The 144,179-nt window shown below is 40.2% G+C and overlaps 2 protein-coding genes, 1 non-coding gene and 2 pseudogenes across 5 annotated transcripts; 4 read left to right on the forward strand and 1 right to left on the reverse strand.

Moving 5' to 3' along the window:
* Window positions 1–3,201: 3,201 nt before the first annotated feature.
* LOC132232082 (U6 spliceosomal RNA) lies at window positions 3,202–3,305 on the forward strand. Its single transcript, XR_009452243.1, has one exon. It is a non-coding gene; the product is annotated as a U6 spliceosomal RNA (small nuclear RNA).
* Window positions 3,306–13,053: 9,748 nt separating this feature from the next.
* Window positions 13,054–13,897, forward strand: LOC132229232 (cell division control protein 42 homolog; annotated as a pseudogene).
* Window positions 13,898–16,744: 2,847 nt separating this feature from the next.
* PIK3CA (phosphatidylinositol-4,5-bisphosphate 3-kinase catalytic subunit alpha) lies at window positions 16,745–93,771 on the forward strand. 3 transcript variants are annotated; one of them, XM_059687078.1, is made up of 21 exons: window positions 16,745–16,883; window positions 55,920–56,347; window positions 56,881–57,090; window positions 58,676–58,926; window positions 61,128–61,373; window positions 62,829–62,914; window positions 67,065–67,170; window positions 67,677–67,829; window positions 67,917–68,054; window positions 71,926–72,050; window positions 73,152–73,233; window positions 73,525–73,689; window positions 73,909–74,012; window positions 76,602–76,773; window positions 80,332–80,438; window positions 81,976–82,097; window positions 82,909–82,987; window positions 85,672–85,842; window positions 86,407–86,524; window positions 86,632–86,783; window positions 87,689–93,771. In XM_059687078.1, the coding sequence occupies exons 2-21, from the start codon at window positions 55,996–55,998 to the stop codon at window positions 87,957–87,959; spliced, it is 3,210 nt and encodes a 1,069-aa protein (XP_059543061.1). In that variant the 5' UTR covers window positions 16,745–16,883; window positions 55,920–55,995; the 3' UTR covers window positions 87,960–93,771. The 3 variants fall into 3 exon arrangements, with proteins under 3 accessions (XP_059543061.1, XP_059543062.1, XP_059543063.1); XM_059687079.1 differs by lacking the exon at window positions 67,677–67,829; XM_059687080.1 differs by lacking the exon at window positions 56,881–57,090.
* Window positions 40,729–40,829, forward strand: LOC132232107 (U6 spliceosomal RNA; annotated as a pseudogene).
* Window positions 93,409–107,713, reverse strand: KCNMB3 (potassium calcium-activated channel subfamily M regulatory beta subunit 3). Its single transcript, XM_059686152.1, has 4 exons — window positions 107,568–107,713; window positions 103,792–103,983; window positions 101,041–101,239; window positions 93,409–93,741 (listed from the first exon to the last, which is right to left on the reverse strand). Exons 1-4 carry the CDS (start codon window positions 107,711–107,713, stop codon window positions 93,505–93,507), a joined length of 774 nt encoding a protein of 257 aa, XP_059542135.1. The 3' UTR covers window positions 93,409–93,504.
* Between the last annotated feature and the right edge of the window lie 36,466 nt (window positions 107,714–144,179).

The raw sequence follows: 144,179 nt of genomic DNA on the forward strand, positions 1-144,179 counted from the left end.
AAACTTAGCAACTTACAACACACATTTCCTACATCACAGCCTCTGTGGGTCAAAAATCTGGGAGTAACTTAGCCAGATGGTTCTGGCTCAAGGTCTCTCATGCGATGTCTGTCAAGCTTTCAGCTGGGATGCAGTTTTCTGAAGACTCAACAAGGACTGGAGGATCCTCATTAAGATGGCTCAGTACATAGCTGTTGACAGGAGACCTCAGTTTCTCACTACATGAAACTCTTCATAACAACATTGTATGTTCTTACAATGTGGCAACTGGTTTCCCCCAGAGCAAATAATCCAGAAGAGGAGAAATAAGACACCGCAGTGTCCTTTATGGCCTGGTATCCAAAATTTACAGAGTATCACTTGCAGCCCATACTCAACGCAAGGGTTATTTAGACTACAAGATGGGAGCATCAAAGAATTTATAAACATACTTTAAACCACCACATAAGAAGAAAAATAGCTGGAGGAAATTATGTATATGATCAAAGCATAACCATTAAAATAAAAGTCAATAGAAGCATTAAAAGGTAAAGTTGAGAAAAGTTAACAAGAAGAGATGGTTACTATGAGAAGAGTAATAAAAAAAATAAAGCTGTATTCCAAAAACTCAAATTCCCAGCTAACTGGAATTCCAGGAAAAGAAAATAGAAGGGGGGAAATAATTTCCCAGAATCAAAGGACATAGATCTCCAACTTTGTAAAAGAGCTCCCGTACTGCCTAGTGAAACATATGAAAAAAATGACCCAAACCAAAACATAATAACACTAGAAATAAAGAGGAGATTCTAGGAGCTTTCAGAGTGGAAAATTATTTCTTTAATTATAAACTTCCAAGAACCACCCATCTGGTATTCAAATTTAATACATTTTGGGGAGGGGGCTAAATTTCTTTATATGTATTAAGTTCCTCAGGTGTTTTAAAAGATTAGTCAAGTTTAGAAACCTTTGGTATAAAGTGTTCTCAGAGGAAAGTGAGATAAACATCTCTAAATTTAAGTATCACCTTTCTTTAAAATCATTGGACATATTTTTTAAATATTCTGCTATAAATAAATCCACTTTTATTTTTCGTGGGTGGCAGAATTATCCTTATCTTATAGAATCACTGTGGAGAGAGGCGAAAAAGAGTTCTAAAGCACATGTAAAATTTCTCTCAGATATATACACAGGAATGGTAACCTGTTCTCTAGCAGCACCAAAGAATAAAAGGAAATGACTTAAACTACAGCAAAATAGGCTTAGGGTAAGGAAGTTTCCTGACATTGAGATTTGTTCAACACTAACATGGATTTCTAGGGATGCTAGGAAATAGTCAGCTTGGGGAGTTTTTAGAAAATGTTTCATGTCTCTGAGTTTAGAGGACAAGCTGAAGGAAAGAAGATGGGGTTGGGAAGACTGAACATGTTTTCATTTCGTAAGTTCTTGCTGAGCTAGTGCTAAGTGCCTGGCACTGTGGTAGGTGTTGGGTATTTTAAGATAGCATTTTTAAGTTTATTTGATCATGGAATACTTTGCAAATGAAAGTGTGTGAATAGATATCCATCAAGAGGAACTACTAGAACAGCATGGATGGACCTGGAGAGCATTTTGCTAAGCAAAATAAGCCAGTCAGAGAAAGATAAATATCACATGATCTCACTCATTTGTGGAATATAATGAACAACATAAACTGATGAACAAAAACTGAACCAGAGTCATAGAAGCATCGAATAGACTGTCCAACCTGTGAGGGAAGGCTGGAGGTGAGGGGGTAAGAGATCAACCAAAGGACTTATATGCATGCATATGAGCATAACCAATGGACACAGACGGGAGGGGCGGGGGGAGAGGGCATGTGTTGGGGGATGGGGGTGGCTGGGGAGAGGTCAATGAGGAAAAAGGAGACTCAAAGTCAACCGATTAGCAATTTATTCATGGGAATAATACTCCATCATAGGTACTAGTACCACCCACACTCAATAGAAGAGGACTATACACGTTGTGTACATCATAGAGAGGAATCTGGAGGACCATCATAGAATTCAGCTTACCACAGACAGCCAAACCTTCATTTCAAGTTCTCAACCTTGTATCACATTAGAATCTCCTGAGGGACTATTAAATCCTATTCTCCAAATTATTGTTTAGTGGTTCTGAGGCAGGGCCGGAGGTGTTTTTATTTTGCTTTTTTATATTTAATTCTCACCCAAGGATATGTTTACTGATTTGAGAGAGAGAGAAAGAGAGAGAGAGAGAAACATCGACCAACTGCCTTCCGTACTCTCCCCCACCAGGGATCGATCCCACAATGTAGGTATGTGCCCTGAGTGGGAATCAAACCTACAACATTTTGGTGTATGGGATGATGCTCAAACCAACTGAGCCACCCAGCCAGGGCTTGTTTTTGCTTTTACTGGTTTACTTTAATGGCTCTCTCATGTAATTCCAATGGGCAAGCAGGGAAAACCACTGGAATAGAACAAAAACCTTTTTGGATTTTAAGATCTCAGCGAAGTTACTTCCCTAGCACCCTTTCTCAGGAAGTAACTAGAGAAGTACTCCTCCGAAATGAGGAAGTAATCAAGGAAGAGAAAAGCACAAGATCTTGGAAACAAGGTCTCTAAAATAGGAAATGCAGAGGATGATGGGCAGTAGGAGCCCAGAATGTAACCAGACCAGACTGGAGCAGGAGGATAAAGGGTTCTGAGATAAGATTTCAGAGGATAAAAAAAAAAAAGTATAATTAATGGATTATCTAATTATCTAATCAGACATATTGAGGGAAGAGAACAAGTATTACACATATAACAATTGATATGCAATTGGGAAAAAAAGTAAGAATAGTTACATATAAAAATGACATATGTGAAAAATGATGCAATTATTTTCTTCAAGGAAAAGTAAAGCTTTCAAGACAGAACATGCACTACTTGGTTATGCAGTTAACAATATTAACACAGTAATAATGTAAATATTGATCTTTAACTGCAAATTATAATTATTCTGAGAATATAGGATGAGGGAAAATGTGTCTACATAAAAGAGTTAAATCAAGAAATTGTAAAATAGTGCTATAATACTAAGTCTTGAAATAACAAGAGAGTTTGTGTTTGCCTCTGAAAGTAAGATACAAGGAGTGAGAAACTACCCTTTTTTAATACAGTATTTTTATTATATTCTAACTCTACCCATATGTTACTGTGTTAAAAGTTAAAAATGAGAGCGCTTATGTAGGTAGCACGCATACTAAAATTAGAATGATATAGAGATTAGCATGGCTCCTGTGCAAGGATGACATGCAAACTCATGAAGCATTCCATATTTTTTTTATTTTATTTTTTGTCAATCCTCATCCAAGGATATTTTTCCATTGACAGCATGGCTTATAATATGGAAAAACTTTAAATAATCTAATTGTCCATTAACTGGCATATCCTAAATTCATTTGTTCATTAAACAAACTAGAGGCCTGGGTGCACAGATTCATGCACACTGAAAGTAAATTAATTAGAAGGTGGCTGGTGGGCAGGACTGGGCGAGACAGGCTGGACATGCCCTAGAGCCAACCTCCTGCCAACCTGGGGTGGTGCCGGGGCTCAAATAGCATCAGCGGAATGAGTGGGGTCCCTCCAGCAGGTGGGGTTCCTCGGCCTGGTCTGCGGGGATCGGGCCGAAATCGGCTCTCTGACATCTCCCGAGGGGTCCTGGAGTACAAGAGGGCACTCTGCAAAGTTGCCGTCGCTCGGAAGCTCCTGCATTGAGCATCTGTCCCCTGATGGTCAATGCGCATCATACCTACCGGCCTGTTGGCTGGTCACTTAAGCTTTTATATATATAGACTAGTGGCCCAGTGCACGAAATTTGTGCACATTAAAAGGGAATTAATTAGAGGAAATATTTTAATATTGCTATTTGCCCTTTCTCTAGAATGGAAGTGTCAGAGATGAAAGAAAATTAGTAAAATGTATATGAAAATCTCCCTCCTGTCAGAGTCTGGGGCGCACTGCAGGACCCAGAATCAAGTTCCCACCCATCTGCGCGCACCTTGAAACCACACAAGACACAGGCCCAGCCGTCCCCACCCCCCGTCAAGCCCTGCCGGGTGGGGGGTCACAGCCTCAGGTCCCCTATCAAGCCCTGCTGGCCAGCGGGCCAGTCTCAGGTCCCTCAACCCAACGCTAAGGTGGGGCAGCGCCACCTCAGGTCACCTCGCCAGGCCTCAGGTCCCCTGGCTCCAGCGCGATGGCACAAGGGCATGAGGGTGTGATGACCATTTGCATATTAGCTCCTTATTATATGGACTAGAGGCCTGATGCATGAAGATTTGTGCAAGAATGGGCCTTCCTTCCCCTGGCTGCTAGCACCACCTTCGCTCCAGCCGGAGCCTCCTTTCCACCCTCGCTCCGGCCCAGAGCCGTCTTTCTGCCTTCCAACGCTGCCCAGAGGCCTGGAGCAGCTGGGGCAGTATGGAACGCCTGCGTTGTCACCATGGTGACAATACAAGCGTCCCGCATTGCCCCACCCCCCAGCTGCTCAGCACCTGCGCGCATGCACGCTGCCCACAGGCCTGTCATCTTTGTCAGGTTGACTTGTATACTCACTCCTGATTGGCTGTGGGGCATCACAAAGGTATGGTCAATTTACATATTTGTCTATTATTTGTGTAGATATTTATTGAATGGTTGCTACGTGCCAAGCACTGTTCTGAAAACTGGAGAAATAGCAGTTACTAATAGAAAAAAAATCCTTGCTTTCACGTAGCTTATTCTTATAGAAGGAAACATATCATAAAGAAGTATTTACTATGTTAGATAGTAATAAGAGCTATGGAGAAAAACAAAGGTGAAAAGAGAAAACAGGAGCCCTATGAGAGTGTGGATGTAATTTTTAAAAGGATGGTCAGGAACATCCATACTGTCACTTAAAGACTTGAAAGAAGTAGGCAAGCCAAGTAAGAATAGGAGTTGGAGGTGGGGAGAAGAGTGTGCCAGAACTTCAAAATAAATAAACTAGGTCGACATGGATAGATTTCAAAAAAGATAATGTTGAGCCCAGCCATTGTGGCTCAGTGGCTGAGCATTGACCTATGAACCAGGAAGTCATGGTTGGATTCCGGTCAGGGCACATGCCTGGGTTGCAGGCTCAGTCCCCAGTAGCGGGCATGCAGGAGGCAGCCAATCAATGGTACTCTCTCTCCTCATGGTTGTTTCTATCTCTCTCTTCTTACTTCCTCTCTGAAATCAATAAAAATATAGTTTTTAAAAGATAATGTTGAGTAAAAATGGCTATAAAGGAAAATGTAGCACATGACACTATTTTAAAAAGTAATTTTAGCCCTAGCCTGTTTGGTTCAGTGGATAGAGTGTCGGCCTCGAACTGAGGGGTCCCGGGTTCGATTCCAGTCAAGGGCACATGCCCAGGTTGTGGGCTGGATCCTCAATAGGGAACCTGCAGGAGGCAGCCAATCAATGATTCTCTTTCATCATTGATGTTTCTATCTCTCTCTCCCTTTCCCTTCCTCTCTGAAATCAATAAAAATATATTTTTTTTAAAAAGTAATTTTAGAAGTAGGTAGGTAAAAGTATGAAAAATGCAGGTAGGGAGCATCAAGATGGCGGCATAGGTAAACACCAGAGATTGCTGCCTCGCACAACCACTTCAAAAATACAACTAAAAGACGGAACGGACATCACCCAGAACCACAGGAAGGCTGGCTGAGGGGAAATTCTACAACTAGAAGGAAAGAGAAAAGCATACCGAGACTCAGAGGAGGCGCAGTGCGGAAGTAAAATACTAAGGTGCGGAGGTGCACGCGGAGCGGGCTGGCGGCTGAGGGCGCGCTTGTCTGTTTCAATCAGGAGGGAGTCTCAGACTCTGAGCGAGTCTCAGACTCCAGATCTGGGCGAGTCTCTAGGGACCCAGACTCAAATGGGAGAAGCAGGACTGTCTGGCATCAGTCGGAACTTGAGGGCAGCTTTCTCTCCGAGGTTTCCAGCAGTTGCTGGGACACTGAGAGGCAGAGCCTCTGGGGACGGGACTGAGAGCAGCCATAACTGCTCACTCCGCCCGCCCTGTTGATCCCCTGGGACTCACCCCGCCCAAGCCTTGCACAGAGGCATTTGCTGGATAGCCTCAGGCAAAGGCTAGATTAACACCGCCCTAGAGGACAGAAGTTCTCCCACTGCAGACACAGCTGATTCTCACAGCCAGTTGGCCTGGAGGTCAAATCCCCCTCAGTGTTACCTACAACAATCAAGGCTTAACTTCAACAAGACTGCACACAAAGACCACTAGGGGGTGCACCAAGAAAGCATAAAAAAATGCGGAGACAAAGAAACAGGAGACAAATGTCAGAAATGGAGGATATGGAGTTCAAAACCACACTTTTAAGGTCTCTCAGGAATCGTCTAGAAGCAGCCGATAAATTTAGTAAGGCACTCGAAAAGACTGGTGAGACCACCGATAAATATAGTGAGATCCTCAAGAAATCTAATGAGACCCTCAATGTTGTGATAAAGAACCAACTAGAAATTAAGCATAAAACTGACTGAAATAAAGAATATTATACAGACTCCCAACAGCAGACCAGAGGAGCGCAAGAATCAAGTCAAAGATTTGAAATGCGAAGAAGCAAAAAACACCCAACCGGAAAAGCAAAATGAAAAAAGAATCCAAAAATACAAAGATAGTGTAAGGAGCCTCTGGGACAGCTTCAAGCGTACCAACATCAGAATTATAGGGGTGCCAGAAGATGAGAGAGAGCAAGATATTGAAAACCTATTTGAAGAAATCATGACAGAAAACTTCCCCTACCTGGTGAAAGAAATAGACTTACAACTCCTGGAAGCACAGAGAACCCCAAACAAAAGGAATCCAAAGAGGACCACACCAAGACACATCATAATTAAAATGCCAAGAGCAAAAGACAAAGAGAGAATCTTAAAAGCAGCAAGAAAAAGAAACTCAGTTACCTACAAGGGAATACCCATACGACTGTCAGCTGATTTCTCAACAGAAACTTTGCAGGCCAGAAGGGAGTGGCAAGACATATTAAAAGTGATGAATAGCAAGAACCTACAACCAAGATTACTTTATCCAGCAAAGCTATCATTCAGAATTGAACGTCAGATAAAGAGCTTCACAGATAAGGAAAAGCTAAAGGAGTTCATCACCACCAAACCAGTATTATATGAAATGCTGAAAGGTATCCTTTAAGAAGAGGAAGAAGAAGAAAAAGGTAAAGATACAAATTATGAACAACAAGTAGGCATCTATCAACAAGTGAATCTAAGAATCAAGTGAATAAATAATCTGATGAACAGAATGAACTGGTGATTATAATAGAATCAGGGACATAGAAAGGGAATGGACTGACTATTCTTGGGGGGGAAAGGGGTGTGGGAGATGCGGGAAGAGACTGGACAAAAATCATGCACCTATGGATGAGGACAGTGGGTGGGGAGTAAGGGCAGAGGGTGGGGTGGGAACTGGGAGGAGGGGAGTGATGGGGGGAAAAAAGAGGAACAAATGTAATAATCTGAACAATAAAGATTTAATTAAAAAAAAGAAAAATGCAGGTAAAACTAAGAATAAAAAATATCAAATTAAAAATAGAGGCTGGTTGTGGGAAAGAGGGAATTGGAATGGGGCTTGGGTAGAGGGTCAAATGATATTTCAGTTTTATTGCAATGTTTTATTTATTATATAAAACAATAGATTTCATTCAAGCATAGTAAACTGTTAAATATAATATGGGGGAGCATTCGAGATCTTGCTCCCTGGCATATATTGTCAGTTTGGTTCTAATAAACTCTTATAAAAATTTTCTACAGGTTTGGGCGTTTATGTTGAAGAAACTTCAAGAACCACTCTGTGACCCTGGACCAGGACTAAAATACAAGGAATGGCTCATTATGCCCCGCCAACTCCCTACTTCCTATCAGGTGAACTGGGGTGAGTTTCTCATGATAGTCAGCCTTCCATTAGTACTAAGATGGCCAGATGAGGATCCTTTGATACTTCTAAATTAATCTTATGGTTCAGCTGGTATGGCTCTGTGGTTGAGCGTCGACCCATGTACCAAGAGGTTGCTGGTTCAATTCTTGGTCAGGGCACTTGACCAGGTTGGGGGCTCGATCCCCAGTAGGGGGTATGCAGGAGGCAGCCTATCAGTGTTTCTCTCTCATTGATGTTTTTATCTCTCTCTCCCTTCTCCCTCTTCCTTCCTCTCTCTCTAAAAATCAGTAACAACATTTTAAAAATTAATTAATCTTTTGCATGCATAGTTATAAAAGCTGTCTATAAATTAGGCAGAAAGAATGGAAAGCATATTAATTGGTCTCTCAAACCTTTAAAAAGAGGATTTAGATAAATGGAGCAACCTATGATGTCCTATAGGTGTCATCCCAATTCTTTAGGTTATTAATAATGGCTGTCCTTATTTTTACTTGACTTGTCAAGGATATATACAGATTGCAAATGCCTCCAAAACAAAATTTGGATCCAACTATTCTGTTTGTGTGTGTCTATGTATGCATGTATGATGTAAATGTTAGATAATTTTATGCCACTGGATGCTATTATTAAAATCAATTTAAAGGCAAGTGCTTGCAAGGATTGAAAAAAATAAACTAACTCATGCTTTTCAAGTTCACATGATCTAAAGTTAATCCTTAGTAAATAAACAATAGTTTATTTTTGTTTAATTTTGCTGGTTTAAGTAAAAGATATGTCTTTATTTTGCCTTTTATAAAAATAAGTCCATGTTAATAATTGACTTTTATGTCTATGAAATATGTTTCTAGAGGTTGTAAAATGTCTTCATATCTTAGTTGGTGTGGCTCAGTGGTTGAGTGTTGACTCAGGAACCAAGAGGTCCCCGGTTCGATTCTTGGACGGGACACATGCCTGGGTTGCTGGCTCGATCCCCAGTAGGGGACATGCAGGAGGCAGTTTATCAATGTTTCTCATAGATGTATCTTTCTATCCTTCTCCCTTCATCTCTTTCTAAAAATAAATAAAAATATATTTAAAAATAACTAAAATGTCTTCATAAAATTTCTAAACTAAAGAATGCAAATTGCTTACTTCTCAGTTTTCATTAGAAATTGAGGTTTTAAGGGTTAAACATCTCATTATACGTAGGATCAACTTTGAGGTGCTTCTGAAGGGTGTTTTAACGGTTAAAAACATCTCTATATGTAGAGCCCCTGGAACACCTCAAAAGATTTTAAATTGCATAGGAAACATTGTAAAACAAGTGATAAGCCCTGGCCAGGTGGCTCAGTTGGTTGGAGCATCGTTCCATGCACCAAAAAGTTGCAGGTTCAATCCCCAGTCAAGGCACATACTTGGGTTTTGGGTCCCATGCCCAGTTGGGGTGAGAACAGGAGACACCAATTGATATTTCTCTTTCACATTGATGTCTCTCTCTCTCCCTAAAAATCAATGAACATGTCCTCAGATGAGGATAAAAAAATAAGTAATAAAAAAAAACTAAATTAAACGAGTAAGTCAGGGCTATGGAAAACCCAAGGTGGCCTTTTGGTTCTTCCTGGCTCTCTGACATCATCGCAGTGCATTTAAACTGGACTTATATGAAGGAACTTATTAGCTGACATTATTGAAAAGAGGCATCTTACACTATTACCAAGGTTTGATAGAGTCACTTCAAGAAAATGCAAGTTGGTAACCACTTCCTTTCAGAGAGCTCACAGGAGACAAAGACTTTAAAGATCATTTATGCTGCCCCCAAAGGCGACAGTGACATCATCTCTTCCCTGCCAACCTCTGTCAGGTTGTCTCAAGTAATTAGTATGGAGGGCTCAAAACTTTAACCTCCAGCACAAAACGAGAGAGAGAGAAAGAGAGAGAGAGAGAGAGAGAGAGAGAGAGAGAGAGAGAGAGAGAGAGAGAGAGAGAGAGGACAGGCACAGGAGATCCTGGGAGGGCTGCCACACCTGGAGATTTTATTTATTGGAAAGGATATCAAATAAAAGACACTCTCCAACCTCATTAGGAGGGACCTTGTCAGGCTCATAACCTCAGATGGACATCTACCACTGTCCATGAACATCCAAGACTCCTTGAGGACAAGAAGCCTCAGATACCAGAGGTAGATAGCTATCCCAAGACATCAACAAGGCCTGAGTACCGATGGACTGATACTGAACTCGGAATCCATTTTGTTTGCCTTTAAAGATATTAGTTGTAATAACAACTATACTTACCCTTTGGACTTTTCTATGGTTACTGAACATGTATAAGATAACTATTAATATTCTTTTCATGGCTTATGTAAATGTTACACTAAATGCCAAATAGAGAAAAAGGAGACAGAAGGCTAAACTTGGGCCATGATAGTTGACAGGATAGAAATGATTCAATGTTTTTGCAATGAGGGCCATAAGACCTGACTGCCTTTCATTTGCCTGCCTTTCCCTTTTGGGAAAAAGTCAGCCTTAACTCAGATTCCATGGTTATAGTATTGCCCCATCCCCAATAGTCAACAACAGGATATCGACACTGACCTGTCCTAGGAATGAGCCTTCCTAGCTCTTTGAGAACACACTATCAGATCAAAATGTTGGTTCACCAAAGCATCCTTCAGATTGATTTATGAGCAAAACGGATAAATGTGGATGAAAATAATGGGTTCTATGGAAAGCAACCTCACAGGGTGATCTGATCATAAATTCCTAACAGGGAAAGTCATAGTAGGTAGTCATAACTTCTTTAGTGAAAGGTTTTAAGCCAGCCCTGTCTCTTGTTCTTGTGCATCTAGGTTAACACACCTTTGAAATACCAGAAGTAATACCTCTCAAAGGGGGTATTAACTCTCAAGAAAGCACATAATCTTGTTAATTATTCTGTAATCCAATCCCCAGCTCCAGGTACATTACCTCCTTATTTTCAAAAACATAAAACTGTTATTCTCTGGAGCATTTGAGATCTTACTCCCTGGCATATCATCAGTTTGGCTCAAATAAACTCTTATAAAAGTTTTTAAAATAAATAAATATAATACATATACCAACTACAACATAAAGGTTAGTTAGTGGAGCAGGGGCGGGGGGAGAGGGAAATAGAGGAACCTATATGGTAGTAAGGTGTCTCTCTACATTTACTTGAAGTGATGTAATATTAACACTCAGTACACTGTAAAAGTTTAGGTATGTATATTGTAAGCCATAGAGCAAATATAATTAAAAAAGAGAGAGAGCTAGCTATATCCAAAGGACAATATATACATTAAAATGTAATATTAAGAAATATTTAAACAATTCAAAAGAAGGCAGGAAAGTAAGAATAGAAAAAAAGCAAGGGAAATGAGGAAACAAATAATAAAATAATAGGCCTAAATCCAACCATATCAATAATTACATTAAATGTAAATCATCTAAACACTGCAATTAAAAGAGATGATCAGATTGGATTTTTTTAAAGACCTAACTATGTGTTGCCCAGAAGTAAACCATTTTAAATACAACATAAAAAGATGAATAAAAAGGCAGGAAAAGATATATCACAAAAAACTAATCAAAAGAAAGCTGGGATGTCTATATTAATGTGAGACAAAATAGATTGCAGAACAAAGGCACCACAAGGGACAAGGAGAGATAGTACATAATGATAAAAGATCAATTCATCAAAAACATCATTCTAAATGTGTTAGTAACAGAGCTTCAAAACATATAAAGAGAAAATACACAGACGTGAAAGAAGAGGCAAATCCACAATTATAATTGGAGCCTTCAATGCTCCTCTCCCAGAAACTATAGAATTAGTAGAGAAAACCAGTAAGAATATAGAAGACCTGGCAATGTTATTAACCAACTTGACATAATTGACCAAAAATGCACATTAAATGTTTTTTGGCTTTTGGGGTTTGTGTGTGTGTGTGTGTGTGTGTGTGTGTTTTTAATAAGTGCACATAGGACATTCTGGGGCAAAACAAATCTTAACAAATTGAAAAAAACTGAAACTTTAAAAGTATGTGTTCTGACCATAACTGAATTACAATGTGCTATAAAGTAGCTCACTCTGTTACCTTTTGGTATATTTTCACTGTTTAACTTGGCAACTTCATTCACCCAGAGTATATTGCTACATAACCAAGCTCACTTTGTTTCCAATTACTTCCAAGATTAGTAGTGACTTAAGTGCTATTAGAGAATGTTTTGGTGCACAATACACATTTGACTATCAGTCATCATTTTCAATGGGAATAAATCCAAAAGGCAAGAAACTGTTAACATATCTGCAATGTGTTAGAATGGAACAATAATTTCATCTTGGACATTTAGAAAACTTAGGTGGCAATTCTTTAATTCTGAAGAATTCCATTTTTTTGCTTGATGTAAGATCTGAGAATTGCTATTTCAACTTTTCCTGTAAAACATTCTTCTTGTAGTCTTAGGACCTTGAGCAATGAGATTTATCATAATAGTGCAAACACCTTTGAAAGCAAGAGAAAGCACGTAATAAAGCAATGGTCAGCAAATAACCCAAATGCACCAACTGTGAATTGGGTAGTAAATGCTACTCCTGCACCAGTGACTAATCATATATTCAAGTAACAAGTATGGCATTGTCTGCTGACAAATGATTTCTTTTTTAATATATATTTTTATTGATTTCAGAGAGGAAGGGAGGAGAGATAGAAACATCAATGATGAGGGAGAATCACTGATCGGCTGCCTCCTACGTGCCTTCTACTGGGGATGGAGACACGACCCAATCCGGGCATACGCCCGATGGGATGTGAACTGGACCTTCTAGTTCAAAGGTTCAAGCACTGAGCCACACGGGCGGGGCTGACAAGTGATTTCTTAAAGGCAGATTATCATGTCCTAACATATGGTGACAGGAGAAGATTTGATTCTGGGTGGTGGGCACACGGTGGAATATATAGAAACCCACATAGAAACCCACCACTGAAGCCTGTATGTTCATGTTAACCAATGTCACCCCAATAAATTTAATAAAAACAATATTTAACAAAAAAGGCAGATTATCACATAAAAATCATAATATAATTAGCATCTTCTTATTAAAAATTATATTTTAGGGAGAGGCTGAGGTCATCATTGGATTTGAAATATTTAAAGTGGATATAAAACTGTTTCAGCAATGCAGACAATTAAGTGTGTTGTGGGCGATGGTGCTGTTGGTAAAACATGTCTTCTGATACACTACACAGCAAACACATTTCCATCTGAGTATGTACCCACTGTTTTTGACAACTATGCAGTCACAGTTATGATTGGTGGAGAGCCATATACTCAGACTTTTTGAAACTGCAGGGCAAGAGGATTATGACAGATTACGACCGCTGAGTTATCCACAAACAGATGTATTTCTAGTCTGTTTTTCAGTGGTCTCTCCATCCTCATTTGAAAATGTGAAAGAAAAGTGGGTGCCTGGGATAACTCACCATTGTCCAAAGACTCTTTTCTTGCTTGCTGGGACCCAAATTGATCTCAGAGATGACCCCTCTCCGATTGAGAAACTTGCCAAGAACAAACAGAAACGTATCACTCCAGAGACTGCTGAAAAGCTGGCCCGTGACCTGAAGGCTGTCAAGTATGTGGCGTGTTCTGCACTGTTTATGCACTCACAGAAAAAGGCCTAAAGACTGTATTTGACGAAGCAGTATTGGCTGCCCTGTAGCCTCCAGAACCGAAGAAGAGCCGCAGGTGTGTGCTGCCATGAACATCTCTCCAGAGCCCTTTCTGCACAGCTGGTTTCGGCATCATACTAAAAGCAATGTTTAAATCAAACTAAAGATTAAAAATTAAAATTCGTTTTTGCAATAATGACAAATGCCCTGTACCTACCCAAATGCACTCGCGTGAAACGAGGCCCATAGATATGGCCCCTTTCCTCCTCTCAATACTAGTTAATTTCGAGTAATTGTGTATTGGTCAGAAAAGTGATCAGTACTAGTGTTTGTTTTGTTTTTTGTTTTGTTTAAACGCAAGGCATGCTTGTGATGACCCTGTAACAGACTATTTCGGGTTGTTGAAGCTGTTTTCGGGTTCCACTCTGGAGAGTGAGCTGAGACATCTAGTATTTTCTTTTCTTTTCTTTTCTTTTTTTTTTTTGTGGTGGGAGGAGAGGGGTGTGTGTGTGGAGTTTGTTTTTATTTGGTCATTTTTTTTTAAATTCATTAACCATTGAACAGCCCTTTAGTTAGGTGAGGAGGATGGAGTGATTCCACTTTCCACATTCCACTTCCTAAATCTAGTTTAGAAAACATGTTCCCACTTAGGTGCTCTTAGGAAGGAGTATAGTCAATGCCTCATTTAGTAACATACTCCTTTTTGAAAGTTGCCTTTTCTCTCCACCCTTGAGTAGGTTCAGTATTGGATGAAACTCATGAAAGTGGGTGGCACCTGTCTTGCCCCTCCTCTTTTTTAGGATGCACTATATACGGTGACTGACTTTCAAGAAATTTGTTAGCCGTTTGCTGATTTTTTTTCTAAAGTTAATGTCTAACTTCCTTCACTGATAAATGAAGAAAAGTATTGCACCTTTTGAAATATACCAAATGGATTAAGTACATAATTAAAAAAACACATTCTTTTCCTTGTCAGTCATTGTCTTAAATGCTTAGCATAGATGTGCAGCTTAATAGTGTATGATATGGTGTTCCTAGAACACAGCTGAAGACCTGGTATATATGAGGATTGATAAAAGACAGGTGTCTGTGGAATGATTCACATCCTCTTCAAGTTATGAGGATGGAGGCCTGCTTCATGGAGAAGCTAGGGGTGGGGTGAAGGTGGAGAGAACATTTAACAACATGGGGACCAGTCAGGGGAACCCCCTTCTTTCTGTTTTGCATGAGGAACCCTAGAACAGCCAGTTGAGGCTCTAGTTTAATAAAAACCATGGAGAGAGTCTTATGAAGACTCTTCGTAAGTGTTAATAGGGATTTGATCAGCTTATTTTGTTTGCAGTTTCCAACATTGTTAAACATGTTTAGGTAATATTCTCCACCCTCCCCAAATCCTAATTCTTGTAGTTTCATTAGTGTTGAACCAATGCTTTCTCATGTCTCAATTCTTTGTATATGCATTCTTTTCAGATGTATTAAACAAACAAAAAAACCCTCAAAAATTATATTTTAGAAGAAAAATATACCTAGAAGAATTTTCCCCCACCAAGGAGGACTACCTAGTAATCTCTCATGAGACTCTGCTTGGAAACACAATTTGGGAAATGCTGCCTTAAGGTTTACGTGGACTAGGAATTCCATGTTATCTATATGAATGCTCTGGAGTAACATAGTGTTCTGAAACGGAGGAAAACACTGGGTTGAGAAAAATATTGAGAAATATAGACCCCTGGAATGTGAGATGAAAACCAGAGCTTAAGAAAACACGAGAAATACAGAAACACCGCCGAATCAAACTAGGACCACCTAGAGGAATGGATCTCATTTACAACTGGGTTGAATGTGTGGTGTCAGGGTGTAGCTCTGCTTGACAAGTCGGACCGTAACATTTTTGGGGTGGATCCCTTTCAAGTCCCCCTCTTAAAATTCAAGGGAGAGCCAACGTTTGAGGACTGCTCCTATGCCTTCTCAATACAATGAAAGACCAGTAGGGGGAGAAATTCGGAGAAAACTGGGCCCTAAGCGGTAGGGATCTCAAAAGGCAACAGATCCCATGACAGGGCTCTGGAGCAAAGAGGCTTGTGTGGTCTGCAGCACCAAAGCACCACCCTGAATCTCTGATCTACTGCCAGGATGGCTTTCCTCATGTCTCCGTGGGCACGACGCGAAAAAACCGCACGCCTTCCGAATAGTAGTCAGAAGCACATCCTACAAGCTGGTTCAAATTTGGGGAAAAAAGGTGGGGGGGGGCGGGAGCATTGCAAAAAAAGGTCTCCCCTGAGTCAGTCTTGCGGAGAGCTGTGGCAGTGCATTCCTTCCGGGATGGGCTACAACTTAACCTTTCGATGGCAGAAGGCAGGGCGTGCAGCAACGGTTTACGAAAGGCTTTCTTTCTAAGATCGAGAGCCACTTCTGGTTAGCCGCCGACACGCGGCGGTTAGCCACCGCGCCCCCTTCTCTTGCCCCCGAAGGAGGAAACCTCACTTCCTCTACGGGCATAACATGAATGAACTCACTCCCTGGCTCGCGGTACCCGCCTTTCTTTCTCCCTACCCCAGCCCGCCTGATGCTCGAGGAAAGCGATCTGCGACACGCGCGCCGTCCGAGGATGACACACCACCTCACCCCTGCAAAAGGCGTCGCGCCCCACCCGCGCGCGCCAGCCAAACAGCCCCAACGCCGCCCCCAACTCCGGGCGGAAAAGCGCGGCGCAGCCGCACCCGCGCGCTGTCACCCGAGGTGCCCACTTCCCCCTCCCGGCCTCAGCACTTTCACTTCCTCCCCGCTGCGCATCTGCTTCCGGGGCACGGAGGCCCCGCCCCTCCTCGGCTCCAACCCTCCTCAGCCCGAGGAGGGGGGAGGCCAGGGGGTGGGGATGAGCTCGTTGTTTGTTTACACGATGTGAGCGGAAAAGGAGACCAATAAAGTTTATTCTGGAAACAAAAGGGGAAAAAAAACAGGGGTGACAGAGAAAGGAGACGGGGGCGGGGGCGTGTGGCGGGGGCTCGCCCGGAGAGGCAACGAGAAGGAGAAAGCGGCAGTTCCGGTGCCGCCGCCGCGGCCGCTGAGGTCTCGGGCTGCTGCCGCCGCGGCTGCTGGGGCTGGGGCGGCCGGCGAGGCAGGGCTCGGGCCCGGCCGGGCAGCTCCGGAGCGGCGGGGGAGAGGGGCCCGGAGGCGGGGGCCGCGCCGCCGGCTCTCCTCTCCCTCGGCGCCGCCGCCGCCGCCGCCCGCGGGGCTGGGACCCGATGCGGCTGGAGCCGCGGAGGCTGGAGCAGCTCCGAGCGTGAGTAGAGCGCGGACCCGCCGGGCGCGGGCGCCGTGGGGATGGGGACCGGGTGGGAGCCGGGGACTCTCGGGCGCGCCCGCCGCGCTGGGCGGGGGCCGCCCCTGCTTGTCGGCCGCCGCGAGTTCGCCCCGATCGCCGCTCCCCCTGCCTGGCCTGCCACTGGCCTCACCCAGATGCAGACACCGGGGCTCCCTCTTTTCTCCCTGCCTCACTCCTTGTTTCCTTCCTCTCCCATTTTTGGTGATGGGGCGGCTGGGAACTGAGGAAGTGCGCCCAGGGCCGCCGCCCCGGGCCCGGGAGCTCGGTCCCCCTCACCCTTGCACGCCCACCCGGCCCGCGGGTGGCGGGGCTCCCGCGAGTCCCGGGGCGGGTGGGACCCCGGGCGGGACCCCGGCGCCGAGCCGCGAGCTGGTCCGAAGGGGCTGTCAAACCTGCGGACTTACGGCCCCGCCAGCCCGCGACCCTGCGTTCGCCTCGTCCAGGTTTAAATCGCCCGGCTGGGGCTCAAAGGAAAACCGCACCCTCACCCCGCAGCTCCCCTCCCACCCTTCCTCCCGAGGTTGTTTCTCTTTCTTTTTTTCCCCCTTTTGACCGTGACAATCGAACGTGCGGATCTTTTCATTCATAGACCTGAGTGAGACATTGTCTCGTGGTTGGTGCCTTCACCAAGTCTCTGCTGTGATGCTGGTTTCGTAACTCCGAAGTGGTTCGGGGCGACGGGGCAGCGCGGGTGACCGCGGCCCCGGAGGGTTATTTTAGGGTTATTTTAGGATGCTGAAGGCACCGTGGTGGTGGCGGCTGGCTCCTAGACTTGGGAATCGAAAGCGACTTTCTTAGATGTCAATAACTGGAGAGCTGTTTACATAGCTCCCTGCAGGGAAAGGGGGCGCAATAAGGGGAAGCGTGTGGAAAACAGCCGGCACATTCTTTAATGAAACAGAGCTGTGATTTCGGGTATTTTGGGGGGGGGGGGGGCGGGGGTGAAGCTTCCTCATTTTAGCGCTGCGCCTTGGTGCACATGCAGAACATGGGCTGGTGTAATGTTTTGGGTCGTAGTTTGAGAAGCCTGGGAGAACCCCTAGAAAACTTGGGTAGGTGAACTCCTGGTAACTCAAGTCGGGTGTTTTCATTGGAACCACTGCGGGCGGTACTGGTCGCCTGTTTTCCTGCTTAGAAAGTCGATTCTCTGGTTATCCGCTTACATTAGTGCACTGTGCACAATTTATGCGCTGGATTGCCTGTTAAGAGAAGACCTGGAAATACTTAGGATACCATGTTGCCAACTGAATTTGGATGAATTAGAACACAAGCAACGAGGGCATTAGAATCTGTTAATATGTCTCTGTGTTCAAGTTTTAAGTTTGTTTTTGTTGTGTTTTTTTTAACTGAACTATTAAATTCTGGTTGACAGCCTAGCTCTCTATCTGAACATCACATGTTCTGGAAAATTTTAAATATCAGATGAACTGTTCTGCAGTGTCATTTTTATCTGAAGATGATCCAGTGATGTGTGTGTGTATGTGTGTTGGGTTTTTTGTTTGTTTTTTCGTTTTCTCAGTTTGTGTTTTGAGATAAAATTAAATAAAATTTCATCAATAAGTTTTTTCAGAAGTTTATCATTGACTGAGTATACAGTTTGAAAGGCATTGCTATCAGTTTTAGTTGAAGAATTAAAAATGAACCACATTTACATGCAGAACAGTGTTTTTATATATCTAATTTTTTAAAATTATAAGTAAATTGGATATAGCATTAAAGAGATGTCGCTAAATATAAATACTGTACTTAAACTAAAAAATTACATGAAAGTGTCTATTCTCGTGGGGCTAGGTATATATAAAAAGGAGACTGTAAAAGAGCAGTGGCTTTGCCTGGTTCTGTATGTGGCACAGTCCTCTTGGAGGCAGAGCTTCCTTCCTGTCAGGATAAGATCCTCTCCATCCCAAATAAGTATTCCCTTTAAAAAAACGAAACACACAAAAAAATCTAAACTTATAAATAAAATACTTATATAATAATGTAGATCATAGTAACTTTTTTCCTAAAACAGTTTACTTTGTGTGTGACTTTCCTTGTTAGTACCCTTTATTGAATAAAGATTTTTAAACATTCATAGTACCATTTAAAAAAGACTTTTGCTTTGTTGATTTGTTTATTTGAAGAGCTAACTTAATCCCATTTGATCTCTTTAGCAACTAGAGTAGCATTAAAGAATCAATTCTTTATTTTATTATTTAGCATCTTGATTGCCAACATAAGGTTGCTTCTTTAAATGAAGCATGATAAATTATTTCATCTCTGGTGAAAATATTTATGATCTTAAAAATTGGGCAACTTTAGCAGCCTAAATCTTGTAGTATCATGGTTTATATTTTACTAGCACAGTTATCAAGCTGTTTTCTTAAGTATTATTTATCCTGAGCTATCCAACCATCCCATAAGTAAGGCAGTATTACTGTCTCTGAGAAATGATATTTTAATCTAAGGCCAGACAGGTGTCAAAATGACAGACTCATTGATAAAAACCAATGTTTTGTGATTCCTTTTACTATATCATCCCATCTCTAACCTGCTTCTTAATAGATAAAGAAACTAGGGACCCACAGAAGTTTAGTTAAGATAATCTTTTATTTGCAATATATTTCTAATTCCCTGTATAGCTTAAACAGTGGTTTTTAATCCTAGCTGGTTATTAGAATCATCTGGTTACCTTTTGAAAAATACCAGTGTCAGAGCCTCATTCCCAGAAATTCTGATTTAATTGGTTTAAGATGGAGCCCAGACATCTGTTTTGTTTGTTTGCTTTTAAAGTTCCCCAGATAATTCTAATAGACAAGATTGTAAAGTCCTTGCTTTCAAGGAGCTGTATGATTTGGTCCTTATCTCTCTAGGTACATTTCTCCTCCCTTCTACAGCTCCTCCTGAAGTATATGTACACTCCATACCCCATCCTTAACTAGCTGACTCCTACTCATCTTTCATTATCACCTCCTTTGAAAAGTCTAGTCTGGGTTAGGTGTCCCTGCTTCCTGTTCCCGTAGCAGCTTGCACTCTCACCATCATAGCATTGACTCACTGCATTATAATTGCCCATTTGTCTGTACCCTCCACCAGGATGTGAATTCCAAGAGGATAGGGACCCCGTTTATCTCACATACAGTTGTGTTCTTACTGCCATGCACAGTAGCCAGTATAAAATAGGCACGTTATTAACGGAATAAACAAGCATATTGGCAGCTGACTTTACAATATGTAATAATTTATAAACACTAAGTTTTTATTCTTGCCAAACACATTTAATAATTTCGGTCACTAAAAATGTACATCCTTGAACTTGTCACACATACAAATTTCATTTGGAGATGCGATGTTATAAATTACATGCAAATTATACCAATAATGACACTCACTTTAGCTGGTTTGACTCAGTGGATGATCTGGAGCGTCAGCCTGCGGACTGAGGGTCCCTGGTTCAATTCTAATCAAGGGCACATGCCCGGGTTTCGGGCTCCATCCCCCGTAGGGGGTCCCGCGCAGGAGGCAGCGATCAATGATTTTTTTCTCATCATTGATGTTTCTATCTCTCTCTCCCTTTCCCTTCCTCTTCGAAATCAATAAAAATGTACATATACTATATATATTTTGAGGGGAGGAGAGAATTACACACACACACACGCACACACACACACACTCACACACACTCACACACTCGCGTGAGCAGAAATAAAGAGCATTATCCACTAACTGCACTGGAAATCAGGATACTTGAATTCAAATCCCGGTTTCACCGTAAGTGTTATGTACTTAGGCAAGTCTCATGATCTTTGGACCTCAGTTTTCTCATCTGTAACACAAAAGAATTGTACTAACGTTTTATGTAGTACTAGTGTTTTAGCCTTAAAACCCTGTGAGTACTAAAAATATTGGCTTTGGAATCTGAAGCTCCTTGATTCAAAGTCTGGCTCTTACAGTTAGTGGCAGGATTACTTTGCACAGATGTCCTGCCTGCTTCATGGGAGTACTTGCTACTCAATAGAGCTGTTGTTTTTTGAATTAAATGAGATATATAGATCCAAGAGAGTTTTTATCCTGGATCAGGTGTTTTAATAAAGGTTCATTTCCATTCCCCTTCAGAGGTATTAGAGCTAATGAATGAACTTAGCTGAGATAACATACTCGGTTTGTGTAATAAATCCTATTTTCCACTTTGCTGACTGCTAGTGTTACAGGTGTGACTAGGGAGAGGCCAAAAACCTCTCTGGCTTTTAGTTTCATTTTATTAGAATCCCATTCCATTGTCAAACACCAAGGTGTTAGTCAACCTGCCTGGAAAATAATTATGCCTAGAAGTTACCTTACACACAATGTAATAATATCTCTGCTGAAGTTTCTTGATATCTTGATAATTTTTGTATAAGTTATATTGACTTGCCTCAGTTTGTTCTTAAGTTTATGTTTAAAGGACATCTTTTTAACAATCCTTTTTTGGGAAAAAATACTATAATAAAAATTAAAAACCGTGGGTAAGAGAAACTGAAGTATTAGGGTATAAATAAGAAATGTGAGGCAAAACTGAAGTCTGAGTATTCAACTTGAAGGCTTGAGAGTTCCATCATTCTAAAGATGACTCAAACTTAGATATACTGATATGTATCTTATTCACATTTAATCCTTTATTATATAAATCAACTGATCCTGATTGAGAAAGTTTTAGGTGTTCTTTCTCCTCTCCCTAATTATACAGTTTGGGGAGTTTAAAGTTAAAATGGTTCAGCCCTGGCCAGGTAGCTCAGTTGGTTAGAGAATCATCCCTATATGCTGAAGGTTGCAGGTTCAGTCCTGGCCAGGGCACATACAAGAAACAACCAATAAATGCATAAATAAGTGGAACAACAAATCGATCTTTCTCTCTCTCCCTTTCTCTCTCTCTCTAAAATCAGTCAATTAAGAAATTAAAGTTAAAATGCTTCAATAAAGAGTTTGTAAGTTGGTAATAAAAGTAGTAGCTTAGAACTTTTCCTTCCAGTTTAATATTTTTTAAAAATGAAGCTGTATAGAGCTCTGATCTGGATGGCTGAGAAACTAAATTCCAATACCAAACTGCTACTTTGTATTTGTGTACGAGGGAGAGGAGGAAGATTGTATCACATCTTTGCCTCTTTTTCTGTATTGACACAATAGGAATTGTAATATGTTGTTTGTCAAGTAACTCATATAATTAATTATTGAGATAATTTAAATGATCCTAAAGTGCATAAAATTATTTAAGAAATAATATATATATGATCATCATTATTTTAAATTTATATCTAATATAAGAATAACATGTTTCGTATTTGGCCTGAAAATTAAATATTCATTTCTTCTGTATCATTTTAGTAGTTAGCTTGATAATTTATCTAAATTACACTCATTTATAAGAGGTTAAGTTTCAGTAACTTTTAGCATATAATTGCAATTGTTAACAAAGGAATCTGTATCAGGGGCAGCATTGCCATTTGAAATAAACGTGGGATTTAAAAAAGAGTAAGAATTCTTACAAACCAGGCTTACCTGGTACACTTATGAGTTTAAGTATTTGTGTAATGGAAACCAAAGAAGTCAGTGTTGCAATGTGAAAAAAAGCTGCATTAGGACAGAATCATTCTGCTCTGATCACTTCTCCCTTGCCTAACTCACCAGGAGTTAATGAGACTCAGTGGAGAGATATATCTTATAAGGCACTATAAAAATCTAAGGCAATATTATGAAGATAATTTTAAGCATAAATTTTTTTACAGGAGGAGGCTGTGTTTGTATTCAATATTTTTAAATGTGTTTTTATTTATTTTAGAGGGAATAGAAGGGAGAGGGAGGAAGGGTGGGAGAGAAACATAAATCTGCTGCCTTCTGCATGGCCCTCCTGGGGATCAAGTCCAAAAACCAGGCATGTGCCCTGTCTAAGAATCAAACTAGTGACCTTTGGTGCATGGGACAACACTCAACCAACTGAGTCACACCAGCAGGGCTGTATTCATTCTTATTTCCTCAGCATGATGCCCAAAAGTAGGTGATCAGTAAGCATTGATGTTTTGGGAGTACAATCGTAATTGAGTATCCAAATACGTTTCCGTTATTTACTAGCTATATCCTTTAAACTATCTGAAAAGCAGGTAAATTTCTATGTGCCAGCCTTAATTAATCATTTATTAAGTATAGATTTGAAGCATATAAATACTTTTCTGAAAGTTGTTAACTAGTTATATATTTTTATTGATATTTGGAGACATTTTTTACAAAGATTGATAGGCTTATGCTATGGTGAAAAGAACACTGGATCAGAAATCTGAAAATCTGGGTTCTGTATTGAACTATTAACTAGCCGTTTGGTCTTAGATCTTAACCTTTCAGCACTTGTTTCTTCATCTGCAAAATTTCTAAGGCTCTTTACAACTCCCAAACTCTATGAGATTATTAGTAGTATAAACTCTATTTCTAGCCCTGGCTGGGTAGCTCAGTTGGTTAGAGCTTCATCTGGATACGCCAAGGGTGCATGTTCAATCCCCAGTCAGGGCACATACAAGAAGCAACCAATGAATGCATAAATAAATGGAACAACAAATCTCTCTCTCTTCCCTCTTTCTCTTCTCGCTCTGTCTCTCTCTCCCTCTCATCAATAAAAAATAAAATAAAAACATAAAGTCTATTTCTGATTTCATAGAAGATGAAAGCAAGCCACTTCTTAGAGGGAGGATAGTTTATCTCAGTTTGTGGTATTTTCAGAGGCTAAAATAGTTTTATCTGCTTGTTTACAAATTTGTATGCATTTAAAAAATGTTTTTGTTGATTTTAGAGTGAGAGGAAGGGAGAGGGAGAGAAAGAAAGAAACATTAATGATGAGAGAGAATCATCAATTGGCTTTCTCCTGCACACCCTCCACTGGGGATCCAAGCCCACAACCCAGGTACACAACCCAGGCATGTGCCCTGACTGGGAATTGAACCGTGACCTCCTGGTTCATGGGTCGACGCTCCACCGCTGAGCCTCACCAGCTGGGCTAAATTTGCACATGTTTTAAAGATCCTTATGTGAAATTCTGTGGTCAAGACAAGCTGCCATCAGAAAAAAATGGACTGGAATTTTTTATTTTTTTTTTCTGAAACCACCAGTGACTTTGGAGACTCAGACTTACTGCAGGCCTGGCCATTTACTTACTAGCACTGAGAGCAGTTTTAATAACTGACAGGCATGGAGTGTAGGTCATCCACTGCACACCAGTTGCCAGGGTTGTAAAGGCCAGCAAACCTGTCACAGCACTCTTAATAGCCACTGGCCACTGTCCTTGTTAAAGACTTCTAGGAAACTATGTTCCATAGTTTCCCTAGGTAACTCATCCCACTAGATCAGCCGTGGGCAAACTACAGCCCGCGGGCCGGATCCGGCCCGTTTGAAATGAATAAAACTAAAAAAAAAAGACCGTACCCTTTTATGTAATGATGTTTACTTTGAATTTATATTAGTTCACACAAACACTCCATCCATGCTTTTATTCGGGCCCTCCGGTCCAGTTTAAGAACCCATTGTGGCCCTCGAGTCAAAAAGTTTGCCCACCCCTGCACTAGATGGTTATTAGAAAAAGTGTTGTAATGTTAGAAACATAATTCCAGAGGCATAGTAAACCTTTTTTTCTAGATTTATCCTCTGCTGTGCAGACAAATACTGTCATAGTTGACAAAAATCATTGTCCTTGATCGGAAAACTAATGGTGTTTGCTATTGATTTGTTGTTTCTATAAATGTTCAAATTACTCACCTTCAACTTTTGAATAATTTTTAACCAGCAAAAAATTGTTGGGGTATATACTCACTTTCAACAAGCTAAGCATATTTCTGTGGCTTATTTTTACTTTCAGAGATTGTACTTTTCCAAGTAATTTTCTGATGGACTTACTGCAGGGGTAGAGTTGAAAGTAGTATTCCATCTTGAAGCAATTTACTGCCTTTACCTAAAAGCAGTGAATTATGTTTGTTTTTCCTTAGGAAGTTAATGTCTTTGCAAGTGCAAAAACCTTGGAGTTCTTTTTGCTAAATAGGTAACTATTCTGTGAATGTAGACTCTGGAGTGCATTATCAAATGTGAAGTAGCATTAATGGGAAAAATTATAGGGAAAACGATTGAAATTAGGTACTGCTATAAAGCTCAAATCTGAAATCAAACCATACATGACAGCAGAGGAAGAAAAATTTGTGTTTTCAAACTCATTTTTATAGTTATAAATATTAGCAGTAAAAATAATTTTATTTAAATCATTTTTTTATTTTTCAATTACAATTGACATACATTATTATATTAGTTTCAGGTGTACATCCTAGTGATCAGACATTATATAACTTACTAAGTGATAACTTCAGTAAATCTCATACCTATCTGACACCATACATAGTTATTAGAATATTATTGACTCTATTCCCTATGCTGTACTTCACATCCCCGTGATTTTCTTTAATAACCAATTTGTATTTCTCCATCTCTTCACCTTTTTCACCCATCCCCCAACAACCCTCCCATCTGGCAACCATCAAAATGTTCTCTGTATCTATGAGTCTGTTTTTATTCTGCTTGTTTGTTTATTTTGATTTTTAGATTCAATTGTTGATAGACATGTGTTTATTTCTATTTTAATGTTTATACTTTTGATCTTTTTCCTTCTTCACTTTAAAGAGCCTTCAACATTTCTTGTAATGTGGTTTGGTGGTGATGAACTCCTTTAGCTTTTTTTTCTGGGAGGCTCTTTATATGTTTTATTGTTGTTGTTTCTAAGTGATAGCTTTGCTGAGAAGAGTAATATTGGTTGTAGGTCCTTCCTTTTCATCACTTTGGATATTTCTTGCCACTCCTTTCTGATCTGCAAAGTTTCTGTTGAGAAATCAGCTGGGAGTTCCCTTGTATGTAACTAACTGCTTTTCTCTTGCTGATTTTAAGATTCTTTCTTTGTCTTTAACCTTTTTGCATTTTAGTTATAATGCATCTTGATGTGGGCCTCTTTGGGTTTATCTTGTTTGGGATTTTCTGTGTTTCCTAGACCTGTGGTGGGCAAACCGCGGCTTGCAAGCCACATGCGGCTCTTTGGCTCCTTGAGTGTGGCTCTTCCACAAAATACCATGTGCGGGTGCGCACGTACAGTGCGATTGAAACTTCGTGGCCCATGCACAGAAGTCGGTATTTTGTGGAAGAGCCGGTATTTTGTGGAAAAGCCACGCTCAAGGGGCCAAAGAGCCGCATGTGGCTCGCGAGCCGCCGTTTGCCGACCACTGTCCTAGACTTATATGTCTGTTTCCTTCACCAGGTCAGAAACGTTTTCTGTCATTTTTTCAAATAGGATTTCAATTTGTTGCTCACTCTCTTCTTCTTCCACCACCCCCATGATATGAATGTTGGTATGCTTGAAGTTGTCCCAGAGGCTCCTTAACACTATCCCTTTTCTTTTTGGATTGTTTTCTCTTTTTGCCGTTCTGATTGGGTGTATTTGCTTTCTTATATTCCAAATCACTGATCGTTCTTGGCTTCATCTACTCTACTGTTGGTTCCCTATAAATTGTTCTTCATTTCAGTTATTGTATCCTTCATCTCTGACTGATCCTTTTTTATGGTTTCCATGTCTCTTTCTATGCTATTGAAGTTCCTTGAGTATCCTTATTGCCATTGATTTGAACTCTGCATCTAGTAGATTGCTTGTCTCCATTTTTTTTTTTTAGTTCTTTCTTGAGTTTTGTTCTATTCTTTCATTTGAGACATGTTTCTTTGTCTCCTCATTTTGGCAGCCTCCCTGTGTTTGTTTCTGTGTGTTAGGTAGGGCTACTATGTCTCCCAGGCTTGGTACAGTGGGCCTAATGTAGTAGGTGTTCTATAGGTTCCAAGCTGGGCACTCCAAGTGTTCCTCCCCCTTACCCAACATGTGAGCTGTTATACCCTTCTGTTGTAGTTGAGCCTTGATTGGTGTTGGCATGTCAATGGGAGGGATTTACCCCCAGGCCCATCAGCTCTAACCACTGACCACTGAGCACTGTGGAGGAGGATCAGCTGTGCAAGGGCCCACTCCACAGAGTAGGACTTACTTAAGCAGGGCTCTGGTGCCTGCTGAGTCTGCCCCTTGAGTGTGTCACTTGTGGAGGCAGTTGGGTGGTGCTTGGACATGGTCTGAAGCTATCCACTGGGTGCACTGGCTCTGGGGCCTCCTGGGAAGTGTAGGCCTAGATCAGCCACTGCCTGTGCTCTGCTCAAGGCCACCTGGCATGGGCTACAAATGGCTGCTACTTGTGCTGTGCTTGGAAGTGCCAGGTGGAGGCCAAGGTGGGAACCAAGGCTATCTGCTGCTAGTGCCAGGCCTGGGCCACTTAGTGAGAGGAACAAGGCACACTGAGGCCAGATGCTGTTTATATGAGAGATTTTAGGGAAGTCTGAAACATGAATGGAGACAGGCTATTCATATGGAAAAACCACAGGAATCAGCTTGGGTGGGCCAGCAAGTTGGGTGGGGTCTCAGGGAATCACCAGAGTGGGCAAACAGTGTGAGCCATGTAAATGAAGACTCAGATATGGCTCCCACCTGCCAGCTCTGTAGGAAGGTGGGGGAAGGGGTTTCAGAAAGGGGCCTCTGACAGCACTTCTGTATGGCAGAAAGCTGTGTGCGTGCCCCCACCACTGCCCCCCTCCACCTCCCACTCTCCACAGACATACACAGCTCTTGCCCTCCTGCCAGACAATTCATTTCCTCATCATATGTCTCCCCGGTGCCTTTCAAGCTGCTGCCCCAGCTGGAGCTCAAGGGGAGTGAGTTCGAGTAAGTCCGTACACAAACCTTTTAAGAGGAGCTGCCTGGGACTCCAACAGACTCTGTCTTAGCCACAATCTCTATTGCTTTTTACAGAGCTGGAACTCTGAGCTGGGAGCCTGTTGTTCAACGTGGACCCCTCCCTCAGCCCAGTGGAATCTCCCCAATTTCACAGATAGATAATCACAGAAGTGAAACTTCTAAATGTAATGATATAGTTTTACTTTTTCAGTTAGCAATAAGTTTTTTCTGATGGTGGTGTTGCTGGTGAATGTGCCATGAAATGTGCTTGCTCTGGTATTTCTATTGGCAGTATAAATTGATTTGGTCCTTTTAGAAAACAAGTCAGTAATTTTTGTGCCTTTAAAATTAAGATATTTTAATCCCATACTTCCATTTGCAGCATTATATATAACTAGAGGCCCGGTGCACGAAATTCGTGCACGGGTAGGTCCCTAGGCATGGCGGTGATCAGGGCCAATCAGGGCCTTCCTTCTCCTGGCTGCTGGCTGCTGGCCGGTGCCTTCCTTCACTCTGCGCTGCCCCCTGGTAGTCAGCGTACATCATAGCGAGCGGTTGAACTCCCAGTCTGTCGACTCCTGAGGGGACAGTTTGCATATTAGCCTTTTATTATATAAGATAGTGGAAATTTTTAAACAGTTTAAATATTCAGCAAGTAAGCTGCTGGTATCTCCCATAGCAATAGGTAGTCATACAAGACTATTGTTTATGAAGACTTTATAGTAATTAGAGGATATATTTTTGAAGTGAAAAGAGCAAAAATATGCCGAAACCGGTTTGGCTCAGTGGATAGAGCGTCGGCTTGCGGACTGAAAGGTCCCAGGTTCGATTCCGGTTAAGGGCATGTACCTGGGTTGCGGGCACATCCCCAGTAGGAGATGTGCAGGAGGCAGCTGATCGATGTCTCTCTCATCGATGTTTCTAGCTCTCTATCTCTCTCCCTTCCTCTCTGTAAAAAATCAATAAAATATATTTAAAAAAAAAAAAGAAAAGAGCAAAAATAGAAAGTTATTATACTATTTGAGCACAACTATATAAGCCAATATGCATAGAAAAAAAGCTGTAAAAGAGTACATTATAAAATGGTAATAATGGTTACTTCAGGCTTGTTTTTCACTAGTTTGTTTTCCTCATTCTTCTGTGCACCACTGTATTTCGAGTAGGTACAGAGCACAGTCCTAGATATTAATAGACACTTCAGTCTGTATTTAAGTGAATGAATTTCTGTAAGCATGAATTACTTTTACATTGAAAGAAATCTGAATACAATCTACATCTAAATTAAGAAAAGTGTGGGAAGCACTCTAGAAAGAAACCTTAATACTATCTTACACTTAGATTTCTAGAATTCAGAATTTTTTCACAGTTCTATTTTGTATGATCCTTTTCTGTTAATAACATCACTTACCTAAATTATAAATTTCTGTTGACCTTGACTCTGACCTATCAACTCCAACTGATCATCAAGTTTTGGGTTTTCCTTCTTAGAAATGTCTCCTGATGCCACCTCCATCCTTTCATAGTCACTGCCTTAGTTTCCTCCTTTCCATATCACTGCATATCCCAATCAATCCACTTTTCTCTTTTACTTTCCACACTGCTGCCAAAATTAGGAGACATGTAAGTAACTAGGATTTTGTGAATATGCTATAATAAATAGGTTCTGTAGAAGAGAGAGATTGACACTGCTTTTACACAGCTGCCAAAATATCGCCCAAAAAATTAAAGCTCAGTAATTCCTTATCACCTGCATTGCTGCTTCTCAAGCCTTGGGTATATAAGAATCATCTGGGGGAACCTATCAGAGTGTGAATTACCCAGCCTGGCCGGTGTGGCTCAGTGGTTGGGTGGTTGACCCATGTACCAGGAGGTCACCGTTGGATTCTTGGTCAGAGCACATGCTGGGGTTCTAGGCTCAATCCCCAGAAGGGGATGTGCAGTAGGCAGCTGATCAATGATTCCCTCTCATCATTGATGTTTCTATCCCTCTCACCCTCTCTCTGAAGTCAATAAAAGCATATTTAATAAAAAGCAATGAAATTGAAAAAAAAGTGAGTTACTCAGACCCTATAAAATCTGATTCTGTGGACCCGTGGGCCTGGGAATATGCATTTTAACAAGCCTTCCCATTCTTTTCTTTTTTAAAAAATATATTTTATTGATTTTTTTACAGAGCTGAAGGGAGAGGGATAGAGAGTTAGAAACATCGATGAGAGAGAAATATCGATCAGCTGCCTCCTTCACAACCCCCAATGGGGATATGCCTGCAACCAAGGTACATACCCTTGACCGGAATCGAACCTGGGACCCTTGAATCCGCAGGCTGACGCTCTATCCACTGAGCCAAACCGGTCAGGGCAAGCCTTCCCATTCTTGGTCCTCGTGCATGTGATCCCAGGACCAGGATTTGAGGAACACTGACCTTAGAATAAAGTGCAAGCTCATCAGTTTACTGTAGTTCTCCTCATAGTTTGGTACTAGCCCATATTTCTGTATGCGATGTGATATATATATATTCTCCTCACTGAACACCTTACAACCCAGCCATTTTGAACTGCCTCAGACTTACCTTGGCCTTTCTAGACTCGTGTGCTTGTTGTGCCCGTGTTCCTGCCGCTCAGAACCCCTTTTATTATGACTGTTTCTACCTAATAACTGTGGACCTGGCACACTGTCTTCAGCTTCTAGTAATCTGTATAAAGTATTCCTGGACTCAGTTCTCCTAGTGGAGTGGATCTCTCCCTCCTCTGTATTTCCCTAGGTTCTATTTATTACAACAAACACAAAGTGTTGCTTACTTACTTACGTGTCTTTCTCAATAGACTATTAGCCTCTTGAGGTCAGGGATGTATCTTATCCCTCTATCATAATCCTGGCACAGAATAATTGCGTAATGTTTGTCATGTGATTTAACAATCCAATAAAGAATGCAAGGAAGGAGTGATTAGTCTAATTTTTCAGTGAGAAAATACGTCTCTTATTATTAAGCATTTGCCTATAATTACTCAGCTTGTAAGTATAGACTTGAGATTTATACCCAAGAAATCTGTCTTCCTTTCTGATTTTGAACTTTACAGGAAAGGTACAATATCACAGTAAAATAATACACACACATATTCCTTTTTAAGCTTCACTCCCCCTCTCCTCGTTCCCCCCGCTCACATATTAATTGATCTTTTATCAATTTGGGGAGCAATGATATTTTAATAAACTTTTTCATCAGTCCTATTTTATAAAATAATACCTATTCGCCCAAAGCAGGAACTAATTACTGCATATTAAACTGTCTTTCAGTTTCATCATCACCTCCTCTACTCTGCTTTGTGATACTTATTTGTATCTCTTGCAGAAATTTGGGACCTAATGGGGTAGACACAAATACTTTTTAAAAGTTAAACTCAACTGATATTATTTATGTAGGTAACATCTAATTCTGTAACAAAAGTGTAAGTATTCAGTGGCTTTCCATCATATTTTTTAAAGCTTGATTTCCAAAGTTTAAACTTCAGTCTTTAGGTGTTGATGGAAATCAACCACCAGCTGCAAAGTTCAGATCCACTATGCCATAGAATACATGTAGCTGTGGCTTAAGCCAAATGTTAGCAGTGAAATATTTAGTAGCAACTGTTCTTTTAAAAGAAACATTTTAGATAATTAGAGTCATCTTATAATATCCTTATACCCAGCTGTCAGCTTTTTACTTTTTCTGCCAATATTTCTAGAACTGAAATCAAGAAAATGGAAATTAGGGTAGCATACTTTGAAATACACTACACACTTGAAAAACTAGACCACCAACTTATACCATACACAAAAATAAACTCAAAATGGATAAAGTACTTAAATGTAAGACGGGAAACCATAAAAATACTAGAGGAATCCAAAGGCAACAAAATCTCAAACATATGCCGAAGCAATTTCTTCACTGATACAGCTCCTAGGGCATTGGAAACTAAAGAGAAAATAAACAAATGGGACTACATCAAAATAAAAAGTTTCTGCACAGCAAAAGAAACTATCAACAAAACAGCAAGAAAGCCCACTGCATGGAAGAACATATTTGCCAATGTTATCACCAATAAGGGTTTAATCTCCAACATTTATAGGGAACTCATACAACTTAACAAAAGGAAGATAAACAATCCAATCAAAAAATGGGCAAAGGACCTAAATAGACATTTTTCAAAAGAGTACATTCAGAAAGCCAAGAGACATATGAAAACGTGTTCAAAGTCACTAATCATCCGAGAGATGCAAATCAAAACAATGAGGTACCATCTCACACCTGTCAGAATGGCTATCATCAACAAATCAGCAAACGACAAGTGCTGGAGAGGATGAGGAGAAAAGGGAACACTGGTGCACTGCTGGTGGGAATGCAGACTGGTGCAGCCACTATGGAAGACAGTATGGAGTTTCCTCAAAAAGTTAAAAATGGAACTCCCATTTGACCCTGTGATCCCACTTCTAGGAATATATCCCAAGAAAACAGAAACACCAATCAGAAAGGATACATGCACCCCTATGTTCACAGCAGCACAATTTACCATAGCTAAAACAGCCTAGGTGCCCATCAGCAGATGAATGGATTAGAAAACTGTGGTACATCTACACAGTGGAATACTATGCTGCTGTAAAAAAGAAGGAATTCTTACCATTTGCAACAGCATGGATGGAACTGGAGAAAATTATGCTAAGTGAAATAAGCCAATCAATGAAAGAAAAAAAAACACATGATCTCACTCATCTAATCTAATAAAAGAGAAACATGCAAATTGACCATACCTCCGCTATGCCCCAAGCCATGCCCACCAGCCAGTCAGAGCAACTATATGCAAATTAACACAACCAAGATGGCGGCTGGCAGCCACGGAGCTGGAGCAAGTAGGAGGCTTGGTTTCCTCAGCAATGGAGGAAGCCAACCTTCCCGTTTGCCCTGGCCGGCTGCGGCATCTGCTCAAGGCAACAAAGTTTCAATTATAGAAGATAAATATATCCCAGATACCTGCTTCCAGCCAGCCTCCACTGGGAGCTTAGGTGGCTGGGGGCCGTGGCCATCCTGCAAACAGCCATCAGCCCCTCACCCAGGCTGGCCGGGCACCCCAGCAAGGACCCCCACCCTGAAGGGGCTATGGCCAGCCTGTAAACAGCCCTCAGCCCCTCACCCAGGCTGGCCAGGCACCCCAGCAGGACCCCCACCCTGAAGGGCGTGGGGCCAGTCTGTAAACAGCCCTCAGCCCCTCACCCAGGCTGGCCAGGCACCCCACTAGGACCCCCACCATGATCCAGGACATCCTTCAGGGCAAACCAGCCGGCCCCCACCCATGCACCAGGCCTCTATCCTATATAATAACAGGGTAATATGCAAATTGACCCTAACAGCAGAACGACTGAGAATGACTGGTCACTAGACACACACTGACCACCAGGGGGCAGACGCTCAGTGCAGGAGCTGCCCCTGGTGGTCAGTACGCTCCCACAGGGGGAGCTCTGCTCAGCCACAAGCCAGGCTGACAGCTACCAGCACAGCGGTGGTGGTGGGAGCCTCTCCCGCCTCCTCAGCAGCGCTAAGGATGTCTGACTGCAGCTTAGGTCTGCTCCCCGCTGGCAAGTGGACATCCCCCGAGGGCTTCCGGGCTGCCAGAGAGATGTCTGATTGCCATTTTAGGCCCAATCCCCCGGGGAGCGGGCCTAAGCCAGCAGTTGGTTATCCTCTGAGGGGTCCCAGACTGCGAGAGGGCACAGGCCGGGCTGAGGGAACCCCCCCCCCCCCGAGTGCACAAATTTTTGTGCACCAGGCCTCTAGTTTATTGATAATTAAGACCATTATAAACTGATGAACAAAAATAGATACAGAGGCAGAGCAACATTGAACAGACTGTCAAAGTACAGTGGGAAGGCCGGGGCGGGGGGGTAAGAGATCAACCGAAGGACTTGTATGCATGCATATAAACATAACCAATGAATATAAGACACTGGGGGGTAGGGGAGGCCAGGGGAAGGTCAAGGGAAGACAAAAAAAAAGAGAGAGACATATGTAATACTCTGTGTAATACTTCAAGCAATAAAACAAAATTCAAAAAATTTTTTAAAAAAGAAAAATTGTTATATCTTATAAAGATTTCCAAATAGAGTTCCTCAGTGTCTAAAAAAATTATAAAAAGCAAATAGCTATAATAACCCTCTCAAATATTAAGTTGTACCTATACATTAATAAGCAATAAGAGGATTTGAGGAATTGAAGAATTGCCTCTCTGATAGCCACTGGACTTGAAGATTATCAAAGTAAACTTGAGCATTTTAATTTCATTTTTGAAATTTCCTGCTACTGTTTCACTTTGCTACCATATTTTATCAGCATCTCACTATATCCTTCCATCCTCCCTTTCTTTAAAAATCTTTATTGTTGAAAGTATTACATATGGCCTTCTTTTCCTTGCTTCAACCACCTCCAGCCCACCCTTCCCCCTGCTACCCCAGACCTCACCACCTCACTGTCTGCATCCCTGGGTTAGGCATATATGCATACAAGGTCTTTGGTCAATTACCTGCAACCCACCCTTATCCTTCTTCCCTCCAAGATGCCTCACTCTGTTCTATGCTTCCATGTCTCTGGATCCACTCCATTCATCAGTTTATTTTGTTAATTAGATTCCCTATATGTGTGAGATCATGTGATACTTGTCTTTCTCTACCTGATTAATTTCACTTAGCATGATACTCTCCAGTTCCCTCCATGCTGTCTCAAAGGGTGAGAGATTCTTCTTTTTTACTGCTTCCTAGTATTCCATGGTATAAATGTACCACAGCTTTTTTATCCACTCATCTACTGATGGGCATTTGGGCTGTTTCCAGATCTTAACTATTGTAAATTGTGCTGCTATGAACATAGGGGTACATACATTCTTTCTGACTGGTGTTTCGGGTTTCTTAGGATATTTTTCTAGAAGTGGGATGACTGGGTCAAATGGCAGTTCCATATTTAATTTTTTGAGGAAACTCCATACTGTTCTCCAAAGTGGCTGCACCAGTACGCATTCCCACCAGCAGTATACTAGGGTTCACTTTTCTCCACATCCTCGCCAACCCTTGTCATTTGTTGATAGTAGCTATTCTGACAGGTGTGAGGTGATACCTCATTGTCATATTAATTTGCATCTTACTGATGATCACTGACTTTGAGCATTTTTTCATGTCTCTTGGCCATCTGGAGCAGTGTCTATTTAGGTCCTTTGCCCATTTTTAATTGGATTGTTGTCTTCCTTTTGTTAAGTTGTATGAGTTCCTTATATATTTTGGATATTAACCTTTTTTCAGATGTATCATTGCCAAATATGTTCTCCTATACAGTGGGCTCCCTTTTCATTTTGTTGATGGTCTCTTTTGCTGTGCAGAAGCCTTCTATTTTGATTTAATCCCATTTGTTTATTTTCTCCTTAGTTTACTTTGTCCTAGGAAATGTATCCATAAACATATTTCTATGAGAGATGTCTGAGATTTTGCTGCTTATGGTTTCTTCTAGGATTTTTATGGTTTCCCAACTTACATTTAAGTGTTCTATCCATTTTGAGTTTATTATTGTGTATGGTGTAAGTTGGTGGTTTAGTTTCAATTTTTTGCATGTATCGGTCCAATTCTCCCAACACCATTTGTTAAAGAGACTGTCTTGATCCATTTGTCAAATATTAATTGAGCATAATGGCTTGGGTCCATTTCTAGGTTCTCTGTTCTGTTCCATTGATCTATATGACTGTTCCTGTGCCAATACCAGGCTGGTTTGATTATGGTGGCTTTGTAGTATACCTTGATATATGGTATTGTGATTCCTCCAACTTAGTTCTTCTTTCTCAGAATTGCTTCAGGGTCTTTTTTGGTTTCATATAAATTTTTTGAGTGTTTGTTCCAGGTCTGTGAAATAGGCTGTTGGTATTTTAATAGGGATTGCATTAAATCTGTAGATTGCCTTGGGTAGTATGGACATTTTAATGATATTGATTCTACCAATCCATTAACACAGAATATTCTTCCACTGAGGAACATTGAGAAATAGACATAGATAAGTGAAAATAGATACTTTGATAGGAAGACTATCTTGTGAAAATTTCAGTTTTCCCTAAATTAGTATAGATCAAAGTTTCTCAATCAAAATGCCACCAAGTTTTGCTTTGATCTTTTTTTGAACTTAACAAAATTATTCTAAAGTTAATCTGGTATTATAAACCAAGTTTTAATGAGAAAGGAAGGCATTTGGGCTAAATTTAAAGGATAGGTATGGTGGAAATAGCAACAAATGGAAATAGATGTAAAAGAAAATCATAGACCCTGTTTACAAATGCAAAAAAGAAGATTGATCCAATTAGGTTAGAGCTTGGAGGGTGTTGAGGGGTGGGGAGAGAGGAAGAGGAGAGCATAGTTGTGGTGAGGCTCTGAGTTTCAGACATACGTAATCTGTAGATATTAAAGTCACCATATCATTTTAATTAGGTAGCAGTGTGATTAGGTATGTAATGACACTGGGGATAATGAATTGGGGAGTGGGAATCCTCTAATGACACTGGTTAATGAATTGGGGAAGGGAGAAAGTGAATAATGTGCGCTTCCAGGTCTTTTTGTCTTAGTGCATACTGCCCCCTTTATCATTCTGCCCTTCTCCTCATTCTGTACCTGTCAGAAATCCTTTTCATTTATTAAGTGTGACTCCCTTAAACACACACACACACACACACACGCACACACACACACACACTTTCTCCTGTAATTACTACATTCTTCCTTATAGGTTGGGTAATAAAGTTTGGAACTCTGTCCTTTTCACATTCATTTCTCTACTGTATACGTATGAATGATATTTTTCCCTCTCTTTTTCATTACACATGCCTTCACTTTAATTGCCAGTGTCTTATAGATAACAATTGCTTAATGAATGCTTGTAGAATTAGAGACAGGTCAGTATTACACATGAGAACTATTTAGGGCTTATACATGATAGAGAAGATGGCTAAAAAGAAAAAAAAATGTGATGAATTTGAGGGCGATTTAATGGGTGGAAATGACATCATGCAAGAGGAATTGATAACTCCAAAGAGTCTAACCTTGGAGATTGAGAGAGCAGTGATGTCATGAAAAATGCCCACATTTGAGTAATTAATAGATTAAGAGATACCAACAAAAGAATAAAGGAGGCCAGAAAAATTATCATAGAAAGATTATTTTGACTTTTGTTGAGGAGCTTTCCGGGGGAGGGGGGGCGGGGGAGGAATTTAATTACATCATTTATAGCATCAATATGTCCTTACCTTTGTAACTTTGACCTTTTAATAAGGAAAATGCTCTTTTATTTTTTTAAATATATTTTTGTTGATTTTAGAGAGGAGGGGAGAATGAGAGAGTGATAGAAACAATAATGATGAGAGAGAATCATTGATTGGCTGCTTCCTGCATGCCCCTTACTGGGGATCAAGCCTGCAACCCAAGCATGTGCCCTGACTGGGAATCAAACCATGACCTCCTGGTTCATACATTGACACTCAACCACTGAGCCACACTGGCCGGGCATTAAGGAAAATATTTTAAGATGAGATATAAAATATGAACCTGAAAACTCTTTAACTTTTTAATATTATGGAAATAAATATCCACTTTTAGAATATTTTCTATGTATATTGCAATGACTTTGTAATAGATGCTGAGCCAAATAGTAAGGGAGAAGTGAGAGAGAGTGTGTGTGTTGGGGGGGGGGGGGGTCGGGGGAGGGCGGCGCATATATTTTATCCTGAGAAAATAACATCCTGACAGGACAGAAAAAATAAGGACCAGGACTTAAAATGGCTAGACTCAAGGTTTTTTTCTGTCACCACACACCAGATATAGAGAGTAGTAAAAGCAGACAGATGGACAGTTATGCTAGTTTTGGAGTGTTCACATAGAGAAAAGAAACATTCTGTTCCTTTTATTCAGAAAAGGAATTTCTAGTCTAAATTATTGGTTTCAGTAACATTTCATATTCTGATCAAAGAAACATTATTTTTTTTACCCTGGAGATAATGACTCATGCTTTTCTCGGAATTTTGCTTTTGTGGAAACTAAAGTGCAGTCATAAATACAGCACTGTTATTTGTATCTTAGTGCTAGTGATACTGTTGTGAGTAGACTACTAATGGGTAAGAACACTAGTATTGTAAAACCCGTTTTAACAAAGAAACCAAGCATGAGTTTTAATTAGTCAATTTCTAGAGATGTGAAAGTAGGTTTTTTAACTAATAAGCAAATTATTAGGATTTTTGTCAATTAAGCTATAAAAATAGAACCCATACTTTCATCTTAAAAAAAAAAAAAACTTTATCATTTTGAGGGTCTTTGACAGAAGGTAAATTTCTGACTTCCAATAATGACAGTGAAAATATTATAAACAAATTTTCCTGTCTCTTCCTTTTGCCCCTCACAATTGGTACGAGAGTATCAAATTATAATCACATTAGACCATAAATACTGATCAAATAGAGATTATTGGTATTGACTAGATGCAGCTAAAAGCTTATGTTCCAGTTTTAACCTAATCTTCCAATTTAAGAACTAGAGCTGTGGGTGTGCCTTTAAGTACTACAATAGATGTTCTCACTCTGAGTTTTCATCATATCAAAATTCTCCGTCATGTGTCCATCGCTGCAATAGCCATTATGAGGCGACACACACAAAAGTGTCTGTTGATGATCCCTACAGCTTTCTCCAACCCCTTATCTCTTCACTTCAACCTTTGCAGTTATGCCCCTTCCTGGGATACTACTTCCCAGGGAAGGTTTGTATTTTTAAGTTTCCTTTTTCAAACTTAAACTCCCTCTGTGCTTTTATTATAATTTCATCAAAATTAGCTAATCGCCGAAACCGGTTTGGCTCAGTGGATAGAGTGTCGGCCTGCGGACTGAAAGGTCCCAGGTTCGATTCCGGTCAAGGGCATGTACCTGGGTTGCGGGCACATCCCCAGTGGGAGATGTGCAGGAGGCAGCTGATCGATGTTTCTCTCTCATCGATGTTTCTAACTCTCTATCTCTCTTCCTTCCTCTCTGTAAAAAATCAATAAAATATATTTAAAAAAAAAATTAGCTAATGAATCATAATGTGTGAGGCAGTTGTTGGGATAATGACATGTTAACTAATTTAAAAGTTTTTATCAGTTGATACATTTTTAAGGAAGCACTTTAACTTACTGCATTATTATGAGGTAATTTATTATTTAACCGTATGCCTTAGGTGGTCAGCTGATGACATATTGAGCATCAATGAATGAACATGTTAATGTACTTACTGATCATTTATGTTGCCGTTTTTACATAGTTACACCCATTTCAGTTTGTTATTCTCATTGCTCTCATTTTAAGATATAGTAACTATAATTTCCCAAGTGCTTGGTACATTGTACTACATCAAGTATAAGTGAACAATAAATATTTGAAAGGGCAAAGTAAAGACTGTCTTGTAACCTTCTCTCCCATTGTTAAGTACATTCTGAAATAACCTTGCCCATATTATAATAGCTAAAAAAATTTGTATTTTTTAAAATATCTGTGACTTGCCTAGCCGGTGTGGCTCAGTTGGTTGAGCATTGTCCCGTGCACCAAGAGGTCGCAGGTTCAATTTCCAGTCAAAGCATGTGGCCGGGTTGCCACCTCAATTCCCAATAGGGGGATCAATGTTTCTATCTTTCCCTCTCCCTCCCTCTCTCTCTCTAAAATCAATAAAAAATATATCTGTGGCTCCACATTGTTGTCAGTCATTCATAGGACTGCTTCTCACATCTTGGGTGGGTGACACTTGTACTGAAATTAAGCTACCCTCTATCTGATTGCTACATTACTTCAAATTTTGCTTTAGTGAAGTAGCCCTTTTATCAGAGATCAAATACTGAAGGATGATAAATCACTATTGAAATTGGTCAATAATTGCTCACAATAGGGTTTTTCACTATTAGTGTAATATTAAAATATTCTGTTATTTCCAGAAAGGGAGCAAATGGCAAACAATTGCATCAAAATATAATGTTATTGTTTGGTCTTTTTCATTAAAAGAGCAAAGTTTTAAAATTAAGTTTCTACTATATTTCATCCAATGTTGTGGCATCCATCTGGAAATGTATTGTTACCTATGGATATACTTGGGTAGTGTTCTCTGAACAAATAATACAGTTTAATCTAAAGAAATGGAACATTTGCAAGTAGCTCTTTATGTGTTCATCTGCTTAAGTTAAGTAAAACTGGGGAATACTCGCTTTAACCAATAAATTTGGCATGTGAAATGGGCAGATTAAGAATAGACATTAAGCCTGGCTGGTGTGACTCAGTGGATGAGCATCAGATGCCTATGAAGCAGGAGATCACAGTTCAATTCCCAGTCAGGGCACATGCTGGGGTTGCAGGCTCAATTCCCAATGCAGGTGTGCAGGAGGCAGCAGACCAGTGATTCTCTCTTATCATTGATGTTTCTATCTCCCTCTCTCTTCCTCTCTGAAATCAATTAAAAATTATATTATTTTTAAAAGAATAAACATTGTGACCAGTTTGAGTGAAATTTCATGAAATAACATTTTAATGCCCTATACATTCTTTTCTTTGTGTCTATTTGTAAGAATGCCAATACGTTATCAATAGGTATGGTATAAGAGAAACACTACCTGAAGAGATTACAATAATGACCTCTAAGAAAAGAAATGAGGTCAAACACGAAGGTTGAGATTGTGATTTGGGGTCAAAAGGGATAATAGCATGGGTCGATAAATAACTTAGACAAAAATGTCAGGGACCTAAGTATTGGTATGATAACCAAGGATACTCAATGCATCTCAAGATAGATTTTTGCAGTCTAATTAAATACCTTGTAAACTAAAATATGTTTTCATGACACTTTTAGTCCACTTGTGCATAATTATGTAATGTAGCCATTTGGGATTATGCCTTGGCATGAATGAAACTAAAAGCAAGGTCCTTCTGGTGTTTTTGGTTAAGTTCATTGGATAATACCTGTTTCCACAGAATATACTACTAAAATTGGGATGACAACAGAAGACTAGCATGGCCCTGTGTGAGGTTGATACACACATTCAAGAGATACTCCATATTTTTAAGCGAATGTTTTTATTTGATTCACTTACTAGCAGACTGTTTTCCTGATTCAAAGCAAATTGATGGAGTCCATTTACATTTCCTCCTCAGCCTGCCAGTATTGGCAGAATCCCCACTGTAATCACTGCAGCACAGTCCAGATCTTGTCATTTCATTTTGAAAATGTTACCCTTGCCACAGCCAGTGACAGCAATGATATGTGAATATCTTCTTTGTTCAGTGTTTGTGCATGGTAGTATGTAGTCATAGGCACAGACACATAGCTGCAGTTTTATGACACGTGGCCTCGGGAAATAGGAAAATCTATTGAAGACCAGAGACTGTGATGGAGCTTTATGATTGGTCTTTGATTCTCTCTCCCAAATCAATTTGGCCTTCTGGCAGATAGCAAAGATACGTTAAGTCTGGGATGTTGAGTTGGTCAAAAGTGAAAATAATACTCCAAAGCAAAGAGACCTATGAAAAATATCTGGATGCAATTAAGTGAATGTATTGTATCTACTAGTAGCCACAAAGTTGCTAGCTCCATCTTTGTTGGACTAGTCCAATGGTTGGCAAACTGCAGCCCCTTGAGTGTGGCTCTTCCACAAAATACCACGTGCAGGCACGCACGTACAGTGCGATTGAAACTTCGTGGCCACACTCAAGGGGCCAAAGAGCCACATGTGGCTCGCGAGCTGCAGTTTGCCGACCACTGGACTAGACTGAAAACTTACTGTTTTTCCATTTTGGACTTTGTTTGTTCGTTTGTTTGTTTCTCTGTGGACACAAACTGCCTGTTCTGTGCAAGGAAATAGAGTGACAGTTTCTACTGAGGAACCTGTAGCTGACCCAAGTTGTACTTTGCTTATAATGGCGGTATAGAGTTGGTATGCAAGACTTAACCTTTTGCCATTGTCAAGAAAGACTATAATATTTATCTGTGGGGGGCAGACAAGTTTTAATGTATATGGACCCTGGAGGGGTACCACCAGAAGGACTAGAATTTGACTAGAAGTCTCAATAATGACTAAATTGTTTTCATCCCATGACACAAGGAAATAAGGTAACTATTCATTTTTGATGAAGAGAGAAAAAGGCAAAGGGAACAGTGTGAAGCAGCTGTTTTCCAAAAGTTCATGCACCCTCACCCATACAGGAAGACTTGAAAGAAGGTTATTGAAGTATTCAAAACCATGGAAAGGCTTATGAAGGCATTACTCTATACCAAAAAGAAACACAAGTGGAAAGGCCACTTGATAAACTTCAGGGAAAGACGTTCTCTTTCCCGATGGCTTATGGAAACATCTTGCCTTTTGCTTGCTTATTACAGGTCTTTAAAAGAATCAGGTCAAGTAAGCTGGAAGATACGTTGCTGGTATTACCTTTTTGTAGATGTTCTTAATTTCATTAAAATGTTGAATTTCTATATTATTAAACTCTTCATGAATTTATCTAGCTAGACCCTAGATGATGTCCTCTTTTATCTCTTCTTTCTCTTTAGATAACAGCATCTGGGAAATAACTATTTTATAACAGCATCTGGGAAAAACTATTTTATAAATAAGCCAAGTCCAGGATGGTGTTAGCTTCATTAGGGCAAGAAAGAGTGAAGTTATTTTTGGCGAAGCCTCCAGACTTTTGAAAGAGAGGAGAATTAGTTCTAATACTGACTTTAAGCTGAAAAGTAGAGCCCTTTCATACTTTTTTCTTAAGTGAATCCATCAATCAAGAAAGGAACAATGTGTGGTTGGCGTCATTTGTGTAATTCCAAGTAATAAATGGATTTTATTCCTGAAGTATGTGGGACATGGGTCTCATTTGTCAAGGGGAATTACATAGGACTTTGTGCCCCATTTTTGGTTATCATCAGTAATAAGTTTGGTTCTAAACTTTTATTTGTAAAGGGTTGAGCTTTCATTTCTCTTTATCTTCCTTTGGAGCTAACATTTTTGCTTAGCAGGAAATTGGAGTAGTATTTCCAGACCCTCTTCATATTTTCCATTTCCTTTATAGTAGGCTATTTTGCTTGCTGGGCTGGTATTTTCATTGATCTCATTGGTTAAATTTTCATGGAGGCAGTCAGGTGCCTAAATAGGCTTCTGTTTTCATTGTCTTGTTTCTCTGTTTATATAAAAGATACTACTTTGTAATTATTTTATAAGGAAAGTATCTTTTTCTCATTAAAATTCATAGTGTATCTAATAGCTAATATTATTTATTAATCTGCACCTTCTTACTGGGTCTTACGTTTGTTTACCACTTTTGATTCTGCTACTCATACTGGATTCTTTTAACCCACCTTAATAAAGTCCTATTCACATTTATTGATAATTAAAAGTCTGCATTGGTATGGACATTACTGGCTTAGACCTTAATTGTTTGTCATTATTTTTAAAAATCCATTAGCACAGACTCTTTCTAAACCCATCCATGGACCTGATATTAGGGGACCCTTGTCTTAACTAATTCATTAAATCTCTGAAATGTATTTTCATAACATCTTTCATCACACTATGATTTTAATAGTGAGAATGAATTGCATCTCCTACTAAAGGATTTGAATTTTCTACGTATTGGTCATGAAAACTATTTTCTACCCTGAGGCTTTTAAGGTCTCTCTTAATTACTAAAAAGGATGAGTTAAAGCTGTTTTCTCATGGTTAGCTTGTAAAGGTCAGTGAAGGACAGCACTTTGAAAGAAATAGATAATACTCATCCTTCAGAGCTAGTGTATATTACAGCTGTCCCTTTGGACTCATTCCAACAACAGCTCAGTGACTCTTGGAGGAAGAGAATTTTTAGAGGCTTTAACTGGGGCTCAGGAAAATTATACTGAAAGACACTTGCTTCCATGCATATCTACTGTAGTGTAAAAATCATGCTTCTTATCCCTCAGATGCAGTTATTCTCTCAATGCTTTTGATTATCTTTTACAAGGTATCTTCATCCACTCTTTCTTGCTATTACTATTGCTTCTTTGTTCAGACCCTTGCTACCTTTTCCCTGAGATAATTTCAACAATTTAGTTTTCCTACTTATTCCCCTATACTCCAGGACTACGATGACTGACCCAGAACAAGACCTATCTTGGAAAAGTTCACAGTCTAGCAGGAAGTCAAATATAGATGTAGATAATTTTAATAAGAATGTATTAAGGTATAATTATATAAATACATGTAAGAGGCTGGGTAACATTTTTTGAAGGGAGTACTTAACTCTGGAAATATTTAAAGTAACTTTTAAAGAAAGTAGTCAGATCATAGAATTACCAATCCAGATTTTAATCATTTTATTTCTGTAGCAAGTGTGGAGGCAAGTTTTGTTTTCTTATTCTAAATCAAACTAAACTAAGGTTTTATTTGGTAATTAAAACAAAACAAAACAGGAAATCTTATTTTCTAGTTAATGAACAAATAAAGAGATATAACTGAGTTAGCCACAAAACTACATGTTAATGTTTTCCTGTTGACCTGACTGAGAATGAGGGTGGACATATCTTGTCAACATATATCTAAATATACATATTTATAAATGTATCCGTTAAATCAGATGTATTTGTAAACCTTTGGTCATTCAATAAACATTTATGCAGCTTCTATATTTATAGACCATAGCTATCCAGAAAATACAAGCTGCTTATTTTAGCAAATTGTGGCTGTTTGAGATGATTAAGCTGCCAATGGTGTCAGTATAGATATCCCCTAAATTTGCAAGTGTACACTTCAATATAGCTTTCTTATATTTAGTGATTTTTATGATGAACATATAATATTGATATTTAAATACAAATAACTATTTGAAACATACTGCACTTCTGAAATTAAAACCAGAATTTAAAATATCTGAAATATACGTTATGTATATTTTTAATTACATCTTTGGGGACAACATTAATAAGATTATATAAGTTTCAAGTGTGCAGTTCTATATATTGTACATATATTCTATATATTATGTATACTGGTATACTAGAGGCTGTGCACTGGTGCGGTCCCTCAGCCTGACCTGCGCCCTCTTGTAATCCAGGACCCTTTGGAGTATGTCGGAGAGCCAGTTTCGGCCTGATCCCCACAGGCCAGGCCGAGGGACCCCACCAGTGCACAAATCTATGCATTGGGCCTCTAGTATGCATATAAGATCTTTGGTTAATCTCTTCTTGCCCGCCATCCTTCCCTCTGGAGTGGCCACCGGGCCCCATCTCCACTGTGCACAACTGCCCTCCCCTGCAGAGGGCCAATGGGGGGTTCTGGGATCACTCAAGTGCATGACACCACCTAGGGTTTTATTATATGGGATAATAAAAGCCTAGTATGCTAAGTGTCCAACTGTTCAAGCAGTCTGACCACCAGGGGACAGACACTCCAACTGGTAGGTTAGCTTGCTACTGGGGTCTGGCCAATCGGGACTGGGGAAGACAGGCCAGACATGCCCTGGAGCCCTCCCGCGGTTCCTCCCTGGCCAGCCAACCTCCCGCGGTCCCTCCCTGGCGGGCCGGCCCCAATCAGGACTGGGTAAGATGGGCCAGACATACCCTGGAGCCCTTCCGTGGTTCCTCCCCGGCCCTGATCATGCACCAGTAGGCTCCCTCGGCCTGGCCTGAGCTCTCTCGCAATCCAGGACCCCTCAGGAGATGTTGGAGAGCTAGTTTTGGCCCTATCCCCACAGGCCAGGCTGAAGGACCCCACTGGTGCATGAATCCGTGCATCAGGCCAGTAGTCCTATCTAATAAAGAGGTAATATGCAAATTGACCATCACTCCAACACACAACATGGCCGCCCTCATGTGGACACAAGATGGCCAGCAGGGGAGGGCAGTTGGGAGGGACCAGGCCTGCAGGAGAGGGCAGTTGGGGGCGACCAGGCCGGCAGGGAAGGGCAGTTAGGGGCAATCAGGCCAGCAGGGGAGGGCAGTTAAGGGCAACCAGGCTGGCAAGGAAGGGAAGTTAAGGGTGACCGGGCCAGCAGGGGAGGGCAGTTTGGGGTGACAAGGCCTGCAGGGGAGGGCAGTTGGGAGGGACAAGGCCTGCAGGGGAGGGCAGTTGGGGGGGGGACCAGGCCTGCAGGGGAGGGAAGTTAGGGGTGACCAGGCCGGCAGGGGTGGGCAGTTAGGTGTCAATCAGGCTGGCAGGCAGCAGTGGTTAGGGGCAATCAGGCAAGCAGGCAGGCCAGGCGAGCAATTGGGAGCCAGCAGTCCTGGATTGTGGGAGGGATGTTTGAATGCCCGTTTAGGCTTGATTCCACCAGGATCAGGCCTAAACGGGCAGTCAGATATTCCTCAAGGGATCCCAGATTGGAGAGGGTGCAGGCTTGGCTGAGGGGAACCCCCCACCCCGCATGAATTTTGTGCACTGGGCCTCTAGTATATATAGAATAAACTTGCTTAATTAGACCTGTTTTCTGATGTAGCTAAACTTTTTCCAGCCCAGTGAAGCACCCCAACTTCTCTTTCAGGTAATTGTCATCAACACAGCAGTAAATGCCAACACGAAACAGATTATTATTGTAGATCGCACAGGGAGAACATAGGGTAAAATATGTAACTGCAGCAGTGTTTGACTGTATTCTGCACAGTGAGAAAACCTGAAGTCATTTTCAAGGTCCACCATTCTTTTCAGTCGGGTCAAGTTTCTAAACTTCCTAAATCTCTATTTTCTGGCTAATGAAAAGAAAATAGGATTCCACCAAGTCTCTTATCTACCTACTAGGGGCCCGGTGCACGAAATTCGTGCACTGGGTGTGTGTGGAGGGGGAGTGTCCCTCAGCCCAGCCTGCCCCCTCTCACATACTGGGAGCCCTCAGGCGTTGACCCCCATCACCCTCCAATCGCAGGATCGGCCCCTTGCCCAGGCCGGACGCCTCTGGCTGAGGCGTCCGGCCCGGGCAGCAGGGACCCGCAGCTGCAGCGGCCCCGCGATCGTGGGCTTCGCTTTAGGCCCAGGCAAGGGGCCCCTAGCTCCTGGGACTGCCAGCTTCGACCGTGCCCAGCTCCCATCGCTGGCTCCACCCCTACTTCCTGCTATCACTGGCCAGGGCAGAAAAGGCACCTGATTCTCCGATCATGGCTGGGGGGCAGGGCAAAGGCGGCCCCAGGGCCACCTTTGCCCTGCCCCCCAGCTCTTAGCTCCCCCCTGGGTTTCCGATCACTGTCAGTGGCAGGGGCTTCTTCCTGCTTTCCCTTTCGCCTCCCTGCATTGTGCCTACATATGCAAATTAACTGCCATCTTGTTGGCAGTTAACTGCCAATCTTAGTTGGCAGTTAACTGCCAATCTTAGTTGGCAGTTAATTTGCATATAGCCCTGATTAGCCAATGAAAAGGGTAGCTCATACGCCAATTACCATTTTTCTCTTTTATTAGTGTTGATTCCAGGACTTCTGTGAGGATCAAATGAGATGAGGCACAGGAAAACGCTTCACAGACATTTGGTTAAAGTGTGAAATGTTTGCACCTGGCTATAAAGCAAGTTGTGTGCCTGGGCTGAAGAAACTGTAAGGAGGCTAGTCGCTAGGGAGAGGAAGCCTGGCGTTGCTACGTGACGTCATTACCCGGCACCCACAGCCACCATTTCCAGGCTGGGCTTTGGGCTGCAGTTTGCACCATGGCGTCTCAGCAGTGTCAGCTGCTATTTGGTGGGCTGTCGCTCTGGGGTGGTGGCAGGGCCCGTGTCCCACTTGAGGGAAGCCGAGTGTTGCTTTGTGAGCACCAGGCCTGAGGTGCCAGTGTATGTCATGGCAGGTCCTGTGTTGAACATCTTCCCCCAGCGGTCAGTGCACATCATAGCAACCGGTCGGACACTTAGCACATTAGCCTTTTATATATATAGATCAGGGGTCCTCAGAGTTTTTAAACAGGGGGCCAGTTCACTGTCCCTCAGACCATTGGAGTGCCAGACTATAGTTTAAAAAAAAACTGTGAACAAATTCCTATGCACACTGCACATATCTTATTTTGAAGTAATAAAACAAAACGGGAACAAATACAATATTTGTATTTGCATGTGGCCCACAGGCCGTAGTTTGAGGACCCCTGATATAGGTAATCTACAGTCAGGTAATAGTTTTTTGTACTCTTTGCCTTGGTGACATTGACTCTAGAGTATTGTATTAGATTTTTGTTGCTGCATTTTGAGATGAATTTAAGCAAAAGAACACATCTAATGAAGACAAAGAAGATGGTGATAAACTATCTCACTTTCATTATAGCGAAGGGAATTGGGGGTAAAGAGACCTAGGGAAAATTCTTATCGCTGTCAAGTATGTGAAAAGATAGAGAAGGCAGACAGAACTGATTAAATGAAGTTTAGGAATAGCAATCTTTAGGAATAACTTTAGGAAAAATGTTTATATCAAGTAATGAGCTCCCAACAGTGGAAAATATCCAATTAAGTGACTTCTAAGAAACTTTCTATTTCAAGATTTTAATTTCACTGGCTAAAATTAATGTTTTGTTTGTTTGTTTCCCCCCTAAAAGACTTAGTTTGCAAGTGTAGGCTTGCAAAGGTAAGGTTGGGGATAACTTATTAGCTGTTGTGCATTTGGAAATTCTCCCATCTATATCAGGTAATTCTAATATAATAAAGTTTGTCAGAAGTCAGCAGACTTTTTTTTTATAATGGGCTGTAGTAAATATTTTAGACTTTGCAGGCTGCATGGGCTCTATAGCACCTGCGGAACTCTGTTGTTATAGTGCGAAAGCATCATTGACAATATATAACACAGTTTATTGGCTGTGTCCCAATTACATTTTATTTTCAAAAGCAGGTAATAAGCTGGATTTGCACTGTGGGCCATAGTTTGATAGCCCTTGCTTTAAATGAAATCTGGAAATACCATTCTAAGTTAAGAAAGACGAAGTTAATAAAACAACTTGTCAAAATGTCTTTGTCTTACTGGACTAAAAGAGTGCACATCAAATGTTCAAAATTTAAATTGCCCAATGCATTAAAAGTCAAATGACAGTGGAGAGTCTGAGACAATTTTATGCTGTTCATTTCTGCTCTTTTTTGGACCTAAAGGTATCTTTACTCTTGCTGAGCAAAACCATCTACTCCACTTGGACTACTAATGCACACCCAGCCCAAGAAATAAATGCAGCTTCAGGCCTCATAAGAACCAAGAGACTTTCAGTGCCTCTTGCCCAAACAGTAATTTTAATGTCAGAACAAGGAAGTAAACAAAAATATCTGATCAGCAAAGTATCCGTTACACATTTTGTGCTCCTAAGCGCATGCTGGAGCGGTTCTCATATCATCATGTGGTCTGCGGCCTTTTGTTTATAGACTGTTACAAAATGGTGGTCAAGTGTTGATGCTGTCTAGAAATGAATAATAGAAAAGGAGGCTACATCATCAGGCCGGCTAGCCACAGCTGAGGACTACCATGGGACAACCATTAGCTGCTATAAAACAAAGGATAGGAGCAATTTAAAAAATACCATCTCCAACCCGGGTTTGTTGGTTTTAGGGCCAAAAATACCCTCAGACCTTTTGATAATACTGAAGAACTTTGCTATATTGTCTTTTAGTATAGCACAGTAATTAGTTTTATAATGAGGACTCTTTAAGAAAAGGGTAAATGGTGACTTATATATACACTTTTAAGAAAATAGACACATATGTAATACCCTTTGTAATACTTTAAGCAATAAATAAAAAAAAAAAGAAAGAAAACTATGCAAAAAAATAAAAAGAAAATAGGATTAGTCCTGGCCAGTTTGCCGAGTGGTTATAGCATCAGACCAAAGGGTTGCAGCTTCAATCCCCGCCCCGGTCAGAACGTGTGCAGGAAGCAACCAATTATCTATCTATCTATCTATCTATCTATCTCTATCTCTATCTCTATCTCTCTCTCTCTTTCTTTCTTCCCCTCTCTCCTCCCTTCCCCCCGCCCATCCCTCTTCCTTTCCACTCTCTCTAAAAAAAAATCAATGGAAAAAATATCCTCAGGTAGAGTTATAAAAAAAGAAAATAGAATTGCCCCACTGAAATAACTTATCAATAGATGTATAAAAATTTAGGATAAGCAAAACCAATTTATTTCCTAAGAGTTCTGAATAGTTGTGATTTGTCAGCATATGAACATTTAGCCCTGGCATTCTGAACTCAAAAACCCCATAGAGTGTTCCTTGACTCTTAAAGTGTTTTATTTTTAGCAGATACATTTTTGTGACCTCAAACCTCCAAAATGCAAATTTGTATATTAAATTTAATTTTCAAATAAGTTATTTTTCTTTGTAAATAGATTATGCGCTCGAGTTTGGATAATTCAACTTTTTCTATTAACATTTAATTTTCTATAATGTAAAGGCCCTTTTACTGAAAATATTATATGCTCTGACTTATTAACTTTAAGGATTTTGCTCCAAATTCAGAGAATTGAGAAGATATTTTTATGCCTTGGCTTAACTTATTTGATTATATCCTATAGTTGAAAAGCAAAGTTTTAAAGAAATCTGAATTTTAAAATCATAAAAGTTTCATGTCATATTTTTGTTCAGAATACTTTTCAGGGACTTGCTTTTACTTAGGATGAACTATGTAATATTCAAACTTCTTAAGGTGGACTCTTGTGTCCCCTGCCTACCTCTCACCCCACCTTCCCTGTCACATACCTTCCCTATTACCATGCACTCAGACTCAAGCAATAAAAAACATCTTGTATTGCTGGTAACAGGCTACATTCTTTCATGATCTGTGACTTTGCACACATACTCATGTGGCGATCTAAAACACCCTCCTCTAGATCTCCCATGCTCCAGCCACCCCTTCTCTGCAAACTCTCTACTAATCTATAATATTCTTCTTAAATTTTACCTCTGATGCCTTCCCTAACCTCCTCAGGCAATTGGAGATTTCTTGTGACTTTTTCCAAGTTCATGTTCTGTCTCATAACAATTTCCTGTTGTTAAAGTTGTTCTGTGTTTTGTCTTCCCCAATAAACTGAGTCCTTCAACAACCGAAGGGAAAGCATCTTATCTACCTTTGTTTTCATAGCATAATTAGCCAGGAGCCTAGCACAAACAGATATTTCTCCAAAAACATGGGGTTGGTGGGGATGGAAAGCAAGGGATTCCTCACACCTAAGCTGTAGATAGCTGTACCATTTAAATAGGAATATTAGGAGTCCAGGGAACTAGAAGCAGCTGCAAAGTACCAGCATCTGAGCCACTCACTACTATTCCAAACTTGTCTGTGAGCCTTGCATTGCCAGTGCTCTTCAAGTTTCAGCTTTTGAAGTTGGCACAGCTTTATGAAACTCCTTATTTATTTGCCTCCCTCAGTAAAAGAACCCAGACCCCTTTTTCCCATCCCTATCTGGTATCAGTCCTGGATAATTCACAATAGCTTGAAAAGATAATATAGGAATGTTTTACAGGTTTGTTAATAGTAATATTTAACACATTTATGGGGTGCTTACTGGGCAAATATCTTTGCTTACATGTTTTTCATATATCACCTTGTCTAATATAACAGTCTGAAGTATACACCATATTTTTCCATGTATAAGATGCCCCCATGTATAAGACGCCCCCCACTTTTCCAACCCAAAATTAAGAAATCAATATTTTAAACATAAAACAGAACACACTTTTATTTAGTCATTACCACATGCAATGTTTACATACCAGTACTGTGATATTGTACAGCATATCACTTTATTCAGCCTCTGTTGCATCACTGCTCTCTTCTTCATCACTATTCCAGTCATATCAAGTTTTTCAACTTTTATTATATCACTGCTGTCTTCTGAGTCACTGTCTATATATGTGAGATCATTCTCATAAACTGATGGCATTTTCTGAGCTAACTTTGTTCATGTTCTCATGGCCAAACCCTTCTCTTCTCATGAAAATGAAGCACCATTTTGCCTTTCCTGTAAAAGCAACAGTGTTCATTTCATTGCAGATATTCTTGCCTGACATTGAAGAAGCTTGGTTGACACACATAAGCCACTCTGGCGCTGCTCCGTAACCCAAGTCTTAAGCCTCTGCTCCAAGTTTGCCCATTTTGCTGGTTTTCCTCTTAAGACCTTCTTCTTTTTTAGCAGCTTAAGGAATTGTTCTTCCTGTTTTCTCCACTGTCTGATCATACACTCAGTGGGAGGAGGTCCATATTGTCTCTCTGCAGCTCTGTGTCCATGCTGTTTTGCATAGCTGATTACATTCAGTTTGAATTTTGTAGAGTAAGACAATCGCTTACTGGTATTTATCTTTTATTTTTTGACATCTTTATGGGCTCAGAATGCTCTGGTCCCTGTTGCATCTGTGCACTCTCCACCTCCACCTCCAATTACTGCATCAGCTGACATCAATAACAATAAGGCTTGTGATTGGAGGAAGCCTGTTTGACAAAGTATGGGCAGTTACGCACCTTCACGGCTCCCTCCTCTGCTGACTTCCGTGTATAAGACGCTCCTCAATTTTCAGTCTAACAATTTTAGAAAAAAATAGTGTCTTGTACACGGAAAAATATGGTACCATCATCCCAATTTAACAAATGGGGGGGGGGGGGGGACAGAATGAAGTTCAGCGAGATGAATTAAACTTTCTCAAGGCCACACAACTAATTAAGGCAGCCAGAATTTGAATCCAGTGTAACTTTAGAGCCCATTCTCTTACTCACCACCAATGAGTATTACCTGGCCATAACTGAAGCCCAAATAACAGCATGTACTTTGAAATCACCTAGACATAAGTTCAAAAATCCATATCTGGTGGTGAATAACTTCACTTCTCTGATCTTTTGTTTCCCTATATGTAAAAATAGCAATACATATCTTAAAAAGGATTATTGCCTCCCTAAGTGCATTATATTTCTACACTTCTGTTCATGTGAGCTCTGAGATAATGGTTTGTGCAGAATAAGGCTTGGCATAAGAAGACAGATAAGCCAAAACCGGTTTGGCTCAGTGGATAGAGCGTCGGCCTGTGGACTGAAAGGTCCCAGGTTCGATTCCGGTCAAGGGCATGTACCTGGGTTATGGGCACATCCCCAGTAGGAGATGTGCAGGAGGCAGCTGATCGATGTTTCTCTCTCATCGATGTTTCTAACTCTCTATCTCTCTCCCTTCCTCTCTGTAAAAAATCAATAAAATATAAAAAAAAAAAAAGAAGACAGATAAGCATCCTCTCTCTTCGGTATAACATGACCATAATATCAACCAGTGCCTGCCCTCCAGGATCTCCAAGTGTTTTATGGCTATGATCGTATTTATTCTCTTATGAGAAGAGTGTATTTTGAGTATTTCATAGTTGTTAATTGCCCATAAATATACTATATTATAATAAAGATTAGAATCAACGATCTGTCTACTATACTAGACTTCTCTTTTGCTAATTCTTAAGTAACATATGAAACTCTGGAGGTTGTTATTTATTCTATAAAATAATTGCCCCCAGGATTTCATAACATAGACCTGTTAGTGTCATTCAACAAAGAAAACTATAAACACAGCTGCTGTTTTGGTGTCGTTCGTGGTTTGGTTTTGTTTTTATTTGAACTTTTTGTGCAGGCAGGTCATCATTTAAAAGTAGTCATTTGGCATTATCCCTTGCATTCTTTAAATTGCTTGTATGTTTTAAAAATCTTAGCCTAAGTCACTTCTAAAATTATACACACAGATCCATCTGGTTTTTTACTAGACAGTGAATTTTCTTTGAAAAATGTAAGAAACAGGAGAACTATATTTTAAATCCTATAACTTTAGTGGGTCTCTTAAATTTGAAGAAAAATATGTTAAATATTAAAAAATAATTGTATATTATTGATTGTCTTCCAATTTTTATATTTCCAGAGGCAGGGTAAGGCTTGAAATTTCTTCTATTTCTACTCACCTCTTTATTATGTTAAAACTTTGACGCATACCATAAACACTTGTTTGTAACTAAGAACTAGTACAGTAGAAATGGCTGCCCAAAGTAGGCCTGTTGCTCTCTCTAGCCACACTGAGGTGAAAGATGCATTGTCGGGAGCAAACCTAGATGCAGGGAGACCACTTAGGCCTTTGCAGTGGTCCTGACAAGAAATAGTAGTGGCCTGATCCAAGGTACTGAAAGTGATAGGGAAGCAGTGTAGACAGATCAGGAGATAGAATTAACGGAATTTGTTGATGGCTTAGATGTTGATAGGTATGACATAGAGGAGTCAGAGATAGATTTCTGGATTAGATGCAACAGGTTCCTCACCTTTTACTGTGTTTGCTTAATACCTGCGTATCCTTAAAAAATTCAGCTTATATGTTACCTCCTGTGAAAGCCTCCCTACCCCAATTTCCATTGAGTCAAGTGACAACTGTGAGCTTTTATAGCATCTGGCATTCTCCATGAGAACATGTTTTTCTGTTTCATATCTGTGAATTTAATTACCCCACACCCAACATACACATAATCTTCCCACTCTTGACTTTGTCTTGTGAAGGAAAGGGTCATGTGTCTTGCTCATCGTTACATTCCCAGCACCTAACATGGTTCTGGGGACAGCACCAATACATATTTAGTGAATAAACCAAGTGTCATTTATAGCTATTGTCCCCAGTGCCTGTAGTAATCAAATATAGTAAGTTATCTGGACCTTTGATTCATTTCTCCAGCTTTCATTTCTTTTTTATTTTCCTAATGTCTCTCACTTTGCCTTTTTTTATACCTTCACAGTTTAGCTCGCTGAGTAAAATTAAAAAATAAACACAAACAACAAGAAATAAACTTGTGCTTTCTGGTTTTGACAGTATCTTCCAAAAGATCCCCTCAAGATTATTGACATCTAAAAAATTAGGGCTTCAAATCATAATGATAATTAATATTTTTAAAACTATTACAAGTGTTTGCCCTAGCTGGTTTGGCTTTGTGGATAGAGTGTCAGCCTGTGGTTCGATTCCAGTCAAGAGCACATGCCTGGATTGCAGGCTCAATTCCCAGTGTCGGGTGTGGAGGAGGCAGCCAATCAATGATTCTCTCTCATGGTTGATATTTCTATCTCTCTTTCCCTCTCTTTTCCTCTCTGAAATCAATAAAAATAAATAAATAAATAGATAAATAAATAAATATTACAAGTGCTTAACAAGATTAGAACATTGTACTGACAAAGAGAGTCAATGGATCTCCTTTATGTGTAGATCATTTCAATCAGAGGTATTAGGACTAGGTTATTTGATGAAGTGGATGGATCATTGTCAGTTGGTCACATCTCAAGGAAAATGCATTGATGGCACTTTATATTAGAGTGACCATGTACCTAATATACTTTAAAAACATAATGGTCCAAGATATCACTTAGAAAATAATCAGTACACAAGAGGGAATTACAAAGATTGATTTAAGAAAGAAGAAAAGCCCTAACGGATTTGGCTCAGTGGATAGAGCGTCGGCCTGCGGACTCAAGGGTCCCAGGTTCGATTCTAATCAAGGGCATTTACCTTGGCTGCGGGCACATCCCCAGTAGGGGGCGTGCAGGAGGCAGCTGATCAATGTTTCTCACTCATCGATGTTTCTAACTCTCTATCCCTCTCCCTTCCTCTCTGCTAAAAATCAATAAAATATATTTTTTAAAAAAAGAATGCCAAAGATTCTTAAGAAAGAAGAAAAGATTAAGCTATATAATTTCTCATTACCACAGGGTGGAGGTTGGGAAGAAAAAGTAAAAGGTTTTACTTCTCTAAGCCTTTGCTTTACTCATCTTTAGAATGAGAGCAGTTGGCCCATGATAAAGGATCCTTTTTAGCCCAGATTCTGCTTAATAAAATAGAAGAGAATGGTAGCGGTGATAGGTGATAGAAATTTTGGGTTCAGTTACAACTTAATTCATTCTTCCCATAGTCTCATTTCTGTCTTGATAAGACCTGATTGTTAAAAACTCATTCATATAAAATGTTTTTTATTAAATGAATTTACTAAATAAAATGAAATACAAGTGATTTTTTCTCATTTCTGCTTTGCAATCGATTCTTTAAGCCTAATTTGGAGCAACAGTCTCCATCAAAATATTTAAGATAAATTATTATTACTTATCCTAATTAATTCAAACTATGGAAAATGAGTTTTTACACTTAATAATGCCATAAATCTATTCTTCTATAGTTGTTTCTCTTTTAACATATGTTTTCCTTCTTTGGTTTAGATTTCTGCTTTGGGACAGCCACACATCTAATTCCTTAAAGTAGTTTTATATGTAAAACTTATAAAGGATCGGAACAATGCCTCCAAGACCATCATCAGGTGAACTGTGGGGCATCCACTTGATGCCCCCAAGAATCCTAGTAGAATGTTTACTACCAAATGGAATGATAGTGACTTTAGAATGCCTCCGTGAGGCTACATTAGTAACTATAAAGCATGAACTATTTAAAGAAGCAAGAAAGTACCCTCTCCATCAACTTCTTCAAGATGAATCTTCTTACATTTTCGTAAGTGTTACCCAGGAAGCAGAAAGGGAAGAATTTTTTGATGAAACAAGACGGCTTTGTGATCTTCGGCTCTTTCAACCCTTTTTAAAAGTAATTGAGCCAGTAGGCAACCGCGAAGAAAAGATCCTCAATCGAGAAATTGGTATGAGAAAATTTTTGACTAAATGTCATTGTCATCCTATTCTAAATGCAAATAACTGTGCAACTTTATTTTCTCCTCACTGAAATATCTCTGTGTGAACCAGTTAATTACCTTTGTAATCTTAAATAGATTTTTAAATAAGAATCATTCCAAATCTAAAGTATTTTTTTACTATTGGATTAAGAAACTATTTTTAACACCTTGGTATTTTTTATAAAGTTTTCTTTAAGAAGTATGATTTGTATAGTTGACTTAGATTTGTTATAGCCCAGTTTGTTTTATTATTCTCTAAAAAATAATTGATATGGATAATGTTTGCTGCCTTTGCTCCAAGTTGCTAAATATAATGTTTATTAAAAATATTTGAGTCCTTGTCAACTCTTACTGTATGTGTTCATCAAAAACTTTTTAAACCCAGAGAAACTTCTTTATTCTATTGTGATCTTCCAAATCTATCAAGTTTTCTATTTAAAAGAAACATGTTTATACTGTGTATTTAATAGAATATTATCTTCTTTCTATAATTTTTTAAGGCTTTGCTATCGGCATGCCAGTGTGTGAATTTGACATGGTTAAAGACCCAGAAGTACAGGACTTCCGAAGAAATATTCTGAATGTTTGTAAAGAAGCTGTGGATCTTAGGGATCTTAATTCACCTCACAGTAGAGCAATGTATGTTTATCCTCCAAATGTAGAATCTTCACCAGAATTGCCAAAACACATATATAATAAATTAGATAAAGGTAAGAAAATTTGCAGTCTACCATAATTGGTTACTATAGTGAAAACTTCTATCATGTCTCTATTTTTAAAGTATTTTTTATCTCAATTGATGATAAGCTTCTTGAAGTCAGATACTGCTTATACTGACAAGATATAGTTGAGTGCCAAGTATACAACTTGTGTACAAATAAATACTTATTAATTGAATGAATTGTGTGCATATGGTGCTGAGCCCTTGATGAATTGTTTATTCAGAATAAAACTAAAGAACTTTGAGTTTGACATTCCTTGCTGTAGAATTATAGCTGATTATCATTTCACATGTAAAAACAAGTATAAATAGACACACATTTTATGAAATTTTAGGAAAACTACATCGTCTTGATATATATCATATATTCAAAAAAATTCTTAATCTTAATGTTAGATATACTAAATCTGATCATAATGAGATTGACTTTTGACATTTTAATATATTGATTTCTAGATTTAAATAAACAAGAAAAAATATAAACTATATATTTTTTGAAATGAAAATATATCAGATAAGTATCTGTATTTTTCAAGATAACAAAGTGAAGTTTATTTATTTTTGTTTTTAATCCTCACCTGTGAAACATGCTTATTGATTTTAGAAAGAGGAGGGGGGGGTTAGGGGTGGGGGGAACATCTGACAGCTGCCTCCGGTACACGCCCTGACCTGGGATGGAGCCTGCAATCTCGGTATGTGCCCTGACTGGGAATTGAACCCCAACGTTTTGTGTATGGGACAGCGTTCCAACCAACTGAGCCACACTGGCCAGGGCCAAAGTGAAGTTTTTAATTTGAAGTTATAGAATAGGTTAACTCTCACGCACTAATAAATATAAAGTTCTGTTAGTAAAATAAGTTAAATCTTTTACTATTCTACCCATATTATTCAAAGTAGTTTAATGAAATATAACATTTTATTTATTTGAAATTCTTTTCTACTCTAGCATACTTTTTAAAATGGTACAAACACTCTTTTATTTTTACCCAATCTTTATGAAAAATTTCCAACATATAAGATAGTTGGAAAAAACTTTACTGTGAATACCCAGCCCATTCTGACAGTTTTAATCTTTCTAGTTTATCATCTTTTTTTTTTTTTAATCCCCTGGCTTAATTGATCTTAAAAGAAAACAAATTAAGAAAATGCATCTTATTTTCCCTCCTCCCCCATCTTTTCTCTCATTCTGATTTATCATCTTTCTTTAAGTCTCCATGATTCTTTCCCATAGTTACCAGAAACTCTTCCACTTCTGAACCTTTTGTATACCATCATGAGTCACTCTTCACAGAGGTTGTATCCATGAAGTATGACATGTAGTTTAAAATGGAATTATATTGGTCTCAAATACTTGTGACCCATCAGTCAGTTTTTCATGCTTGCCATAAAACATGAGATTTGGACATAGCCTGGCAGCCCTATTAGATCAGAAGATTTACCTGCATTTAATTAGTTAGATTATAAGTCATTAATGATTATGATTAGAAGAATGGTAGTGCATGCTTTTTGAAATTTGTCTCTTGAAAAATGAAGTATATATGGTGATTACATCTAATAATGTCTTCCTCTTATAGGGCAAATAATAGTGGTGATTTGGGTAATAGTTTCTCCAAATAATGACAAGCAGAAGTATACTCTGAAAATCAACCATGATTATGTGCCAGAACAAGTAATTGCTGAAGCAATCAGGAAAAAAACTCGAAGTATGTTGCTATCATCTGAACAACTAAAACTTTGTGTTCTAGAATATCAGGGCAAATATATTTTAAAAGTGTGTGGATGTGATGAATACTTCCTAGAAAAATATCCTCTGAGTCAATATAAGGTGAGTAACAAGTTTCAAAAATATTAATTTTAAATTTAAAAAGTAATCACATTGGGGACTATTGTCTGCATTTTCAGAACATACATTTTGAGAAATTAATATTATTAAGTAATATTCACTAGTTTGTTTTGATGCAATAATTATTTAATTAGAGAGATTGATGATGAATTTAATTTGAAAAAAAACATGCTATTTCTTTAAATTTTATGTAATAGTATTTGGGGATCTGACTATGTATGTGGATAAGCTGATTAATGGTTTTGCAATTGTAACAATAGTTATATCATTATTCAGATACAAACATTTGATTTGGTGACTGTTTAATTGTGCTATAAGGTAAGTACAATGTTTCAGGTATTCTGCATGCAAAAAAAAAATGCATCATATGCTTTTCTGAACAGCTCCAGTTCTATAGTGGAAATACTTTTATTAGCCAATAAGAATTTTAAATACCATGAAACTTGCACAGAAGGCTTTTCATATGCCTTTTTTTAAAAAAATATATTTTATTGATTTTTTACAGAGAGGGGTAGAAAGTTAGAAACATCAATGAGAGAGAAACATCTATCAGCTGCCTCCTGCACACCCCCTACTGGGGATGTGCCTACAACCAAGGTACATGCCCTTGACTGGAATTGAACCTGGGACCCTTGAGTCTGCAGGCCGACGCTCTATCCACTGAGCCAAACCGGTTAAGGCTGCCTTTTTTTTTTTTTAAAAGGGTTTATTGTATTCATTTGAATATGCAAGAAAGCAATTACATAAATGTCCCCTTGTCAAAAAAAGACAAACATAAAAACATTGTCAGTTACACTAACCCCAAAATATGGCGTATTTTATCTCCTTCCAAGCAATGGCACTAGCAGTAATTAAACATTTCAAAAAAAATCTATTACTTACTGTGAAGATATACTATTAATATTACCCTACTCTCTATTGTGTTTATTTAATAAATACATATAAGAAGCAACTATACTTGTACCAAGTGTATGCTAAGTACTGATTTATAATACCAAGCAAGACATTGTTCTGGTCTTCAGGTTGCTTACAGTCTAGTGGATTTATGGGTAAGAAAATAGGCTATTATAATATGTACATAGAAGCATTTATTTTTTTTTTAGCAAATTGGAAGTATCATGTCTTTTTTTTAAATATATTTTTTATTGCTTTCAGAGAGGAAGGGAGAGAGAGAAACATCAATGATGAGAGAGAATCACTGATTGGCTGCCTCCTGCATGCCCCCTACTGGGGATTGACCCTGCAACCCAGGCATGTGTCCTTGACTGGAATTGAACCTCGGACCCTTTGGTCCACAGGCTGACGCTGTATCCACTGAGCCAAACCAGCTAGGGCAGTAGCATTTCTATTTGAAATTTCTATCCTATCTACGATCAAACAATGTGTTTTAATATATTTTTAAATACATCCTATATTTTTATCAGTCTCCTCTTATTTTTGTTTTGTTTTACTTTTTAGCAAAACAAATGTTTCTCAAGGAATTTTGCAACAAAAGAGCAAGGGGGCAGTAACCCTTGGATTGGACATCAATATGACTTAATATATAGAATGATAGAAGCTTACTAAATGATGTTGCTTTTCCTTTAACAAGTGCAGTGTTTTCATAATGAGTATCCTCTGATCCTTGTTTGTAATTTTTTTTTTTCTTACAGTTAAGGGTAGAACTAAAGTGTCAAAATCCGACCTCTTTTTTTTTTCTTTTATACAGTTTAGATTCCAATAGGGGCTTGGTTGATCTTGTGCTATAACCTAACTCCCAGATATGTATTTTATTTATTTTTTAAAAATATATTTTATTGATTCTTCACAGAGAGGAAGGGAGAGGCTGATAGAGAGTTAGAAACATCGATGAGAGAGAAACATCAATCAGCTGCCTCCTGCACACCCCCAACTGGGGATGTGCCCACAACCAAGGTACATGCCCTTGACCAGAATCGAACCTGGGACCCTTCAGATCGCAGGCCGACGCTCCATCCACTGAGCCAAACCGGTTAGGGCCCAGATATGTATTTTAAATGTTAAATGAAGCAACTGCTAAGAAATGTGGTCTAAAATGTTTGATTTCATTATCACCTTTGCAGATTAGTATGTAAATTCTCTCATAATACTCTTACATGGTGCTTTTAAAGTGAAAAACCTTATTTAAAAAATGGCTTCTCCCCATCTCCCTTAATCTTTTACAGTATATCAGAAGCTGTATAATGCTTGGGAGGATGCCCAATTTGATGCTGATGGCTAAGGAAAGCCTTTACTCGCAACTGCCAATGGACTGTTTTACAATGCCATCTTATTCCAGACGCATCTCCACAGCTACACCATATATGAATGGAGAAACTTCTACAAAATCCCTTTGGGGTATAAATAGTGCACTCAGAATAAAAATTCTTTGTGCAACCTATGTAAATGTAAATATTCGAGACATTGACAAGGTAAAGTCGTGTTGTTGCTTATTATTTTATATAAATTACTAGAGACCTGGTGCATGAAATTTGTGCATGGGTGTGTGTGTGTGTGTGTGTGTGTGTGTGTGTCCCTCAGCTAGCCTTCACCCTCTCCAATCTGGGACATCCCTCTCACAATACAAGACTGCTGGCTCCCAACCGCTTGCCTGCCTGCCTGCCTGATTGCCCCTAACCGCTTCTGTCTGCCAGCCTGATCACCCCGTAACCATTCCCCTGCCAGCCTGATCAACACCTAACTGCTCCCCTGCAGGCCCGATTGCCCCTTACTGCCCTCCTCTGACGGCCTGGTCGTCCCTAACTGCCCTCCCCTGCAGGCCTGGTTGCCCCCAACTGCCCTCCCCTGCAGGCCCAGTCACCCTTAACTGCCCTCCCCTGCTTCCCTGATAGCCCCAACTGCCCTCCCCTGCAGGCCTGGTCTCCCCCAATTGCCCTCCCCTGCCAGCCTGATCACCCCCAACTGCCTTGCCTTGCAGGCCTGATCCCTCCCAACTGCCCTCCCCTGCTGGCCTGATTGCCCCAACTGCACTCCCCTGCAGGCCTGGTCTCTCCCAACTCCCTCCCCCTGCTGGCCATCTTTGACCACATGGGGGCGGCCATCTTGTGTGTTGGAGTGATGGTCAATTTGCATATTACCTCTTTATTATGTAGGATTTTATATAAACTTTTTTATTGAACTAATGAGTTATTGAGCTGCAATATGTTTTCAGGTGGCTAGCAAACCACCCATCTACCTCTGCTATTACACAGCTTATGGTCCTTTGTCTGTCATTCTAATATCCCTAATTCTAATATCCTAGTGGTTCTAATGTTCACAATTCTAAGCTCTTAAAACCAAAAGTTTTACAGAATATATTTGGCATCAAAACCTGGCCCAACTTGAACCAAGGTTTTTTTGTATCTTTATTTATCCCACTACTATAAATATTCATGTGTTTTGTTGCAGAAATATTAATATATTTATGGGTGTTCTAACTTCAAATAGTATTGAATAATGTTTAGTATATGTCCCAATTTATCTTTCTGAAATATGAAGAACTCTGAATTCCATACCTGTCCTAAAGGTGGGCCTATATTGATTTTTATTAGTCTGATGTTCCCCTGAAACAGCAACAAATTTTAGTGAAGAGCCTGCATCAATATTAACTTCTTATATATGTGAGAAAAGGAGAACTGAAAAGCTACATCTGAACAGAGACTTCTAAAGGAACCCATAACCTTGGCATATCAGGGCAACACTCTGCTAACTGAACTACCTGGCCAGAGGGAAACAGTTATTCTTGTGTTATTATTTACTAATTATTGTAGTATTTTCCATAAAAACAAATGTAAACTTACTTTTGTCCCCTTATGTGTACATGTGTGTTTTTATTATATATGTATATTTGTATATATTTGTATACACATACTTTTTTTTTTTTTTAGATCTATGTTCGAACAGGTATCTACCATGGAGGAGAACCCTTATGTGATAATGTGAACACTCAAAGAGTACCTTGTTCCAATCCTAGGTAAGGAAGTACATGGACTTCTATCTTCATAAGTCATATTAGTGTTTAGCAATGTAATAAATAAAAGTAATACAATTTCCATCATTGGCTTTATACAAGCCAAGGAAATTGCCACACATTTACATATAGAACATAAGGACTTTCAAATCACAGGATCACTTTATTGATTTTCTGTAAAATTTTATCTGTAGGGTTTTTCTGATTCTCTTTCTGGTGTATCAAGGAGAGAACAAAATATGGTTACAGTTTGGTACTGATGATTCATAAACCTAGCATTTTATTCTTTTCTTCTCTCTATTATCATTTACACTTGATTCTAAGAGAATCAAGAAAAAATTTTGATCTTGTAATTAAGTTGCTAGAGGTGACCACCATTCTAGAGTTTGGATCAAGTTCAAAGAGATGGTAATTTTTTCTGCCTGGAGAAAGGGAAATAGTTCCTCACCCTACCGGAACCATTAGGTCAGAAAGTACGTCATTCATGTTAGAACTTATGCTGTGACAACAAACAACCCCAAGATCTTTTACAATCTTTATTAGAACAACAAAATTTATTTCCCAGTCATACTGCATCACTGTCAGAGGTTGAGTGATTTGGTTGTGAAAGGAACAGCAGAACAATATTTGAGTAAAGAATGGCCAAGAATTTTCCAAATTCGATAAAAAAAACTGTAAAACCAACAATCTAAGGAGTTCAACGAGCCACAGCAAAAACCCCAAAATAATATTGGGTACATTTATTCTAGTTGTTTCAAAACCAAAAAATAAACAAGCTTTATAAAAGTAAAAGGTAAATGTATTTAACAATCTAAGATTATAATGTCAAAATTTTAGTGAACTAAAGTTATTTGAAAAGTACTTATATTTGGTTATCTTTTCTTTAAGAATTCTCTAGTCTAAAAGATAAAATCCCTATGGTAGTAGTATGAATATTTTAGTAAATTTGTAAATTTTTCTGTATTTACAAAAAAAAATTAGAGATAAAAGAAAATGAAGTTATTAGAATGAAAAGTAGATAGTAAAAATTTCTTCTGAAATTGATTGTTCCAAATACTGTACTTCTCATATACTAGATAAATTACCATATGATTTCTTCATAAATGTTACGTTCTCTCCCAAAATCAGAATCAGTTTGGAATATATATAGATATATAGATAGATATATATAGATATATATCTATCTATATATATAGATAGATAGATAGATATATCTATCTATATATATAGATAGATATATTTCTATATATATATAACTATCTACACTAATAAAAGAGAAAAATGGTAATTGGCGTACGACGATACCCTTTTCATTGGCTAATCAGGGCTATATGCAAATTAACTGCCAACTATGATTGGCAGTTAACTGCCAACTAAGATTGGCAGTTAACTGCCAACAAGATGGCGGTTAATTTGCATATGTAGGCACAATGCAGGGAGGCGAAAGGGAAAGCAGGAAGAAGCCCCCTGCCACTGACAGTGATCGGAAACCCAGAGGGGAGCTAAGAGCTGGGGGGCAGGGTGATGAGGGTCAACTCCTCCGGCCAAGGCATCAGGCCTGGGCGGGGGGCTGAGCCAGGGATTGGGGGGATATGATGGTCCCCTTGCCCAGGCCTGAAGCCCGGGTCAGAGGCGTCAGGCTTGGGCGGGGGGTGGAGCAAGCGATCAGAGGGAGATGGGGGTCCCCTGCCCAGGCATGATTCCTGGGCCAGAAGCCTCAGGCCTGTGCGGCGGCCAGAGCCAGTGATCGGGGGGAGATGGGGGTCCCCTGTCCAAGCCTGACACCTCTGGCGGAGGCGTCAGGCCTGGGCAAGGGACCGATCAGGCGATCAGAGGGTGATGGGGGTCTACGCCTCTGGCCGAGGCATCAGGCCTGGGCAAGGGGCAGAGCCAGCAATCGGAGGGGTCTGGGGGTCCCCTGCCCAGGCCTGACGCCTGGGACAGAGGCATCAGGCCTGGGCTGGGGGCAGAACCAGTGATGGGGGAAATGAGGGTCCCCAGCCCAGGCCTGACACCTCTGTCAGAGGCGTCAGGCCTGGGCAAGGGGCCAATCCTGCGATTGGAGGGTGATGGGGGTCAACCCCTGAGGGCTCCCAGTATGTGAGAGGGGGCAGGCTGGGCTGAGGGACACTCCCCCCACATACACACCCATTGCACGAATTTCGTGCACCGGGCCCCTAGTTGTCTAATAATAAAGAACTTAATTGTTCTCTGTGTGTGGACTTGAGAAGAAACATGCTTTATTTGCATAGTATTATAAACAACAACATTCATAGGATATAGCTCTCTTAGAAAGTATATAGACTATTTCCCATTAACTCTGAGCAAGTCTAGAGATTGAGAAGTAATAAATAAAAAACCCTGGGTACATTTACTGTGAACTTATCAAATTCCACAATATTTCTTCTCTCCATAAGCATTGTTTCTTTATCCTTTAGCATTCCTTCTTGCTAAGTTCCCCTATTTTAAACATACCTACTCTATATAAGTGGATCATATTTTTTTAATCTTCATCCATAATCAAGCAAAGAATACAAGAATTATTTTACTAATAAAGTTTTATATCTTAGTTTGGCTAATTAAAAATTTTATACCATTTTGTTGTTAATTAAGCCTTGTTTTATTTGTGACCAAAAACAGAATAGAATTTTGAAGAAGCCATTTAAAAAGTTTTCAAAATCATTATCTAGCACTTGAGCTTTTACCTTGGACCAATTTACTCTTCTAATTTATTTACTTTTGTTATCTCATTTAATCTTCACAACAACTTTATGAGAATAGACACTATTATTAGTCACATTTCCATGACAAGAAAACAGACAAAGTGAGGGTTGCACATGTAATAAAATAGTAAAAACAAGATTCTACTCTAGGTAGTGTGAATTCTGAGTTCATACTCTTAGCCGTTACTATAATCTTTTTTAAAGAAATAACAACTATGTATTTTGCTTGGCTCTTTACAGATGTCCACCAAATAAAATATAGACATTATTTCACATGTAATATCCAATAAATTGAAGGGAATTTATTATTAAAATTTGAGAAAAATTATCACTTTTTATAGTAACTTTTTATTATTATGAATGTCAAGTTTTACTTGCGAAATAGTTCTAAAATTCAAATAATTTCTGTTAACATATCCTTCATTTTATTTAATACTGACTTATTTAAATGAATAAAACTGCATCATCTATAAAAGTAATTAAATATCATTGTAATCATAATAGGAAATTTCATTTTACTTAGTTTCCCTTTTCTATTTGCCTCTTTATAAGCTAATTTGGGGGGGAGGGTGTGAAAGTATATAGCATAAATAGACAAAAGTATACATTGCAGAGTTTAGTGAGTTATCACAAAATGAATATTTATATAAGCACTACACTGGTCAAGAAATAGAACATTTAACAGTATTCTAAAAGTCCCTCCCTCCTCATCTCCTCTCCCAGACCATTTGTCTTCTCCTCTAAAGGTAGCTACTATCCTTCTAAAATTATTGTTTAGTTTGGGCTTTTTGAATTTTATTTAAATGGATTCATGGAGTAGGTATTCTTTTGTGTCTTTTTTCACTTAATATTATGTTTTTAAGATTTCATCCATGATGTAAATAGCTGGTGTTCATTTCCATTACTGTGTACTCCATTATATGAATATACTGCAATTTATCTAGTCTATTAGACATTAAGATTGTTTGCAGTTTGGGAATATTGTAAATAATTCTGTTAACATTCTAGGCACAAATGCATGCATTTCTTTGATTTTATACCTTGAGGTGGAGCTGTCATAGGTCAGTTTTAGTACATTATGCTTTCCAAATTGGTTGTATAAACTACACCTCCACTAGCAGAATATGAGATTTCCTGAATCTACACATTTTGTAACCACTCCTTGGTATCATTAATCCTTATAGTTTTAGCTAATCTCTTGTATAGTGATAGTTCCATGACATTTTATTTTGCATTTTTTGGATGACAAATGATATGGACTACTTTTTCATGTTTATTGGCCATTTGGATAAATGTCTGTTCCATTCGATCTCTGGCCTGTTTTCCACTTTATTTATTTTTTTCTTTATGATTTGTAGGAGTCATTCATATGCTCTGGATAAACGCCTTTTGGGGGGAATAAATTCTTTTTTTTTTTTAATTTTACATAGGTGGAATGAATGGCTGAATTATGACATATACATTCCTGATCTTCCTCGTGCTGCTCGGCTTTGCCTTTCCATTTGTTCTGTTAAAGGTCGAAAAGGTGCTAAAGAGGTAAATTATATTCACCTTTAGAAACTCCAAATTATACTGCATATTGAATTTTTATCAAGAAATGGATATTATTTTTCTTTATCTAAAATAAATAATTTAAAAATTTTTAATTAATAAATGTATCATAGAAAAATATCTTGTGAAAGTTTTTAGAATTTATTTATAAATAGTGAGTTTGTCCTGGTCATACCGATACAGTTTTCGAATATGCCAAGTGACTACACACAAATATCTGTTAAGTGACTACATGCAAATATCTGTCTTGCTTGCTTTGGTTTATATTTCCTAATAATAATAATAATTAGAGAAAATACATGTTATTTCAAATGGGAAAAAAGAAAGTGAGATATTTGTACTTTGTAAAAATTAATATAGTTTATTGTAGACATTGTTATGGAGATAGTTGTTGAATTCTCCTTTCTGGGGAAGAAAAGAGTTTTGAAACAGGTTTAATAATTTAACCCAAAGAGTAGTGAATATTTTTCGGTTTGTTTGTGTGTTTTAAGGAACACTGTCCACTGGCGTGGGGAAATATAAACTTGTTTGATTATACAGATACTCTAGTATCTGGAAAAATGGCTTTGAATCTTTGGCCAGTACCTCATGGATTAGAAGATTTGCTGAATCCTATTGGTGTTACTGGGTCAAATCCAAATAAAGTAAGCTTTCTTATTATAAATTAGAATTTTTTTCTTTTTTTATAACAAACACAATATATATGTAATAACTTTTATTCTATTTCTTAGGAAACCCCATGCTTAGAGATGGAGTTTGACTGGTTCAGCAGCAGTGTGGTAAAGTTTCCAGATATGTCAGTGATTGAAGAGCATGCCAACTGGTCTGTGTCCCGAGAAGCAGGATTTAGTTATTCCCATGCAGGACTGGTAAGACAAATCACAAGTTTTCTTAAGTATCAGCCATAATCAGTGGATTTGGGTACATACTCTTTATACAGAAGGGGTTTCATATGTTTTAGTTACACTGGCATAGCTACCATAGGTGCTTGGACAGTATTGCAATATAATAAAATTCTCTATATGCTAATATTTTTACTGCAGCCCTACCTCTCCTTACTTTTCAGAGCTCTAGCCTGCCTTCATTTAACAAATACTTATTGAATGCCATTAATGTATGACATGTGCCAGGCAATAACGTTGTAACCTAAAGAGACCTCCACTGAGTATGTAGTCTAATGGTGAAAATAGATATTAAGCAGGTAAAAGCAAAAATATAAGATTATAGATTATGATAAGTGCCAAGAAGGAAAAAGCAATAGTGTGCCAAGAATGGCTAACAGAGGATGGGAGAGAAAGGCTAATATTGGGTTCAGAGAAGACTTTTTTGAAATAGTAACCTTGAAGTTGAGCCAAAGTATAAATATATTGTTAGGTGAGCATGGAAGCAGAGGACATTGCTTCACCACCATAGCTCAATCCCCTAGAAAAGCATATATATAAAATAGGATTTAAATATTGATCTAGTTGTCTGATCTTGGCCGTAAATTTGGAACTACAAAATGATGGTGTAGGAACCATTAACTCTAACTCTTCCTTATTTCTCAAGGACAAAGGTGTCAGTGCTAAGAGAAGATATTTTTGTTCTTTGTTAACTTTTTTTTTCTAATTTTCAAATTTATCACTTTTGTTTTGACCTAATTATAGGTCATAGATAGACCAACCAATCGAATATGGACCAAGAGGTCCTGAAATATGCCTATCATATTTTCCATATTCCTGGTGCAATAACAGCAGTACCCAGGGGCAGCCAGCAATCCCACATTTAGGAACTTTCAATAGGGAGTTTACCAATCCCTTTTGTAAACTGAAGAAGAAGAATAATAACCTTTACCCTTTCTGCCTATGCATTTTCAAAGATATAGAAAGGCTATTTTAAGTACAAATAAATTTAAAATCATTACTGAATTCTGTCAGATACTAAAAGTACAATTAAAATTAACTTTTTTGACATTAAAAAGAGATTCTCTTTCTTGAAATATGTAGCCACTATTCTATAAGTTTAATTCCTTTATGATAACTGCCCTGACTAGGTAGCTCAGTTAGTTAAAGCATCGTCCTGACAAGCCAAATTTGCAGGTTCGATTCCCAGTCAGGTCACCTGCAAGAAGCAACCAGTGAATGTTTAAATAAGTAGAACAACAAATTGCTGTTTCTTTCTTTCTCTTGCTCTCTCTCTCCCCCCTCCCACCTCATCTGTCTCCCTCTCTTTCTTCCTCTCATTAAATCAATAAATTAGAAAAATAATTCCTTGATGATGATGATTAATATTTATCGAGTGCTTACTGTGTACCCAATGCCATACCAATCACTTTTCATATATTATCTCATTTCATCTTTAAAGCAATCTCTGTAAAGTAGGTACTATTATAACCCTTATTTCATCAGTAAAGAAACAGGCATAAGGAGTCTAAATAACTTATCTAATGATCGCCCCAATTGGGGTGGGCTGGCCAGACCCCACCTGTGCACAAATTCCTGCATGGGGCCTCTAGTTCTGTTATAAATGAGGAGGAATTCCTTAAATTTTAAGTTAGGGTTGAAATACTGGTAAGCATTCTCATGACATGTCCATATCCCTATCCAATTAGTTATACCTGTAACTGGAAAGAAAAAGGTGATATAGAAATTTAAAAATTCCTTGGATCCATTATTCTGATTGGTATCTGTAAGTGTAAAAATAGAAATGTTTTACAAATATGAAGCAAAGAAGATGGCCATTCTCTCTAACAAAATTATGAGGCATCAAAGTTTTCAAAAATGCTGCATTTTGACATGTGAGTACGAGAAGAACCAGAAGTAATGATAAGCTAGAACTTATTAGATGTGTATTTAAAATCTGGACTTAGTATTTACAAGGTGAATATGTCCAGGCTCATGCATGACAGTTGATAAGCAAGTAGTTAGTTGCATTCAAGGGATGTTGCTTATTTTGAATAATAACCTTGGCTTTATTATATTTAAATTATTATCCAGTTGTCATATAATTGTTTTTCACCATTACTTATTCTTCTCTAAGTTATTCTATATTAAAAATATAAACAAATAAAAATAAGTAAATAATGCAAAAGGCCCTGGCTGGCTTGGCTCAGTGGATAGAGCGTCAGCCTGTGGACTGAAGGGTCCCCGGTTCAATTCCGGCCAAGGGCACATGCCTGGGTTGCAGGCTCAATCCCCAGTAGGGGGCCAGCAGGAGGCAGCCAGTCAATGATTCTCTCACCATTGATGTTTCTATCTCTCTCTCCTTCTCCCTTCCTCTCTGAAATCAATAAAGAAATATATTTAAAAAAAATAATAATAATAATGCAAAAGAATTAAAAGTCCATGGACCCAGATGGTAAGTGGTAATGACTACTTTTCCTGGTGAATTGAGAGTAAAGCATTTTTTATCTCTTACCCAAACTATTATTCCAGTAGCCTCCTGACTGGTCTCCCTCCCCCTGCAGAGGACCCAGAATGATCTTTATTAAACATACATCAAATCATGATATTCATTGTTTAACTAACTTCCACTGAAAATAAAATCCAAACCTTTTACCGTGACCTGCAAATTTCTCTCTCCTCTCCCTCACCTACTGGGCTTCAGGCTCACTGGCCTTCTTGCTCTGCCTCCTTCACACCAAGCTCATTTTTTCCCTGAGGCGCTTTCCTTGTTCCTCCATCTTTTCCTGATCTTAGTGTGGATGGTTCTTTCTTGTCACTTGGATTACAATTAAATATTACGTTTTCATGCCTTCTCAGAGGCAATTTCTGAGCACCCAGTCTAAAGTAGTTACTCAGTCATTCTCTATTACATCACCCAGAGTATTTAAATCAACTTTCCAATATTTTTCTTATTTGTTCATTTAATTTTCCACTGTAGCAATGGCCCTGTTAATAATACAGGTTCTTTTATAATCTTATGACCCCAAACAGTAAGAACAAGACAAGGCACACAGTCCATGCTTTAATAAATATTTGTTGAGTAAATATGTGCTAGTAATATTTCTTGATGCTGTTAGATAAATTAACAATGTTTAAATGTATAAAAACTTAGTAGTATGGATGTTTACTTTCATTTTAGCCATTAGGAATATGTGTAATCCTTTCTAAAGGATATATAATTGTTTTTTTATAATACATTAATGTGAATTCATAATTATTTATTACATAGTTAATATATCTACATTTAAAGAAAAAAAATACATTACTTGGAATTGTACCAAAAGTTGTGGTGTTTTTGGTTTCCATACACGCAATGTGCATGGTTTTAATGGGGATATTGCTTCTACTTTTTTCCCTTATTTATTTTTACTTTTTAAATTTGAAAGCCTAAAAGTGACTTATTAAGATGTATCCAAGCAACCATTATGAAAGCATTTACATTTTAATTTTATTATATTACTATTTCATATTCTCTTATTCCAGAAACATTATAACTTATTCACTACTAACGCCTAATATCCAGTTTCTTACCACTGACTAACTTTAGCAGTTACTGTTCTGTGGTTGGTGATAACGTTAACCAAATAAGTTACTGGAAGAAGGAAAAAAAAGTTACTGGATTTGTTCCACAAATACTGTCTTGAGCTGATTCTTCCCTATTCATGAAAATAAAGTCTTATCATGGGAATAGTAAACTGTTTCACAGCAGTTAATAAGCAATATAAAATGTACTGACAGTTTTCTTTCTTTTTTTATGTGGATCACTCATGAAAAATATAGCAGAGAAAATCATATAAGATATTACTTTATTTTACAGAGTAACAGACTAGCTAGAGACAACGAATTAAGGGAAAATGATAAAGAACAGCTCCGAGCAATTTGTACCCGAGATCCTCTCTCTGAAATCACTGAGCAGGAGAAAGATTTTCTTTGGAGCCACAGGTAAGTGTTAAGATGAAGAGTCTCCATTTCTTATGTTACAGAAGAAAATAAAGAATTGGCTTTGGCTGATCTTGCCTTTTTTCCTACCATACCTATTAAATTAAATAAAGCATAATACACATGACTTTTTATACAAACATCTTTTTTAAAGTTGTAGATATAGAGCAATATTTCTAGAGAGAATCATGCTGCATTGGTATTAACTTTGGACATTGAATGCTTTTTTAAAAATTCTCTAAGTTGATAGCACCTTTTTTAGGATTTGGTTTTTATTTTTGCTTTTTAATAAAATTCAAGATCCCAAAAAAATATCCTGTTGTTTTCGATCAATTTAGTTGGTCTATCAGTGGTCGGCAAACTGTGGCTCGCGAGCCACATGCGGCTCTTTGGCCCCTTGAGTGTGGCTCTTCCACAAAATACCACGTGTGGGCGCGCATGTACAGTGCGATTGAAACTTCGTGGCCCATGCGCAGAAGTCGGTATTTTGTGGAAGAGCCACACTCAAGGGGCCAAAGAGCCTCATGTGGCTCACGAGCCACAGTTTGCCGACCACTGGATGTTTCCATTTTTAGGAGTTCCCTTCATTTTCCTTTTTTTCTTACACTTCCTCAAAGTAATAGTGTAATGCCTTATTTTTACTTATGAAGAAGTTATTGTACTACTTGGTGACACTGTTTTATTTAAATAAAGCAATTGCAGCGCATTTCTGCAGAAGTTCCTTAAAACATAAATTCTTTCCCGTGACCACAGTAGAAGTGGTGACTCTTCTCATGGTCCAAGTTGCTTAAGTAGGTGAATAAAAGGAGCTACATAAAGAGTGTTATAAAATAAATTCACAATTTTTCCTAAGTACCTGCCTTCCATTTGGATTTTTCTTTTGCCTCCCTTGCCATTATAACTGTATCTAAGTATCTATGTACATATATATGCAACAAAATGTTAAAACACTGATTTCTTTTGATTTTAAGGAAGGCTAGTAATGATAAAATGTTAAGTGTTTGGAACTTCTTAAAGATTGCATAGTTGGAAATTTAGACATCTAGGCCTTATGAATAACATGCAAGAATTTTTTTTTTATTTTGTTTTATCTTTTCCACACAGACACTATTGTGTAACTATCCCTGAAATTCTACCCAAATTGCTTCTGTCTGTTAAATGGAATTCTAGAGATGAAGTAGCTCAGGTAAATGCATGTTTGAGATTCCTGAATAACTGTTGCTCGGATTGTTTTCTCTCACAAAGTCTGCATAACTATGAGGTGAAGTAGACTGTTTTAAGTTAATTAATAATGGTAATATAGTAGAGAAAAATACCATTCAGACTGCTTCCACTGATAAAATTAATTAATTATAACTGAACATTTTAAGCACTGAATTTATAAGGGGACTTTTATCTAAACTAATTTTAAAATGAAGGGTTCATTCACAACTGTCTTTCCTTTAAAAATATGATTTGTGGTCTTTCTCATGCACAGATGTACTGCTTGGTAAAAGACTGGCCTCCAATCAAACCTGAACAAGCTATGGAGCTTCTGGACTGCAACTACCCAGACCCTATGGTTCGAAGTTTTGCTGTTCGATGCTTAGAAAAATATTTAACAGATGACAAACTTTCTCAGTATCTAATTCAGCTAGTACAGGTAAAATAATGTAAAAAAGAAAAATTATGTTTTATTCTAAATCCATGCAACTTCCAAAACCTCTACTGTACTAACTGATTTTATGCTTTTTTAAAAATTAGTTTTGTCACCAGTAGTATCTACTTTCTTTCTAAAAAATTACCTTTAATTCCAACCATGCAAAATTTGACTCTGGTTGATGTAAAGTTGTTTTATGTTTGTTTGTTTTTAAACACATAGGTCCTGAAATATGAACAGTATTTGGATAACCTGCTGGTGAGGTTTTTACTCAAAAAAGCGTTGACTAATCAAAGGATTGGGCACTTTTTCTTTTGGCATTTAAAGTAAGTCAAATTATTTTCCCATTAAATTATCTACAGACATATTACTTTCTTTATGTATAAATATGCATACTTATATACTACTAGAGGCCCGGTGCACAAAAATTTGTGCGGGGGGGGGGGGGAGGATCCCTCAGCCCAGCCTGTGCCCTCTCGCAGTCTGGGACCCCTCGGGGGATGACCACCTGCTGGCTTAGGCCTTCTCCCTGGGGGATTGGGCCCTCTGGCAGCCCGGCAGCCCTCGGGGGATGTCCACTTGCCAGCAGGGAGCAGACCTAAGCTGCAGTCAAACATCCTTAGTGCTGCTGAGGCAGGAGAGGCTCCCACCACCACCGCTGTATTGGCAGCCATCAGCCTGGCTTGTGGCTGAGCAGAGCTCCCCCATGTGGGAGTGCACTGACCACCAGAGGGCAGCTCCTGCATTGAGTGTCTGCCCCCTGGTGGTCAGTGTGTGTCATAGTGACCAGTCATTCCCAGTCCTTCTGCTGTTAAGGTCAGTTTGCATATTACCCTTTTACTATATAGGATAGAGGCCTGGTGCACGGGTGGGGGCCGGCTGGTTTGCCCTCAAAGGTGTCCCGGATCAGGGTAGGGGTCCCGCTTGGGTGCCTGGCCAGTCTGGATGAGGGGATGATGGCTGTTTGCAGCTGGTCACACCTCCTTCAGCGTGGGGGTCCCCACTAGGGTGCCTAGCCAGCCTGGATGAGGGGCTGATAGCTGTTTTCAGGCTGGCCACAGCCCCTTTAGGGTGGGGGTCCCCACTGGGGTGCCTGGCCAATCTGGGTGAGGGGCTGAGGGCCATTTTCAGGCTGGCTGACAACTGAAGCTCCCAGCCTCTCCTTTTTTTCTTTTTTTTAAATTCTGGGGTTTATTTACCTTCTTTAATCGAAACTTTGTTGCCATCCTTGCTCGCTGCAGCTCTGAGGCCACCGCCTGCTGAAAGCAGGTATCTGGGGTTTGTTTAGCTTCTATAATTGAAACTTAGTTGCCGTCACTGGAGCTAAGAGCCGGCTCCACCTCCGTGGCCACGGCTGGCTGAAAGCAGGTATCTGGGGTTTGTTTAGCTTCTATAATTGAAACGTTGCTTTTCGGGCTCAGAGCCGGGCCATGGCAAGCGGGGAACCTTGGCTTCCTCCATCACTGGAGCAAGTAAGCCTCCTGCTCGCTTCAGCTGAGTGGCTGCTGGCCGCCATCTTTGTTGGCAGTTAATTTGCATATCGCCCTGATTAGCCAATGGGAAGCGTAGCGGAGGTATGGTTAATTACCCTTTTGTCTTTTATTAGATAGGATAGCTTTTGTTTGTCTGGAAGAATTTCCCATATTGAAAATACGTGGTACCAATCATGAGTTTCCCCTCAACCTTTTCTCTTTAGAATTAAATAAACAGTGAAATTCAAAACTGAATTTTCTATAGGAATGAGAGCTGAAATATTTTAAAGACTTTGATTCTACTTTAAGTGAAGTTAAATTTGCTAGGTTAATGTTGATTAATGGTATATTTGGTTTCACTGTGTGTGTGGATTAAAATATCCCAAAATAAAGAAAAAAATCTTCAGAAGAATAATAACAGCCGAAACTGGTTTGGCTCAGTGGATAGAGCGTCGGCCTGTGGACTGAAAGGTTCCAGGTTCGATTCCGGTCAAGGGCATGTACTTGGTTTGCGGGCACGTCCCCAGTGGGGGATGTGCAGGAGGCAGCTGATCGATGTTTCTCTCTCATCGATGTTTCTAACTCTCTATCTCTCTCCCTTCCTCTCTGTGGAAAATCAATAAAATATATTTTAAAAAAAAAGAATAATAACAAAAATCTCAAATTTCTCATTAGAAAAGCTAATTAAGAATAGAAAAAAATTATGTAGAATAAGATATACCTAATACTTAAAGTTAGGGGTCATAAACCAAACACTTTTTTCTAAATTTAGAAACAGATTTGTAGTTAACATGGTTTTTTAAATGTTAAAATTTAAAATGAAACCTAGAAGCTGGGTTTAAAATAACATAAATTTATTTTGGGATGTTTCTCTTTAATTTCCTTTTGGCTGGGTTAGTTGAGCTGGGATTTCTAGATTTATAGTTTTTATCATATTTGGAAAATTATTGTGTATTTAGCAATGTTGCTTAATAAAATTTCATTTCATTCCCCCACCACCACCAAAAAAATAACTTAAATTCTGAGACAGTGTAGAAAAGGAACATGTATGCCAGCAGAGTCAAACAGTATTCACTGAACTCTTAACTCCCTCCCTATTCATTATATTTTTGTTCCTACTTCCCCTTTGTTCATGTTTATATATCTTGTACTGAGAGATTAGTTAATAAAAATTAGTTGAAATAAACCTAAAAGCTAGTACATTAACATTTGAAGAACTATCAAACTCTTGATTGCTCTGCTTCTGAATGATAGGTTTTAAATTATTTTATTGTTAGTATGATATAACATTTATTGAATTTAGAAAAAAAATTTTAAATATATATGTATATATACTCATTTGAGAATATGTGTGTGTGTGCGTGCGCACGTGTGTGTGTGTGTGTGTGTGTATGTATGTGTATGTATTGTCCTTTTTGTTTTAATCTTGCACTGTTTCTCTAGATCTGAGATGCACAATAAAACAGTTAGTCAGAGGTTTGGCCTGCTTTTGGAATCCTACTGCCGTGCATGTGGGATGTATTTGAAGCACCTGAACAGGCAAGTCGAGGCTATGGAAAAGCTCATCAACTTGACTGACATTCTCAAACAAGAGAAGAAGGATGAGACTCAAAAGGTATATGACTCTTTAGTTTGTTTTTAAAACTCTTTATTGCAGTGTGGCAGGGTTATTTGAGAGCCCAGTGTATAGGAGTGTGCAAAAGTAGGTCTATAATTGTGAGTACACAAATAATATTTATTTATTATTGTATTGTTTATTTGTATTATTTCCATATGAACAAGTGGAAACCTACTTTTGCCCACCTCTGTATATGCAGATCATGGGTCTTAGAATCAAGCATATTAGGATTTGTATCCATTTCCACTGGCTCTTGGCTGTGTAATGTTGGACACATTATTTAGTCTTTGAGATTCATCTTCCTTATCTGTAAAATGGGAATAATTCTTTCTTCATAATGTTGTGATAATTAAATTATATGAGATATGCAAAGCTCCTGTCACAGTCCCTAGAACATGGGAAGTGCCCAATAAATGTTAGTTCTCTCTCTCTCTCTTCCTTTTTATATAATCCTTTTAAAAATAATTTTTCCAATACTTTCAACAATAAAGAATTATTAAAAAATAAATAAAAATAAATTTTCCTATTCTGTGTCACTTACTCTTTTAGTAATGACCTTGAAAATGAGTGGAAGAAAATTAGTGTTTACATTTCAGAGTTTAAAATGGACTCAGTTACTCAGTGAATATGTCACACTTTAGTCAAGTGCAATAAAGCTTAGAGTTTCTGAGGAATATGAAGTATGAAGATTTTTCATGAGCTTTTCCTATTCTTTATCCTTTATTCCACCATATTTTATAGTTAAAAGTGAAATCATACTTCATCTCTAATGAAATGAAAAAAAAAAATCCCAGCTTATTAGTGAGTCCCCAAAGTACACAGTATGTAAATTAGCAGTACTGGATTAATTTTTCTAATATCTTCATTAATATTGCTTGAAAAAATATTACTTTCTGTAAAAAAAAAAGTTACTGTTTTAATCTAAATGCCACAGAATTGATTTTATTAAAGTTGTGGTATATAAGTTTAAATGTAGATTCTTAGAAAATAATTATACTGTTTCTGATGCTGGAATTGTGAGCAAGAGGGGACTAGACTGCTTTGAAGGAATAACGCTTATTAGATTTATATTGTAACTGAGATAAGAAAAAAGAAACTAGATATTAGTTAAATTAGTAAATAAAGGCATTTTTTCTAAACTGGAATTTTATATAACAGACTAGGGCCCCGGTGCACGAAATTCGTGCACTGCGTGTGGGCGGGTGGGGGGGGGTGTCCCTCAGCCCAGCCTGCCCCCTCTCACATACTGGGAGCCCTCAGGCATTGACCCCCATCACCCTCTAATCGCAGGATCGGCCCCTTGCCCAGGCCTGACGCCTCTGACAGAGGTGTAGACCCCCATCACCCTCTGATCACCTGATCGACCCCTTGCCCAGGCCTGACGCCTCCGCCAGAGGTGTCAGGCTTGGACAGGGGACTCCCATCTCCCCCCGATCACTGGCTCTGGCCCCCGCCCAGGCCTGAGGCCTCTGGCCCAGGAATCATGCCTGGGCAGGGGACCCCCATCTCCCTCTGATCGCTTGCTCCACCCCCCGCCCAAGCCTGACGCCTCTGACCCAGGTTTCAGGCCTGGGCAAGGGGACCATCATATCCCCCCAATCCCCAGCTCCGCCCCCCACCCAGGCCTGATACCTCGGCCAGAGGAGTTGACCCTCATCACCCTCCGATCACCAATCACCGGATCGGCCCCTTGACCAGGCCTGAGGCCTCCGGCAGAGGTGTCAGGCCTGGGCAGGGGACCCCCAGCTCCCCGCGGTTGCAGGCTCCACCCCTGCCCAGGCCTAACTCCTCTGGCTGAGGCGTCCAGCTCGGGCAGCGGGGACCCGCAGCTGCAGCGGCCCCGCGATCGTGGGCTCCGCTTTAGGCCCAGGCAAGGGACCCCTAGCTCCCGGGACTGCCAGCTTCGACCGTGCCCAGCTCCCATCGCTGGCTCCACCCCTACTTCCTGCTATCACTGGCCAGGGCGGCAAAGGCACCTGATTCTCCGATCATGGCTGGGGGGCAGGGCAAAGGCGTCCCCAGGGCCGCCTTTGCCCTGCCCCCCAGCTCTTAGCTCCCCCCTGGGTTTCCGATCACTGTCAGTGGCAGGGGGCTTCTTCCTGCTTTCCCTTTCGCCTCCCTGCATTGTGCCTACATATGCAAATTAACCGCCATCTTGTTGGCAGTTAACTGCCAATCTTAGTTGGCAGTTAACTGCCAATCATAGTTGGCAGTTAATTTTCATATAGCCCTGATTAGCCAATGAAAAGGGTATCGTCGTACGCCAATTACCATTTTTCTCTTTTATTAGTGTAGATTGGCCATGATACAGTGGATTAATTAGGAACATGAAATTCACTACTCAGATTACTATTGTCTTACATGGAGTTGTGATAAGGAACTAAAAACACAGTCATGGGATTTGTGGAATCTAAAAAAAAAAGCAACAACTGAACAAGCAGAATGGAAACAGACTAATAGATACAGAGAACTTTTTGATGGTTGTCAGATGGAAGATGGGGATGATTGAAAAAAGTGAACAGGTTAAAAATACAAATTGGAAGTTACTGAATGGTCACAGGGATATAAAGTACTGCCCCAGTCATAGGACTAAAGGCAGTTACTTTGTGTGGTTTGTATTTTATCATAACAATGATAAAGTGCAGGAAACAGTGTGCTAACATTAGGGCTGATAGCGACAGAGAAAGAAATGCCTTTACATAATCAAGAGCCCTAGTCAGTGATGACTGCATTTTCTAGCTATTCACTTATACATAGTAAGGAAAGGGGGGGGGTGGGATTTGTTACTAAAATCCAGCATGAATATAAATTTATTATGAAGTCCTAAACTCTTTTTTGTTCCCCACTAATATTTTACATTTTCAATAGATAGAGGTTTTCTAAAATAAAATGGCAATTATTGCATGATAGCTCAGCAGTCTGGGCTCTGCTTTGAACTGATTTAAAAAGCATGTTCCTTTCTAACTCTATGCTAGAGCATGAGTATAGTGTGAGACTCAGTGTAACAAATGTTTTTACAAGTCCTTTTCCCAGCAGTTCCTTTTAGCCTCCCTTGACCTTTTCTACCCAACAGAAAGAGAGTGAACATGATGTCTCCATAGCTTTTCCTCTACAACAGTGGGTCAGCAAACTTTTTCTTACAAGGCCAGATAATAAACAGATTTTCAGGCCATGTGGACTCCGTTGTAATTACTTAACTCTGCTGTTCGAGTGAGAAAACAGCCAAAGTCTAAATGAATGGGCATGGCTATATTCAATTCAATTTGATTTACAAAATCTGGCCACTGACCTGCTGTAGTTGACCACGCCCTGTTCTAGAGCCAAAGCATTGCCTCTGTCATCAAGCAGAGCTCTGCTCACAGGGAGGTGCACAGTGCTGTCACTCTCACCTCTGCCTGAGTTTGTCTGCTCTGTGTTACAGAAACACATCTAACTAGAATGCTGCCAATCCAAGCTATCAATTCAAAGGCTGAGGTTCCAGTGTATAAAAGAAATTAGCAGTTAGTTTTATCTTTTATGAGTTCATCTCTAATCACGATTACACTAATTTATCAGGTACAGATGAAATTTTTAGTTGAGCAGATGCGGCGACCAGATTTCATGGATGCTCTACAGGGCTTTCTATCTCCTCTAAATCCTGCTCATCAATTAGGAAATCTCAGGTAAGGTACCTTATTGGAAGTTTTATTTATATATTTAAATAGTACCCTCTTTGGAGAAAATCTTGAGAAAAGTCAAAATGTCCATTATAATTAGCCCTAGCTGATTTGTTCAGTGGGTAGATGTCGGCCTGTGGACTGGGGTATCCCAGGTTCGATTCTGGTTAAGGCCACATGCCCAGGTTTAGGCTTGATCCCCAGTTTGGGGGTGCAGGAGGCAGCCGATCAATAATTCTCTCTCATCATTGATATTTCTCTCCCTTTTCCTTCCTCTCTGAAATCAATAAAAAAAATATATATTTTAAAAAGTCCATTATAATTAGAATATTCCATTATACAGGGTGAGGCAAACGTAGGTTTACAGTTGTGAATACATGAAGCACAGTTTATTTGTGTATTATTTATTAATTATTTCCTATACAAACAACTGTAAACCTACTTTTTCCCCACCTTGTACATGCTTCCTTCTCCCATCCTCCTACCCTACAAAGTAAGAGTTACAAAATTTTCTTAAGTTCAGAATGAGTTTTACTACTTTAATAATGGAGTTTAAAACACCAGAGCCAGAATTTCTTGTATCATAGGATAAGAAATGGAATGTAATATCTGTAAAACTAACGATGTGGCCCTGGCTGACGTTATTCAGTGGTTAGAGTATCGGCCTGCGCAGCAAAGGGTCGCGAGTTCAATTCCAGTCAAGGGCACATATCTGGGTTGCAGGTTCAGTCCCCAGCCCAGGTTGGGGCCCGTGTGAGAGGCAACCAATTGATGTTTCTCTCACATTGATGTTTTTTCTTTTTTTCTTCCTCCCCCTCCTCCTTTCCACTTTCTCTGAAAATCAATGGAAAAAATATCCTTGGGTGAGGATTGAAAAAAAGAATGTGAATAGGAAAAAAAAAACTAATAATGTGTCCCTATGTTTGTTGAAAATTCATAAGTTGCCGAAACGGGTTTGGCTCAGTGGATAGAGCGTCGGCCTGCGGACTGGAAGGTCCCAGGTTCGATTCCGGTCAAGGGCATGTACCTGGGTTGCGGGCACATCCCCAGTAGGGGGTGTGCAGAAGGCAGCTGATCGGTGTTTCTCTCTCATCGATGTTTCTGACTCTCTGTCTCTCTCCCTTCCTCTCTGTAAAAAATCAATAAAATATATTTTTTTAAAAAAAGAAAATTCATAAGCTATTATGTAATTAATTTTTAAGCTTAATATTTTTTACTTTTTAAAATTATTTATTGATTTGAGAGAGCGAGGAAGGGAGGGGGGGGGACATCAATTTGCTGTTCCAATTAATCTACTCATTCATTGGTCGCTTATATATGCCCTGACCAGGGATTGAACCTTCAACCTTGGTGTATGAGGACAACCCTCTAACCAACTGAGCTTTTCTCTTTATAATCCCTTAGAAATGAATTCATTAATAAAATCAAGTAGAAACTTTAAAATTTTTATAACACTTTAGAAAGCTATGCTATTTTAAAATTAATTTGAGGGTAAAGAATAATAAAGCTAAAGTGCCTATTAAAGTGTTTAACTATTTTAAAGGCTTGAAGAGTGTCGAATTATGTCCTCTGCAAAAAGGCCACTGTGGTTGAATTGGGAGAACCCAGACATCATGTCAGAGTTACTCTTTCAGAACAATGAGATCATCTTTAAAAACGGGGATGGTAAGGAAGAGTATTAATGAACCTATGATGCATGAATTTAGCTATCCTTTTATATACAGGATATTTATGAACCATGAAGACTATTGAAAGCTATTTAAGGAATATGCATGTGGTAAAATGTGTAATATTAAGCAGATGTCTTGGCCTTTAGAATATGTATGTATAATTACTGAAAAGAAGTACTGGTTTAGAATCAGAAAGCTTGAATCTGTTTCTATCATTTGTTTAGCTATGAGAGTGTCCATTTATTCCATAAACATTTGATGTGCTAGACAGTGGGGTTGTAAGAATAAACAAAACAGAATCCCTGCCCTCTTAAAGGTCACATTCTAGCAGAGAAGAGAGAGATGTAAGACAAATAATTATAAAAATAAAATTACAACCATGGTACAAAGGAAAAGTGTAATTTGCTAAGAAATCATGTAAAAGGAGATCCTAATTTACTTGGAGAACAGGCTGTGGGGGAGCGGAGTGAGGGTCACTGATGGGTTTCCATTGGGGAAATGACGTTTCAGCATTGAATTCAGTTAATCGAATGTTTAAATATAAACATGTTCACATTTAAGAATTCAGAAAAATAAATGTTTTAATTTAAAATGTTTGGAAAATAGTTTATCCTACATTGTTATATAGATGAGTTTATGTAGATACTTTAGAAATGGGTTAAAGAGTCAAAATATTGCTTCCTTATAGATTATTTTGAAGAGTAAACATAGCTCTATTTATTTATCATTTGAAAACAATGTGATGACATGATACCCAAATGTGTACTTATGGCATTAAGTGGTAGTACATATTATTTGAATTTCAGATTTGCGGCAAGATATGCTAACACTTCAAATTATTCGCATTATGGAAAATATCTGGCAAAATCAAGGTCTTGATCTTCGGTAGGTAACCAATAAGGCATCATGTTTGTTGAAAATTACCCTAAAAAAGTAAGCTATTCGTAAATATTAATTTTAAAGCATGTAGAGGCATACATCTGTAAAGAAAAGTATGGGGCAGTAATTAACACTAGTTCCTTTCCTTTGTCCTCCTCCTCTTTGGCTTACAATACCTACTGAGATTCAGCTAAGTAAGAAGAGCTCTTTCTTATAAGCTGGTAGATTGCATCTGCAAGTGTCTGTTTAGGAACAGGACATAGGAGACAAAAGGCCCCTGTTGTCTTTCAGAAGTTGAGTTTAGAAGAAAGTTTCTTTCATAACTTTAAATTTTCTAATTTTAAAACGTTCTAAATTCTCTAATCTTGAACCAATTTTGCAGAAAAATTTATGAAAGCAACTAATCTTAAAGCTTTTACCATTCTATTGATTTCTGGCCAGCCTTCCACAATCACCAGTATTATCTCCAAGTTTTCTCTCATGCGTCATCTTCTAGTGACCTTTGCTTCTAATGGTTTTTCCTTCTCTTACTTTACAAATCTAGGATCTTTCAGGCAAAGGCCACCCTCTCCAAAAGAATTTTGTCTGTAAGTGGGCATAAGAGATAGGAACCAACGCTAGCTAGATTAGGGTTTATTTGTATGCTTCTTCTAGATTAAGAATAGCTTGTATATAAAAGTGTATCAGTGACAAATAATAGAACCCTTTTATTGGAAAGAAGAAAAATGGACATCTCAAGTAACCTGCCAAATTACAAATTTTAGTTATCAACTTTAATTCTTAATTTCTTATTCTTTGCCTAATCCCTGCTGCTTTCCAAAAACAATTCCTATTATATGAATCAGGTTTCCTTTTTTGGTATAATTTCCTGTTGTGAGAGATCCACATGCCGCTGCTACCACCACTCCCAGGGGAGTAGAGTACAAAAGAGAATGCAGAACTAGACAGTAGAGGAAAGATTTAACTGTATAACTCTGGTAATTAAAGATATTTAATTGTAAATTAGTGACTGCAAAAAAAGCATCTAAAGTTGAGCTTGGTCATTGGAAAGTAAATTGGATCTTTAGAAAGTTTTTAAGTCATAATATTTTCTAAATATTGTTCTTTAAATTTAATTAAATTAAGGTTAAAATTTTTGTTTAAAGTTTAATTTTAAATAAAATGATAACATTTTTATTTATTCTTGGCAAAACTTAGATTCAGGATTATGGTGAGTCTGTTTGGTGGTGTTTTGTTTTTTTTTCCTAACTAGCCTTATAGGGACTATGTGACTCTTTAAACTATGAGCACGTTCAGTAACAATAAAATATAAATAAGAGAATGAGCAGGAGTACAGCCTTAAGAAATTCCTGTATTTACTAGAGCAGATAGAAGAACAGATTCCATAAGAAAAATGTTCAAAAGAGTAGGAGGACCAGAGTAAGTGATTCACAGAACCCCAAAGAGGGAGAGATTCACAAACAATTTAGTGTCATGTGCTTCAAGGTATTTCTTAAGCCCTTGGATCTGATTATTCATGGTTAGCTTTAAGAAGAGCTGATTAAGTAAAGAGGTAGGCGGACTCAAACTCTAAGCTTCCTTCCATTAAAATACTGCATTAGATTGAATACAGAAGCATATATGAGAATTCAGCTCATACTGTTAAGCTAGACATTCAAGAAATTTGAAATAATGGAAAACAGTGTTACTCTTCTCACTAAGTTTTTTAATACAGTCTTTTATGTCATAATAGATGTTATTTATATTACCTTATAATAGCTTGTTGTTATTTTATAATTATTTTATGAATTCACTAATATTTTAATTTTTATTTTTTCCATTTTAATTTCTAACATCAATAGATATAGCCCATATAAATAAAAACTCTGGGGAATCCACAGTAATTTTTAAGAATATTAACAAGTCCTGAGACCAAAAATTTGAAACTGTTGCCTTAAAGTATTATTTAGATGTCAGTGAAACATCTTTAAATTCATATTTTTAAGCTACAAATGTTTATAAAATTCTAATTGCCATAATAATTTTCTTAATGCTTTTCTGATATACAAGTAAATGTTTTCTCAATTCAAGGTTATAATAAATGATGGCAGGTCATTTTGAGGATTTTTCTAGGAATGTCACCTATATATATAAAAGCCTAAGTGACTGAATGACTGAGCGACCAGTCAACCGGTAACTATGATGCATACTGACCACAAGGTGGGCAGATGCTCAATGCAGGAGCTGCCCCCTGGTGGTCACTGCTCTTCCACAGGCTCACGGCTGGCAATCACAGCTGTGGTGGTGCGAGCCTCTCCCACCTCCGCAGCAGCGCTACCGGGCGGCGGCAGGCACAATGGGGCCGGGATGAGTAGGAGCGAGTGGTGTGGCGCCCAGCCCGGGCTCCTACCTGGCCGCCTGCCACTTCATGCACTACTACATCCCTCGGGAGATGGTTTCGGGTTGAAACCAGCAGTCTGACATCTCCCGAGGAGTCCCAGATTGCAAGAGGGCACAGGCCAGTCTGAGGTACCCCACCGGTGCACAAATTCGTGCACCAGGCCTCTAGTACTATAATAAAAAAATAAAATAAGGTTAAGGGAGTAACATTACAAATTTGCAAATACAAATTTTCATGTACTAGCCTGTTAAAATCTTTGCTATTTTAAAATTCTGTCCTTTTAACTGCAAATGTTTCGATCCTTTTCCAGAATGTTGCCTTATGGCTGCCTGTCCATTGGGGACTGTGTGGGGCTCATTGAGGTGGTGAGAAACTCTCACACCATCATGCAGATCCAGTGCAAAGGGGGCCTGAAAGGGGCCCTGCAGTTCAACAGCCACACGCTGCACCAGTGGCTCAAGGACAAGAACAAAGGGGAAATGTGAGTGTCATTCTTAGCTTCCTGTGTAATCTACGTTGTTGTCAGACACGTCTTTTAACGGTTGAATATACTTCTGAGTTAGACCAGAGAAAGCAGCTTACTTTGGAAAAAAATATGTTCAACCTTTGACATATATGAGATTGTGTTTAAATGATCAGAATTGCTTATTACTTAGTGAAATCCTATACATTCAACATAGCTATCTGAAAGGTGTTTTTCTTATTGCTTATTCTTTTTTAGAAAAATTAACATTGCAAATTAAAATTTTTACTTCTGGGGTTATTGTTATAGCAATTAGAAAAAGTATTTTTAATGACATAATAAGTATTTTTTCACTATAATAAGAATTGTGCTTTGGTCTGAGAGTATCTGGAAATTCCTTAGAAACCTTTGAAAATTTTAGAATCTCAAAACTTCTCACTTTTTTGGACATAATTACTTCTTCCCCCTAATGTCAGTGATTGTTTTCATTGCTTTAATACAGACTTTGACCCTCTTTTCCCAGTTTGGACTGGATCACTCTGTATTTCCACAGAACTCATAGAGTTTATTTCTTCTTTGTAGATACGATGCAGCCATTGATCTGTTTACACGTTCATGTGCTGGATATTGTGTCGCTACCTTCATTTTGGGAATTGGAGATCGTCACAATAGCAACATCATGGTTAAAGATGATGGACAAGTAATAGCTTTCTCTTTTCAACCGTTTTGGTGTTCTTAAACTTGTTAATTCAGGATATTATATTTCTGCATTTATCAAACTATAACATAATTTTTTCTGTTTGAAAGCTGTTCCATATAGATTTTGGACACTTTTTGGATCACAAGAAGAAAAAATTTGGTTATAAACGAGAACGTGTGCCATTTGTTTTGACACAAGATTTCTTAATAGTGATTAGTAAAGGAGCCCAGGAATGCACCAAGACAAGAGAATTTGAGAGGTAAGCTCAAGAAATCAAAAGCACAAAATGAAGAATTCTTGCTGCTATATCAAACCAATTGATATTTTTCAATTAATATATATAAAAGATGTTATATTAACATTGGAGTATAAACTGAATATTTTAATTTATTGTATAATGCAGTGAAGAAAAAACAATTTATTTAGTCAAAGTCTAAAAGGAAAGTGATCTTTAAACTTCTTAATACATTAAGCTTTTACTTACTGCTGTTAAAATACTTGGACTCCACCTTCTCTATATTGACAAATAATGTATAGTGCTTAAGACATTTTTTAGTCATGTAATTTGAGGAATTCCGTCAACTATAAGTAGTTTATCTTAAACCTTAAAGTACTTTTAAAACCTTTTATAAAATTTTGTTTTATCTATAACTCAGTCCTGGCCCTAGACTAAATCCTAAATGGATTGATTCATACATTTAATAAATCCTTATTAAACTCCTAATGTGCCATACCATCTTATAGGTACTGAAGATAAAGCAGTAAACAAAGTCTTTTTGGGTGCGTGAAGTTTACGTTCTAGTGTAGGATTAAAGGGATTGAGGAGAGGAATGCTATTTTTTTAATATATTTTATTGATTTTTTTACAGAGGAAGGGAGAGGAATAGAGAGTTAGAAACATCGATCAGCTGCCTCCTGCACACTCCCCACTGGGTATGTACCCACAAGCAAGGTACATGCCCTTGTCCGGAATCGAATCTGGGACCCTTGAGTCCACAGGCTGACACTCTATCTATCCACTGAGCCAAACCGGTTAGGGCAGGAATGTTATTTTTTATAGGCTTGTCCAAGGAAGCCTCTCTAATGAGGTGACAATAGAGCAGAGCTCCGAAGCTATTAATGCCATTTGCTTCATACTAACCAACTTGTTCTTATTACTTGTAGGTTTCAGGAGATGTGTTACAAAGCTTATCTAGCTATCCGGCAGCATGCCAATCTCTTCATAAATCTTTTCTCAATGATGCTTGGCTCTGGGATGCCAGAACTACAATCTTTTGATGATATTGCATACATTCGAAAGACCCTAGCTTTAGATAAAACTGAGCAAGAGGCTTTGGAATATTTCATGAAACAAATGAATGATGCACATCATGGTGGCTGGACAACAAAAATGGATTGGATCTTCCACACAATTAAGCAGCATGCTTTGAACTGAATGATCACTAAGAAATTGAAAGCTCGATATTGGATTCTAGTCTGCACTGTTAATAACTGTCAACAGGCAAAGACTGATTGCATAGGAATTGCACAATCCAAGAACAGCATTAGAATTTACAGCAAGAACAGAAGTAAAATACTATATAATTTAAATAATGCAAATGCAAACAGGGTTTGATAGCACTAAACTAGTTCATTTCAAAATTAAGCTTTAGAATAATGCGCAATTTAATGTTATGCCTTAAGTCCAAAAAGGTAAACTTTGAAGATTGTTTGTATCTTTTTTTAAAAAACAAAACAAACAAAAAAAAACCCCAAAATATATAGAAATGATGGAGAAGGAAAAAGAATGATGCTCTTTTTTGTCTTGCAAATGTTCTATGTTTTGAAATGTGGACACGCAAAGTCTATTATTGCATTAGGTCCAGGTAAACTGGAGTTTGATGTTAAATTACATTAAGATGGGAAATAATGAAATTTCTTTTTTTTTTCATTGCTGTTCAACTTATGGTTTGAAGTGGGTTTTTGACTCCTTGTTTAATGAAGAAAAATGCTTGGGGTGGAAGGGACTCTTGAGATTTCACCAGAGACTTTTCTTTTTTAATCAAACCTTTTGATGATTTGGGGTCTTATCTGCAAAGTTTTGGAAGCAGTCACAAATGAGACCTGTTATAGGGTGGCTTTTGGGTTTTTTTCTGGACAGTATTTGCAAGAATCTGATTCTTATTTCCCAGGGAAATTCTGGGGGCCCATAAAGCAAAATCATCATAGAGAAAGAATGAGCAGGAATAGTTCCTGCTTCAGAATTGTACAGTATTCACCTTAAGTTGATTTTTTTCCCTCCTTTTGCAATTGATGAATTGAATACATTTTTCATGCATGTTTTCCAGAAAAATAGAAGTGAGTATTAATGTTATTAAAAAGATTATTTTTTTTATTAAAGGCTATTTATATTATAGAAACTATCATTAATATATATTCTTTATTTCATGATCTGTCCCATAGTCATGCATTGTTTTGCACCCCAAATTTTTTATTGTTCATATCAGCAATGGTCAGCTCTTCTCTTGGTCTTTGGAGAAGGCTCAGGCACTATCCCATTTATACCAATACTAGTGAATAACTACTTAAAGAAAACAGATGAAAGTTTATCCTTTTTTTTCTTTCTCTTTTTACATGAATCCCCCATCTTCCATCCTCTTTTATAGTTCAGAATGCCTCAATCATATGAAATTAGTTAACAAAATTAATACAATTTAGAGTATCTTCCTGATTGCTTAAACCCTCTACAGAGGTATGCTCATGAATAATACTTTATAATATGGGGAAATAGAAACCATGAACTTTTTACCATTTCAGGCTATTTATCCAATATCTCAATAATAAAAGCAGGATTATGTCCCATTTCCAAGTGGTCAGGGCTCACTCTCCATTTTCATTAAATTGCAGTTGAGCACAGGATACATTCTTAAACATTTTGAAAAACATTAACCCAAGATGTAGGGGCTAAGGCTAGTCGTCACTCCAGAATCTGATATTTTACTCAGTATTTGAAATGAATGATTAATTCCCTAGGAAATAGTTTTAGCAAATGTTCAGGTGCCACACCAGAGAAAGTGCAATAATTTACTGACAGTTTTCTAGATTAGGCATATTATTGGAATACAACTTTATAAAGAGCACACATTGTATACTCTAGTGAAACAGCATCACTAAAATATCTTCACTTATGAAATCAGTTACCTATAGTCTTGAATAGTGAACAAGGACTCTAATACAAATACTCTTAATATTTGGCTATTTTAGAACCCTTAAAGGGTGTAATTATTGAAGATTTAGGTACTTCACTAAGGCATGTATATAATATTGCCAAGAGGAAAAATAAATTTGAAGATATGGGGAACTTATTTCTCTAAACTGTCTTGGAATAGTTCAGAAGAATTTAAACTCTATTAAGCAGGAAAACAATCTATTCTTTTGCAGAAAATTTCATAACTTATTAAAACTTCATCATTCATACTTTGTGTCTTAGATCTATTCAGTTATAATACATACTACCATCCCAGTCTTTTCTGTATCAGGAATTGATTACAGGAAAACTCACTGAAATGATACAAGTCTGAGACTCTGTTGGTGGAAAGTGAAGTTTTAACAGTACCAACCGTGTTTTTCCTGAGTGCCAAAAAAGCTTTGAGCTTCCTTGCACAGAATTTATACAATTTTTGCTCTTTCCACATTAATTCAGTTAGTCCACTTGCCCTGGGACCTCTCCACCATTAAAACACATGCCACATACCATATTTCATCATTGACATTTATTTTCAAGACTTATTACAACCAAATTAAGTCTGTTTGAGAGGTTTAAACAAATTTTATAAAGAATAGAGATTAAGTGATCTAGCTAAAAGCAAAGTAAATATTAAACAAATCCAAGCAGAGTTTAAGCAAACAGCATTAAAAATAAGAAAAAAGGGACAGGTGGTTCTCAGAAGACAAAGAACCAAAAACTGAATTAAATGCTATATGGGAGAGTAGGATGTTTTAAATTATGACAACATAGTTGCTTCCAGGTACTTTAGTATCAGAGATCAATTCCAATTGATCACTTCCTATGGCCAGCCATACGTCATTGAACGTGGTATAACTGTTGGCTCTACAGTTTCATTTGGTCACTTGAGCAATATTTCCTTCAATGACTATTTTGGAGGCGGGGAGGAGTAGGTTTAAAGAAAGTAAGACCTAATTTTAAACACATTCTAGCAAGAAATAACCCACTGTTCGAAAATCATGCTTTAACTTTTTGTTACATTCTCAGCTATACAAAATTGTGTATTTTAAAATTTTTTACACTGCTGTTAATTTGAAATCTGTTAATCATATTGTGGAATTTGGTGTGTTTTTTTAAAAGATGTTTCTAATTGGATTTTTTAATCAAGAATGGAATTTGGTCTCTATTTTCTGATAGAACCTAAGCTTTTTGTGGTTCTTAGTGTCCTGTGTAAAACTTAGTGTCAAAGTAATCAACTTTGAGGTTTTCCCTTCTACTCTGCTTTATATTACAAGCCCTTTAGGAAATGGAACCTGGTGAATATACAATGAATTGTAAAATATTTTAATGTGTAACTTTTTCAACTGTGAAACTATGACTATTGGTTTTTTGATGAAAACAACTGCTGATAAAGTATTTTGTGTAAAGTGTAGTTCTTATTAGTCAGGAAAATAATCAATGACTTGATTAGAATGTATATACCCTCTTGGATTTTATTTTAAGTGGATTGGTAATTTTCACATAGGTAAAACACAGTCCAACTGTATTTTTTCCATCAAAAACTGCGTGATTTGGCATTCTTAAAAAATTATGAGCAGCCCATCTATTCTAAAGGCACCATGGAAATTTCACAGCATATAAACCTGAATTTGTTTCTTAATGATTTTGTAAATCCATTTAATTCATATCCTGGCTATTGCCTATGCTTGCCAGCTCTTTGGAGAAATTTAATTCCTAGCATTAGTTTAAAGCCAGCAGGTTAACTTTTTGTGAATGTTATAAAGTTCCTTTTGTTTCATTGCCTGCACCAACAGCAGACCTGGGCTGGACCCACACACTCAGAATCCACCTTAAAAAATTAATTTTGATGTCCAGGACATCACTGTAGTATTTCAATGGAAAGGCCATATATGGTGTTAATGGATTGTGGTGCTTCTACTATTTAAAAACAACTTTCATACTTCAGATGTGTTTGAGAAGAGGGGAATCGGGGGTGAGGGGGGTGCAAAACAGGGAGGAGTTGTTTGAATGAATTACATTCTTCATGTCCTGCTCAGATGTGGCATGAAAGAAGGCTGAAAGTTGTGAGAATATATTGTGCATACCACAAGGGAATTAACCCTTCATCAAGGATGGGATTGTGAAGGCTGAACTATAAGATTCAGCATTGACAGGATACTCAGATAATCATTCTTGGTGACAGAATAATACAGCTGGGCTGTTTTTTTTTTTTTAAATATAAACACAAACCATTTTTATTTTTTAATTATTACATTAAAAATTGTAAATGAATCTTATGTGCCATGGCCTGGAAAGCCTTTTTTCTTTTCTGTTAAACGTTATGTTCACTTTCTGAAAAGACTAGGGCTTAGCTCAAGATAACTGTGGTCCTGATAAAATTAGATTGGTAACTCTACCTCAGAAGGTTAGTAAGGAAAAAAAATAGATGAGTCACAATCCAATACTTTAGGCTCTGATATTACCGAAATTTGCAGAGCACTGTATTTGAGATTTATAGTCAGAGTTGGCATGCCTCGTTTTTAATGGCATTGGAGACATTAAGAAAAAAAAATTGGTTAAAAATTTAATCATTGCTCCAGCCATTTGGCAAAGGCATAGTGCTAGGAGGTTCATGGTACTAGGTTCTTGAATTTGATATTTAAAATTAGTTGTGTTCTCTTTTCTTAATTATTAGTGAAATTAATGTGTGTATATGTGCACACATTTCTATTTGTATACACGCTGCTTGCTAGTTCTAGTCAAGAGGCATCTTTTATAAAAGATGTAAACATCCAGGTTCTAAAATTCAGAAGAGTTTAGAATTTATTAGGAGTTTCCCAAGTTGGGATGGTAGTTTTTAAATAAGCTTATTTCATTCAAGTATTCCACTTGATTAAAGTTTTGCACTTCCTTTTTATCAATGCAGCGCCATTCCTTTTGCTTAGATATGTTAATATTTTAAATATGTTAATATTACAGCCATGCTGGCTAGCATATAGTGACAGTTATGAGCCATCAGGAAATTTTCTGACTTAATTTTTACACAATTACATATAAGTTTCAACAGGAAAGGGGGAAAAAAAACAACAATAAAAGCAGTCCCTTTTACATTTAGTATAGTTTGGTAACTGATTTTCACTACTAACCATAGACTCCATTCCACAAGTTGGTAAGTATGGAAAGGGGCTTTTTAAACGTACTTTGTAAGCTATTCAGGTCTATGAATCTATCTGAAATCATTTAATTTGTCACTACAATAATTTTGTGGTTATGCTAAGAGACATGTACATTTTTTAAGTGAAAAATTTTTCGTTAATACTTCTAAGTTGGGAAGGAGGCAGAAAACCAACTTTGATATTTTCTCAGAATATCTTTAATAAGACTGAACTCCTTAATTCTAGTGTAAATTTCCAAATGTGGTCATTATCTATTGATTTCATAAGAAACAGCCCCTTACCAGATTTAATGTATGTTCCTATGAGTGGTCAGTGAAGTTGGCCTTCCTCTGATTTCAGATGCAATCAATGGTTTAAATATGATTTTGTCCTTGCACTTAAGTTGAATAAAACCTAAAAGAATGTGTCCTTTTGGAACATAACACTTTAACAGCTTCGGGAATGTGGCACTACCAAAAGACTACTAACCCATCAAATGTTGACTTTGGGAATTTTAAAAATAGCTCCTACCACCCTTTTTAGCCCCACTTAATGTAGCAAATCGATCTCACTCTATTTTGTCATTCAATGAATTGAAGTCCTGTGGTATACTGCATTTGTTAGGAGAAAAATGTTTTTAAATGTTCCTTTAATGATGGCCCAAAAAGTATTTGACACAGCAAGATGCATGTGTTATTGTACTGAGAATATAGAATAATAGTGTCACTAAATTTAAGACCTCTTCCCAGTCTTGCTGTTCCTAGCAAGAAGCTTGGCTTGTGACTGCACTTATGTTTGTGCTCATCAGAAACTGTCAATGTCTGCTTTTCTTTAACTTCGTAGTCTGTAACATCACACTGTTTATTAAAAAAAGAAAATTACTTTGACTTGTGTCCAAATAATCCTTAGTGTTTCATATATTTTATATTTTAAACAAAAAACTGTGATAAGTATATTTTGCCATTTTTTGAATACTTAAAAGCAAACCAGTATTGCTAATAACCAAATTTTAGCTGAATTTGAGTTCTTATCAATAATGACTAAGAAACATTGAATGAAAACCTGAAACTATTATGCCTTCAAAGTCAGTTTTTCTGCCCCAGTAAAGTGATGAATATTAGAGAAATATCTGCTTAAATATTAACTTCCTTTAAGCATGAAGAATTATATGCTTGTATTTTAAGCAGAAATATATGTATACACATACATGGATGTATAAATATGTTTGTATGTGTAAACAGGCTTTTTTCAAGTCACTTGAAGAACAGAACCTAGAAAGTAGGTTAGAAGCAAACTGGTTTTGCTTTTAATTAATATAAGCCTTGCAAAAGGTAAGTGTGAACTTTTTTTAGACCCATAATGCACATGGGCATTGACACTTAATACTTCTAAACAATTAACAGCAAATAATTGCTTACATTTTGTTTATTTGCCAAGTGATTTGAGTGACTTTGAATTAATATTGTTCTAAATTGACTTTGTTCTCCAAGCATAATATGTCTTCCCTAAGATGAACCAAGTAACCACTATACAAATGGAAAACGGTAGGAATTCAAACACTTGTGGTTTCAACACTTTCACACACTCTAGGTTTCAGATTAGTGGTTTTGAATTTGTTAGGAGAAAAATACCAAGAATTGTGTATTGTTAGATGGGTGTCAATCTTACTAAGAAATAGAATAGAACCCGGCCACTGTAGCTCAGTGGTTGAGCATCGACCTATGAACCAGGAGTCCACGGTTTGATTCCCAGTCAGGGCAGAGCCCAGGTAGTGGGCTTGATCCCCAGTGTGGGGGCATGCAGGAGGCAGCCGGTCAATGATTCTCGTCATTAATGTTTCTATCTCCCTCTCCCTTTTCTCTCTTAAGTCAATAAAAATATTTTTTTAAAAAATAGAATAGAGATGTGCCCTTAATTTAAGAAAACTACAGAAATTCAATTTGAAGAAAGATTTAAATGTGTATACATACGTATATTTCATTACAGGGAAGTCTTTGGTATACATAAGCCTTTTAAACAGCACATTCTGGACCTTACATGCATATTTTTAGCAAAGATGGTGGGGAGGATCCTCTCCCATAGCTTCCTGCCCTCACCCCTATACCAGCTGTCCAATGAAAGGTACTGAGGCTGATTGAATTCCTTTTATTTTTAATAAGAATTGTATACATTTTAGGTCTACAATATAATGATTTGATATACAGAGTGAAATGATTACTACAGTCAAGCTAATTAATGTATCACCTCACAGTTACTGTGTGTGAGATGAGAGTGCCTGAAATCTCAAATTTCCAGTACTCAATACACTATTAACTATAGCCATCATGTGTATACTAAATCTCTAGATTTATTGTTCATCTTATAACTGAAAATATGTATCCTTTAACCAACATCTCCCCATTTCCCTCACCTCCCTACTCCTAATAACCATCATATTACTCTGTTTCTATGTATTTGACTTTTTTAGAGTCCACACAAATGCAGTGGAATGCAGTTTTTTTCCTTTCTGTGCCTGGCTTATTTTACTTAATATAATGCCTACCAGGTTCATCTGTGTTGTTGAAAATAGCAGGATCTCCTTCTTTTTTTTTTTTTTAATCTTCACCCGAGGATATTTTTATTGATTTTTTTTAGAGAGAGAGAACATCAAATAGGTTGCCTCCCATAGACGCCCAACCGGGGACCAAACCTGCAACCTTATGATGCGTGAGATGACATTCCAACCAACTGAGCCACCTGGCTGGGGCAAAATCTCCTTTCTAGAGGCTGAATAATATTCCATTGTATGTACTTAAACACACATTATATATCTATCATCACCATGTCTTTAGTCTGTTGATGGGCACATGGGCTGTCTCCATATCTTGATCATTGTGAACAATGGGAGTGCAGGTATCCCTTGGAGGTGCTGATTTTATTTCCTGTGGGTATGTGGCCAGAAGAGGAATAAGGCTGGCTGAACATTGAAACTTAGCAAAGGATTGTTTTCTACTAAGATTTTTAAGCACCTCTACTAGGGGCCAGAAACTAAGCTAGGTGTTTCATATATTCTATATCTTGTGTATCCCTACACTAGCCCCATAAAAGAAGAGATGATTCCCATTCTAAAGATGGGAAGAGAGAGGCTCTAACAATTCAGCTGAATTGCCCAAAAACAAAAACTTGAAAAGTTGTAATTATTATCTACAACTCAAATCACACACTGAGACACGTTCTCTCCACTATTCCACACTAAAAAGAGAAAATGCCAAAACTGTGCAAGTCAATACTGCCCAATTTTATTATTCAGTTTAGTAATTTATGACAAAATTAATTTCTAAAAGGCATTAAATTGGCTTGAATCAAAGTTTCTTGTTTGGTTACATCTACATAAAAAAGGGTTGCTTCAAAAGTCTCATTCTATCGCCCACCAAGTAAGATTTTTTAGTAACATTTTAAAGCTACTTTAAGGCACACTGATTTTAAGAACAAACTGTTTTCAACTCATATTCAGCTTGATCTGGAAAGCACCTGTTGGGAGGGTTTTGTGACATTCATTATTTGATAACCATGGTTGACTCAACATTTAATATAAGGGCCATTGTTGAGTATCCACGTGGGACTTTTCTGTGATGGGGGTTATCTGAGATGAATGCTAAATTCCATCCAGTACAACTTATCCCTACTTCACAACAAATTTCTAACCATATCTTTCCCTCTCACCAGAATGTACACGAAGAATAAAGTGAGCTTAAGGAAAGCATAATTAACTAAAAACTGTACCCGAAAGAAAAGTTACATGGTACATGGTAAGGTTAAGTATAAATAACTCTAAACTTACTGAATTTTCCAGGCAGTGGCTTCCCTCCTTTATCACGAATGGTGAACTGAAATGGTAGGGCCACACTTTTGGGGATCACCAGATTACTATCTTCCTATAGTGAATGAACTGTTCTTCACCAAGAATTTTTTTGAGAAATGTTTTAATGTGAATTGTGTGGCATAGAACAAGGCTAGTTGTCCAGTGCTCCATAGATTAAATAGCCTCATTATTTATTTCCACATTGACAAGTTCTAGGTAGAGCTGAAATTAAGGATAGCTACCTTGAGCTCATTTTGCCATGTGGGAACAAAAAGTGCTTCCTTGGTTCACGTGCAGAGATTTGGAGTAGAGAAGATGGTGAATTTACAGAATAAATAGAATACATGTGAGATTCTTCAAAGTTTTTCTTGCCTGGCTGGCATGGCTCAGTGGTTGAGCGTCGACCTATGAACCAGGAGGTCACGGTTTGATTCTGGGTCAGGGCACATGCCCCAGGTAGGGTCTCAATCCCCAGTAAGGGGTGTGCAGGAGGCAGCCGATCAGTGATTCTCATCATTGATGTTTCTATCTCCCTCTTTTTCTCTGAAATCAATAAAAATATATATTTAAAAAAAGTTTTTTATCATACTTTACTGCCACTTCATGGTTAATTCGTAAGCAGGCATAATCAAGTCTTCATGTGCAGAAACTGCAGGTATCTGAAGGCCAGGACTTCAGTTTGGCCACCATCCTAAGATTGCTCAGCTCCTTCGATGCTGTTCTATATAAGGTGCTTTGCCACCTGCCTCATCTCTGAATGCAGTTCTGTACTTCTCACATAGGAGGGACAGGTACTGTGTTAACCGCACCATACCAACAATCAGGGCACCACCCAGCAGAGTCAGTGAAGGCCAAAGTAAACAGTGGAAAATAACCATTTGGTCATACTTTTTTATGAGAATGACATCTTCAGATTGGCTGTCTGGACTGTAGAAACATGAAAAGGGAGTCCCGTTTATGTGATCGAAGAATTCCTTTATGTCCAGAGCCCTGTTGAGCAAGTCATTCCTGTCTTGGTGGCACTTAGGTGTGTAAAAGCACTAGGAATGTGGAGGAGGAAGAAAGATGAGGACACTCTTACCAATATCAAGCACTTAACAGTATTAATGCTGAAATAGCTTCAAAATGAAGCTATTAGGGAGTTTCCATCTCAAGGTGATGAAACCTACTACATAGCTCAGGGGGAAGGATTGGCAGATGGGCACCGAATGAAATGGCCATTTCCAGGCATTAAGCAGGGCCATGGGGAAGTATTCTTAGAGTCAAGACACTGCAGAAAAGAAGAGAAACCAAGATGGAGGCATAGGTAAACACCGGAAATTGCTGCCTCGCACAACCACTTCAAAAATACAACTAAAAGACAAAACAGACATCATCCAGAACCACAGGAAGGCTGGCTGAGTGGAAATTCTACAACTAGAAGGAAAGAGAAAAGCACACTGAGACTCAGAGGAGGTGCGGAAGTAAAGTGCAGAGGTAGGGAGGCGCACGTGGAGAGGGCTGGCAACTGAGGACGCGGTTGTCTTTTTCAATCAAGAGAGAGTCTCAAGCTCCTGACTGCTCTGAACTCCAGTTCCGAGCGAGTCTCTGGGGACCCAGACACATACGGGGAGAAACTGGACTGCCTGGCATCAGTCGGAACTCTAGGGAGGCTTTCTCTCAGAGGTGCTTGCAGCGATTACCGGGACACTGAGATGCGGGACCTCTTAGGGTAGGACTGAGGAGCAGCCATAGCTGTTTGCTCCACCCTATTGATTCCCTGAGACCCCTGCCCCACCCAAGCTGTGCGCAGAGGCTTTTGCATATGAAAGCCCTGGCCCTTTGTAACCTGAAAATTACCTAACAAACTGCAGCTGGGTCAGAGAGACCCAGAACTTTCAGAAGAAGGCCCAAGGCCCCACAACAGCAGCTGCATTGCTTTACAGCTGGGCCTCATCTAGGCACCTCCAAACCCCAAACAAAGAAAAGGAATCTGCAGATCTCTCCATAGCTCCTGCTGCGTAGCCTCAGGCAGAGGCTAAATTAGCACCTCCTTAGATCCAAGAGCCAGTGTACCCAGTGGTCAGAGTGAGACCATCCAGATTACAACTCCTCTGATCCATAAGGGACACACTCAGGGGGCAGACTCAGTGAGCACCAAAACCCCACTGAAGCAAGTCTTGCCCCAGAAGGGTGTCTCCAGCACACAAGTTCTCCCACTGTAGACACAGCTGATTCTCACAGCCAATTGGCCTTGAAGTCAATTCCTCCCAGTGATACCAACAACAATCAAGGCTTAACTACAACAAGACTGTGCACAAAGACCACAAGGGGGTACACCAAGAGTGTCTTCCTTAGGTCAGAAGGGTGTGGCAAGAAATATTCAAAGTGATAAATAGCAAGAACCTACAACCTAGATTACTTTACCCAGCAAAGCTATCATTCAGAATTGAAGGTCAGATAAAGAGCTTCACAGATAAGAAAAAGCTAAAGGAGTTCATCACCACTAAACCAGTATTATATGAAATGCTGAAAGGTAACCTTTAAGAAGAGGAAGAAGAAGAAAAAGGTAAAGATACAAATTATGAACAACAAATACACATCTATCAACAAGTGAATCTAAAAATCAAGTGAATAAATAATCTGATGAACAGAATAAATTGGTGAATATAATAGAATCAGGGCATAGAAAGGGAATGGACTAACTATTCTTGGGGGGGAAAGGGGTGTGGGGGGTATGGGAAGAGACTGGACAAAAATCGTACACCTATGGATGAGGACAGTGGTGGGGGAGGGGGTAAGGGCAGAGGGTGGGGTGGGAACTGGGTGGAGGGGAGCTATGGGGGGGAAAAAAGAGGAACAACTGTAATAATCTGAACAATAAAGATTTAATTTTTTTAAAAAAGACACTGCAGAAGAGACCATGGCCAACTTCATAAGGACCACGCTCCTGACATGCAGGTCCTCATCCTCTTCCTGGACAGTAAGTCAATCCATTTGTCAATTCAACAAATATTTATTGAATTCTATGAGCTTTCAACACCTACTGATCCCTCTATTGTCTTTGTCTTGATGTCCTGTAGTAAAATCTCTCCCTAACGGATTAGCATATTGAGGCTTTTGTCCTGGGCCCATACAGTGGGGCCCCACCTGGGTTCTGTTTCTTGGGAGGCAGAGCCAGTGGATAAGGGACCTCTCTATCAGCTGATTTAAAAAAAAAAAAAAAAAAAAAAAGCTTGGGGTTTATTACCACACCCACTTGGCACTCCGAGCACTGTGCCAATGGCCTTTAAAAATGTTTGAGACCTTAAAAATTATTACATCCGAAATAGAAAACAAACCATCAGATTAAAATTAGTGATTAAGTGAAGACAACGAAATGTAAGGTGTCAACTAATCTAACTCAACTTTGTTAGGTGTAAAGGTACACGTTAAATCATCTGAACCAATTGAACAACTTATTAACTCAAAATTGCCCTGGCCAGTACATCTCAATGGTTAGATCATCAGCCCATGCACCAAAGGGTAAAAGGTTTGATTTCCAATCAAGGGCACATGCCTGGGTTGCAATTTTGACCCTCAGCCCTAATCAGGACATGTGCTGGAGGCAACCAATCCATGTGTCTCTCACCAATGTTTTTCTCCCTCTCTGTTTCTCTTCACCCCTCCCTTACACTCTCTAAAAACCAATGGAAAAAAATATCTCCAGGTGAGGATTAACAAAAATAAATAAAATCAAAATTATAGTAACCCTTTAAATTTCTCTGATAAGAAAAATTACTTGCACCTAGCCAGCGTAGCTCAGTGGTTGAGTGTTGACCCATGAACCAGGAGGTCACGGTTCAATTCCCAGTCAGGGCACATGCCTGGGTTGCAGGCTTGATCCCCAGTGGGGGGTGTGCAGGAGGCAGCCGATCAATGATTCTCTCTCATCATTGATGTTTCCATCTCTCTCTTCTTTTTCCTTCCTCAGTCTTAAATGAATAAAAACATATTTTCTTCAAAGAAAAATTCCTTGCTTGATTTAGGGTGGACTGTGATATGATAGGAAGTGGGACCTCCAAAAGTAAGACCGCCCAGAAATGACTCTGGTCATTGGCTCAGCCTATAAATTCTAGACACCAATTTATGAAATTGAAATCTCTCCCCTTTCTATTTACCCCATTTTCCCTCCAAGAATGCTTTTTGCTTCATTTATCCTGATTTGACCACTACAAAACATTCACTGGGAGGAAACAGATGTATCCCTAGAGGTGGCCCAGGGTACTGCACCGTGCTGGTGACAGTCTGGCATGGAAGGATTGCTGTATTTAGAACTTTTTCATTAGAACATCACCTTGGAATTTATCTGGACAGCCCCTTCATTATAATGTAGGAGAGCTTTCTGGCCCGAATGGGTGAGGTTCACCAACACCTGAAGACAGGGGTACTTGCCCTGACCTTGGCAGTCCACACCACAGGTGAAAGCGCAGTCCATCCCATCGTCTGTGATACGTGTGTGGATAATAGTGCAGTTCGCTTCTTCTCTCTGAGTGCTCCAATTTGGAAAAAAATAAAATCATGATCTTCACCCTCTAGAAAACTTAGTTTTATATTTCTAATGTGCTATCCTGAGGCATTTGTCTATTTCGGGTAATGTAGTACCATCATAGAAGGCACACAATGAGGACACAGAGACAGGAAATAAATAGCAGCAAATTTCCAAGTCCCTTCTCAATTAGGACCCTCCTGGCATATTTCTCACTACACCAACCCTTACATCAATGATTTTCAAACTTCAGAATCACCTGAGTGAATTTGTTAGAATGAAGAGCTTGTTAAAATGTGGATTCCAGCCTGGCCGGCATGGCTCAATGGTTGAGCATCAATCAACCTATGAACCAGGACATCATGGTTCGATTCCCTGTCAGGGCACGTGTCTGGGTTGAGAGTTCAGTCCCCAGTGTGGGGTGTGCAGGAGGCAGCCAATCAATGATTCTCTCTCATCACTGATGTTTCTATCTCTCCCCCTCCCCTCCTCTCTAAAATAAAAGTATATATATAATATTTTTTTAAAATGTGGATTCTATGCTTCAGCCCCAGAGATTCAGGTTCAGTTTATCTGAGTTGAAGCCCAGGAATCTATTTAACAGTTTTAAGATACATGTATTTGGAGAGCCATACTTTGATCAATATTACCCTAAGTACTGTAACCAACAAGATCCACATTCAGAAATTGTATTGTCTGCCCAACTGGTGTGGTTCAGTCAGTGGTTGAGCGTCGACCTATGAACCAGGAAGTCATGGTTCGATTCCCGGTCAGGGCATATGTCCGGGTTGCAGGCTCAATCCCCAGTGTGGGCATGCAGGAGGCAGCTGATCAATGATTCTAATCACTGATATTTCTATATCTCTCTCCCTCTCCCTTCCTCCCTGAAATCAATAAAAATATATTCAAAGAAGTCATGTCGTAACGCCTCATGACCCTAAAATGCACCCTTTGGAAGAAGTCCAACCTTAGGGCTCTTAGTCAACACAGCCTCCAAAAGCTCTAGTAACAAAGCGCAATTCCATTTACCCGCTGTACTTCCAAAGAGGCGACTGCAAATCGTGCAAGCAATCTCTCATTGGAAACTCACTGTGTTTTTGCTGTCAGTAATTCCTTGAGGTCAGGACCTACATGCTATTCATCTTTATGTTCCTCAAAGCCTAAAGCACAATGCCTCCCACATAGTGAAGGCTCGGTAAGTGTTGTGCTGAATTAAATTTTATTTGGAAAGCATTCCTTGAGAATTTGGGTATGTGTGACAAACACAGAATGTCATAGGTGCAAGGAGAAGTGGTAGATACAATTCCTGTGAAGACTGAGGTGAGGTTGAAGAGAATGGACATATATGTATGAACTAAGTAGAGAACAAGTGAGGGTAAGAGGATATGTTTTGAATGTATAGGAGCAGCTCCTCATGCATCCTCACAATCACCTCCAGGTGGGTCCCTGTGTTTATTTCCTGGTGCCTTAATAACAAGGAGTTAGAGTAGCAAACCCTAAGTCAGACTATTTGAAAGGCATTGTTTAGCTAGCTGTACCGGTGCACCCCCATTACGATCTTTGACCATCAGTCATCATTTTGCTTTATTAATATAACAAACCTGAGACACATGATGCAATTTAACATGATCTTAAGGCCCAGGGAATTTTTTAAAAAATTACTAAATGTGGCCTACAACAGTAAAATATTGGGCAAGTGAAAATACAAAAAGGGAAAGGTTCTCTTGCAGGTTTAGCATTGGCCTGCTTTTACACAAAATTAATTTCTATACTTATTTAGATGAGGCATCTTTGACTGTTTATAGTTATATGCTCATCTGTGTTAGTTAGAACTTAAGCTCTCTAAGTCATATCTATATATAAAAGCCTAATATGCAAATGATCCCCTTGGGAGTTCAACCAGAAGTTCAATCACTCGCTATGATGTGTGTTGACCACCAGGGAGCAGCGAGGAATGAAGGAAGACCCTGGCCAGCAGCTGGAAGGCCCCAATCGGCCCAGCCCAGATCACCAGCCAGGCCTAGAGACCCAACCCGGTGCAAGAATTTCATGCACCAGGCCTATAGTATTATATATTTAATAATGGTAACTATTATTACATGTACCTAATAAGGAAACTAATTAAAAGAAAAGAAAGGGAACTCATATTTACTGAGCAACTACTATGTGACAGGTAGACATTATCTAACTCAAAAAACTCAGACTCAAAAACTTCTATTGTGCTCATGTAGAAGGCTTAAATTAAGCCTTCCCTAGGATATCTGCACATTAAGGGAAGGATTTATTACCTACATGACTAATTTGTGGATTCGTTGTTGGAAGTATTTTTGAGATTGGAGTTGGGGAGCAGACAAGAAATGTCTTTCACTTTCTTACCACCTCTTGCTCCACACCCAGCTGCTTGCCAGCACTGAGAGAGGAGCAAGTGAGTCTGTCATCCCTGTCCTAGACCACGGTCAGAAGGGCTGCAGGAACCAAAGCCAGCCCCCGCCTCTCCACCACTGTGCCTGTATCTGATCTGAACTGGAAATTCTGGGTCTATCTTTCTCCGTTTCTTACCTGAGCATGAAAGGCTTTAGGATGGTTATTCCAAACAAGAAGAACATTAGAACTGAGAAGCCCATCATTGTGAACCCTAGCAGCATGGCTCGGTCCTCTCCAGCACTGGACGGCAGCTTCCTGTGCTCATCTGGTGGGTCTCCACCATTGTGGTCTGTATTTCTCTTCCTCCCTGAGGTAGAAATGGCTGTCCTTTGGAGGAAGTGGGGAAGAGACAGTTCTGAAGAAGTTGGAACATTTACCAATCCTTGGGGGGTGGAGGGATGATCCCATCTGCTCCTCCCTAAGGGTTGTGAGCAGGTCCCATGCAATACAATGAGATCCCATGTTCAGAACTTGGTGAAAAGTCTGTCGAAACATGCTAAAATGGTGTGTTATACATTTTTTTCTTGACTGTAACAAGCAAAACTAAGGAATGCTACCCGGTAGAAGTCTTTGGAGACCTGTTTAATCAATGGCTAGAAAAGAATTACCTGTAAAAGTAGCTTTTGTTTTATGTAAATAAATGTTATGAACTTGCTTATCTTTCAGGATTATTGCACATTCCCCCTGAAAATATTTTTTGCATCACAAGGTCCACCTTCCTGCCTATGAACAGCCAGCCATGCCGAGCAGAGGCTGCCCCTGTGGGCAGGAGCGTGTTCTCCCGTTTGCCTTAGTCCCACCACTTCCTGTGATCAGTTTCCCAGATTAGCTGTTCCCTCTCACAAGGCAGTTGAGTCCAAGAGGTAATTCCATTTTAAGAGGCTTAACAAAATATTAAGCTAAACAAATGCAGCTATAATGGTAGAGATTCAGGCTCTATGGAACATATATTCTTCTCAAACATATATGGAACATTTACGAGACCTAACCACCAACTGAGCCATAAAGAAAGCCTCAACAAATGTCAAAGAATTTATGAAAGTAATGTTCGTTTTATAAAATTTGAAAAAATAGAAAATAAAAATCACCCACAATTCTACTGTTCACTTAGTGGGCCATTCCCCTCCTCTATATTATTTTAAACACTGGAAAAAAAAATTTAATCTTTTCTTTTCACTTAACATAATATGTCAGCAGCAATGCTTTGTAACTCTTCTATTGGCTACATAATAATATTCCAACAATAGGATATGCCATAATTTTGTTGTTGTTGTTAATCCTCACCCAAGGATATTTTTTTCCATTGATTTTTAGATAGAGTGAAAGGAAGAGAGGGGGAGAGAGAAAGATTGATGTGAGAGAGTCACGTCAACTCGTGCCCTGACCATGGCCAGGGAGTGAACCCATAACCAGGCATATGCCCTTGTCCTGGAATCGAACCGGCAACCCTTTGGTTCTCGGGCCAATGCTCTAACCATTTAGCAACACCAGCCAGGACCCCACAATTTCCTCAATCATTTCCTTATTGTTGAATAAGTTTTCTGAGATCATAAACAGCCCTATAATTACTGTTGTGGTATGTATAAGCACCTTTCATCCAAGGACCTCAAAACACTTAAGAGTGATCTAATTTTGCTCTCTAGCCAGAGATGAGTAAACAGAACTTTTACTCCTTTTTTGCCAGCAATACATATCCACTTGTAACCAGTGTGTTACCAGGAGGTGTTTTATTCAGTCAAGGCAGTATCCACCCCATTTCTACTGTCTCCCCTGCAGACAGAACTGACTCTCACACTCCTGATACTACAGGTGCCTTCCGGCTTAGCCTGAAGCAAACTCAGTTTCAAAGTCCTTGAACATGCTCATCTGGCTGTGATCCCTGCAGATGCCAGCAGCCTCTCCCTCCAGCATTATAACATGAGCAAAAAGTGTTCCTTAGAAAGAAGCTGTGGTTCATCAAAGCTTGATAATTCATCTGACACTAGTTTCACATGTGTATGGAATTTCTAAACATTGTGTGTTGTTAAAGTAATATTTCCCTGTAATTTGTTTATGTTGCAGAAGAGATTTGGGTAATTTTTATTACCCTTCTATTTTTGTAATTATTTAATAACTTCTTTTGAAACAGGAAATGAGGTTAAGTCAATGTGGTTCATCGAGTTTGGTAAGAGGAGAGAGCAATAATCCAAATGTGCATTTCAGAAATGAATATAGGATACTTAATGCTTCGGGGAGGACACAACTGCTCGTCTATCTGGTTAATTATGTTAAGTACTTGTTCCATTGCAAGTTTGCTGTTTGATTGTCTGCCATACAGTGATTCACTTTAGTTGTCTTTTCACAAAAGCACTGGTTCATTTCTAAGAGACAAGTGTTTTTGCCTCTATCTCTTTCCTCTTTGGTCTGTCTTCCTTCCTCCCCCAACCTCCCACATCCGTCAAACCCGATATCTCACTCTCTTGCATTCTCTCTCTCAAATACCCTTGAGTGTAATTAGAGGGTGACAGATGTGGGTAATGTGATGACCGTGGTGATGTTTACTGTTTCCACTTCCTCAGCTCCCAACTCCACTTCAACCACTAACAAATCACCCAGGCTTTTGGCTGGAGTGAACTGTGCCCCTCCCAGGAGTGGGCTGGAAAGCGTTTAATATCCCATTCCTCAAACACTCTCCCGCATTGCTCTTCTCTAAACTTTGGTGCCCACTTCTGATTTCCTCTGCCCCAAACCCAGGGACAGGCAGGGGGAGTGAAGCTTAAGACTCACAGCTCCTCTGCTTTGCATTCCCCTGGGGAGAAAAGAGGTCCTCAGGACACCTTAAATCTCACTTTCTCTCTTTAAGAAGTGCCCTGGCTCTGGCCGGGTTTTCTCAGTGCTAGAGCATCGGCCCACGAACCCAAAGGTCTCAGGTTCGATTCCCAGGCACATACCTTGGTTGCAGGTTCCCAGCCCTGATGGGGGCATGTTCGGGGGGATATTTCCCTCTCTCTTCCTCCTCTCTCCCTTCCACTCTCTCTAGAAATCAGTGGGGAAAAAATACCCTTGGGTGAGGGTTTAAGAAAAAAAAGAAAAGTCCTGGCCAGTGTGGCTCAGTGGGTTGGGAGTCTTCCTGCATACTGAAAGGTTGCTAGTTCAGTTCCTGGTCAGGGGACATATCCAGGTTGCAGGCTTGATTCCCTGGTCGGAGGCATGCAGAAGCAGCCAAGCAATGTTTCACTCTCACATTGCTCTTTCTTTCTCTCTCTCTCTCTCTCTCTCTCTCTCTCTCTCTCTCTCTCTCTCTCTGCCTTTCCCTCTCTCTAAATAAATCAATTTAAAAATCTTTAAAGAAGTAAATTATCTCACTTCCCCCCTTAAGGTGGTTAATAACAATGGCTAAAAGTATAGACAGTATGATGGCATCATGTAGAGAGCATGCTAAGGCATGCAGCAACGATTACTATCCCCTGTTACTGCTCCCCTTTCATCCACAGGGGGTGAGGCAGAGAGACATTAAGTGACTTGCCCACAGACATCACAATCGTCCAGCTGGTTAAGGGGTGGAGCTGGTGGGATTTGGGATTGGAACCCAGGCCTGTGACTCCAAGGCCGAAGCATGCTTCAGCCATGGGGCCAAATGCCGGGAGTAATTTCCTCATTTCTCACTCCACCCAGCGCCACCTCTGTGCTGGGCCATGATCTAGAGCTGGGGAGCCAGAGATGCGTTTGCAAGGGCACTGGCCTCCAAGAACTTGCAACCTGGAGGAGGGAGCCAAGGAGAAAGGATGCAGCCCACACTAGTCAGCGCTGCTGGGGACGCCTCCGGGGTCCCCTGGGAAGCACAAGTGGGCACCCTCGGAGGACGTAACCAGACTAGCCGCTTGTCCCGCGAGGTTCCCCTTACAGTGTGGGGGAGCCTGGTGGTGGCTTACCTTCCCTGGCGCCGCCGCCGGCCGCCCTGCAGTGTGATTTGAACCGGGATGCTGAAGGGCTGCATGAGACCACAGGGCTGGGCAACATGGGCTCCCTTCACCTGAGTCATGGCCTCTGAGGGCGCAAGAGGGCGATGCTTAAGCATCAGCGGAAGTGGGGTCCCAGAGGGAGCCTGCAGTCCCCGCCGGGACACCCATGGAAAGCACCCCGCCTCCAAAGCTGCCACCTGGTGGACAGGTGGGAAGTGAGGGCAGGCCTGCCCGGGGCTCTGCAGATTCCGGACCAGGCTGAGCCGTCAGTTCCAGAAGCTCAAGAAGACCCTGCGTGGTTTTCTGCAGCCAGACCTTCCCCCCGTGTCTCCCGGGCCTGCCTCCTCCTTGTCACCTGTGTTCCGGTTCGGCGGCCCGGTGCATCGCCATAGAGACCTAACCGCTGGCGGAAAGTTCTGAGACCCGAGGGACCCTATGTAATTGGTGAGGGACAAACTCAGTTCAAGGTTGAAAAAAAGAGGAAATGTTTTGCCCTGGCCACGCTTCCTCTTTCACAAAGTGTCTGTTAGAGTGCAATATCAGAGAATGGGCTTTTCTGCTCCATGCATGTTCTGATAGAGGATGCTTCTGTACCATAGTGATTTCCCAAATTTTCAGGACCCAAAGGACCATAGAGTGACTCACCATTAAAACTATTTCATGCCCTCGCCGGTTTGGCTCGGTGGATAGAGCATCAGCCTGCGGACTGAAGGGTCCTGGATTTGATTCCGGTCAAGGGCACTTGCTCTGGATGCGGGCTTGATCCCCAGTAGGGGGCATGCAGGAGGCAGCCGATCAATGATTGCCCCTCATCATTAATGTTTCTATCTCTCTCTCCCTCTCCTTTCCTGTCTGAAATCAATAAAAATATATTTTTAAAAAACTATTTCAAAGGTTAAAAACAATCAAATATCATTGTATCTTTCTTTGATTACCTAAAAGGCATTTGGGGATCTTTTAATAACCCCCAAATTATAAACAATTATTATTATACTAGAGGCCCGGTGCACGAAATTCGTGCACTGGATGTGTGTGTGGGGGGGGGGGGGGGAGTGTCCCTCAGCCCAGCCTGCCCCCTCTCACATACTGGGAGCCCTCAGGCATTGACCCCCATCACCCTCCAATCGCAGGATCGGCCCCTTGCCCAGGCCTGACGACTCTGGCCTAGGCGTCCGGCCCGGGCAGCGGGGACCTGCAGTGGCAGCGGGGGCGGGGGGCCCGCGATCGCGTGGACTCCACCCCTGCCTCTGCAGGATGCCTCTGGCTGAGGCGTCCTGCCCGGGCAGCGGGGACCCGCAGCTGCAGCGGCCCCGCGATCGTGGGCTCCGCTTTAGGCCCAGGCAAGGGGCCCCTAGCTCCTGGGACTGCCAGCTTCGACTGTGTCCAGCTCCCATCGCTGGCTCCACCCCTACTTCCTGCTATCACTGGCCAGGGCGGCAAAGGCACCTGATTCTCCGATCATGGCTGGGGGGCAGGGCAAAGGCGGCCCCAGGGCCGCCTTTGCCCTGCCCCCCAGCTCTTAGCTCCCCCCTGGGTTTCCGATCACTGTCAGTGGCAGGGGGCTTCTTCCTGCTTTCCCTTTCGCCTCCCTGCATTGTGCCTACATATGCAAATTAACCGCCATCTTGTTGGCAGTTAACTGCCAATCTTAGTTGGCAGTTAACTGCCAATCTTAGTTGGCAGTTAATTTGCATATAGCCCTGATTAGCCAATGAAAAGGGTATCGTCGTACACCAATTACCATTTTTCTCTTTTATTAGTGTAGATTGCAGCTTACTGGCATGTGGATGATAGAATGCTAGCTGGACTCCTTTTGCTGTATGTTTTTTGTTTGTTTTTTGTTGCATGTTTTTTAATAAAGATATTAACATTTTCTGAAATATTTGTGGGAGCAAGAATCTACACTAATAAAAGAGAAAAATGGTAATTGGCGTACGACGATACCCTTTTCATTGGCTAATCAGGGCTATATGCAAATTAACTGCCAACTAAGATTGGCAGTTAACTGCCAACAAGATGGCAGTTAACTGCCAACAAGATGGCAGTTAATTTGCATATGTAGGCACAATGCAGGGAGGCGAAAGGGAAAGCAGGAAGAAGCCCCCTGCCACTGACAGTGATCGGAAACCCAGGGGGGAGCTAAGAGCTGGGGGGCAGGGCAAAGGCAGCCCTGGGGCCGCCTTTGCCGTGCCCCCCAGCCATGATCAGAGAATCAGGTGCCGTTGCCGCCCTGGCCAGTGATAGCAGGAAGTAGGGGTGGAGCCAGCGATGGGAGCTGGGCACGGTCGAAGCTGGCAGTCCCAGGAGCTAGGGGTCCCTTGCCTGGGCCTAAAGCGGAGCCCACGATCGCGGGGCCGCTGCAGCTGCAGGTCCCCGCTGCCCAGGCTGGACGCCTCAGCCAGAGGCGTCCTGCAGGGGCAGGGGTGGAGCCCGCGCGATCGCGGCGCCCCCCGCTGCCACTGCAGGTCCCCACTGCCCGGGCCATACACCTAGGCCAGAGGCGTCAGGCCTGGGCAAGGGGCCGATCCTGTGATTGGAGGGTGATGGGGGTCAATGCCTGAGGGCTCCCAGTATGTGAGAGGGGGCAGGCTGGGCTGAGGGACACTCCCCCCCCCACACACACACACACCCAGTGCACGAATTTCGTGCACCGGGCCCCTAGTGTAAGTATAATCTCATCTATAAACATCCATGTAAACATCCCATATTAACTGTTTCTTGCAGTTATTTTAATATTGTTTAATGAAAAGGTATAATTTATATACTTCTGGTTTGTATTATTTTCTTGTTAGAGTTAGGGATTAGGTCCTTGGTAAACTACTTGTTTTTAGTGAACTTTAGAATAAGAACTGCATCTTGGAATAAAAACTGATAGCAATCAGAATTTTTTTTGCCTCCGCCTTCTGCTTGTAACTTAGCATTGTGAATATAATAACTGGTTTTCAGATTTAGATGTGCTAAAAAAATTCCTCTGCAATTTGGTATGTAACTCTGTCTGAAGAAATTAATGATTAGCTGCTATTTTCATATATTTGATTTAACCTCAGAAATATAATAATTTTTGAGCCTGTGAGACGGTATTTGACACCCAGAATTTGCACCTGCCTTTACTGGGGCTTCCGGTCAGTCCCCTCTTTTTTTGTTTGTTTGTTTGTTTTGTTTTGTTTTGTTTTGTTTTGTTTTGTTAATCCTCACCTAAGGATATTTTTCCCATTGCTTTTTCAGAGAGAGTGGAAGGGAGGGAAGGGGAGAGAGAAAGAGAAACATCGATGTGAGAGAGACACACCAACTGGTTGCCTCCTGCACACACCCTGACTGAGGGTGGGAAGCAAACCCACAGCTAAGGTATGTGCCCTTGACCAGGAATCAAACCTGCGACCCTTCCGAGTGCAGACTGATCAGGGCTCATTCCCCTCTTTTAATTCTAATTCCATTTATGTAAAAATACTCATGCACCATCTTTAAAAATTCACCTTAAGAAAGTATGGAGAGAGGTCCTAACCGGTTTGGCTCAGTGGATAGAGCATCAGCCTGTGGACTGAGGGGTCCCCGGTTCAATTCCAGTCAAGGGCATGTACCTGGGTTGCGGGCACATCCCCAGTAGGAGGTGTGCAGGAGGCAGCTGATCGATGTTTCTAACTCTCTATCCCTCTCTCTTCCTTTCTGGAAAAAATCAATAAAATATTTTTTAAAAAACACACGTTTTCTTTAAAAGAAAAAAAAAGTATGGAGAGAGAAAGTGAGTTACTTTAAATTACTTTTAGTCTCAATTCAAAAGTTCTGATAGGCCCAGATAGATTTATTTTGGTTCTTTTTAACGAGGGCCCAGATGGCAAGTGAGAAAAAATGATATAACCTGTTGCCCTTTGGTTTTTTTCTCTGGTGCTCCTTCACTTGGTAACTGACTAGCCTCTCTGTCCGCCAATACCAGACCACTCCCTTTGTGCCCTACAGCAATGTCCCATTCACACAGAGACTCCTCTCAAGCCTACCGCTCCAGAAGAACCTGGAGTGGTTGGTATAAATTACAACCCCTGTGTCCATTCAGGAGCATGGCAAGCTAAGACAGTCACGTGGTGGTAAGAGACACCAGGTACTTGTACCGTCATTGTACGTCAGGATCTCTGGTCCCCACCCTTGGTCCCCTAGCCAGTGGTCGGCAAACTGCGGCTCATGAGCCACATGCGGCTCTTTGGCCCCTTGAGTGTGGCTCTTCCACAAAATACCGACTTCTGTGCATGGGCCACGAAGTTTCAATCACACTCTACATGCGCGCCCGCACATGGTATTTTGTGGAAGAGCCACACTCAAGGGGCCACAGAGCCGCATGTGGCTTGCGAGCCGCAGTTTGCCGACCACTGGCCTAGACCCTCCCTGAACTCCTAGCTTATTCCTTCCTCTCAGAGTTGCTAGAGAACACTTCTTGCTCCACAGAACATCAGACAGAAGTCAACTGCCAACTACCATGTGGCTTTCCTCCCTCTCTGGGCTAGTCTTTGGGTGCTGGGTTCAAATCCCAGCTTTGTAACTTCAAGTAATTCTGTAAAGATTCTCTGCCCTAGTTTTCCTCAGTAAAAAGGGAGTAAATAAAACTCAGTGTAAGTTGGATGAGTATGGTGAAACTTAATTAGTGCCCATAAACTGCTGTGAGATTTATAGAAGAAAGAGGATATTATTGCAAGATGCTGGCATAATGAATTCCCAACTCCAGGGTCCAGAGCATTTTTTTTTTTTTACAGGTGCTTTACTCAAGAGAAAAAAGAACCATTTCTCCCTCTAATCATGATGGAGAAATTACTTTTTTTCTCATTCTCTCAATTACACGCTCCTATTACAGCTAAGAATAGCTAAAATTCCTTTGTTGCTAAAATTCTCCATGTTCGTGAGAGCTATATTTCTCTTTCCAAGTTCAGAGATGCACAAGTCATTTACAACAACCAAAAAAGTCTGTAACAGCCTATGTCCTTTGGGTGTCTATGTATTTGTGTGTTGGAGAATAAATAAACCCCTAGCTCAGGGGTCCTCAAACTTTTTAAACAGGGGCCAGTTCACTGTCCCTCAGACCGTTGGAGGGCCAGACTATAGTTTAAAAAAAACTATGAACAAATTCTTACGCACATTGCACATATCTTATACTGAAGTAAAAAAACAAAATGGGAACAAATACAATGTTTGTATTTGCATGTGGCCTGCGGGCTGTAGTTTGAGGACCCCTGCTAACTGAACCATCATCTCAGCTTGAGTAGTTTTTATTGATGTAAGCAAAAATTACAAATGAAAAAAGTGAAGTCATATCTGATCTTACATTCTCTTTGCAGGGGGAAAAACAGCAAGGGAGTCTGATCTGTGCCACCCACTTGTGGAGTCTTAGATGGGATCTTCCGTGTGTGTGTGTGTGTGTGTGTGTGTGTGTGTGTGTGTGTGTGTTTTAATCTTGATGACTATCTCCAGCCACCTTTGCTAATCAAATCGGCACTGGCATGTGTCAGAGAACCCAGCATCACCTTCCTGCAGGTGTTCTTCCTGCTCTGATGAGTAAAAATACTAGTGACTAACACTTATTCAGCTTACTATGAGCCAGCCATGAGTCTAAGGCTTTACATCTTTTTTCTCTGTATAGCAGTGATTTTCAGCAGCAGGCCCACTGGTGTGCCGCAAAAATATTTTTAACTTGCAAGACCTGACTATTGAGTGAGGGGCACTGACCTCTTTTCCCTTAGATTGTCACATAAAAAATGACAACCACCAACACAATAATAACCGTCAGGTGTGAATGAATAAAAATTATAAATTATACCTATGTGTTTTTTGTCCTATATAATAAAGGACTAATATGCAAATTTTCCCCTAGACTGGGAGTTCAACCAAGAGTTTGACCAGAGGGCAGGGCCAGCCAGCCAACCACCCACAGTTCCTCCCCCTGGCCAGCCTGGCCCAATCGCCCCAATTGGGGTGGGCTGGCCAGACCCCACCTGTGCATGAATTTGTGCACCGGGCCTCTAGTATAATACATTTTTGGTGTGTCACAGAATTTTAGTAACTAGTTTATGTGTGCCATGAGATGAAAAAGGTTGAAAATCTCTGGCATATAGTATTAAAGGCAGCCACTTCCAAGCAACTGGGGTAAGCTTGAAAGATGGAAACATCTGGCTTTCCCGATCTAGATCTTCCTTTATATCCACAGCCTCTCCAATGTGTGGAATAAAGTTCAAAATGATGGTTGTGAGGATCTGCAAGATTCTTACTCATTCTATTCAACAGGCATTTAGTGAGCTTCTCCTAACCTACACTTCAATTACAGTCACAGCCCACCACAGTGGTTCTCAGAGGGGACAGTGCCACCCCCTGGGGGGCATTTTGGAAGTCTGTGAGGTTCTTCTTGGTTGTCACCATGAGTGGAGTGGATGGCCAAATGTGGCAGGTGTCCTGCAGTGCACAGGGAAGTCCCACGCAACGAAGCATTTCCCTGAGTGCCATGGAACTTTCTATGTTCCACTGGACATTCATGGAGAAAAAGGAGTGTTTACAATGAGCGGAGCTAAAAACCTAAATCCATTTTCCATATAAACACAAAATATCTTGTGTTTGAGAGTCTTTGCATTTTTCTCAATATACACTGAGTTTTCAAAAAAAAAAAAAAAAAAAGCATGTACTGTGTAAGTGGAGAAAAATGTGCACTTGTTTTGTTCAGAATTTTATCAAAAGTTCTTCACGTTTTGGAAAATCACCATCAGCAAAGCTGTTCGTGGTATTTGAGTTGCCAATATAATAAAACAGACAAATGGGTTTTCAGTTGTCACATCCACGGTGACTGTGCATGCAGATGTCAGCATCTGTGTACTTCATTGTGCTACTGATGTAGACATGCGAAAGTATTCACACGGAAAATTACATATTTAATGATAACTTACTTTACTTTATCCTATATAAAGTAGTTGGAGCATTACATTATTTTTAATGTATGTAGATAGGTTATTTCATCTATGAATCTCATTTCAGGAGAGTAAAGTATTTGCTATGAAGGAGACAATTATAATGCAGAAACATTTTTAAGCTTGACTCAATATATTCCTTTTAAAAAATATATATTTTTATTGATTCCAGAGAGGAAAGGAGGAGAGAGCAATAGAAACATCATGAAGAGAGAGAATCACTGATTGGCTGCCTCCTGCATGATTTCTACTGGGGATCGAGCCCAGGCATATGCCCTGACTGAGAATTGAACCATGATCTCCTGGTTCAGAGGTCAACACTCAACCACTGAGCCATGCTGGCCGGGCTCCACATATCCTTTTCCAGACTTTCTGATAAAGTTTGACAGCATCTTTCTTTCTTTTTTTTTTTCTTTTTTTTTTTTTTGCCAGCATCTTTCTTAGATCAAATAGAACACATCTACTCAAATGAACTTACAGTCCTTTCTCATTCGGCTCATGTAGGGAAAATTCCCATCACCCTCCAAGGCAACTAGTATTATTCTTATGTTACCATGAGAAACCTGGGGAACAGACAAATGTTCCCAAGTCCCACAGTTAGTCAGTTCGTGAGTAGAGGTCATGGTTCTGACAGCCCTCCCTGCAGCTGCCCACCAGGGAACAGCTGATCGTGTTTGGCCTCTGCTCCCCGCATCCATTTTCCTTGTCTCCTTAACCCCTCATGCTCTGTCTTTCCTACCCCATCACTGGAAAGTTGCTTTCTTTAAGGTTAATAACCTTCGAATGATCAAATCTATTCTAGCACATCTTACTTGTAATAATCATTTTAATTACTTGTTTCACATTATTTTGTTAATTCACTAATTAACTCTCCCAGTGGTTCGCAATCCTGAATGCATCTGGATTTCCCCTAGAGAGCTTTTACATTTACACATTTGTTTTGTAATAGGTAATATGTAACCATGTCTCACAACTTGATAGTAAGGGTCTTGCTCCTGTCCCTGTGTCCAGAGGCAACTAATGTGACCAGCTTCCTACATATCCAGGAGCTTTGAAAAAATACAGACTGTTCTCAGATTTAATAGGTCAGTATTTTTTTTTAATATGTCTTTATTGATTTTTTTTACAGAGAGAGGAAGGGAGAGGGACAGAGAAACATCAATTATGAGAGAGAATCATTGATCAGCTGCCTCCTGCACACTCCATACTGGGGATTGAGCTCACTACCCGGACATGTGCCCTGACCAGGTATGAACTGGAGACCTCCTGGATCATGGGTCGACACTCAACCATTGAGCCACACTGGCCTGTCAATATTTCAGTATTTTAAAAAGTAAAGGTAATTTTTACTCACTGGCAAGGTTGAGGACACCTAAACTCTTTCTAAAGTTTCTGGTCTTCTTTGAGTCACCGGGATTACAAAGTTAATGTTTTCTACCATTTGGAAAATGAAATCTAACTATATCTCTTCCCAGATGATAATGCTTCAATGGCTCCCCATGCCAAAACTGCCATTGAATTGAATGGGTTTTCCATGGGGGGTGGGGGGGGGGAGAGGAGTCCTGTAGTAAAATCCACTTGGAAAATGCCCTATTATCATGTCCAACACTAGGAAATGCAAAAATCACATTAATATATTGCCTGAAATCAGCTTTGTTTAAATGTCATAATGACTGTGAAGCCCTTAGCCCAATGTCTGGCTCACTCATGGCATGGGCTAAACAAATGTTAATTCTTGTTATTTACCACTCTATCCTGTATCCTCTAACACAGTCACCTTTCTGGGACTTTTCTCACTTGTAAATACTTAAAAAAATCATTGTTAGCCATTTGTTTCATTCCTACTTTCCTCATTGGCCTAGAAGCCCCATAAGTATGGGACCATATGTATTGTTTCCTGCTGCATAGCTTCCCCCTCCCCACAGCTATCGCAGGATGACGCACAGTTTTTTATTTTTATTTTTTTTAAATTAAATCTTTATTGTTCAGATTATTACATTTGTTCCTCTTTTTTTTCCCCTCATAACTCCCCTCCTCCCAGCTCCCACCCCACCCTCCGCCCTCACTCCCCACCCACTGTCCTCATCCATAGGTGCACGATTTTTGTACAGTCTCTTTTCGCATCTCCCACACCCCTTTCCCCCCCAAGAATAGTCAGTCCATTCCCTTTCTATGTCCCTGATTCTATTATGATCACCAGATTATTTATTCACTTGATTCTTAGATTCACTTGTTGATAGATGCATGTTTGTTGTTCATAATTTGGATCTTTACCTTTTTCTTCTTCTTCCTCTTCTTAAAGGATACCTTTCAGCATTTCATATAATAGTGGTTTGGTGGTGATGAACTCCTTTAGCTTTTCCTTATCTGTGAAGCTCTTTATCTGACCTTCAATTCTGAATGATAGCTTTGCTGGATAAAGTAATCTTGGTTGTAGGTTCTTGGTATTCATCACTTTGAATATTTCTTGCCATTCCCTTCTGGCCTGCAAAGTTTCTGTTGAGAAATCAGCTGACAGTCGTATGGGTATTCCCTTGTAGGTAACTGGGTTTCTTTCTCTTGCTGCTTTTAAGATTCTCTCTTTGTCTTTTGCTCTTGGCATTTTATTTTTTTATTTTTTTTAATATATTTTATTGATTTTTTACAGAAAAGAAGGGAGAGAGATAGAGAGTTAGAAACATCAATGAGAGAGAAACATCGATCAGCTGCCTCCTGCACATCTCCTACTGGGGATGTGCCCACAACCCAGGTACATGCCCTTGACCGGAATCGAACCTGGGACCTTTCAGTCCGCAGGCTGACGCTCTATCCACTGAGCCAAACCGGTTTTGGCATGCTCTTGGCATTTTAATTATTATGTGTCTTGGTGTGGTCCTCTTTGGATTCCTTTTGTTTGGGGTTCTCTGTGCTTCCTGGACCTGTAGGTCTATTTCTTTCACCAGGTGGGGGAAGTTTTCTGTCATTATTTCCTCAAATAGGTTTTCAATATCTTGCTCTCTCTCATCTTCTGGCACCCCTATAATTCTGATGTTGGTATGCTTGAAGCTGTCCCAGAGGCTCCTTACACTATCTTCGTATTTTCGGATTCTTTTTTCATTTTGCTTTTCCGGTTGGGTGTTTTTTGCTTCTTCGCATTTCGAATCTTTGACTTGATTCTTGCGCTCCTCTGGTCTGCTGTTGGGTGTCTGTATAATATTCTTTATTTCAGTCAGTGTATGCTTAATTTCTAGTTGGTTCTTTATCACAACATCGAGGGTCTCATTAGATTTCTTGAGGATCTCACTACATTTATCGGCAGTCTCACCAGTCTTTTCGAGGGCCTTACTAAGTTTATCGGCAGCTTCTAGACAGTTCTTAAGAGACCTTAAAAGTGTGGTTCTGAACTCAATAGCCTCCATTGACAGTTTTGTCCTGTTTCTTTGTCTCTGCATTTTTTATGCTTTCTTGGTACACCCCCTAGTGGTCTTTGTGCGCAGTCTTGTTGCCTTTAAGCCTTGATTGATGTCGGCAATACCAGGGGTGATTTGACCTCCAGGCTAACTGGCTATGAGAGTCCGCTGTGTCTGCAGTGGGAGGGATTCTGTGCTGGATCTCTAGGGTGGTGCTAATCTAGCGTTTGCCTGAAGCTATCCGGCAAATGGTTCTGCGCCGGGCTTGGGCGGGGCGGGTCCCAGGGGATCTACAGGGCAGGCGGAGCAAGCAGTTATGGCTGCTCTCAGTTCCGTCCCTAGGGGCTCTGCCTCTCAGAGTCCCAGCAATGGCTGCAAACCTCAGAGAGAAAGCTGCCTTCGAGTTCCGACCGAAGCCAGACAGTCCCGCTTCTCCCGTTTGAGTCTGGGTCCCAGAGACTTGCCCGGATCTGGAGCTCAGAGTCTGAAACTCCCTCCCGATTGAAAACAACAACTGCGCCCTCCGCCGCCAGCCCGCTCCACTCGCACACTCCGCACCTGAGTATTTCACTTCAGCACTGCGCCTCCTCTGAGTCTGGGTATGATATTCTCTTTCCTCCTAGTTGTAGAATTTCCACTCAGCCAGCCTTCCTGTGGTTCTGGATGCTGTCTGTCCTGTCCTTTAGTTATATCTCTGAAGTGGTTGTTCGAGGGCAGCAATCTCCGGCGTTAACCTATGCTGCCATCTTGGTTTCTCCCAGAATCCAACTACCGGATGACGCACAGTTTTTTAAATCAGTGTTTCCCAAATTTGGTTATCCATGAGACCATGTAAGAGTCCTATCACACAGAGTAAGTATGATTTAAAGTACATTTTGGACAACGCTGGTCTATAGGTTAAAATTCAGGTACCTTACATGGCCCAGAGAATCTTCTGATTTGTCTTGTGCTACTCCCTGTCCATGCTTTCCTGTCTTATTCTTGCTGCCTCCCACCCTTTGTCTGACCAGCTTGCATTCATGCCCCAAGATTTCACCTTATCGTGGCCCTCACCAGATCAGACTGAATTAATTTACCCTCTTGTCTGGCATTGCCATTAGGACTATCAGCTCCTTGGAGACAAAGACTTGATCTTATTCATCCTGTCCTCAACTCCTTGAACAATGCCTGTGATATACTACACATTTTATAAATGGCTGGTGAATAAACAACTCATTTTCTTTCACAATTAAAATTTCCTCTCAGAATGGCATTACCAAATGAATTATGTTTTTGGATCCCAATCTGTAATAACACAATGGGTCAAGGGATGCACAGAATAAAATCATTGATGATTTGAAAGTGAATAGAATGAGCCTGAGCTAACCCTCGTGTTGTGCGTCATTAAATCCACACGTGGGCAGAATGAGGAGGTGCCCTGCCAGCACAGACTTTTATGACTAATGAGGTTGGCCTCACAGGACTCACGACTACAATTCAGGTTAGATGAAAATGGACTTGTTCATGAGCTGAATCATGACTCTGGAGTTGTCCCGAGTGGGTCAGGACACATAACTCTCTGTACTTCCATCCTAGGCTTGTGGATAAGAGCATGTGACTAAGAGGATAGCTTGGATGAACTTAACTTGACACAATAACAATGACGTGAGCTCTCCTGCAGATGAATGGCCAGAGTTTCAAAGGTTTCTTTCTTCAGTGTCATCATTTTTGGATAACTGGTTATTAAATCGGTTGGTTTTATTATTGCACCACTATGCCTGGCTTATCTCTTGCATAACAAATTCATACATCCAGTTTACTAATGCACTTGCCAACTTGTATATTCCCACACAAATAATTGTGGAATTGAATTGTGACTATGTGTTAGACTTCAAGGCCCCAAAGACAAGCTCCACAGAATTCCTGCTGGCAAAAAGCTCCCATTAACTGGGGGGGGAAACAGGTGAGCAACTATACAAATACTGGAAAGAAGTGCTACCAGGACAAGGAAGAATGGGTGCCCACTACTGCTTTGGGGGTCAGGGCAAGGGAAGGTTTTTGAAAGGACAATTCTATGCTGAATTCAGGAATCTGCTTGCCTGACCAGGTGAACAGCTCCAGCAGAAGGAGCTGGACAGGTCCAAGTGGACAACCGTCCAATTCAGCCTACACAAATCCATCACATCTTCTCCTCCCTGGCATAAACCAAACATGATGTGGCCTCAGCAATCAAGAATCGGTCATGTCTTGCTATATATTGTTTATTGAGCATCTACTGTGTAGCATGCACTGTTCTAGGCCTTCCAATATAACACTGAGCTTAAGAGGGGAGGCCTCTGCCTTCCAGGAGCTTTCATTCTAGTGAGAAAACAGATAAGAAACAAGAACCCAAATAAAAGAATCCCAAATATATCCATGTGATGAGGAAAGAAATATGAGGTGATGATTCATAAAGAGGTGGGAAGAGGGCAGCAACACAGAATAGGAACATGGCATTTAAGCTGGGGCCTGAATGGCAATAAAAAGCCTACCAGGCCAGGGCACAGAGCATTGCAGACAGGGCTACAGCCAGTGCAAAGGTTTTAAGGTGGGAAAAGTTTGGTCATCAAGGTGAACAAGAGTAGACCTGTTGCCTATGTCAGGGACACCAAGAGAGAGAAGCAGAAACTACGTGCATTGGAAGAGGCAAGCCCAGCGGCCCACAGCCATTCAGACAGTCAAGCAGAGCAATGTGCTGGGCCATCCAAGCTGATCTTCAGGAGTCAGGGTGGTAGCTCATCACTGAAGGCAGCACCAGAATGTTAGGACTAAGGAGGGGAAACTGAGTCAGCTTTCTGTGTGCTGAACTCAGGCCACCCAAAGCACCAGGACTCGCTTCCAGGACCATCAAACCCTGAGTCCAAATTGGCAACAAAAGAACCCAAGTCCTAGAGGAAGTCGAAGAAAAGACATAAAGGTTCGACCACTAGCCAACCTTGAAACTAGATCCATGAGTTATAAATTATGTTTTTGGATCCCAATCTGTAATAATACAATGGGTCAAGGGATGCAGAGAATAAAATCATCAATGAATTGAAAGTGAATGGAATGAGCCTGAGCTAACCCTCATGTTGTGCGTCATTAAATCCACACGTGGGCAGGAGGAGGTAGGACCACTGGATCCCAAGGCCAGAAGAAGGAACCTGACCAGATAGCAGAAGGCAGAGGGAAAAGGGGGTGATCCTGCATGGGTCTCATCAGGACGGCTCAGGAACTAAATGGGAGGGAGGGAATATACCTGAGAGGCTGTGAATTATCTCTGCCTATGAGCTGGGTCTTAATGGCAGCAGCATCCACCCCATTCGTCACCAGGCTGGAAGGCTGAATCATCTCCTCTCCTTCACCACCACCCCCACCTCCTCCCACTGTCAGTGAGTCACTGCAGGCTGTTGCTAAGCCCTCTGAACTATCTCCTGAATCTGCACCCTGCTCCTGTTCACATTGCAACTGCTTTTGTTGAGCCTTCTCTTTTGCAGGGCAGAGAGGAAAACACAAGGACGGTAGAGTCAGATGGCCTGGCTTTGAGTGCTAGCTCCCCTGGTTACTAGCTGTGTAGTGGGGTTAGTCATTTAACCTCTCTGTCCCTCTGTTTCCTCACCTGTATAATGAGAATAGTCATAAACTTCATGGGGCTGTTAGAAGGGTTGGTAGAAGAACTTTGTAAAATCAAAAACTCTCTACAGACATAAGTATTTGTAACCAAGGGAAACTTACATTTCCTGAGGTCTTCATATAGTGTCACATAAAAACAAGAAAACAGCCCTAGCCGGTTTGGCTCAGTGGATAGAGCATCAGCCTGCGGACTCAAGGGTCCCAGGTTCGATTCCAGTCAAGGGCATGTACCTTGGTTGCAGGCACATCCCCAGTGGGGGGTGTGCAGGAGGCAGCTGATTGATGTTTCTCTCTCACCGATGTTTCTAACGCTCTATCCCTCTTCCTTCCTCTCTGTAAAAAAATCAATAAAATATGTTTAAAAAAAAAAAAGAAGTAGATCAGGTGAACTCAGGTCTGGGCAGCTCAACTTCTTCAAGACCATAGGAGGTTATGGCTTCTTTTCCTTAGAACATGAGGCTTGCAGTGTTGGGTGAAAGGATTTGGGGGAGAAGAAAATCCCCAAGGCCAGCCACGTCCGCTGCTTAGTGAGTGCTCAATGGCTGTTTATCTAATGGGATAGGAAAACTCAGAGATGAAGCCAAACCAGGGAGCTTTTGATCTGGAAACCAGGAAAGCTTTGCTCCCTGGTACCATTAACATTCAGGGCTAAATTTTTCTTCATTCAAGCATGAATTGAAGAAATCTAGAAAAATCCAAGACGGACAATCCACCCACAATCCCACTCCTCCAAATTAAGAAAATGGTTGAAATTCATTCCCACTTTGTTGACATCCTGTGTATCTGTTTCTGGTTGATTTTGCTGCAGCTGTGATCCAAACTCAACGTTATCACGTTATGGAGATATAAACAGTTTCTCCTCCAGAGCCACATCTGTGACATTGAAAATGAGGCCAGAGGTCACTGACCTGTTTCTCAGCATCGAAAGTGGGTCAAACATGGAACAACCCAGCCCTCTAGGCCCAGTCCCCCAAGCAGGAGAGACCCCAGGAGCACCAAGCAGCCTGAATGTGCCAGCTCCCCCCACATGTGAGCTCATTTCTGGAAAATGTTCTGGATACACAAGAAACATCAATAACAAAGATCCTTTAAAACGAAAGAACTCTTTAATTAATCAATGTAACCCCAATACATTCAATAATAAAAATAATTGGGAGGAAAACTGAAGCACTCTCCTGGATGAAAGTGGGGAAGGGAGCATCATCATAATAGGCTAATGGATTAGATGAAAAGATCCACAGATTGGGAAAATGGGTCAAATAAACTGAGACTAAATGGTAAGGCCAGTGTCATTCATTCAAAAATAGTTGTTGAGCGCCTACCATGTACCAGGTGTCAGGAGAAAAGATGTACAAAGCTATTCTGCTAACCACCCATTCCGCCCAGCCCCAGCAGAGCTGCTTGGGTGGGGTCGGGGGTGGGGGGTTGCTCGGGCTGCGCACTGCACACCTCCAGGAGGCGCCATCCACACCAGCTACCATGTGAAATGCGCTCCTGGGAGTTTGCAATACTTTCAGAGGCATTCATATTCCTGCTGGTGACAGAGCTATAAAGGAATGATTATATATGACAGGTACAAGAATAAAGGTATACACAAGGGGTCGTGGGAACCTGGTCAAATAACAAAATGGCTCTATCCACCCTGCTTGCCATCCAGTTTCCCCCATGCTAAGGGAGCAGCAGGCGGGGTCAGGTGCCTGTGGCATTCCTGCATGCTGTTTTCCTGTGCATCCGGGTAGCACTTTTGGAAAGCAATTAACACCAGATCAAAGGAAGACATCTTAGCTTCCAGATCTGCTCCCCAAGCACAGCCCCTGGAGCAGGTGACTCAAGTGTCCACAAGGGCTGATGATTCCATTTCCTTCTCTTCTCAGGAATCTGGATTGGCTGGCGCTAAAGAGTAAAAACAACATGTGATTCAATGCTTTAAAAAAAAATCCTTGGCAATTTCTTCCCATTTTCTAGATTGGAAAGTTTAGAGCCAAGTTCATCAGAGAGCCTTTTGAGTAGCTCGAGTCTTGTTGAGGGGACTGAGGTCATCAAATGACTTTGGTGGCCTTAGTTAACTCTCACGGGACACGCAGAAAACTACCCTTCAACCCCCCATGGGGGCAACATTACTGAAACTAGGACCCTCTGAGATAAAGTCACATTTAGAGTTACAAGGCACGAGTAAGGATATTTTCTCTCCTGATTTTCTTTTTTGATCCTCATGGGTATTAAAAATTACAATCAGGGTCAAAACCGGTTTGGCTCAGCGGATAGAGCGTCGGCCTGCGGACTGAGGGGTCCCAGGTTCGATTCAGGTCAAGGGCATGTACCTGGGTTGCGGGCGCATCCCCGGTGGGAGATGTGCAGGAGGCAGCTGATCGATGTTTCTCTCTCATCGATGTTTCTAACTCTCTATCTCTCTCCCTTCCTCTCTGTGAAAAATCAATAAAATATATTTTTTAAAAAAAATTACAATCAGGGAGACGAGATGTTTGGAGAGAATTTATTTCAGCAAGTCACAGCCACTTTGTTTGGCACCTTACGTGTACTCTTTCATTTAATCCTTACAGCTCTATGAGGTAGGTGTGTTTATCTCTATTCCTAAAATGAGGAAATTGAGGCCCAGTGTGGTTAAGTAACTTGCCCAACATCACACAGCTAGCAAGTGGGCCTGTCACCATCCAGCAGAATACAATATGAGCTATATACATGATTCAAATTTTTCTAGGAGCCACATTTTAGAAGCAAAAAGGAGACAGTTGAAATTAATTTTAAAAATACATTTACTTAACCTAATATGTCAAAATATTATAACTTCAACATGTAACCAATACAAAAACTACTAATGAGATAATCTACAGACTTTTTCATACTCTTGGAAATACAGTGTGCGTTTTACATTTCTTTTTATTTTATTTTATTTTTATTATTTATTTCAGAGAGGAAAGGGGAGGGGGGAGCGAGATGAGACATCAATAATGAGAGGATCATTGATCAGCTGCCTCCTGCACGCCCCACACTGGAGATTGAGCCCACAGCCCAGGCATATGCCCTGGCTGGCAATCGAATCGTGACCTTCCGGTTCATAGGTCGACATTCAACCACTGAATCATGCTGGCCGGGCTGTATTTTACATTTCTAACACATCTCAGTAGGATGCTAAATTTTCAGTTAAAGTGAAATACAGTCCTACCAAAGTTATGAAGTTGTGTTTAAAGGAAAAATATTTTATACTGCTTCAGTTTAATTTAAATTAAAATTCAATTAAAAAATCAGTATTTCCTCAATTACATGAGATTCATTTCCAGTGCTCAGTAGCCACACGTGGCTGATGGCTGCTATACTAGACAGTGTGGGCCTAGCCCACACCCCGCAGACTTACAAAGAAACTGAAACCCAGAGAAGTTAAGTGACTTGCTCAGGGTTGTTGCCCGTTGGCAGCTGAGCCAGACCTAACGCAAGCTTCCTAACACTGACCTTCCAATCAGACCATCGCTAGTGAGACACTGTTGAACTGAAGGGCTACTAGGGTGCGTTTGTTAGTTATTCCCCAAACTAAGCACATGCCCATCCCAGCCTTGTCTCTCCTTGGACAAGTGCGCCATGGTGATTCCTGCTTCCTTACTGGGATTCACTCTCTAAACCTCAGCCACTGAGTGCCCCAAACCAAATCCCTGCCTCTGTAGAGCTTACCAAAAGCTCTAAGTCCATTTTTTGTTGTTAATCCTCACCGAGGATATTTTTTCTGTTTATTTTTTTAGAGAGAGTGGAAGCCAGCGGGGAGAGACAGAGAGTGAGAAACATCGATGTGAGAGAGACACATCGATTGGTTGCATCCCCCACGTAGGGATCCAGCCTGCCACCCGAGGTTCGTGTCTTTGACCAGAATCAAACCTTTGACCCTTCAGTCTTTGAGCCAATGCTCTAACCACTGAGCAAAACCACTTAGGGCTGTAACTCCATTTTTGTTTGAAAAAATAACTCTCTGCAAAATTCTAACCAGGCTCAAACATTATTTAAAACAAAATAAAGCTCTTAAGATTAATCCTCAGGGTTGAAAAAAAAAAGTTCAAATGAAAAATCTGTCCGTCATTGTGCTGCAAAATCAGCCCATCAGCATTTTCAAACAATGTTTAAAGCCGTGCAGAAGTGCTCCCGCAGCTTATGTATTGGAGACTGCAATTAACTTTCTCCTACTTTCCTCTCTTTCCTCCTCTTTATCTTTATTTAGAGGAAGGACGACGCATTTCTCCAGGGGATTGCTTCCGAAACTCCCCTTCTCATTTGGCTCACTTCCAAGTAAACATTAGCTTCCAGATGAACTAATGGGTCTAATGGGAATAGAACTGTCTTCAAGCACTGATTAAAGGGGACTCTCCAGATTAGGGGATTTTTGAGACCAAGTTCTGCTCTCTGCTTCCAGGTAACAATTGACTGGAGGTCTTCCCTTTACAGGGGGCTTTTGGTGTCCGCCATTAAATGACTCCTGTGCCCTCTCTTGATGGCACTTATTCAGATCTTACCCAGGCTCTTGCCCAGCATCGAGGGCAGCAAACTTGTGAGCTGCTGGAGGTAACATCTGAAAAGGAGAATGTACTGAACACACACACACACACACACACACACACACACACACACACACACACACCATAACTTAAACTGCACCTGGTATTTTTTTAAAAGATTGGATATGACCAAGAACTCCACTTTCTATCAACATCCACCTATATTACTCATGAAAGAAACACAGGCCAAATCCATGGAGAAAAAGGCACACATTCCAATTTAAAAATGAGTAAGATGAGCAGATGCTTCACAAAGCAGGAAATCCAACTTGCCAATGAAAAGCTACTAAATCTCATTAGTCATCATGAAAATGCAAACCAAAAAAAATAATGACTATCTTAAAAGGATAACAGTTACCTCTGAGGAGAGGAGAAGGGTTAGGATCAGAAATAGATACGTGGATTGGAGTAAAGAACTCACAATGTTTAATTTCTTAACCAAAATACCAGGTTATATGGTGTTCACTTTATTTGTCAAGCTGTGCAAATAAGTTAATGCACATTTCTGAACAAATGTGCAATATTTTACAATAAAAATATTTGTAAAGGGATGCAGAGCGTGGCAAGCTAAACAGCATCACTCATCTCCCTCAGCTTTCCACCGGGATCATTCATTTATTTTTATGTTTCTAATTTAGAATACCATTTCCTGTGTGGAAAGGGCTTTCTTTGAGAAGAAATAAGAACTTTATCTATCTCTATCTCTATATTTATATCTATATCTATATCTATATCTACATCTATATCTATCTATCTATATGTTTTTTCCCTTACCCGATGATATTTTTCCATTGATCTTTAGAGAGTGGAAGGGAGGGAGTAGGGGGAGAGAGACAGAGAGAGAAACATCGACTATTTGCCTTCCAAACAGGGCCAGGGATGGAACCTGCAACCAAGATTTCATGGAATCTGCAACTGGGATTCAAACCCATGACCCTTTAGTCCGCAGGCCGCTGCTCTAACGACTGAGAAAACCGGCCAGGGCAGAAATAGGAGCTTTAGAGGTGATTTTTATCTAATAGATTTAGAAAAACGAAAGAAAAAGAGGGCTGAGAAGAATTTTTTTTAAAAGAATTCATTCTGTTGCTGTGAAGACTAAAGATTCTGATGCTAATTTCACTGCAAAGTCTGACAGATAAACCCCTGTGTCCTCTGAGTCTCCATCACGAGGCAGGAAAGTCATCGCCTTACTCTCCGGGGTGGGGAACTGCAGCATCCAGAGCATATCAAGCTTTATTCACAGTTTATATAAAACAAGCAAAACGACTTCAGAAAAAAAGGAAATCGTGTAGGAAAAAAGAAAAGGTGCAAAATAAAATCTCACTGTTGAAAAATGTATTGCTCATTTATATCAGGGACTTCAATAAACCATCATTCATTCATTCGTTTATTATTTGGCAAATATTTGTTCAGCCCCTACGCCTATTAGACATTGCGGGAACTGACTAAGACATGGTTATATGGTTGCTGTCCCATAACTGAGTAAAGAAGAGAACATCTGTATAAACCTCTTTCGTTTGCTCCCAATTGTTAAAACTTAACCAGTGCCAAACACTATATGCTAAATCATTCATCATTATTATCTCATTTAATCCTCATAAACAACCCTTTAAGGGAGATTGCAGATGTAGAAACTGACTCAGAGAAATTAAGCAACTTACCCAAAGGAAAAACACCCTGGCTAGAGTCTGGACTTGTTTATCCCACTCCATGCTCTCTACATATGCATGGTATATGTACTGCTTCTCTGTTTACAGAACACAAAAGAGGGTAAGCTAAATGCTATAATACAAACCAGATAATGAACAATGTTGGGTTCTATAGTGTTGGAATTTGTTACTACAGCATGTATTACTTAAGCAATTTTTAATTTAAAAAAATTGTAATGCTTTTGGACATTGGACAAACTTCAGTTTGGAATACCTTAACCTGAGACTGAAATAATGTCCCCAAATCTTAATTTAGAAACATTTAGAGTGGGGAGGTAAATTCAATCAAAAGAATTATTCTGTTCTCAAGGTTTCCTAAAAGATCAAATTTGGGACCTTAAAATTGCATACTTGTCATACTTCAACTATTCTTTCAGTTGCCTGAGTAGGGTTTTGTATTCCTGTTTCCCCTCTTAGAATTCTAATTCCAAAATTAACACGTGATTAAGGACAAATAATTAGGTCCCTCTTGAACTTGATACCATCACCTGGAAAGTTCCCTTCAAGCTGAGTGAAGGAAGAGGAGGACCCTCTAGGCAAACAACCTGAGGAGGAGTCCTCGGGTTCCTCTCGGCCATTGGCTGTCCGGACCGTCTGGGCTGCCCATAGCCTCCTCCGAGCAGGCGCACAGGGCCATGCCTGAGGCCAGCAGCAGATGGCGTGGGAGGACTCCCAGCTCAGGAATGGTTTCTGCGTGCCTGCTGTCCCACTCCCTTGAAAAAATAGGGGAACTTTTACAAGCCGACATCTGGAATCTTCATTCATCACTCCCAGCTTTCTCTCACCCCAAGTATGTTCTGGTTGGGTCAACCTGACCTGATCATCCGATTCTAGACTAGACGAACACTATTCAACATATGAACATTCTTACAAACAGCTTAAGCAAAATGAAAAATACAGATGTACCTTCAACTCTTTCTTCCCTCCTCAAAAAAAAAAAAGAAAGAAAGAAAAAAGAAATATTGTATTGACTATATTTTGCAATAATTAAGAGGAGAAGGTGAAAGCAATTAAGTGGAGGTCACCTGGAGGATAAGAAGGTGGGGGGAGAGGGAAGTTTTTCCCCATATTCTGTCATAACTGAGCACTTAGAAGATTGAGTAAAAATATTATGGGAATTGAGATGGGCAGAGATGGAGGAGGAGCATTTCAGCCCTGGCCGGGTAGCTTAGTTGGTTAGAGCATGTCTCCATATGCCAAGGTCGTGTGTTCAATCCCCAATCAGGACACATACAAGAAGTAACCAATAAATGCATAAATAAGTGGAACAACAAATCTCTCTCTCTCTCTCTCTCTCTCTCTCTCTCTCTCTCTCCTCTCTCTAAAAAAATCAATTAAAAAAAGAAAGGGAGGCATTTCATTTGGACTTTTAAAAAACGTTTTAATAGAATTTGTTGGGGTAACATTGGTTAATAAAATTATATAGGTTTCAGGTGTACAACTTTACATTGTACTGTGTGCTTACCACTCCAAGGGAGTTTGTTTTGTTTTTGTGGGATTTTTGTTTGTTTGTTTGTTTTGGGTTTTTTGGGGGCGGGGGGGGGGGGTTGCTTAATCCCTTTACCTTTTCACCCAGCCCTGACATCTGGACTTTTGAGAATTAGATATAGCAGACAGAAGGGGCTGAGTGGGGCATTACAGGAAGAAAGGGAAGTACAAAGCTTGTTGGAGAAACCTTGAGTAGTTCAGTTTGGCTGTCATCTAATACTGTACAGGGAGGAGTACAAACTTCAGATAAAACTGAAGTTTGAATAGAGGAGAAGCCTTAATTAGTAGATAATTTTAAAAAGACAGGCTGCGGCACTCCAGCACTTAGAAGGTCATTTTTTTAAGTGTACAGTCCACTGGCTTTTAATATATTCACAGAGTTGGTCATCACTGCAATCAATTTTAAAACATTTTTATTACCCTTATACCAGTGGTTCTCAACCTTCTGGCCCTTTAAATACAGTTCCTCATGTTGTGACCCAACCATAATATTATTTTCGTTGCTACTTCATAACTGTAATGTTGCTACTGTTATGAATCATAATGTAAATATCTGATATGCAGGATGGTCTTAGGCGACCCCTGTGAAAGGGTCGTTCGACCACCGAAGGGGTCGAGACCCACAGGTTGAAAACTGCTGCAGGCTTAAACAAAGCCCCACACTCCTATCAGTAATCGTTCCCCCTTCAGTTCTAGATAACCACTAATCTACTTTCTATCTCCATAGAGTTGGCTATTTTGGACATTTCAGATAAATGCAATCATACAATACATGGTCATTTGGAACTGTCTTCTTCCACTTAGAATAACGTTTTTGAAGTTCACCCATGTTGTAGCATGCATCAGTACATCATTTCTTTTTTATTGGTGAATAACATTGCACTGTAGGTATATACCACTCTGTATTCATCCATTCATCAGCTGATGGTCATTTGGGTTATTTCCACATTTTGGGCTATTATGAATAACGTGCTCTGAATGTTTGGGTACAAGTTTTTTGTGTGGATGTAGGTAGGTCTTTAATTTTCTATATACTGAGAGTAAAATTGCTGGGTCATATGGCTCCATGTTTAAGTTTTTGAGAAACTGTCAGACCATTTTCCAAAGCTATTAAACTATTTTACATTCCCACCAGCAATGTATGAGAGTTCCAATTTCTCCACATCTTTACCATCTATCTTTTTTTATTGGAGCCATGCAAATGGGTGTGAAGCGATATTTCGTTGTGGTTTTGATTTGCATTTCCCTGAGGACTAATGTTGTTGAGTATCTTTTTATGTGCTTCTTAGCCATGGTCTATCTTTGTAGAAATGCCTCTTTCTTTGCCTATTTTAAATTGGGCTATTTATCTTTATATTATTAAGTTGTACTAGCTCTTTATATATTCTAGATACAAGTCTCTTATCAGATGTATATTTACAAAAAAAAGTCTTTCAGCCTGTGAGAAATGGGGTATCCTTTGAGGCACAAAAATCTTTCATTTTAATGCTGATATATGTATATATATTTCTTGTGCTTTTGTGTCATATTTAAGAAATAATTCTCTAACCCAAGGTCACAATGTTTTCTTCTAAGAACTGTATAGGGTTAGCTCTTAATTTAAGTCTTTGGTCCATTTTGAGTTAATTTTTGTACATGGTGTGAAAAAGCAAATCATTTTTTAAATTATTATTTTTAAAATATATATTTTTATTGATTTCAGAGAGAAAGAGAGAGGAAGAGAGAAACATCAATGATGAGAGAGAATCATTGATTGGCTGCCTCCTGCATGCCCCCTACTGGGACAAAGCTCACAACCCAGGTATGTGCCCTTGACCAGAATTGAACCCAGGACCCTTCAGTCCACAGGCTAACACTCTATCCACTGAGTCAAACTGTGTAGGGCCAGAAGATCATTTTTAATCTTCAATCTTTTAAACTCATCAAGATGGATTTTAGGGAGATTAACCTGTCAGGAATATGTAGGATGGATTAGTTTGATAAGAGACTAAAGGTGGGGAGGTAGAAGTCCAAACCCATGCAGTTGAGATTACATTCCCGGAGGTAGGGGCATAGCCACCAATTTTTGTTTAAGCTCACAGATGATTTTAGTGTACAGTCAGCTCTTTAGAGGAAGAGGAGGGAAAAGACAAAATAACAAATGATAGGCACATGCAAGAGCATCCTGCTAAGGGGCCCTGTCTAAGGGTTGGTCCTGTGGTTGCTCTGGTCTGGACTGACTACTCCCAGGAAGAAGAGATGCAGTAGGACCTCTTAGAGAAGGACCGGAAGTGCCCGTCGGTGAGTGAACATGGGCAGCTAAATTTGCTTTAAAAACCTCCGAATTTAATAAGTTTGAGGCCCTGGTATAAACTACCTATGTAGCACAATTTTCTCTTTTGTAAAATGTAAACATGCTCATTTTTTTTTGAAACTCTCTTCATTTCATAAACTTACAGATGACTATCTGCACACCTTCCCATCAGTTCCATCTCTCACTACACTACGTGATTCTCAACTTGGGGGAGCTGGTCATGGAAATTCACCTGATGATAAAACGAAGTGCAATTTAGAAATTCAATCGCAAAGGGGAAAAAAACCGTCTTTTGGGAAATGCTTTCTCCATGCGGAGGCAGGAGACTAATTATAAGAAAACACCTTAGCACATTGAACTGAGGCATTAACATATTGGGTTAATTAGCATTTTCACCCTGAGAAAGTTCAAGAAAGTTTCAGCTGAACTAGGTTAACCCAACTGTGCATAGACTTTAGTCCTAGGACGTCCAACTTAAAGGGTGCTCAGAGCAGACTGTAGACTGGGTGAGCCTCAATCCTTTCCTATCATTAGAACTACTCATTGAGTTGTACTTATTTTCTTTTTAATGCTTGTTCCCTGTCTCTTACCCCAGAGTTCCTTGATGAGATATATTTGGGGTGGGTCCCGGGTGTCTGTAGGTTTAGAAAGCTCCACAGGTGGTTCCTATGCCAACCAGGACTTAGAATCAGAGAACTGAGCTGGAATGAAGAAATTGGGTTCTAACCCAGGTCTGCCATAGTGGTTACTTTAATCTTGAGCAATTCCAGAAATCTGAGCCTAGGTTCTTCATTTAAAAAAGGATAGTAATGACCATAAATATGAGGGGAAAATTTATAAAAGTGCTCCAAAATGAACCATGTCAACACTAAGCTATTGGTTTTTTTTTTGTTTGTTTGTTTTTAATTAAATCTTTATTGTTCAGATTATTACATTTGTTCCTCTTTTTCCCCCCCCCCCATAACTCCCCTCCTCCCAGTTCCCGCCCCACCCTCCGCCCTCACTCCCCACCCACTGTCCTCATCCATAGGTGCACGATTTTTGTCCAGTCTCTTCCCACATCTCCCACACCCCTTTCCCCCCCAAGAATAGTCAGTCCATTCCCTTTCTATGTCCCTGATTCTATTATAATCAACAGTTCATTCTGTTCATCAGATTATTAATTCACTTGATTCTTAGATTCACTTGTTGATAGATGCATATTTGTTGTTCATAATGTGTATCTTTACCTTTTTCTTCCTCTTCCTCTTCTTAAAGGATACCTTTCAGCATTTCATATAATCCTGGTTTGGTGGTGATGAACTCCTTTAGCTTTTCCTTATCTGTGAAGCTCTTTATCTGACCTTCAATTCTGAATGATAGCTTTGCTGGATAAAGTAATCTTGGTTGTAGGTTCTTGGTATTCATCACTTTGAATATTTCTTGCCATTCCCTTCTGGCCTGCAAAGTTTCTGTTGAGAAATCAGCTGACAGTCGTATGGGTATTCCCTTGTAGGTAACTCGGTTTCTTTCTCTTGCTGCTTTTAAGATTCTCTCTTTATCTTTTGCTCTTGGCATTTTAATTATGATGTGTCTTGGTGTGGTCCTCTTTGGATTCCTTTTGTTTGGGGTTCTCCGCGCTTCTTGGACCTGTAAGTCCATTTCTTTCACCAGGTGGGGGAAGTTTTCTGTCATTATTTCTTCAAATAGGTTTTCAATATCTTGCTCTCTCTCATCTTCTGGCACCCCTATAATTCTGATGTTGGTACGCTTGAAGCTGTCCCAGAGGCTCCTTACACTATCCTCGCATTTTTGGATTCTTTTTTCATTTTGCTTTTCCGGTTGGATGTTTTTTGCTTCCTCGCATTTCAAATCATTAACTTGATTCTTGCGCTCCTCTGGTCTGCTGTCGGGCGTCTGTATAATATTCGTTATTTCAGTCCGTGTATGCTTAATTTCTCGTTGGTTCCCCAATATAAGATCGAGGGTCTTATTAGTTTTCGTGTAGATCTCATTAAGTTTATCGACAGCTTCTAAACAGTTCTTGAGGGACCTTAAAAGTGTGGTTCTGAACTCTATTTCTTCCATTGACAATTTTGTCCTGTTTCTTTGTCTCCGCATTTTGTTATGCTTCCTTGGTGTACCCCCTAGTGGTCTTTGTTCGAAGTCTTATAGTTAAATCTTGATTGTTGTAGCTAATTCCAGGGAGGGTTTGACCTCCAGGCCAAGTGGCTATGAGAATCAGCTGTGTCAGCAGTGAGAGAACTTTTGTCCTCTAGGGAGGTGCTAATCTAGCCTTTGCCTGAGGCTATCCGGCAAATGCCTCCGTGCAGGGCTTGGGCGGGGCGGGTCGCACAGGATCAACAGGGTGGGCCGGAGAGAGCAGTTATGGCGGCTCTCAGTCCTGTCCCCAGGGGCTCTGCCTCTCTGAGTCCCAGCACCCGCTGCAAGGCTCGGAGAGAAAGCTGCACTCGCTCTGACCGAAGCCAGACAGTCCCGCTTCTCCCGTTTGAGTCTGGGTCCCTAAAGACTCGCCCGGATCTGGTGCTCAGAGTCTGCAACTCCCTCCCGATTGAAAACAACAACCGCGCCCTCCGCCGCCAGCCCGCTCCGCGCACTCCGCACCTCAGAATTTGACTTCAGCACTGCGCCTCCTCTGAGTGTCCGTGTGCGTTTCTCTTTCCTCCTAGTTGTAGGACTTCCACTCAGCCAGCGTTTCTGTGGTTCTGGGTGATGTCCGTTCCGTGTTTTAGTTTCACTTTTGAAGTAGTTGTTCAAAGCAGCAAACTCCGGCGTTAACCTATGCCGCCATCTTGGTTCTCCCTAAGCTATTGTTATTATTAGATTTGTTGGCCAACTACTGTCCTCAACAGTTTACCTGCATGGCCTCTCTCTTCTGGAAACACTGTCTTCTCGTGACTTCTGTAGCATGACACTTCCCTGGTTCCCTTTCCTCAGGGACCACTTTCCTCTCTCGTGTTATTTTCTGGTTTCCCCCACTCTGCTGAAGCTCTACATGCTGGACCATCCAGGGCTCAGTCATGGTTCCCCTCATTTTCTCTATCTATACTCTCTCCCTTGGTGATCCCATCTGATTTCATGAGATCTATGATTTAAAATAAGCATCTTTGTTATCATGACTCCCAAAATTTATGTCACCAGCTCTTGTGTTTATTAGCCATGAAGTGCCTACTTGACCCCTCCATTTGGAGGTCTAAATGATCTCCAATTAAACATGCCCAAAAGAGAATTCCTGATTCCTACTCCCAAAAGTGTTTCTTCCACTAGTCCTTCGCATTTCTGTGTGTGTGTGTGTGTGTGTGTGTGTGTGTGTGTGTGTGATGTATTACAAGGAATTAGCTTATTCGATTATGAGGGCTATCTAAGCAAAACCCATAGGACAGGCAGTCAGGAAAGGAAGACCCAGCAGGCTCAAACTTCGAATTTACAAGCAGAAGCTGAAGCCATCATTCTCATTCTCCCTCTCCTCTCCCCTCCCCTCCTCTCCTCTCCTCTCCTCTCCTCTCCTCTCCTCTCCTCTCCTCTCCTCTCCTCTCCTTTCCTCTCCTCTCCTCTCCTCCAGACATAATTACAAATTTCTTTTTTTAACTTTATTTTTATTGTTGACACTATCACAGATGTCCCCATTTCCCCCACCCTTTGCCCACCTCCACCCAGCCCTTGCCCCCTTCCCTCTGGTCATCACATTGTCATCTGTGTCTGTGGATTATGCCTGCGTGTTCTTTGGCTAAAATCTATTCTCTCAGCAACCTTTAAATATACAATATAGTAGTACTAACTATAGTCACTATGCTTACATTACATCCCCAGACTTGCTTTATAACAGGAAGTTTATGCCTTTCACCATCTTCATCCATTTTGCCCACCCCTCAGTATCCTGATATAAAAAGGAAGAATAATAATTAATATCCCATAGGATTATTAAGAGGCTTAAACGAGTACAGTGATTAGCATCTGGCAGATGCATAACAATGGTTACTAATAATGTTTTCAGACTTCTAAAGCAAAATCAGGTTTTAGAAATCCTTGATGCACATGGAAATTATCTTGGAAATTTTTATTTATTTATTTATTTATTTATTTATTTATTTATTTTAAAACATTTTTATTGATTTCAGAGAGGAAAGGAGAGGGAGACAGAGATAGAAACATCAATGTTGAGAGAGAATTATTGATCTGCTGCCTCCTGCATGACCGAGCCGGCAACCAGGACATATGCCCTTGGATCAGAATCGAACCTGGAACCTTTCAGTCGGCAGACCAACACTCTATCCACTGAGCCAAACCAGCCAGGGCTGGGAAACTTTTTAAATATGTTGATGCCTGGACTTCACCCCTGAGATTCTGATTTATTTAGTCTAGAGCCTAGACTTTTCTTTCTTTTTGTTTTATTTTTTTTTCCCTATTACAGTTCACATTCAGTATTATTTTGTTTAGTTTCAGGCATACAGCATAGTGGTTAGATAATAGGCTTTTTAAAAACAATTTTTGTACATGATTGGTCATAGTAGGTTCCTTTGTAATAGCCCCATACTGGAAAAAAAAAGCAAAATGTTCTGCAATGCATAAATTATTAAGCAACCTATAGCACTTCCAATACCATGAAATACCACTCAGCAATAAAAAGGAACAATATATTGATACATACAACAACTTGGGTGGATCTCAAGAGCATTATATTGAGTGGGGAGGGGAGAAGCCAATCTCATACATATGCATGATTCCATTTATATGACATTCTTTTTTATCTTTTTGTTTGTGTATGAGTTTGTTTTTGGTTTTGGGTTGTGTTTTTTGGGGGGCTTTTTTTAACTTTTTAATATAACATTCTTCAAATTGTTACTGGGAAACCCCTTGGTGGACGCGGGCTGCCTGTCGCTGTGTCCAATAACAAAGGCAGGGTTGAATCATATTAGGCATTTATTGAGAAGGCTAGCCAACCAAGAAGACAGGACACTTACAGGCATCAAATCCTGTCTCCCCAGTAAGGTGCAGGGAACAGGATTATAAAGGGGAAAGGGCCTAGGGTGCTACGTGCAGCCCTGGGGGTCTGCAGACGTCAGCTATTGTAGTCATCAGGAGATGAGATGATGTTGATAAGATGATGTTTTGACTCTTGGTGGATTGACCTGACCATGCTTATCGGTTCTGCTTGCTGCATTCACAGCTGAGTCACTTCCTCAATCGCTTTGCACAAGCCTTGAAAAGGAAACTCAAGAAAAACTTTACCCCCTATTAACATAAGTATATGTGTTCTAAGATATAGAATAATATGATTATTTTTCAGATTAATTCAGGTGCCCTATCAGATTATAAGTCTCCCCCTATCAAAATGACAAAATAATAGAAATGGAAAACAGATTACTGGTTGCCAGGGGCTAGAGATGGAGTGGAAGAGGGAAGTGGATGGGTGTGGCTGCAAAAAGGCAAGTCAGAAATCTTTGTGGTGATGGAATAGTTCAGAATCTTGATTGTGGTGTTGATCACATAAATCTACATGCATAGAACTACACACAGACACAAATACACACAAATGAATGCACGTAAGGAAGTTCTTGGTGATTATGGAATAGTTCTGTATTTTTATTTTGGTTATAGTTACAGAAACCTCCACAGGTGATAAGATGGCATAGGACTATACAAGCACATTGAACCAATATCAACTTCCAGGTTTTGATACTGTACTGAAATTACACAAACTGTAACCATTGGGGGAAGCGGCATTAAAGATACACAGGACGTCTCTGTGTTGTCTTTGCTGGTTCCTGTGACTATGTTGCAAAAGACCGAAGAAATACCAAGCACGCTTCCTAGAGAAAGGGAGGGACCCTGTTTATTAACACTAGTGGACTCCGGGAATAATTTCCAAATCAGAGTGAAGAAACATGCAGAGAGCCTGTCGAGATATATATATATATCCATCCCCCGCTGGGGTCTTTGTCTTGCAGATATGCCCCCTGCCCGCTTCCTGGCCCTGCAGGAAGGCCCCCAGGTGTCAGGCCACATTGGATGGTCCCTCCTGGCCCAGCATAACAACCCTCCCGACCCAGGGCAGTGCATTGTTCACAGTTCCATGGCCTCTGCATTTAGATAACAAGTCCTGCAAGACCAGCTTCCTCCTCAACTCTATAACTACTTAAAAATAAGAAGTTTTAAATATAAGAACCCAAGTGATTTACATGCATACAAATTTTTGAGAAGCACTGACTGTTAACTCAGTCACAAACATAAAGAAGAAAGAACAGAATTATGATTCATTTGCTCAGATTATTAGTTAACAACTTAATCACCTGGGAAGTGGCTCCCACTACTTAAATTAGATCTGGCACAATGATTCTCACATTCTGGGGCCTGAGATTCTGCATTTCTAACAAGATCTCAGATGAATAACAAAGACCAACTCCTGCCAAGAAAGGATGTGGTACCATGTAAGGTGTTTTGCTAACATGTATAAAAGAAACCTAGTCACTGATCTACTTCTTTCCTTTTCTTTCCTTTCCTTTTCTTTTCGTTTCTTTTCTTTTCTTTTCTTTTCTTTTCTTTTCTTTTCTTTTCTTTTTTTTCTTTCCTTTCCTTTCCTTTCCTTTCCTTTCCTTTCCTTTCCTTTCCTTTCCTTTCCTTTCCTTTCCTTTCCTTTCCTTTCCTTTCCTTTTCTTTTCTTTTCTTTATTAATCCTCACCCAAGGATATTTTTCCATTAATTTTTAGAGGGGCGGGGGGGGGGGGGGGGGGGGGAGTCTGAAAGGGCGAGGGCTATGCCCTCCATCTTGCCCCGTATCCTCCATGTTGGGGCAGCAGCCATGTGCTCAGGAAAGTACCTTCTTCCCGGAAGCCCAGGCCTCTGCTGGCCACGCCCGGAATCTTTTTAAACTAACCAATGACAATCAGGGGACGTGCACGCCATGGAGATGACCACATACCCAACTTGCACCTAGCCAATCGGCAGGGCCCACAGTCATCTCCCCTCCCCTCACTCCACCCCCCTATTAAAACCCCATTTTTTCCCACAGGCGGGCTCTCTGCCACTGGGCTTACTGTTGCATCGTTGCATCAGTGAGTGTGGTCGGGGAGCTGAACTAGTTCGAATAAAAGACTCTCTGCTTTTGCATAGGACTCACTGGCTCCCTGGTGGGCTCTTGGGGATCTTGAAATCTGGGCATAACAGAAACATCGATATGAGAAAAACACATCGATTCGTTGCCTCCTGCATGTCCCCCAACCAGGGCCTGGGCCGGGGAAAAGCCTGCAACCAAGGTACATGCCCTTGACCAGAAGCGAACCTGGGATCCTTTGGGCTGCAGGATGTTGCTCTATCTACTAAGCCAAACCAGCCTAGGGCTAGTTTTTTTCTTTTTTATCTCCTTACCAAAATAGTAATAGTAACTGCTACCACTGGAAAGCATTATGAGGTTCCAAGTTGTTCTGAAAAATGAAATGTTGGCAAATACAAGCAAATAAAATCTTTATTTACAAATGTTTTCATAATCACTAAGCACATCCACATTGGGAGGAAGGGTCCAAAGGACACTATAGTAGCCTTCACAGATGCAGAAGAGAGCCATAGAGCAAAAACTGCAAGTCTTTCTTATACTAACTAAGGTCGAGGGAAAGTTCTCTGCTCTCAATTGGCAAAGCTATGAGAATAATGAGTCCCGAACTGCTAGGAGCCATGCCTAGCTAGGATGTGTCTGCTGGTAACCACCGCCCTCCCTAGTCCCTCCACCCCACCGAGCACCAATAACTCTGATCCACAGTGAGGGAATATGAATCAGATGCACAGAGAAATACAGGAGAGAGAGAGCTTCCATGGTTCCAGTTGTTTCCACCTATCTACCTTACTTTCTCAGTTATTATAATTTTTTAAATAATGTTTTGTGTCCGGCTGGCATGGCTCAGTAGTTGAGTGTCGACCAATAAACCAGGAAGTCACGGTTCTATTCTCAGTAAGGGCACATACCCGGATTGCAGACTCAATTCCCAGTGTGGAGCATGCAGGAGGCAGCTAATCAATGATTTTCTCTCATCATTGATGTTTCTATCTCTCTCTCCCTCTCTCTACCTCTCTGAAATCAATAAAATATATATATATATTTTAAAAGTAACATATGTACATGTTTTAAGTTAAACCATTTTATTAGGCTTCTTCATCCAGCTATCTTCTCACTGTTTCCTCACATAATGGAAGGGACAGGGAGCTCTCTGGGGTCTTATTATTTATTTATTTTAATTTCATTGATCTTAGAGAAAGAAGGAAGAGGGAGAGAAACATTACTGTAAGAGAGAAACATCAGTTGGTTTCCTTCTGCACGCCCCCTACTGGGGATCAAGCTGGAAACTGGGGCATGTGCCCTGACAGGGAATTGAACCAGCAACCTTTTGTTGCATGGGATGACACCCAACCCACTGAGCCACACTGGCCAGGGCTAAGGTCTCTTTTATGAGGACACTCACTAATCCCAAACATGAGGGCTCCAGCCTCATGATCTAATCACCTCCCACAGGCTCCACCTGCTAATAACAGTGTATAGGGGTTAGGACTTCAACCCATGAAGAATTTGGGGTGGGGGGCAAACAACCAGTCTGTAATAAGCCTAACTGCTTTCTTATGGTGACTTTCATTTAGAATTTCTCAAATTTTTAATCAAACTCATACCAATGCCTGTTTTGTCCTATTTGAGCCTTTCTAGGATACTAGTCTGAAAACTGGCTTCTTGGACTTACCCTCTTCTCAGGCAGTTAGATCTGAGAAAAAGAAAAAAAAAATCAGCCCTGCTGGGAATCAGGCTGTGATATTCCTAACTGAACATAAACAATGTTTCCAGGGACCTGGACAAGGTCGCATAAACAAGGCCATACCACAGCTGCAAAAATGACTAACAATATTTCCTTCGAATGATTGCTGTTTTGTTGACAATGACATCCCCAGTCTGGTTTTACTCCTTCGGTGCCCCCCAAAAATTATTTCTGAGATATCCAATTGCTGAAATTCCCCCATTTCTCAACTATATCCCATTCAGAGGTGATACACTGCTTCCCTAATCCCTCCTTAGGATCATGCAGCACAACCCTGTCCCTTTAAGAATTCCTCCTCGATTCTCCTTCACTGAGATGCCCCCAAGATTCCTCCGGGTGTGTTCTCCCTTGCTCAGGAAATTAAGCAGATATTACTTTATTTAGCTCCAAGTGTGTTCCTGGTGATCTTGGGCTAGTGAATGTGGACAGAAGTCAGCTTTCTGTGGTCTGCTGAGTTAGTCCATTCCTGAGTGTCTACTTTCCAGTTCCGTGGTATTGTTGACCCCTTTCTCTGAGGTTGCATTCTCTCTTTCCCTGTTGTTGTGAACCAATACTCTATTGCCTAAGGTTGTTCAAACTAGATATCTATCACTTGCAACAGGTTCATTTTATTTTAAATTTGATTTTATTGTTGAAAGCATTACAGCTGTCTCCTTCCCCCCATTGACCTCCTTCACTCTGCTCTTGCCCCCACCCCAGGCCTTCACCTCACTATTGTCTGTCCATGCATTAAGCATATATGTATACTAGAGGCCAGGTGCATGGATTCGTGCACTGGTGGGGTCCCTCAGCCTGGCCTGAACCCTCTCGCAATCTGGGACACCTCAGGGGATTTCGAATAGCCGGTTTCTGCCCAATCCCCACAGGCCCAATCCAGACAGGTGGGAGCCTGATCCTATGCATTGAGCATCTGTCCCCTGGTGGTCAGTGTGCATCATACCAACTGGTGGACCAGTTGTTTGGTCGTTTGGCCGTTTGTTCGTTCGCTTAGACTTTCATATATATAGATAAGTTTTTTGGTTAATCTCTTCCCACCCACATCCTTCCCTCTGAAATACATCAGTCTGGCATCAGATTCTTGACAGTGTTAATGGCAGAAAATACACTATAAAAAGAATGAATGAGTAAATGAATGAATGAATCTAACACAGCATCCTATATAATCCTATATAATAAAAGGGTAATATGCAAATTGACCCTAACAGCAGAATGACTGGGAATGACTGGTCACTATGACACACACTGACCACCAGGGGGCAGATGCTCAATGCAGGAGCTACCCCCTGGTGGTCAGTGCACACCCATAGGGAGAGCTCTGCTCAGCCACAAGCCAGGCTGATGGCTGCCAGTGCAGCGGTGGTGGTGGGAGCCTCTCCCACCTCCTCAGCAGCACTAAGGATGTCCGACTGCAGCTTAGGTCTGCTCCCTGCTGGCAAGTGGACATCCCCCGAGGGCTGCCGGGCTGCCAGAGGGATGTCTGACTGCTGGCTTAGGCCTGATCCCCCAGGGAGCTGGCCTAAGCCAGCAGGTAGACATCCCCCAAGGGGTCCCAGACTGTGAGAGGGTACAGGCCAGGCTGAGGGGACCCCCCCCAAGTGCACAAATTTTTGTGTACCGGGCCTCTAGTCTCCTATATTAGGCATAGGAGCCATGACATTTGAATGCTGACCATATATGTATATTCCCAGACCCAGTCCCTTCTACCTAGTGTTAGACCTCCCTAACAAACTCCAATGGTATGTTCAGTTCAACAAGACCAAAATTTAACTCATTCTCTTTTCCCTCCTGCAGTCCCTATGCCAGTTAATCTATCTCTTATCAGTCACACAAGCCAGACACTGGGAATCCTTTCTATACTACTCCCTGTCTCTCACTTCCAAACATTCTATTATCACCAAATTCTGACAATTTTACCTCTTAAATTCTTCTTAAACTTACCCTGCTCCTCTGTCCTTAACACTCACTGCCCTGTTTCTAAGTCTTTATCACCTGTCACCCAGAACAATGTAATAGCTTCAGATTCTTCTCTCTGCCTTCAGGGAAGCAACCATACTGTGGCTGCTAGAAGTCACCATTAAAATACAACTCTGATGTTTATGTCAGTCAGGATATGGTGCACAAGAAAGAAGGTAATATATACACTAGATAGGGAACTGGAAGTCTCATTCTTAACAGTTTATCTTGATTTTCATATAGCCTTTAGTTTTCAGAGGTCCTTACAGCTAGAAATGAAGCAGGCAAAGAAGCCACAAGTATCAAAGTGATAAACTTGGAAAATGTGACTGACGTACTTATGTTGTACTCAGTTATGTATTGTTTCTCTTTGGAAAATGAGACCTCTAAATCTGTTTAATATTAAGGATCCAAATAAATTAACATATACAGAGTAATTTTCAAATAGATTAATAAAAGCAGAATAATTTCCCCCTCACCCTCATAAAGGTAGTTATTTTGTTTTGAAACTACCTACTTTTTGTAAGCTAGCAAAGACTAACAGATGCAAGATTTCTTAAAGTGCAAACCTTTGGAGTTCTGTTTGCAATAAATTTAAAATATTTAAATGTACAAAGTAGGTGGGATCTCAATACCAGATATCAAGATGTATTACAAAGCCACTGTTCTCAAAACTGCCTGGTACTGGCACAAGAATAGACATATAGATCAATGGAATAGAATAGAGAGCCCAGAAATCAGCCCGAACCAATATGCTCAATTAATATTTGACAAAGGAGGCAAGAACATACAATGAAGCCAAGATAGTCTCTTCAATAAATAGTGTTGGGAAAATTGGACAGATATATGCAAGAAAATGAAACTAGACCACCAACTTACACCATACACAAAAATAAACTCAAAATGGATAAAAGACTTAAATGTACGACAGGAAACCATAAAAATTCTAGAAGAATCCAAAGGCAACAAAATCTCATACATATGCCGAAGCAATTTCTTCACTGATACAGCTCCTAGGGCACTTGAAACTAAAGAGAAAATGAACAAATGGGACTACATCAAAATAAAAGGCTTCTGCACAGCAAAAGAAACCATCAACAAAACAAGGAGAAAACCCACTGTGTGGGAAAACATATTTGCCAATGTCATATTTGATAAGGGCCTAATCTCCAAAATTTATAGGGAACTCATACAACTTAACAAAAGGAAGATAAACAATCCAATCAAAAAATAGGCAAAGGACCTAAATAGACACCTTTCAAAAGAGGACATTCAGAAAGCCAAGAGACATATGAAAACATGCTCAAAGTCACTAATCATCTGAGAGATGCAAATCAAAACAACAATGAGGTACCATCTCACACCTGTCAGACTGGCTATCATCAACAAATCAACAAACGACAAGTGCTGGAGAGGATGTGGAGTAAAAGGAACACTTGTGCACTGCTGGTGGGAATGCAGACTGGTGCAGCCACTATGGAAGACAGTATGGAGTTTCCTCAAAAAACTACAAATGGAACTCCCATTTGACCCTGTGATCCCTCTTCTAGGAATATATCCCAAGAAACCAGAAACACCAATCAGAAAGGATATATGCACCCCTATGTTCATAGCAGCACAATTCACCATAGCTAAGATCTGGAAACAGCCTAAGTGCCCATCAGTAGATGAATGGATTAGAAAACTGGGGTACATCTACATGATGGAATACTATGCTGCTCTAAAAAAGAAGGAACTCTTACCATTTGCAATGGCATGAATGGAACTGGAGAGCATTATGCTAAGTGAAATAAGCCAGTCAATGAAGGAAAAATACCACATGATCTCACTCATTCATGGA

Source organism: Myotis daubentonii, chromosome 3 (assembly GCF_963259705.1).
Source record: "Myotis daubentonii chromosome 3, mMyoDau2.1, whole genome shotgun sequence".
Taxonomy (NCBI): domain Eukaryota; kingdom Metazoa; phylum Chordata; class Mammalia; order Chiroptera; family Vespertilionidae; genus Myotis; species Myotis daubentonii.

Coding starts and splice junctions, on each gene's coding strand:
- PIK3CA (XM_059687078.1), top strand. CDS start 55,996: ATGCCTCCAAGACCATCATCAGGTGAACTGTGGGGCATCCACTTGATG. Junction 67,171..67,676: donor GTCGAAAAGGTGCTAAAGAG/GTAAATTATATT, acceptor GTGTGTTTTAAG/GAACACTGTCCACTGGCGTG. Junction 82,988..85,671: donor AATCAAGGTCTTGATCTTCG/GTAGGTAACCAA, acceptor ATCCTTTTCCAG/AATGTTGCCTTATGGCTGCC.
- KCNMB3 (XM_059686152.1), bottom strand. CDS start 107,713: ATGCTTAAGCATCGCCCTCTTGCGCCCTCAGAGGCCATGACTCAGGTG. Junction 103,984..107,567: donor CGGCGGCGGCGCCAGGGAAG/GTAAGCCACCAC, acceptor CTTCCTCCAAAG/GACAGCCATTTCTACCTCAG. Junction 93,742..101,040: donor CTGTCCAGATAAATTCCAAG/GTGATGTTCTAA, acceptor TTTAATAAACAG/TGTGATGTTACAGACTACGA.